Source organism: Helianthus annuus, chromosome 16 (genome assembly GCF_002127325.2).
Source record: "Helianthus annuus cultivar XRQ/B chromosome 16, HanXRQr2.0-SUNRISE, whole genome shotgun sequence".
Classification (NCBI taxonomy): domain Eukaryota; kingdom Viridiplantae; phylum Streptophyta; class Magnoliopsida; order Asterales; family Asteraceae; genus Helianthus; species Helianthus annuus.
In genome coordinates, this window is record NC_035448.2 from 43,956,546 (window position 1) to 44,100,724 (window position 144,179).

Consider the following 144,179-nt stretch of genomic DNA (forward strand, 5'->3'; position numbering starts at 1 on the left):
AAATTAAAGATAAGCGAAAGAAAGCCGATAAGCAAAAGAAGGTTGCACGTTTATGCAACAAATGTAACAAATATGTTTTCGACCATGATTCACGCAACTGCGAAAAAATCAAGGCTGCCAAACTTGTTGCACGAGCAGCTAAACGTGTTTTTGCTATTGCAGCTGGACTACCTGCTCCGTCTGAATCCGGATCTGATGACGTTGATCTTGATGACACCCGGTTCGGATGACGTTGATCTTGATTACACCGATGAGTATTCTGATTAGAATTCTTCTTCTTCTGATGATAACCCTGATGATACCCCTGAAGTCCCTACATATGTGCAAGAACCCGAGCAAACTCTTAGACGTTCGACCAGACGTCGTAAATTAACCAACCCAACTCGTGATTCTTGATTGATCTGTTATTTATTACAACTTATGATTATCGAACTTAACTGCTTATGACTATCAATTTTTGTTTTGGTTATGTTTCTTAATGGACTATTTATGCGTTTTTTTAATATATTCATCATTGGCATCATCCTAATTTGTTATCAATTATGTATTACATGTAATTATTTGTGATTTTAATATTACCCACTTAACATAATGTAATTTTATTACTACCCATTTAACTTACAATATTAATACTATTGCCTAACTTACAATATGCACATGTGCATACGTATCGACCAGTTGTATCTAACAGTTGAATCCACTTGTTTATTGATATACCATTGTTTATTATTATACATGTTACAAGTATTAATATAAAACCATTTGTTATACCTTACATATAACTATACCCATTTGTAATACATTACATACTACATTGTATGTTATATAACTTTATGCACATGTGCATACCCATCATTTAATTTATTAACCAACATAATATAACATATTTTAACAATCGTGTACATCTATAACACATTATATATTACTAACACGCATTTAATCATTACTAACATTCATTACCAACTATCTTGTTAGTTTAACCATTTTAATGCACATGTGCATAAACAACAACAACCAATACGAACTCGAAACATCGATTACTATATCAGCTAAAATACCAACTAATCATTATATCAACAACTACACCAGCTGTTGTCAACCAAAAGTATTAGTGTCACAATAGACCACTTCTAACCACATTTAACCAAAACTATAAACGACATCATAACAAAGTACCATCTGATGTGTTAAAACAAACAAAACAAAACAAAACAAAGTACTAGTTTCATTAACCTAAATCACCAACAAAACAGAAATAATGTATGTTCCTAAAGTTAATAATCTGTAGTGTTAACTCATACCCTCAAACTTATCCTCATTCTTCCCTTTGTGAAGCATATTCCAACATTTTTCTTGTTTCATCGCCTCTTTGTCTAACGTTTTCGGCATTTTTTCATCTCTCAAACCACGTGTTGTCTCTTTTTCAAGTTCCATAACAGTTTCCTTGTACACGTTTGCCTCTGATAATAACAGTTTTGTTGCTATCTTCATCCTCAAGTTTTTCAGTTGCATGTCTTGAATATCTTTTCGCGCAATAAAACCGCATTCAAACTTGACATCGCTCCATTTGTACATCTCCATGTGTCGCATAGCGAACACACCGCAATCGTTGAAATTATCACTCGTTGCCCATTCCAATTTTTTCTGTTTAACACATGTGCAAACACATTAATACTTGTATGAAATGTTTGTACACACTAATGCACATGTGCATTTTAAATATTGATTAAATATTCTAAATAACACATACCATCAATGACATTGTCATCTTTATCACCAACTTTAGATGTTGATAACCTTCTGTTCTTTGCCAGGCGCACCTCACCAACACCTTTGTTTGGTGTTTCCACCTGTTTCCGTTTATTATTCCTCACCTTCATGTCCTTTTTTACAACCTTTTTCACATCTGCATTCATAAACTCAATATGTTTATACAAATTATATTAATAAAAACAACATTAATGTAACGATGCACATGTGCATGAAATAACTTTTAATTAATGAACATCCAAAATATTTTTTTTGAACGGCCAACAAACTCAATCACGAGCACTATCGGGGCACCCAATGGGCAAACGGAGTACTCCGAGAGTACCCCGAGTCCACCACCAATTCCGGGGAAAACCCGGTAACCCACCCGCCCGTAGGCACGACGGTGAAATTACCGGTAAAACCCGTTTAGCTCAAGGATCCAACCCAGGTTTCCGTAGGTCTCCTATCATTGCCCACCAGTGCCTTACTCTGCACCAAGTGGGAGTTGAACCTGCATCTCTCAAGAGAAATGCAAGCCCTCCACCACTTGATCTAGAGATCATTGGCAACATCCAAAATATTAATTATAAATAATCAAATATTCTAACCTTTTTGTTTACCATGCATATACTTTTCCGTTGTGACTGCGTCTTACAATGATGACCCTTCGTCCCTCGACTTTGATACAAATATAACCTTTGTCAGTTTCTTTTCCAACTTTCTTTCCAATGCAATTCTACAATGAACATGCGCATATACGTTAAATGCGTTAATAACCTAGTATGACAATTTATGCGCATGCGCATAGTAACATATTTTGTCGGTTTATGCACATGTGCATATATGTATATATCACACCACAGTATCTTGTTACCACATTCTAACATAAAATACATTTGTGCATAACTCTTCACATGTTATTACAAAATATGCACACATGCATATTAAATTAATATGACAATCTATGCACATGTTCATAACTATATATCACACAAACTTGCCTTAATAACATATTCTGTTGAACATCTCATGTAAACATATGCACATGTGCATGACAATATTTCTCATAATACACACCAAAGTTTGAATTAACAAATTTCATATAATATAAAGAAGTACGAACGAATTTTGTAAACTTACAAAATGTCACGCGAACTATGAACATGTGCATATTGAACTATTATGACAATATATGCACATGTGCATAACTATATATCACACAAACTTACCTTAATAACATATTCTATTAAACCTAGTTAAATCTATGATGTAAACATATGCACATGTGCATAACAAAATATATCACAATACAGAATGAAGTTTGAATCACCAAATTATATTTCATATAAAGAAGTACGAACGAATTGTATAAACTTGCAAAGTGACTCGAGTTATATGACAGAGTTCTATGACAATATCTATGTTACATTGCACAATATCTATGTTAAACCGCATACGTAACAGTGACTATGACGGCGATTTCCGACTATACTGACATATTGACTATTATTATAATCACGTTGCCCTTATTACAAACGAAATAGAGATCCACAATGTCTTTAATCACGTTGCCGTAACTACAAATGGATGAAGATTATACGATCGATGATTATATTCCTAATATAAATTATACGACTCATTATGGACGAATTTTAGGAACTAACCTCAATTATATGATGAAATCTGAAATATATGCTTGTAAAATATCAAATCTCTGAGAAAATGTCACTCCAAATGCTTCGAAATGGTGAACTGATGATCGTGAATGTGATTATGTATTTGATTCGATGATGTAATTCTTTGTAACAGACGAACTAATTCGATATGATGGTGAAATGTTGAGATAATCGTGAAAGAGATTCAGATTCAGATTGGGGAGATAGATAGATTGGGGATATTTCTTGGAATTGAATGATATTATTGGATATAGTTAATTTTCTGATTGAAGTCCGATAACATGCGCCTGTTTTAAAAGTTGTTTGGGTATTTACAAAATTGCCCCCTGTTCACATTGGTTCTCGCGGTTCTCGCAATAAGGGTGGTTCTCGCATGAACCCTACCCTATATATATACATATATATATATATATACATATGTACATATATATACATATATATATATATATATGTACATATATATATATATATATATGTATATATATATATACATATGTACATATATATATATATATATATATATATATATACATACATATATACATATATGTACATATATATATACATATGTACATATATATACATATATATATACATATATATATACATATATATATACATATATATATACATATATATATACATATATATATACATATATATACATATGTACATATATATATATACATATGTATATATATATACATACATATATATATATATATATGTATATATATGTACATATATATATATATATATATATATATGTATGTACATATATATATATATGTATATATATACATATGTATATATATATGTATATATATACATATGTATATATATATACATATATATATATATATATATATATATATATATATATATATATATATATATATATATATGTAAATTTCATTTAACTATATACATCCACATACCTCGTAACTGGTCACTCAACACTCGGCCAAATGTTTTAAGTGAAACGCTCAGTCCCGGTACAGAACTTACTCCTACCATAAGCTTGGCAAGAAATCAAACCTCCTCCTTTTTGACTTGATCCTTGTAAATATCATATATACATATGTATATATATATACATATATATATATATATATGTACATATATATATATATATATGTACATATATATACATATATATATATATATATGTATATATATACATATGTATATATATACATATATATATATATATATATGTAAATTTCATTTAACTATATACATCCACATACCTCGTAACTGGTCACTCAACACTCGGCCAAATGTTTTAAGTGAAACGCTCAGTCCCGGTACAGAACTTACTCCTACCATAAGCTTGGCAAGAAATCAAACCTCCTCCTTTTTGACTTGATCCTTGTAAATATCAAGAGCACTTTGAAAGGGTAGGCTTTTGGTTAAAGGTAGGTTTGTTTTATTTAAACTGGCTTAAAGTGTAAAAAGTCGGTTTTTCTTTTGAAAATTTTGTTTGTAACTTTTTGAACTAATTAAGTGCTTTGAAGCAGTAGAATTGCTTGTTTATTTCAAGCACTTTAAGCAATAGTATTTTTTATAAGCTTTAGTCACATATTTTTTCGTTTTTCCAAAAGAACCGATTTTTACTAAAATAAAAGGTGTAAAGATAAAAATATGGTTTTTTTGGTGATGGTGTGTTGTGGGTTTTGAAATGAAAAGGTTTAGGCTTAGAGGGGTTAACTAGGGGAATTTTTGTGTTTTTTGTGTGGAGAGAAAAATAGAAAATAATGTTGAAATGGAAAAGGGGTTTAAAATCCTAATACCTCAATCATATACTTACTTGGATTAGTTGGTAAGGACCGAGAATGTATTGTCTTGTCAAGTTCTAGATTTGTAGGAACCGTATTGGCTATTCACACAAGAAATGAAGAATGAACATTTAGTATAGATATGGTACTGGATGCTCGTTAAAGGCTCAAAACTCACAACTTTGTGAGAAAAAGGGTAAAAATTTGAAAGTATATATACAATCAAAGTTTAAAAATTTTTCATGCCCTTTTTATAAATTTTTCTTGTATGGTTCATTTTTTATCACGACGCTATCGGTAATAAATATTTACAAAAACTTGAACTTTTTTAGAACTTGATTTCTTAACTTAAACAATAAACAAGAGAAAACAAAATAGAAAGTAAGTTTTGAAAAAGATTGGGGTGTTTTAGCGGTTCCAAGTAGAGTTTTGTGTAAGACTCGTTTTTAGGACAAAGAATTTTCAAGTTATTAAGTCCCCCCACCCACACACATACTTATATTACACATTGTCCTCAATGTGTCCAAAATAGGTTAGATTGATAAATGCGTAAAACGTGAAATAAAAACAACAATTTTTTCATAAAACAGACACTTGGCACGGGGGTGTGTCTCTGAGGCACGGCCCCGTGTAACAGTACCAATATCAGAACACTTACAGAACCTAGGCACGGGGGTGTGTCGAAGGGACATGACCCCATGTAAAGCTTCTGTTTCTTTTTTAAAACAACTGTTAAGGTGTCAGGCCTCTTGTTTCGGGTCTGGGGAGCTGTATGCTTGGTGGATCCGAGCATCCCAAGGTACCTATATACTTATTTACACCACAACAACACAATATAACGAGAAAATATAAAATCCTACGTTACGAAAGTTTAAACGTTTTCATCCACCATCACAACCACATAAAAAGCAAATAAAAAGTATGAAAAAAAGTAAATTGCTCAATGGGTCGTAGCTCACACATAACCATCACCACAATCAGAAAGAGAGATAAATGATTTAACCTTTATATCTCCACCACGCCACCTTCATCGCGAAAGCCCTCTAATCCGACTCCATATCCTTGCCCTGCTCCTCGTCCTCCCGATACGCCATGTGCTCCTGCATGTATGAGATGTCGGCTCGCATGCTGTTAATGCTTTTCTCCATGCCTCCTACACGGGTGTTGGTGCATTCTGGCTCACCTGAAGCGTTTCCTACATAATGTTATATAAATTGTGCATGTTAGGGAAATCGCTTCCTCCTTGTGAGGAGTGTCAGGGGGTAGACCCATAAGAGTAACGTGGAGTACGGTTTGGGTCATCCTCAATGGCGAGGACTTGGTCTAGGTTGTTAGGGCTCCAAATGTTGCCCTTGTTATCCTTGAAGCGTATCAGACTATTGTTGCAGTTGGCGATGAGGTTGAGACTTCGGCAAAGGCTAACATCGGCCCGGGTTACGCCAACACCCTTGGTAAAGCGGTGTGGGGTGGGTGTTGCGTAGGCCTTGTAGACCCGGGCAATCCAACCTCCAAAGAATATGGGCATGGGATATGCAGCCTTTGCGTTTGTGGCTATATTCTTGAGGAACATGTAAGCAACATTCAGGGGTTGTCAGTTCAGGATGTAGTATAAGCAAGTTAGCTCATGAAGGTTCATGACACCCCCACTGTCTTTTCTCGGGCACAAGTTACCGCTCAGGACCCGATGTATGTAGTCGATGAGCGGGTCTTTGATTTTGGTGCTCTTGGTGGAGCTTAGGTTGTAAATCCCTTACCCAATCTGTGCCCAAAAAGCATTCCGTGTGTTGTCGGGCATGTCTGTGATGCTGTTGGTGAAGACTGATTCCCCAATTCCCTCTTTGGTGTAGATTCCCAAATCCACCCCAAATTGTGCCACCGAGACTCCAAACCAAGTACCCCCACAATGAAAAGCCATCGCTTCATTGTTAAACATGTCGTCGATGTCCTTCTTGAGACTAAAACTACTTAAGAATTTGAGGTTGAATTCATAAATAGACTGCAATGGTGCCTCCAAGAAGACACGCAACGGTCCCGTCACCAAACTGTCGTACCTTTCTCTCTGCCCCACACTTTCCAAAGTATCGTAACACACTTGTCGAGGCGGTTCCTCGGTCCTAGCCTTTAGGATTTCCATGCGTTCCGCACAATTGGTTGCTCGGTGTTGAACCTCAACCATTTTTGTGGTGCCATTATCTGTAGAGAACAACTATTAAATAGTTAGGTGCGATAAATTATGCGAAAAACTAAAAAAACAGGAGGTTTGCACAGCCGTGTGTGCAAGGGACACGACCTCATGCTGTAGATTTTTATGAGACACGACCCCGTGCCAGCAGAGGCACGGCCCCGTGTTCGGTCACTGTTTTGGCCAAAAACTGACTTTTTCGAGCCAGTTTCGAAAAGTCCAAAATTTTTGGTTCCCCGTGTCTGGTATACCCTGAAAATCAAACCCCAGGCATCAATTTTTACTTACCAATCTGTTTCCCTTTCCGATTTTGAATATTTTTGTCAAGAACAATGGTTTTGTAAAAACTGGTTGAAAGTTTTGATTTTTCTATAATGGTTGGATGATGTACTTGTTAAAACACTACTACTAGCTACAAACAACAAGATCTAGGAAAATTTTTTGAACCGACACGGGTCTAGTTCAAGAACCCTGGATTTTCCCCAAATCTTGATGTTATTAAACATGCAAAACACGAATCTAACTAATCTAACAGTTAGTAACATACCTTGCGAGTAAATCATGGAAGAAGATCGTCAAAAAGTGTTGGGAGCCGTAGGGAACTGAGAGTTGCTGTGAAAGGGGCCGTGTGTGTTATGAGAAAGAAACTGTGAAGAGAAGGGTTTTAACCCGTATTCAGATAGGCACGGCCCTGTGTCTAAGAGATATGGCCCTGTGTCTTTCTTTATTTTGAAATTTTTTTATATGTGTTCGTCATTTCTCTGGCCACTTGGTTACATGTGCTTAACTTACCTGATTTGAAGACTTTTTAGTTGTCGTCTTCCAAAGCGTACCTAGAAGAAGGATTATTGAAATAAAACAAATATATACATCTGTTGTTACCATGTCCCCGTCACTTATATATTCCTTCCAAGCTTATCTATGTTCCTTCGTCCTTGAGAAACCCTTCATAGAATTTAAACCTTTGTCCGTTAACTTTGAACGGTTCTCCATTTGGAGGCTTAATATCTATAGCACCATGGGGGTAAACTTTTGTGATGGTAAAAGGTCCGGACCATCTAGACTTGCGTTTTCCAGGAAAAATACGTAGCCTTGAGTTAAAGAGTAGTACTTGATCTCCTTCACTGAAGTCTATACGTTCGCTTATATATTTATCATGTATTCGTTTTGAGCGTTCCTTATAAATTTCAGAGTTGGAATATGCTTGTATTCTTAATTCATCTAACTCATTTAACTGGTATAAGCGATCTTTTCTTGAGGTTTCTTGGTCTAAGTTTACGTTTTTTAATGCCCAATATGCTTTTTGTTCAATTTCTATTGGGAGATGACAGTTTTTTCCATAGACTAGCTTATATGGTGTTGTAACTATTGGTTTTTTGTATGTTGTTTGAAACGCCCATAAAGCGTCGTCTATTTTAGCTGACCATTCTTTTCGATTGTGACCGACGATTTTTTCTAGGATTCTTTTTAGACCTCGATTAGTTACTTCAGGTAGCTTGACCATTGGTTTGAGGATGATAAGCGGTCGAGAGACGATGATAAACCCCATATGGTGTTAAGGTTTTTTCCATTTTTAGATTGCAAAAATGGGTGCCTCTATCACTGATGAGGGCTTTTGGAGTTCCAAAACGTGAGAATAGCCTTTTGAGGAATTTTACTACTACTACTACTCTCCCGTCATTGGTGGGAGGGCTTCAGCTTCGGCCCAATTAGAAACGTAGTCTACTGCCACTAAAATTTATTTGTTTCCTCTCGAAGGTGGAAATGGTCCCATAAAGTCTAAGCCCCAAACATCAAAGATTTCACAAATAAGAATGTTGTTTTGTGGCATTTCGTTTCTTCGTGATATGTTACATGCCTGTTGGCATGCATCACATGTTTTTATCAACACATAAGCATCTTTATGTATTGTTGGCCAGTAAAATCCTGCGTCGTATACCTTTCGTGCGGTGCTGGCTATTCTGTGGTGTCCACCACATGGTCCTTCATGACAATGGCGAAGAATTTGTCTTGCTTCACGACCATGGACGCATCGTCGAAGGAGTTGATCGTCACATATTCTGAAAGAAAATAGATCTTCCTAAAAAAAAGTGTTTAACATCAGTGAGGAATTTATTTCGCTGATGAAAGGTTAACCCTTTGACAATAGTGCCACTAGCTAAGTAGTAAGCATAGTCGGCTTACCAAGGTTCTTCTCGATATTCCACAATTTCTAAGGATTCTATGGGGAATTTCTCACTGGCGAGATCTTCTCGAGTTCCTTCCCAAGCAGGGTCTTCAAGACGAGATAGGTGTTCAGCAGCTGTGCTTTCTGCTCCTCTTTGGACTTCTATTTCTATATCAAACTCTTGAAGGAGAATGATCAATCTTGTGAGACGTGGTTTCACGTCTTTTTTTTTTGAAAAGGTATCGAATGGCAGCGTGGTCGGTGTAAACTATAGTTTTTGAGAGCACGAGATACGAACAGAATTTATCAAATGCAAATACTACAGCTAGTAATTCTTTTTCATTGGTTGTATAATTTTCTTGAGCATCGTAAAGAGTTTTCCTAGCGTAATAAATGAGGTGAAAATGTTTTTCTTTTCTTTGTCCTAAGACTGCTCCAACTGCAAAATCACTTGCATCGCATATGATTTCAAATGGTAGCTTATAGTCTAGCGCTATCATGATTGGTACCTTGACAAGCATATCTTTAAGGGCAAGAAATATTGTCGTGCAATCTTGGTCAAAGATGAATGGGGCATCTTTTTCGAGTAGCTTGATTAGAGGTCGAGAGATTTTAGAAAAATCTTTGATAAATCGCATATAGAATCTGGCATGTACTAGGAATCTTCCAGTGGCTCGAACGGATGATGGAGGAGGTACTCGTGAAATAGTATCGATTTTTGCGCGATCAACTTCCATTCCTGCATTTGAGATTTTGTGACCGAGTACTATTCCTTCAGTAACCCATGAAATGACATTTTTCCCAATTAAGGGCGAGGTTAGTCTCTTCACATCTAGCTAACATTCGCTCAAGTTTATTGAGACATTGGTCAAATGAATCACCAATAATAGAGAAATCATCCATGAAAACTTCCATGGTTTTTTCTATCATGTCGTGAAAAATGGCTACCGTACGTCATTGAAACGTTGTTGGTGCATTACATATACCAAATGGCATGTGTCGATATGCAAAGGTTCCGTAGGGATAGGTGAAAGTGGTTTTTTCTTGGTCTTCTGGGCAATGGGAATTTGAAAGTATCCTGAGAATCCATCGAGAAAACAATAAAATTTATGACCGGACAATCGCTCTAGCATTAGATCAATGAAGGTTAAAGGAAAATGGTCTTTTCGTGTGGCTTCATTGAGTTTTCTATAGTCAATACAAACTCTCCATCTATTGACGGTTCTTGTTGGTATAAGCTCATTTTTTTCGTTGGTTACAACCATCATTCCACCTTTTTCGGTACGACTTGGACGGGACTTACCCATGGACTGTCGGAGATAGGATAGATAAGACTGGCGTCTAAGAGTTTTATTACTTATTTTTTTACTACTTCTTGAACATTGGGATTAACGTGTCTTTGTGGTTGGATTACCGCTTTGTAGTCATCTTCCATTAAAATTTTTTGTGTACACATGGAAGGACTTATTCCTTTTATATCCATTACTTTCCATGCAATTGTCGTTTTATGTATTTTAAGTAGATTTATTTTTTTCTTTTTTTGTGAGAATTGAGATAAGAAGAAATGATGACGAGAAGTTTACCGTTATTATCTAAGAAAGCATATTCTAATCCTTTTGGAAGCTCCTTGAGTTCTAAAGAAGGTGGATCTTCAATAGATGGCTTAGTTTTTGGTTCGTCATCGCGGTCAATGGACGGAACGCTTTGGTTGGTAGCTACTTCCTCTTCATCGAATTGGTCATTTGGTTCTTCCGTATCAGGTGACTCGACGTCATCTTCCAACAAGGGGTCGTCATTGCCGATTGGGTACTTCGTTCCTTTATTTAAGTTAAAAGTTCGTTTGTCGGCCCCAAATTTTGTGGGAAGATCTTGATTTTTGTGTTTAATCAAAGCTTGATGGGTTTTTAGAAAAGGTTATCCCAACACGAGCGGAGCATCATCTAAGATGACAAAGTTGGTTGGCACAATCGTTTGATTTGTTTGAATGATAACATCCCCAACCACTCCCGTTGCATTTTTATTTTTTCGATTAGCCATAAAGATTGGAAGTTTAATTGGAAGAAAATCACCAATACCTATTCTTTCAAAAATGTAGCTTGGCATTATATTAACACAAAGATCTTTATCCATTGAAATGTTACTAATATAGATGTTTTGAATAAAACATGTTGCCAGCTTTATGTTTGATTCATTTTGATCATCTTGTATTAGCGAAGTTTGATCTTTAGTTAATTTAATACTTGTTATTTCTTTAAGGTTGGGACTATGGTTTAACTCTTTTAAGAACTTAGCATGAGATGGAACCAAAGTATGATTTTCAAAAGAAGGTTGTAAGATGTGTATTTCTTAGAGGTCCTGTTGTTCTTCTTCGAAATTTACCTTTGAGAACATACCTTCTGAATGGCTTGGTTCGGGTTTCTCATGTGTTAAGTTTTCTTTGAGTAGTTCTTCCTTCGTTAGCTCTTGAGGTTTTACCTCTTCTACTATTACCTCTTTTGTACAAATGGCTTCTTCTCGTGCACGAGATTGTTTGATCAAGAACTCTAAGTTCTTGAGACTTTGTATGAGGCTTTCGGCTTCGGGAACTATTGTGGGTTGTGTCTCGTATATTTCAAACGCTGGAGTGTCCCAATGAAAGTTTGATTTTGGAAGCTCAAACCTTGGTTCCTCATATGTTGTGTATCAGGTTGATGGTTGACAGAGGTAGCAATTTTGTACAGAGGTAGCAATGTTCATCATAACCATAATAATCATAATCACCCAGGTAATTATCCATTGTTTGGATAGTACTCAGAAGATTACGGCTTCCGGAAATTAAAAATTTTGTGAATACAGAAGGTTTGCACGGCCCCGTGTCCTTTGAACACGACCCCGTGCCTGGCTGTGTTTAATTTGGTACTTGGCGTTTTTGACACGACCCCGTGTCGAATGAAACATGGCCCGTGTGAGCCTTCTACAGAATTTTTTTAAGCTATTATAGTCAAGACACAGCCCCATGTTAATGCAGCACGGCTCTGTGTTAAGCTACTGTAATTGTTTTTTTTTTTGAAAAAAGAAAAGAAATTTGAACAGAAAACTAAAAAAATATTAGGCCGTTGATTTTAATCTTTCTTAAAATCCTTGCGTCCTCGACAACGGCGCCAAAAACTTGACGTGTGCGAGCGTGTACGGATTTTTTTGATATATTTTTTTAGTACTTTTTACTCTTTTTATCAAGCTTTATATTTATAAAACACGGTATAAACTATCACTCTCTACAACACGTTAGGCCAAGTGCACCCATCGTTGGCGTAGTGTAGTGATGGTAAGATACCGGGGTTGTACAAGAACACAAGAGCTTTTAATACCGGTTTATCGGGAACCTCTAATCGAGCCAAATTTTGAGAAAAAGGTTCTTAACATGTAAAATAAAGAAAGAAACTAATAAATAAAAGAAACAAATAACAAGAAAATCAATTGGTTCCGACTCATCTTTTATGTATCCTTTGATGATTTTCGCACTTTGGTTTTTTAAGAAACTATCTTAGTTATAGTGGCATGTCCCTCTTTTAGAGGCAACACTACCCTCGGCCATATTGGTCTTAGTTAGCAGGCATACAGTCCCGCAAGGCCGGATTATTGAAAGATAATTAAGTAACTTGTTAATGCAAAATGTGGCATGTCCCTCTTTTGGAGGCAACGCTACCCTCGACCAGATTGGTCTGACTCAGCCGGGATACAGTCCTACAAGGCCGGTTTAAAGTTTTAATAGTAGTTTGTTTATAAGGGATTACAAGCCGTTCTTACTCCCCCCGATTTGATGCTATCTGCCTTAAGGGAAGTCCTAGTAAGCTTGAATCAGGTTCTCGTAGGATCTATACACTGAACGAGGCAAACAATTTACCCAAACCACCCTTCTAGGCAGTTAATGTGCTTTATATAGACCGTAAAGACACGAATGAGTGAATCAACAAAACATGAAGAATGATAGAATAAAAATTCACCTTCAATATAAAAAACTAGTTATTAAAGTCATTAATACATACCCAATTAAAAATTGACCAAAGGTTGGAAATCAAAAGTAATACACAAAAGATTTCGTCTTAACCAAGTGATGTAAGAGATTAGCCAAGCATGGCCATAGTTCGACAAAAGCTCTTACTATCGATATTGGATCCCGAGACTACTCTAACTGGAAGTGAGAGAAATGGTTTGCCAAGGGATGATTTAGAAGTAGGGCAAGCACCTCTATTTATAGTTAGAAACAGGATATTCACATGGCCCCATGCCTGGGGGGCACGGCCCCGTGTCCTTCACCTTCTCTGTCTTCATTTAATGCTTTTGTAAGCTCTTCTTCACACATGGCGTCGTGTGTCAACGGCACGGCCCAGTGGCCCTTGTACTTGTTGTACAAACCCAGATATGCAAATCTAAGAGTTGACCACGACCCATGCTTAGGTGACACGACTATGTGTCCCTTGTCGTTTCCTGTTTGTCTTTATCTTTAAGGAATCTTGTCTAGGGCACGGCCCCATGCCTGGCGGGCACGACCCCGTGTTGAGCTTCTGGATTGTTGCTTGTATTCTTGGGGGTGAAGCGTTGAGGGTCGGTATAGTGTGTTAACTTCCTTTCTTCGTATTTATGCTGGTTTTTGTCGTTAATTTGTTCCTTTTGTTCGTTTTAGCTTATTTTATCATGAAAATCAAAAGTAAACAAAGGAACACATTTTTTCCAACATTAGTACTGAAAAGGGTTGTTATTATACCATATTTGATACAATTTACAAGTTACAGTTTGCGCATAAGTGGTAGTGGTTTTTCTAGGTGATGCATCAAGTGTTTCTTCAATCATCATGTTGGATAATAAATTTAGCTCTCCTGGATCTGGTTTGAAGTGTTGCTGGTTTTGAAGGTGGTTATGGAAGCTTTTTGCATTGTTTTCTTTTGATAAAAAGTCCTTTAGGTGACATTGGTGTTGGTGGTAGTGGTAGTGAAGATGTTACATCTGTTGTCACTTTTGTAGTGCCAACAAATGTTTGAGGAGTAGAGACGATGGTTTGGATAGGTGGTGGTGGTTTTTAATGCAGTTCTTTTGGAAACCTCTGCTGAAGATCCTTTATTATCTTGAATTTTGTTTCTTTCAATAATCTCTTATGATCGGTGCATTTTAGGTACACGTTACTTAGTATTAAATGCATCGATATTATTAAATAACATGCGACTTTAGTGTGTTCTATTACTTATGGTCACATGAGCTTAAATGATACATTTATGATAAATTAATGATTAAACTAAAAATTAATTTGTTTAATTACTTTTACTTTATTCTAATTGAGTTAAATGAAGTTAATTTAGAACATTCATATACACGATGCATTATAAATTGAACAAATGAGTCAGTGGCAATTTATTTGTTTGGAATAATTGCAGGAGACTTGATAGTGGACTTATTGTTCGTTTTTTTTTTGAACGGCCAACAGAAAATTTTTATTATCTCAAACTAGCCAGAAGCTAGACACCAAATGTACAAATACAACCAAAACCGACCAGCACCAAATCTATCTAACATTATCTCAAATTTACATAGCAATAGAGAAATTTCGCCACTCCTCCCATGACCAATGCAACGATTTCGAGCGATTTTTTATCCAGTGAAAAGCCATCGCTTTTGCTTCTTCTACCACCTTCGAAATGTTCGGGGAATCACGCCCGTACAAAACCTCGTTTCGCATCCTCCATATACTCCACATTACCACCTGAATAATTGCATTGAACACTTTTTTCTTCTTTTTGCAGCCCGGCAACAACTGATGATAGTCCAACAAATCCTTCATGCTAAAAGCGAATATAGGGGGGGTTTTACACCATTGTTCAATCAATATCCACACGGTTTGGGCAAAGTGGCAAGCCACAAACAGGTGTTCACTCGACTCTTCACAATCACCGCAAAGCAAACATTTAGAGTCTCCAATATTTATATTCCTGGCCAACAAGGCATTTCTCGTAGGAAGTTTCTCCGATAATGCCCGCCACGGAACAACCCCTACCTTTTTCGGCACATAATTATTCCAGCGAAAAACGTAGCTCGGAACGGCCCTTGCGGCTATCGCTGAGACTTTTTTAATGCTAGCAACCGAGAAGGACGCCGAGTTATCATATTCCCATATCCATGAATCCCGACCGCCGCTCACATTATGCTCACACAGCTTCAAAGTCAGTTCCAGCAACTCTTCCTCCTCCACTTCACTGAATATAAGACTGCTCCATTCCCACCTAAACGTTACCGAATCCGGCCCCCATAAAACTCGATCAGAAACATAACACGCTTTGTTTTTTTCTAAGGCAAACAAGAGAGGGTAACATAGGTATAATGGCTGGGATTCAATCCAATTATCAAACCAAAACGCAACCATTGTACCACAACCAACTCGGCACCGAATCGACTCGCTGAGATCAATACCAAGCTGAGAAAAAGGTTCTTTAATGCCAACAATATGCTTCCAAGGGCTTGCTAAGGAGACTTTTGCCGGGATAGGAGCCCACGATCTATTACTATGGTGGACCGACCAAACAACCCTTCTCCACAATCCATCTTTATCCGTTTTGAACCTCCACCACCACTTCGAAAGCATTGCGAGATTTGCGTCCCGGAGAGCACCAAATCCTAAACCCCCATATTCAATTGGCGCGATGACTTTCTCCCATGCCATCCAACTCGTGTAGGAATTATCATCCGAGCCTCCCCAAAAGAAACTCCTCCTTAGTCTTTCAAGGATTTCTATGACCTTCATCGGAGCTTTATACAAGGAAAAGAAGTACGTAGGCAAGGAATTCAATACCGATTTAATCAACGTAATTCTGCCACCATAGGAAAGTTGTTTCGCTTTCCATAGCGACAACCGGTTTTTGAACACATCAATGACCGGTTTCCAGTTACGTACAAGGTTCATGTTAGCCCCAACAACTAATCCCAAGTGTTTGAACGGAAATGAACCTGTTTTGCACCCCAATATGTTCGCCTTCTGTTGTATCTCGGTTTCAGGACATCCAACCCCATATAGCGAGCACTTTGCCAAGTTTACCTTCAAGCCTGATACTATGTGAAAACATCTCAATATTCTGCGCAAATTAACGACATTATCATAGGACCATTCCCCCATGAAGACGACGTCATCTGCGTAAATAAGGTGAGATAACAATGGACCATTAGGCGTACACTTTAAACCTCTGAAAATACCATTCGACACGGCTTTCTTCATCATTCCGGTAAGAGCCTCCATAGCCATAACGAATAAGAATGGGGATAGCGGATCTCCTTGACGTAAACCACGAGAGCATTCAAACTCCATAGTCGGCGATCCATTCACTAGCACCGACGCTTTCGAAGAGACAAGTGTTGCCATGATCCAACCTCTCCAACGTTCCGGAAAATTCATTTGAGCCATAACCGAGTCTAGGAATTTCCAATTTAGCGAATCATAAGCTTTATTTATGTCTATCTTCAAGATCATACCCGATTTCTTAACTTTCTTCATCCAAGCTATCATTTCATTGAGAATCAAAGGCCCATCCGAAATATTCCTTCCGGCTAAGAAAGCCGATTGAACTTCCGACACGAGATTACCGATCACTTTCCGGAGCCTGTTAACCAAAACCTTAGAGATTGCTTTATTGACAACGCCAATCAAGCTAATGGGGCGGAAGTTTGATGGTGTCGTAGGGTCTTTAATCTTCGGGATTAGAGCGATGAAAGACGACGTGCAACACCGGTTAATGGAGCCACAGGCATAAAATTCATGAAATAACCGAATGAAATCTCCTTGAAAACCATCCCAATTATTCTTAATGAATTTAAAATTAAAGCCGTCCGGCCCCGGGGCTCGATCCCCCACACAATCCCATATTGCTTCCTTTATCTCAACGACAGAAAACGGCCTAATAATCGCATCTGCTTCGGCTGCCGACAACGAGTTTAGATTAAGACCGTCAATCGATGGCCTTATGTTAAGAGGCTCCACAAACTGATTCGAAAAAAATCCGAAAAAGGCTTCCTTAATAGCAACCGGGTCCGAGCACCAAACTCCATCGAGCATAAGACCATTTATGCGATTATTACTAATATTCGAGTTAATAACACTATGATAAAAGGCTGAGTTTTCATCTCCGTCCAGTGCCCACCTCACTCGGGACTTTTACCTATTATCCGATAATTTCCTTTTATCTACTTCCATTATATTATTAATACACTCAGCTCTTTCAGCAAGCTCCGCATCATCAAGAACCCGATTTTCAGCCAACTTTTCCAGAACACAAACGCGATCTTTATTTTTTAAATAAGCACCTTCTGACCTGCCCCGCTCCACCTTTAGCCAGGCTTTTATTTTATTTTTCAGCCACCTAAGTTTGACAGCGAGAGCCAGGTCTGCTGGACCATTGAACGAGAACTCTTGGCACCATTGTTTCACTGCATCCATGAAGCCGGGTATCTCCAACCAAGAATTAAAGCACCGGAATGGAATATGCCCAAAATCAGAAGGGATAGTGGATAGCAATATAGGTCTGTGATCCGATATATCTCGGTTAAGTGCCAACACCGATGCCGTCGGCCATCTTTCCATAAAACCGAGACAAACAAGATAGCGATCCAATTTACTTAATTTATCTCCGCGATCAGAAATATAAGTAAATTTTCCCCCACCCATTTGGTACTCAACTAGACCCGCGGATAGAATAAACTGGTTGAAGGACTCCGCATTTGAGGCGACGAACTCCGAGTTAAATCTTTCCGATTCATCCCTAACATCATTGAAATCGCCCATAAATACCCACAACCCTTGGATCGAATTCTTAATAACTATCAGCCTATCCCATAAATTCCTTCTAACTGATGCATCATTAGAAGCATAGATGTTCACCATATTGATTCGGACCCCTAATTGAACCAGTGACCCAGACAGGACAAGGAATTGGCGATCCTTAATAACATTATCACAAACAAACATACCCGGGTTCCAAAGACACGCGAGCCCCCCCGATCTGCCTTCTGCATCCACCGATTCCAGATTATATGCTGACCGACCCCAAAATCCATTGAACCTGAAATTCACTGAAGGACCCAACTTTGTTTCCTGAATCGCCAGAAAGTGAACTCCGTAAGAGGTTAGAATCCCTCTGACCCAATCTACTTTACGGGAATCCCGTACCCCCCTGAGGTTTACCGAGAGACAATTCATCTCAAACCATCTGTGACACCTTCACCTTTAACGATTTCTTTAGTCACTTCCTCGAATCCAAATAAATTCACCCCCACTTTAGATCCAATGTCGACCGTAGCTTGCACTTCCTGCATGATAACCTGGTCTGAACCGGTCGGGGAAGAACCTTGACCAGTAAAAATATCCGGCGGTCTAGTTGGTCGAGTATCGGTCGCTACCTTTTCCGGGTTGACCACCGGTTGCGACTGGCTATTATCTTCCATTTGATCCCCAAATGTGAATGAGTTGTCTGTATTCGGTCGGTTAAGGTCAAAAGAGAATTCACCAGAAGGTATGTTTTGAGAGAAGCCTCTCAATGGTGGGCCTTGCATTGAACCGGACGAGGGTGGGCTCCTATCCTCTCTACTTCTTTTCCCAAGCCCAACAATAGGAGTTGGGCCATCCTGCTCCAGTTGATCCACTTTACTATTACCACATTTTTCCAGAACCTGGGGCCCACTCCCATAATTTCCAGCCGCCACCTTTTCAGTACCCCCATGCACATTAACGGTTACCCTAGGGGTGGAGGATTCCCCATGCAATTCATGCGGTAACTCAACAGTCTCCGCCTCTTCCACTTCCGGGGACTTTTTACCTACCGGATGAATCAGCGGTTCCGACGAAGACCGGTTAGATGTCTCCGGTGCCGGCCTGACAATCTCCGGCGATCTGACTTCTCCATCCTCGACCTCGTCATCCTCGTTTTCATCATTTTTATCCCCTCCTTCAAAATAACAATTTCTGACATTCTCCGGTGTATTGTTATCAGCACCGGCCGACGAATACTCCTCGTCCATTTCCGGCATCCATGCAACAACTTCTTCAGCGACCCAAACCACAAAACTTCTATCTTCCCACCTCACTACCACTGTTTCCTCTATTCTCTTGCCAAGGGGAACCATTACTAGGACTGATCCTTCTGAATTGACTGTATTAACCCATGAAAAGGACGATTCCTGTACAACCATGCCGAAGAGTCCACCAATCTGGTCATACACCGATCCATCCCTCAGGTAAACCGGGACCCCTGAAATTCGTAAAGATACCACTCTCTCAGACGGCAAGTCTTCTCCTTTCCAAACGTGGAATCTGCTAAACACATTGGACAGACATTCCAAATTATTTGTCATTACTTCCTTAACTTTCCCAGCATTACCAAGAGTAAGTAGGACGCTGAGACCCCCTACATAAGATAGGCCAAAACCACTGAGCCCTCCTTTTGACAGGATAGAGAACAAGTTATTCATTGAGCAGATATCCTTAACGACACCATGGATCGAGCGATTTCTACAATGCAAGGGGTACGTCGATCCCTTGCCACTGATGGTTATTGTTTTTGAGCCCACGTTATTACCTTCACCGTCCCTCCTGAATAAGCTTGCGAATGACCTTCCTTCGTGAACTGGAGCTCCCCAGGAGCAGCCACCCTTATTAACCGGAGGAGCCATACCGGTTGGCTCTTTCTGTCTCCACACCTTCTCCCCTATTATCTTAGAAGTATAGATAAATCTCTTGTGGTTTTTATCAAATTTGGCCAATGAGACAGACACCTTGGCTTCCATAATTTTGACTTTGTTCATCTCCACTAGTGTTAGATCCACATTTTCTACTCCCACATATCTAATGAATCCAAAGCAGTTGCCTCTTTTGTCTTTTTTACGGGCCACGTACGCGTCGGATACAAACCCATATGGCTGGAAAGCCCTCCACAATTCCATCTTCGACACCCGGTCAGGTAGATTCTGAACTATGAATGTCATCTCCACCCCGTTACCCCGACTCTTCCTTTGCTTCTGGTAATTCACCTCATTCCATGGGCCTTCACCGCCTATGTCATCTCCACCCCCACCCGTATCAACATCCATTGAGCAGAGTCTCCAAAATAACAAATGAACAGAGTTTTAAACGGCCCTAGAGGTGTTAATGGGATTCGAACCAGTCTAGCTTAACTATACTCAGATAGCCGCGACCAGTATCAGACCCGCTAAGCCCTCCGGGAAACCGAAAAGACTCTGTGGGAAAGGAGACCAAGAAAAGGAAGCTGCTAGCAGAATGAAAACGAAATACCGCCTCTCTAGCGGGGGAAGATTCGCCGGCCGAGATAGGGAGAACGGTACAACCGGTTGATCAACGGATAACCAGGACCCTTCACAATATTCCGGCAAGCTAGCTCCGACCGCTCGTTTGACTAATGTTTAATAAGTTACCAATGAATTCCTTGACTACCTTTGGACTTATTGTTCGTGAGGTTAAGTTTCAAATTAAGAAATTACTAATTAATAATTGTCATGTGGATTGTGCCATCACAACAGAAATAAAGATAAATTAGATGGGCCAACTCTTTGCTTGTGGGCTAGTGATCGTAGGAAAAGAAACAACAGAAGTCGGTGCATTTGAGGGAATATAAAGAATTTTAGATGATAACTTTGAGGTGGGATTGACGGCTGGAGAGGAGATTTGAGGCTTTTGACGGCTGGAACGCAAGATAGGGGCAATTTGCATACGACTTTGAACGCGATGATCATGAGCGGCTAGGCTCTCGACCGCTTCTTCCAGGCGGACGGTTCACTTAGGTTTTTACTTTTCTAAGTTTATACTTATGTTTGGATGTGTTTTGACCTTGACAAAGTTGTATGAATACATTGGTGTGTTGGTTACTTTAAACTATTTGCCTGTGTTTTGAGTTCTTGCTTTGCAACTTGTTCGGTTGATGACAAAACATATTAACTTGTTGGGTGACATAAAGTAGGTTGACTCGCACTAGTAAATAGAGTTAATTGAATAATAAGAGATCTGATGACAAAGACCTATGTTTGATTACCATATTAAATTAACCAACTTTTCAGCATCATGTCTATGTGATGGCTAATTAATTGAGTAAACTGAGTTTTGTGAAAGCTAGAACCTGAATTTTGGAGGAGGTTACGTTTTAAAAATCTGATAACTTTTCTTTTAATTAATTTAAAGTTTTCTTTCAAATCAATCAAAACCCCTTTTAGATTAGTAACAGTTAGTTAGATAATTTAGCTAAACACTAATCACAGATTCCCCGTGGATACGATACTCTACTTACGCTAGCTATTTAGTTTAATTAGGTTTTTGATTGACCCTTATGACAGTAATCAAAATGGTGCCGTTTTCTGGGAATTAGTGCGCTTAGTGTTTTTTTAGTTAGTTAGTAGTAGTTAGTTGTTCTTGCTTTTTAATAAAAAAATAGAAAAATATAAAAACCCCAAAAATATTTTTCTTTTTATTTTATTTTATTTTTGTTAGTTCAATATTACACTCGGGCGTTTTTGTTGATGCTTTGTACCGGTCTTCAAATCATGGATAGAGCTTATCAGCACGGGTTTAATGAATTTGAAGATGCTGAATTCTCACAACACAGCCAACCAGTGCAACAACAAATGAGGTTTCAAAATAGACAATTACCGCCTCAAAACCAATATGCCAGATATAATATAGAGGAAGAGGATGGGTATAATAACCAGTTTGGATGTGATGAATATAATGATTTTGTACCACCACCGCAACAGTTTACTCAAAGAGATCAGAATCGGGTTAATTTGGGTCAGCAAAGGTATAATGATGTTCAATAAAATAGTTATAGAAGATCTTTCGAGATATCAAATCAGAATCACAAGCAAGGAAATCAACGGAATTATCAGCAGGGATTCTACAATGATTCGATCTATCAAGGAGATCAAGATAACTATGAAAGCAACTGGCAGACTGAAGAGAATAGGCAAGTGGGTCAGCATGAGTCGGATGATAACTCCTTCAATGAAAAATTTGACATGATTATGGAATTATTGAAGGATATTCAGAAAAGAAACGAGGTCAGAGATAGGGAGGTTCAGGCATTGTCACAACAGGTTAGACAATTAGCAGAAGGAATGGCTATCATCAAAAGAAATCAAGATAAGCTTGTTAGTGATTGTCAGAAAAATTCAGCTCACAATTCTTCTGACACAACGAGTGTCCACCTAGATGAGGTAAGTACTCCTTCTCTTTCTAAAATTTATACTGTTGAAACTAAGTCACTACAACATGTTGAGGGTATGGTAGAGGATGTGACTGAGTCTGAGGGTGAGAGTGAACGTGATCAGGAAATTGGAAGTTTTATAAAGTCTAAACATAGTTCAAATAAAACGTTTTCTAATAGTGATAATGGGAATGTAAAGGTTCCATTCCCTAAGGCTTTACATGCACACAACAACTTAAGTAAACAGAAATCACCTAAGATTGAACGTTGGGAAAGTTTTGAAAAGGTAAAAATAAATAAACCGTTGCTTGAAAAAATTAAAGACAGTCCCGATCACGTTGAATTTTTTGAAGAGTTGAGTACCCGATAACAACGTCACAAGTTTCCTAAACAACTTTATACCGTTCATGTGAACGCCGTTTTGATGAGTTCCCTTCCCCTAAAACTCCAAGATCCAGGAGCACCTATTATTTCAATACAAATAGGTGATTTTAAATTGGACAGGGCTTTGTTGGATCTTGGAACCTATGTAAGTATATTACCAGGGAGTTGAGTTTATATGATCAGTATGATTTTGGGCCATTGCAAAAAGTTGAAACCATGGTGGTGTTGGCTGATCAAACTCCTACGTATCCTCGGGGGATTGTAAAGGATGTGATTCTGAAAGTTGAGGAATTTTATTATCCGGTCGATTTCTTAGTACTTGATTGTGTCAAAAATAACCAACCACATGTTATATTGGGCAGACCGTTCCTAGCTACTACTCATGCTATCATTCGTTGTGTTGAGGGAATAGTCAAGTTTAGGTTTGGGGATCAAAGGTTAACTTTAAAAGTATTTTCAAACTCAACCAAATCTGTTGGTAACAAGTGTGGACCTTTTGAAAAGAAGAGTCTTGTGGAAGAGAAAGAATGTTTGATGATTGACAGGTTGGTAGATGTTAAGAAAAAGAAGAAGAAACCTAGGAGGAGCAGGGGAAAGAAAGGGAAGAAATCACAAAAGATGGATGGAGAAGAAAGAAAGTGTGGGTTGAATAGCTGGTTATTAAACAAGTTGGATGGTGTTTCGAAGTTGTGGATAAGTAGGTTGATGAAAATGAGAGATTGCAAACACCCTACATGCCCACCATGATTTGATAGGTATGATCTGGCTGAAGATCTAAAACTTAGCGCTTCTTGGGAGACAACCCAAGTTTTGGTTTTTTTATTTCATTTGTTTTTGTTTTCGTATTTTTGTGTACAAACTGGACAAGTGTGGGGAGGTGATGATGGTTCCGCCGCGACACGCTAGAGCGTTCAGGTCAACGCAATCAAAATTGGATACCCCCGCGTTACGCGGAGGGATCCTGGGAACATGTCGCGACGTATGACAAGTAGCCTAGTTGTTTTCTTCCGAACCTGATTTCCGCTCGTTTCTCTTCGTTTATTGATTTGTATTAACCTGTTGGGAGCTTGTGAGTTTTGTTTTACAGGTTTCGGTCACTTTGTTCATACTCAATCTCCATTTGGACGGAGTGATTCGGTCTATTTGAAGAGAGCGCCCCAGTTGAACGCGACCGCGAAAGAAATGCTATACAGTCACTGTGGAACAAGGCTCGTAGGTTTCAACAGTTTAAAAATCAGGGGAGTTTGTTCCATTTATATTTGTATTTTGACTTATGTAGTTGAGTAATTAGTTTTGCTCTCCATTGAGGATAATGAAGGAAATAAGTGTAGGGAGGGAGACTTGCGTCTAGTTGTGTCTTAGTCTTAGTCGTGTCGTTTAAAAAAATATTGTAAAAAATCAAAAATAAGAAAAATTGAAAAAATTAAAAAACTTTTCGAGAAAGTTTTTGCAATAAATGGAAAATGATAGGTATAATCAGATCATTGGCTTTTGAATATATATATATATATATATATATATGAGATAATGAACAGTCGGTCATACGTCTAATTTAGGATATATGGGTAGGCCTAGCCAATTGATGAATTCCTTAGGATTGATATAATGTACCTTAGATTAGGAGTCTTGGGTTCTCACCTTAGGAGCTATAGCAAAACTGAAACTGTGAAAAGTATAAGAGGTAAGTCATAAGTAAAAAGCTTATATGTTTTTCGGATTAAATTGGCACACTTGTTTCTTTTTATGAAAATAAATCTAAAACAAGGTGGCGCCAATATATATATATATATATATATATATATATATATATATATATATATATATATATATATATATATATATATATATATATGTGTGTGTGTGTGTGTGTATTAACAAAGCCTATGGTATTGCCACTGGGATGGTGACTCGGGTGGTACATACCCTCTAGGTGAAGTTAGAAAAAATGATAAATATGTGAAGCTTATGGCATTAACCACTAGGATGGTGACTCGGGTAGGGTATGTCCTCCAAGCTGATCATAAGCAAACCATATCGAAGCTCATAACATCATCCATTATCCATCATAAATTTAATCGTAAATACATAAGACTTTTTTTATATAAGACGGCAGATATTTATCTTTTAACCTCATAAGCTTGAAGTGGGATTAGGTAGCGGTCGTAACGGATCATGATTAAGGGCTTGGAGACCGGTGGTTGGGTTTAAGTGGATCATATACCTACAATCTTAGTTAACGTAACGGATTATGAATAAGGGCTTGGAGACCGATTAGTTAAGTGTGGGGATTTGAAATCGGTGCATTTTAGGTACACGTTACTTAGTATTAATTAGTATATATATGCATCAATATTATTAAATAACATACGACTTTAGTGTGTTCTATTTTTTATGGTCAAATGAGCTTAAATGATACATTTATGATAAACTAGGTTATCACCCGGGACTGCTTCCCGAGTAGTTTAATTTTGTTAGTTAAAAAACTTGTATTTTTAATAAAAAATAGGTGTCAACTATGAATAATAATGAAACAAAAAGAAATATCACAAATTGCTTAAAACATGTTGAATTAAATGACATACCAACAGTGGTATTAACTTCAATTCAATTTTGGACAACGTCCTTGAAATTCATAAAATTGAAGTTATACTTAGGCCCGTTCCAATCTTGACTTTTTTGAATCTGGGTGAAAAAACTGAAAGTTAACTTCTGATTATTTTTGGTGTAGTTATAGGTTGAATTGTTGGGTGCAAGTGATTGTCTGGTTATCAGAAGACATTCATCCAGAGCTGTCCTGAAGCCTTGGGAAAATCCTATGCATACAACTACCCTAAATCTGTTGACCCTACAAAATATATCCATAACAATTAAGTTATTAAATAAAAAAAATAAAGAGATGAAGACGCATACTTAATACTTAATACATAATATAATAACAGTATAATAAAACTTGATAAATCTTACCTCTTCATCCATACATATCATGTCGACACGGTAAGTTTCAGTCGGACGGCCGTGCATCATTTTCCTCCAAAGGGAAATGATCTTCAACTTGAGTGTATAGTTGTTTGACAAAGGATTGAGATTGTTCAACATGGTTATGTTTTGAGGTTCAATTTTGAAAATTGATATTTCTATAGGTTTAAGAAATCTAAACCGTATTTGAGGATGAGGCTTTGGAACATGTATATATAATAAAAATTAGGGGAGTTATTTTAAGAAATTCTACAAAGTAAAATAAGAGAAAGTTATTTTTTAAAGTTACCCAAAATAAAATTTTGAGAATGGTACAGGTTTGATTACCAAAAATAAAAATCATAATTTGTTAAAGATGATTCGAAATTTAAATTTTGAATCCATCGAAATTTAATAAAACGTATGACAATAATACAAAGATGTTATCTTTGAATTTTGAATCTATTGTAAGATAATTTAATTTATTATCAATAATAATTGAGAATTATAGAAGAAATATAATTTATTTAGTTTACCAAAAGTAAGGATTTGAATTCGATAAAGATTTTATTTATTAACTTTGAAATTCAAAATTATTTAAAAAAGTCAAACTAATCGATGGATATGATGTTTTTCATAGCTTTAGATAAAAATTCTAAATCACTATACCACAAATAAACAAATGCCCAAAAAATGATGTGTTTGTATAATAAACTTACCAAGATCTTCAAATTAACAGACGTAAGGACTTTAAAAAAATACATATTGTAGACAAAAAGCCGGATATAAACCTGCATATAAGTAAAAAAAATAAATTTATTAAATGTACTCATCTACCTAACAAAGAACATGAAGATAAATGGAAATTAGTAAAAATCTTAAACATGAATGAATTATACAACCGGGAATAAAAGAATATAAACTTGATTAATTAAAGCAAATTTGAAACAAAAAGATGATGTAATAACCTTTCATACCTTTAGAGGCCAATTTCATTCAACATAGATCCTAAGTTAACTGATGCAGGTTTATACAATTTAAAGATAGTGGAGTCCATTTGAAGATGCATATCCTTTGAATTGCCAAAACATTTCCCTTAGTAAATGGAGTCCCCTTTATAAAATGAACCGACCAATTTATAAGTGTTTAAAAATATAAAATAAACATTGGTGTTGATACTATGCGGTACCAATGGTGGTACCAATGCTAAACCCATTGTAGTAGGATTAGATTTAGTTATGTATGGTGTTTATAATCCATAGAGCAAGACAATAATATTCAAATATATAAAAAATAATGAAGATGAAATTCTAATAACCCAAAGAATTAAATAATATTACCGACATCTAAAAATAACTCCATTCATTGACTTTTAACTTTAGATGGTAACCTATGCTCAAAGAACTGCATAGTTATTTCCTTAGAATCCTAATCTTTGTTGAATCCACCATTTCTATTTTCTTGCAACCCTTGAAACCTGCAATTCAGATAGACTTAATCATTATACTTACATTTTCCTTAGTTTAATATACAACATCTATGATTTCTACTACATGAAATAGTAAAATAATCTTCAAAACTCAATAACTGCATGTTGTTCATTGTTTTTGTAAGAACTGGATGATATTTAGGGGAAATGTGAAATAAGAATTTAAAACAAACTTGAAATTTTGTAACAAAAATGGCCCAAATTTCAACAGTAAACAGAAAAAAATATTAAATTAAAAAATAAACACAAAGAAAAAAAAGAAAAACGAATAAAACAGAACTGTGTAGGAACCTGGCTAATTAAAATCTTTAGCTCATTAGATTATGATTTGAGTACCTAAAACTTCCCAATTTGAGCTTAACATACTTTTTAACTATATCAAAAAGTTTATCTTTTACACCAAATATATAAACCAATCACAATCCATCCCATATCCTTCCTTCAACAAAACTTCAAAAGTAATATAATAAGTGTGTCGACAATAGAATAAGCCAATATCATTAAAACACCAAAGACTATTAAAATGAAAAATACCAGTGCATTAGAAAAGTTGAAATATTACAAATAACTTACAAGCATCCTCTTGTTTCGCTACTAATTTTACAGTTGCTCATCACCGGTGGTTGCAGCGTTCAGTTCCAATGGTCCAAATCTGCTCACGCCCGACATACCCAAACCTGATTTCATAGCACCAAGGGTGAATATCTTAGCTGGTTGGACCAATAAAGTAGCTTGCACCAGCTTATCCGAAGACCCACGACATGCAAAATTTAACATCGCGTCTAGAACGCGTCTGGAATTTAATATCTTAGATGAAACTGAAACATGATTTTACTCACTTAAAAGTGACGATGTTTGTAGAGTTAAAAGCTCAAAAAAATCACAATGATAACTTTATTACAAATAAAGTCAGTCAAACAAACAAAACTAAAAAAAAATGAACTTCTTACCTCCTCAATAGCATTAATGATGCGCCTGGACATTCCTTAGCATCTATATCTGCTACATGTTACGATGAGGGACACCTCGCAACAGTTGCACCATCAAGCTTGAGTCAGAATATATATCTTTAATTCGCTTCTCGTTCATAAAACATTCTTTAATGCCTCCATTAACAGATCCAATACACCAGAATCGCAGTTGATCACCTCTTTCTTCGATTTCTCTGTCAAATTGTGAGGTTAAAAAGTTAATAATAAAATTCGACAAAATTACATGTTTCGTCCCTAATTCAACAAACAATATAACCAATTACGTTTTATATTCTACCAGCTAATCAACTAATTTCAATCATTTTAAAAATAACAAATTAACAAACCCTAGATCTATGAAAGAGATTAAATGCACAACACATCAAGGTTTTTGTAAACGGTGGTTAAATACAATAAAAAACATCTGAATCTATTATTTGATGAACACCGCAAACCCTAATTTCAACCAAAAAGATTACCTTTATTCTATCGGATCTTCACTTGAAATATAACCGTTGATGATACATTTTAACCCTAAATCAAAAAGAAAATCAAGATAAATTAATCAACCATTTTAAACCCTAAATCAGAAAGAAAATCAACATAAAATAAAAACCCTAATTTCAACAACCAAAAAACTTAAAATCGGAAATAGACGGTGGTTATTGTCAATCGAAAGCATTTGAATCTATTATATGATGAACACCTGCAAACCCTAATTTCAACCAAAAAGATTACCTTTATTCTATTGGATCTTCACTTGAAATATCACCGTTGATGATAACATTAAAGTGCTTAGCGGAGGGAGATCTTGAAAAGAATAAATGGAAGATGATTCATTGAGGATGAGAAGGATTTGAAAGTGGAATCATTGAGGAGGAGGCGGATGCGTATTTAAGAAGATAGAAAACACAGACTAATGAATGAAAGGTTAGGCACATAATTATTTTATTATAAGAATATATATGGATCCGAATACTGAATCCAAATACACACGGACCATCTCGATATGCTAAAGAACACCCATCCCATTTCCCGCCTAAACCAAATAATAGATGCCCTAATCAAGTGACACGTGTCCCATTTTTTGTTTATTATATATAATAGATTAACGGTTAAATTAAAATTAATTAGTTTAATTACTTTTAGTTTGTTGTAATTGAGTTAAATGAAGTTAATTTGGAACATGCATTTACAAGATGCATTATAAATTGAACAAATGAGTCAGTGGTGTTATGAATATTATTAAAGATTTACCATGAAGATCAAGATTTACCTCTAGATTTACCAAGAAAGTGGATGAACTCTTTGTCAAACTTAGGGATATCTTTGTGTACTAAATAGTTAATCTTGTCTACCAAATAGATAATATTTTTGTAGTATAAATACTAGCTCAAGGTAGAAGAGAAAATGCACCTCATGTATACACTTTCATAAGTTATACAATTCTCTTCTTCTTTCTCTTATAACATTTCTTAAGTTCTTAAAGTTTTAGCACTAATCTTGTGTTAGTTCTTGTTATATTATAACACGTTATCAGCACGAGTCGCTTATGTCCTAATCAAAGAAGACCTTAAGCTCAAAGATATGCATCATAAGCAATGTAAACACTTCATTAACTTTATAATTTACTTTGAAAAAAATAAGTACAAAAGAACATATTAATATACATATTTAATAACTACGGAACTACTAACAATCTAACATTTAATTCTGCATCAAACTTTACTTTTATCTCCGTGACTACGGGACTACTAACAATCAAACATTTAATTACGCATCTAACTTTTACTTTTATCGCAACTAACTTTTATTTATACACACACGCTCACATTTGATTTAGAGTTTACGTTTATTTATGTATACTAACATTTTTATTCTTATTATTATCATCCTAATTTTATATCTTATAAAATAACATTTCTGTAATACATCATTTATTATAAATACATATATATATATACCCGTTATATAACGGCTATAAAACGGTAATATAACCGTTGCAAAACGGTTATAATTTACCACTATAAATTACCAATTATCAATCTCATTTTTTCCGCAACAAACAGTTTTCTTCTTAAGGCTATTCAAGAAAAAAAAATTTCGAAGATGATTCACCCGGTTTTAATATTGGCCGGCATAATATTAAAATTAATATTGTTGCCGACCTTAATATATGAGCTTCCACCTCATCTTTTTAGTACTTTTGTATTCATTTATTTGTATATAGCTATACCTATGTAAGCTATCTCATTTTTAATGAGTATTTAGACTTGAATATTTATCTTATTTATATTTAGCAACAAAATGGCAAAAATCGCAAAAATTGAATTCTCGGCTCTTAATATCATCGGAGAAAATTATATGCCGTGGACGGCACATGTTAAGCGACATCTCAAATCAATGGGTGTTTTGGAAATGATAACGGAGTCAAATAATTGTAGCGATCAAGACAAGGCAAAAGCAGATGTCTTCCTCCATAAACACATTGATGAGATGTTGCAATTTGAATATTCAAATTGTGAGGATCCATACGTTTTGTGGAAAGATTTAAAAAGCAGATTTGATCATCATAGGGAAGTTTTACTTCCCACCGCTAAAAATGAATGGAACAATCTCAGGTTCCAAGATTTTAAAAAGATGAATGAATATACCTCTGCTTTGTTCAAAATTTGCTCAACGCTCCGATTTTGTGGGCAAACTGTTACGGAGGAAGATATGTTGGAGAAAACTTTCTCCACATTTCATGAATCAAATATAAACTTGCAACAACAATATCAGTTGCAAAGGTTTAAAATATATTCTGATCTAAATTAATTTCTCCTCGTAGCAGAGAAAAACATTGAGCTACTAATGAAAAATCATCAAGCTCATCCCACTGGGTCATTAGCCATTCAAGAAGTAAATGTTGTTATTAATGATGATACTAAAGACTCTGGAAGAAAATGGGGACCGGGACATGGTCGTGGCCATTTGGTAAAGGTAATGGTCGCAACCATTCCTTCAAAGGAAATAATAATTTCCGAGGTAATTCCCATGGTCGTGGATGTGGTCGTGGATGTGGTCGTGGTTGAAATCAAAGAACCATTAATTACCACACTCCACAAAATACCAATTCCAACCAGTATAACAAAAGGAATGAAGCTGGTAGGTCCTAAAACAATGGCACTTCTTGTTTCAGATGTGGAAGTACAAACCATTGGTCAAAGGCTTGTTGTACACCTTCACATTTATGTGAACATTACCAAGCCTCTCTCAAAAGAAAAGAAAAGGAGGTGAACCATGTGGATAATTTTAATGATATCAACATCGAACTGAATGTCGCCGACTATACCAATGACATGGAACTCTGAAACAAATGTTGCTAAACCATAATAATTATATGCAACAATTATGTAGTTTTCTTTTATTATAACTATCTTTATTATGTTTCATTAGTCTTTATTTTCATATAACGTTTTCAACTAATAAATAAACTTCTTATTAAAAAATAATTCATAATGCCATCGTTATACACTTAGATATCTGTCGACTTCGTCTTGTATTGAGTTTTGTACTAGATATGTTAGATCAGGGCACGTTGTACGAGAAAATAGGAGGTTTAGGAGTTATTTAGTGTGATTCCGCTTGAAAATGTCATGATAAGTTTCAAGCGAAATCAAGAGAGGAGATTTCGCTTGAGTGAGCAATTGAGGAGATTTCACTTGAATGGTGATTTCGCTTGAGCTTGTTCAAGCGGAATCAGAACTCTGTAAATAGGTCATAGGTAGTTCGAGCGAAATCAGTTAGAACAGTTCTTGATTTTCATACCGAGGTGCTGCCAGTGTTATTTCTGCATGTAATCGTTGTTAAATCAATCAGAAGAGGGTTTAAAGTGAATTCCAAGCTGTGTCTAAGTCTGTTTCATAGTTTCCGCCTCTGAAACAGATCAAAACTTCTCTGAACGACTCGTTCGGGTCAACGCACGATCCTGTGGGATCGAATTCTGACCCGAACGAGTCTATCAGAGGAGTTTTGATCAGATACAGGTGTGGAAAACAAGTACCTGACGTAGAAACAGCTAGATCTTCACTTAAATCAGACTTTTGATTGATATAACAGCGTTACATCCAAATCTCACACCGGCAGCACCTCAGTATGGAAAGCAAGAACGTTACAAATGATTTCGCTCAAGAACCTCTCATGTCCATATAAGCGGAACTACTCATGTCCATATAAGCGGAACTACCCATGTCCATATAAGCGAAACTAGTAGTTTCCCACATACGAACATAGTAGTTTCCCACATACGAACATAGTAGTTTCCCACATACGAACATAGTAGTTTCCCACATACGAACATAGTGGTTTCCCACATACGGACATGTCGGGAAATCTCGTACAATGTGCCCTAATCTAACATTCTAAGACTAAGACTCGATACAAGACGAAGTCGACAGATGTATGCACTAGCAGATCCTACAACTGGTATCAGAGCTCAGGAGGAGGAGTTTTGCAGATTTCAGCTTGATATCATTGTGTTTTCTTAATTCTACACCTTATTTCTTCAATTGAACAAGATTTAACGGATGAAATGGCCTGAATTTTCACAACTTGTGTAAAATTGAGTTTTAACAAAGCCTTGAAAGAATCAGACTAATTCGGATTAAAAATGGCAGAAATGGACCTAAATAGTGATTCCACTTGAACGAACATCGATTATTCTGCTCGAGTGTGTATTATTTCGCTTGAGTTTTACAAGCGAAACCAGAGATTCCTCTTCAACAGTGCCTAATTCTGCTTCAAGTTTGTTATTTCGCTTGAAAAGGTTCAAGCGAAATCAGTGATTTCGTTTGAATCAGATTCCGCTTGAAGGTTGCTGGTGATTCCGCTCCAACTTGTTATCTTGCTTGAAATTGTTGTTTGAAGATTATGCTTGAAAGGGTATTTTGGTATTCCGCTTGAACTTGAATTGGGTTATTTCGTTTGAACTTGATTTCATCATGAGTGAAGAATTCTACATCGCATTTGCCACATCCCCGACTACTCCGGCTTCCTTTGCTCAAAACATGAATCTAGAAAACGAAACCGGAACTTTACAAAAACCCCCGAATCTAATGAGCATTGAGGAGTATTACGGATGGAAAGATAGGTATGACAATTGGGTTCAAGCAAACCATCTAAGATCATGGGAGTGTATCTTGAAGAAATATGTTCTACCACGAAGAGATTTGCAAGTTGAAAAAGAAATCTCGGAATTCAGTGATAAAGAACGTGACATATACAAAGCTGAAAAGATGATGATCAGTTTACTTCAGCAAGCCATTAAAGAAGACATCTTTATATTGCTTCAACATGACAAAACTTCAAAATCTATTTGGGATGCTCTTAGAATCAAATTTGAGGGAAGTGAGAAAATGATTAATAGCAAAAAGGCACTACTTAAAAAGGAATTTGATCTTTTCAGTAGTCTGCTCGGGGAAGATACAAAGAAGTTAATTGAACGATATTGCCCCTTAGTGCGATCTATGTCTATGTTAAGCATAACCAAATATCGAGAGGAATGGGTCAACAAGTTAGCTGACGCTTTACCTCAAAAGGAGTGGGGAACTTATTTGATGATCTTAAAGAATACTAGTGAATATGATGGTTTGACAATTTATCAGTTCATCGAGAAGATTGAGGGTCAAGATCTGGAACAGCAAAAGATTGCAAGGATGAACAATCCAAGTGGTCAACAAGACGTGAAAATGTATTACAAAGGCAGTGTTCCAAAAGTTGGAAGAAGCCCAAAGATTCAAACTGCATTTAGTATTGAAAATTCATCTGAAAATGTTGATCAAGGTTCAAACAAAAGCAGTGGTTTCTCTTCATATCCAAGTGTGAATCCAAAGGTTTCAACAACAAGTTTCCATTCTCAAAGTACTAAAAGTGGTGGATGTGTGATACAGTGAAACATTGCGTTGAATCTTCCAGAAGGTTAAAGCTTTAGAGAAGAAATTGCAAAAGATCACATGGCGCTACTTGAAACGGTGCTACAATCCTATGAAGGTTTAGTTGCAGGGAGGATCCGGAATCCTATGCTGACAAAAGAGGATTACGATCAGATAGACGCTGAAGAGATGGAGCTCATGGACATTAAATGGTGTCTAGCTAGTGTCCTAAGAAGAGCAGAGAAGTTTAAATTGATAACTGGAAGAAATGATTTTCTTGATGCACATGTTTCTACTTTAGGTTTTGATAAATCTAAAGTTACTTGTTTTCGATGCAGGGAGAAATGTCATTTCAAAAGGGAATGCAAGAATAGGGAGGCAAGTGAAGCAAAGAATCCGTTTGGAAAAGATGACTACTACCGGAAAGCCATATATCAACAAGTTGGTCAACAACAACAACAAGAACCACAAGTGGCTCATGGTAGAAAAGTGATAGAGGATTCGAAGAGAGCATGTTTAGTGAATCAAGAAGATTTTAACCGGAACAAATACATTTCATCTGACAGCAAAGCATGCTTAATCAATCAAGATGATGAAAGATTACCAGAAGGTTTTAGCTGGGATATGTTTGTGGATGAGAAAGGAGAGTTTAAAGATTTCATTGCTAAGATCGTGAAAGAACCAGATATGTTTAATGAGTGGATGAAATCTATTGGTGTTAGTGTGAAGAATGAAGAAGAAAAGTCTGTTTCATCAGACGAAAACTCACAGAGTTCAGATGAAAGTTTACAAAGTGATGAAAGTTCAGAAAAAGAAATTGTTTTTGATCAAACACCATCTGATTCTGGATTTTCAGATGATAGTTCTGACAAGTCAATAGAATTTGATCGATCACCAACTGATGACAGCAGTGATGATGAGGAAGAAAAACATATTAATGTTGCAAAATCTCATCTCTCTCCTGAATGTTTTCATTTTTATTTTGCAGATCGCTTGGAGAAGCTGAAGGAGAGACGAGTAGCAAAAGAAGAAAAGCAAATAAAGCCTGAAAGTGCTCTTCAAAAAGAAGAAGTTAAAATTGTCAATGAAGAGATTGTTGAAATTGAAAAGGTGATTGAAATTGAGAAAATCGTTGAAGTTGAAAAGATTGTGGAAGTCATCAAACCATGCAAAAAGTGTCTAGAATCTTGCAAAGAGTGTGCAGCAAAAGACGAGAAGCTGGCTGAGTTTGAGAAGATGAAGGAACAATTACTGTTCAATCTCAACTATGTGAAGGAATCATACGATGTTTTGAACAGAACAGTAACTGGTCTTCAAAAGATAAATTCTGAAAGAGAAAATGCTTTGACAATGATGAACGCTACAATGATGACGAAGCAAAAAGCTATCAATTTCTACATGAAGGAAAGTGCAAAGTGGAAGCAAGAGCTGGAGACCGAGAAAATTGAGAATGAGAGGATCAGACGATTATTACAGAGTTATTCTAGTTCTGATTATCTTATTGATCGAATTTATCCAACTGTTGCAGGTTTTGAAGCTTTTCAGGATGATAAGCCAAAGAATAAGAATACTGGTAAGAAACCAACTGTTAGTTATAACAAGTGCCCGCCTCTGATCTGGGAAGGTTATTCTCCCAGAAAACCAAATGAGGAGTAAGTTGAAAAGGCAGTAAATATAAAGTTAAAAACCGATACAACTGATGAATTCCCAGAAAACATTGACGTCACTTTCACATCGTCCGACACTGATCATGAGTCTGAGTTAATAAAAAAGGTGGTCGATCAGGTGTTGGATACAGATGAAGAGTCTAAGTCAAAGTCTAAGTCTGGAGGTTCAAGTTCGTCAGTCAACAGTCTAAAGACATCGGTTAAACAGGTTTACAGTAAAGAGTTTTTGTTTTCAAAATCGAATTTGAATGATGAAACATTTGAAGTAGCATATACTTTAAATGATTCTGACAACTTATATTCTGACAAAGAATTTCCAATAAGAAGTGTTAGATTTGAAATGATCAAAAAGGTTTTCAAAATGACAGAAATTAATATTTCTGAAATAAAAGATTTAAATCTTACTGGAAAACCTAAAAAATACACTTCAAGTGTTCAACAAAGGATAAACAAGAAAAAAGGATACAATTCTGGTTCTGGTTTTCAAAAGAAACCAAACCATAATGGTAATTTCAAAAAGAAAGTTCTAGGCTTTATTCCATCAGAAAATGATAAAAATGATAAAATTTCTAAAACAAATACAAAATTTGTTTCAGGAGGAAGTGCTAAGGAAGAACAGAAAAAACCTTTCTGGAGACAATCAAACCCGGAGTTTGTTGCTGAAAGGAAAGGAACTGGAGTTTTTCACAGAAAGGATACTCGAACCTGTTTTAAATGCAATGAAGCTGGTCACATTGCATGGAATTGTCCGACGAATACTATGACAAAACAGGGAGTTTCTGAAAAACTTAAAGGAAAAATTGTTGAGAAAGATGAACAACCAACTGAAAAATTTAAGATTTTTGAAAATTCCACTTATGAAGTTGGTGAGTGTTCAAAGAAAAATTTTTACAAAAAGAAAGCGAAGGACAACCAAATGTGGGTTGTTAAGAACGTTTCGGAGAAAGTAGGCGATGAAACTGATTCCACAAAATCAGTGGAGCCACAGGTTGAGGTCAAAGAAGAAAATTTAGTGTCTTCAATGAATGATGTTAGTTTTCCATCATTGAAGTCTGACAGTTTTAAACAGAAAGTTGGTAAGGTTGAGATCTCGGATCAATTTTATTCTCAGAAGAATGAGTTTGAGGTTGAGAAAGCATTCAATGGGAATGTTAAGAAAATTTTTGGGAAAATGATTGAGGGAAAGGCCAAAGGGGTTAAAGATTTTTTTGCAACAAAGAAGGCAACTTATAACCCTACTGAACAAGAGCTAAAAACACCCAAGGTTGGTCAGACTTGGTTGGAAATTCTTTTCCCTTGAAAAATCTGACATGTCGGAGATCCCAAATTTGTAATCGGGGATCAGGAATCGGCATCATCATTTTTAGAAATTGTGTTTTTGTGAAAGTTTTTAAAATTGTTGTAAATTTTTACAGATGATGGACTATGCCGGAGATCCGAAGTTTGTAATCGGGATCAGGAATCGACATCATTATTTTTAGAAATTGTGTTTTTGTGAAAGTTTTTAAAATTGTTGTAAATTTTTACAGATGATGGACTATGCCGGAGCTTCCAGGTTGGTAAGTGTGAAACAGGAATCGACATTCTTGTTGGTAAAATGAATTTGTGTAGATGTGTTATTCCTACAAATGGTCCGGAAAGTGACTTTATCCTACAACTGGTACAGGTTTGGTTTTACAGAATGATTAGTCAAGGTCATTAACTTGAACTTGATGTAATCTTCATTACAAGTAGTTGAAATGCAAGATGATGAACCCCTAACTTACAACTGGTAATATCAACATAACCTATTTTCCGGAAAAATCATTTTGATTAAAACAAACTTAAATGTTTTGAAATCAAATTGAGATAATAGTTTGTTGAAAGGGGGAGTTCTGATTGTTTATGCCTTAGTGGATGGAGAATTGGAGCAATTCGGTGTCAGTTGTCAAATTTCTTGTACAGTTTGTTTTCAAATTTCCTTTAAATGTGTTTGCATTTTAGGGGGAATAGAAATTTCAGAAAATCCAAAAACACTAGAAAAATTGAAAAAGACAAAAACATGATAAAATGGAAAAGAGTTTTGTTGTAAAAAGAGGAAATGATAGTACATCAGTGGACTGTCACAACATGCTAAAGAAATGGAAAGTAAAAATGTGATAAGCAATCTCACTGCGGATGTGCCAGTAGCTTTTTGCACATTTAGTAGATTGTGACGAGATATAAACCTAAATTTCAAACTTGCTTATATCGTGGGTAACATTTCTTGAATATATGGGTAACCCCCGAAATCTTGTTGAAAGGTCCCTCTTTCTGAGATACTAGGTCTTTATACTCAGTGATATCTGGGGTATTATCCAGGGACTTCTGCTGAATGGGAATTCTGACCTAGTCTCTGTATAATACTTTCTGCAAAAGCTTGAAATATAGCATCACCCTCAGTACAAAAAATGATGAAACATTGAAAAATGCTAATCATGTGCTGTTGAAGAAAAGATCCTCTAAAGGGGACACACCAAAAGTCGAGTCGTCATCTCTCTGCTGAACGGAAGTTTTGACATGAGCTCTCACGGTTTCGCACCTAACCCCTTTACAGATATCATCTGTGGTATACTCACCTGTAAGACTGAATATTGGGATCTGGATACGGGAGTATATTCAAGTGGTGGGACACGCGAATAAGTTTATGTGCTTAAGGCATTAATATCGTATCTCAAAACAGTTGAAATTTGTGTGAAAATTTATGTGGACCAATATACTAACAATCTAAGAGAATTATTTAGAACTGAAAATGAAATGAAGCTTAACGGTGTTGGTGATTTGTCTCATAAACTGATATGACCCTCTTACACAAACTCACAAAAGAGTTAATTACTGTTTTCGTCCATGTGGCTTGTCAAAAATCACTATTTCAGTCCATCAGTTTAAAAATTGCGATTTCAGTCCCTGTGGTTTCACTTTCGTAGCCATTCCAGTCCACCTCGTAACCATTTTAGTCCATGTACTTAACAGAATAATGGATTGAAATGGTTACGAAAGTGACACAACAGGGTCTGAAATGGTTACGAAAGTGAAACCACAGGGATTGAAATCGCAATTTTTAAACTAATAGACTGAAATAGCAATTTTTAACAAACAACAGGGACGAAAACAGTAATTAACTCCTCACAAAAATAGTGTCTGTAAATATTTCTTTACTGCATTTCTTTGAATTCAAAAATTAAAAAAAAAAATTAGTATGTTTTAGCATAAATTTTTGAAAAATCCACAAAGATTTTCGACAACTGATGTTGGAGAGCTGATTTTCAAAATTCCAAATGCTAAACATGATGAGCATGTGGTGAGGGGGAGTCTGCTGAATATTAAAATGTTTGAATATCTTTCTGCATGTGGTCACAGAAATTCTAGTCGTGTCTGAAAAGGAAAGTCTGACTTGGTGCATACATCTTAATTTCAAACTAATTAAATTTTATGAATCTTATATTTGTGGAAGAGTATGTGCAGGATTGAGTAAGAGTTAGGTTATTCGATACCTGAGTTGGATGAGAGCCAAGTCACGATTTTGGAACAACATCAAAGGAAGCATGTGATTTGAGAAGAGCCAGGTTTCAAATACCTGAGGACATTGTGGATAAAGTATGAGCCAGATTTCGATTCTGAGCAAAGATTGAGCCAGGCAACGATCTTGAACCTGTGAAAGTCAGATTATGATCCTGAAGCAGATAATGCTGATGAACTTAAGGATTGCCAGCACATTGTTAGGGGGAGTCTGTTGATGCTGATAGAAAGAGTAAAGCCCAAAGACTGATTAAGACCGAAGATGCGAAGACTCGACACTTAAGACTCGTCAACATCTGAGGGGGAGTCTGTTAGTGCATACATCTGTCGACTTCGTCTTGTATCGAGTTTTGTACTAGATATGTTAGGTCAGGGCACGTTGTACGAGAAAATAGGAGGTTTAGGAGTTATTTAGAGTGATTCCGCTTGAAACTGTCATGATAAGTTTCAAGCGAAATCAAGAGAGGTTATTTTGCTTGAGTGAGCAATCGAGGAGATTTCGCTTGAATGGTGATTCCGCTTGAGCATGTTCAAGCGGAATCAGAACTCTATAAATGGGTTATAGGTAGTTCGAGCGAAATCAGTTAGAAGAGTTCTTGATTTTCATACCGAGGTGCTGCCGGTGTGATTTCTACATGTAATCGTTGTTAAATCAATCAGAAGAGTGTTTAAAGTGAATTCCAAGATGTGTCTAAGTCTGTTTCTTAGTTTCCGCCTGTATGAGCCAGATTTCGATTCTGAACAAAGTTTGAGCCAGGCAACGATCTTGAACCTGTGAAAGTCAGATTATGATCCTGAAGTAGATGATGCTGATGAACTTAAGGATTGCCAGCACATTGTTAGGGGGAGTCTGTTGATGCTGATAGAAAGAGTAAAGCCCAAAGACTGATTAAGATTGAAGATGCGAAGACTCGATACTTAAGACTCGTCAACATCTGAGGGGGAGTCTGTTAGTGCATACATCTGTCGACTTCGTCTTGTATCGAGTTTTGTACTAGATATGTTAGATCAGGGCACGTTGTATGAGAAAATAGGAGGTTTATGAGTTATTTAATATGATTCCGCTTGAAACTGTCATGATAAGTTTCAAGCGAAATCAAGAGAGGTTATTTCGCGTGAGTGAGAAATCGAGGAGATTTCGCTTGAATGATGATTCCGCTTGAGCATGTTAAAGCAGAATCATAACTCTATAAATAGGTCATAGGTAGTTCGAGCGAAATCAGTTAGAACAGTTCTTGATTTTCATACCGAGGTGCTGCCGGTGTGATTTCTGCATGTAATCGTTGTTAAATCAATCAGAAGAGTGTTTAAAGTGAATTCCATGCTGTGTCTAAGTCTGTTTCTTAGTTTCCGCCTGTATGATCCAGATTTCAATTCTGAACAAAGTTTGAGCCAGGTAACGATCTTGAACCTGTGAAAGTCAGATTATGATCCTGAAGCAGATGATGCTGATGAACTTAAGGATTGCCAGCACATTATTAAGGGGAGTCTGTTGATGCTGATAGAAAGAGTAAAGCCCAAAGACTGATTAAGATTGAAGATGCGAAGACTCGACACTTAAGACTCGTCAACATCTGAGGGGGAGTCTGTTAGTGCATACATCTGTCGACTTCGTCTTGTATCGAGTTTTGTACAAGATATGTTAGATCAGGGCACGTTGTTCGAGAAAATAGGAGGTTTAGGAGTTATTTAACGTGATTCCGCTTGAAACTGTCATGATAAGTTTCAAGCGAAATCAAGATAGGTTATTTCGCTTGAGTGAGCAATCGAGGAGATTTCGCTTGAATGGTGATTCCGCTTGAGCATGTTCAAGCGGAATCAGAACTCTATAAATAGGCCATAGGTAGTTCGAGCGAAATCAGTTAGAACAGTTGTTAAATCAATCAGAAGAGTGTTTAAAGTGAATTCCAAGCTGTGTCTAAGTCTGTTTCTTAGTTTCCGCCTGTATGATCCAGATTTCGATTCTGAACAAAGTTTGAGCCAGGCAACGATCTTGAACCTGTGAAAGTCAGATTATGATCCTGAAGCAGATGATGCTGATGAACTTAAGGATTGCCAGCACATTGTTAGGGGGAGTCTGTTGATGCTGATAGAAAGAGTAAAGCCCAAAGACTGATTAAGAATGAAGATGCGAAGACTCGACACTTAAGACTCGTCAACATCTGAGGGGGAGTCTGTTAGTGCATACATCTGTCGACTTCGTCTTGTATCGAGTTTTGTACTAGATACGTTAGATCAGGGCACGTTGTACGAGAAAATAGGAGGTTTAGGAGTTATTTAGTGTGATTCCGCTTGAAACTGTCATGATAAGTTTCAAGCGAAATCAAGAGAGGTTATTTCGCTTGAGTGAGCAATCGAGGAGATTTCACTTGAATGGTGATTCCGCTTGAGCATGTTCAAGCGGAATCTGAACTCTATAAATAGGTCATAGGTAGTTTGAGCGAAATCAGTTAGAACAGTTCTTGATTTTCATACCGAGGTGCTGCCGGTGTGATTTCTGCATGTAATCGTTGTTAAATCAATCAGAAGAGTGTTTAAAGTGAATTCCAAGCTGTGTCTAAGTCTGTTTCTTAGTTTCCGCCTGTATGATCCAAATTTCGATTCTGAACAAAGTTTGAGCCAGGAAACGATCTTGAACCTGTGAAAGTCAGATTATGATCCTGAAGCAGATGATGCTGATGAACTTAAGGATTGCCAGCACATTGTTAAGGGGAGTCTATTGATGCTGATAGAAAGAGTAAAGCCCAAAGACTGATTAAGACTGAAGATGCGAAGACTCGACACTTAAGGCTGGTCAACATCTGAGGGGGAGTCTGTTAGTGCATACATCTGTCGACTTTGTCTTGTATCGTGTTTTGTACTAGATATGTTAGATCAGGGCACATTATACGTGAAAATAGGAGGTTTAGGAGTTTTTTAGTGTGATTCCACTTGAATCTGTCATGATAAGTTTCAAGCGAAATCAAGAGAGGTTATTTCGCTTTAGTGAGCAATCGAGGAGATTTCGCTTGAATGGTGATTCCGCTTGAGCATGTTCAAGCGGAATCAGAACTCTATAAATGGGTCATAGGTAGTTCGAGCGAAATCAGTTAGAAAAGTTCTTGATTTTCATACCGAGGTGCTTCCGGTGTGATTTCTGCATGTAATCGTTGTTAAATCAATCAGAAGAGTGTTTAAAGTGAATTCCAAGCTGTGTCTAAGTCTGTTTCTTAGTTTCCGCCTATATGATCTAGATTTCGATTCTGAACAAAGTTTGAGCCAGGCAACGATCTTGAACGTGTGAAAGTCAGATTATGATCCTGAAGCAGATGATGCTGATGAACTTAAGGAATGCCAACACATTGTTAGGGGGAGTCTGTTGATGCTGATAGAAAGAGTAAAGCCCAAAGACTGATTAAGACTGAAGATGCGAAGACTCGACCCTTAAGACTCGTCAACATCTGAGGGGGAGTCTGTTAGTGCATACATCTGTCGACTTCGTCTTGTATCGAGTTTTTAACTAGATATGTTAGATCAGGGCACGTTGTACGAGAAAATAGGAGGTTTAGGAGTTATTTAGTGTTATTCCGCCTGAAACTGTCATGATAAGTTTCAAGCGAAATCAAGAGAGGTTATTTCTCTTGAGTGAGCAATCGAGGAGATTTCGCTTGAATGGTGATTCCGCTTGAGCATGTTCAAGCGGAATCGGAACTCTATAAATAGGTCATAGGTAGTTCGAGCGAAATCCGTTAGAACAGTTCTTGATTTTTGTAACATTTGTGCTTGAAATCATTATGAACATATCAGTTATCAATAAAACAATGTTATTTGATCCCAATGTTTGTTTGGTTATGTTTTACATTTTTCATGTTTTGACTTTTGTTCAATTTTAAACTCCTCATCGCTTTCTGGAGAATTATACGCAAACTGGTGCGTAAACGTACTCAGTTTAATGCGACAAATACTCCGGAACATCAACATATACCTAACATACCTTAAATAACCTTTACATAACTTAGAAATAAGTTTTGAAGGCTTTGGTATGGCAAAAACAAGTTTATTCGCCTACAGGGACTAAATTTGACAAACTACAAAAGCATGCCAATTTGAACTGTAACAGACATTCCGGAACATAACCATAAGTTAAACACACCTTAAATATCCTTTATATAGTTTAGAAATAGGCTTTGTGGGGTTCGATGTGCTAAAATAAACTTTTGGGTCATTCAGGGACTAAAAGTGTAAAAAAGTGCACAAGTTTGCACTTTCGCACATAACTTACGTTCTGAATACATCCGGACATCCAAAAATTTATGTAAGCATTATAATATTATGCCTTAGTGTTTCGCATGAGAAAAATCCATTCGTGACGCATTTTGGATCGTTTTTCGCGCTTATGCGCATTCCGTCGTAATTAACCGAACATTGCGATCGTACGACCAAACGAACTGACATCCGGCATATTTTTGAGCATGTTTCATGTCCACAATGTTTAAGCATCATCTTAGGGCCTTAAAGACGGCTTAACGGGCCTTAAACATGACGGAAATGGCCTTAAACCACAACAGGGACCTAAACTGTCATTTTTGAAAGTTGTTTACTGATCAGGACACCCAGGCGGCCCGCGTAAGCCCAGGGTGATCCTTTACGCGGCCCGCGACAGCCCTTCAGATCAGCAAAGGTCGTTTTTACTGCTGTTAACAGCCTTTCCACCCTCCAAAGGGCAATGCCTCTTGCAAATCTCTTGGGTTGGGGTCACATTACGATACCACAACATTGCGACACTTGTACGGACGAGATTCGAGCACGTAAATCGATAAACGATCCAAACGGTCTTGCATATCCTATAAATACCCCCCGCATTCTTGTTTAAAACCCACAAATCTGATCTAAAAGCTCTAAGTTGAGGCCATTCCTTCATACCTGAGCTCCTGGATTAAGATTAGCTTTCAGGGACCCTTCGTAAGTGTTCTTTCGTTCTTTTCTTTCGTTTTAGCGTTAAAGTCAAACATTGTTTGACTTTCTGCATTGACCAGTTTTTGGTCAATGCGAAGTTCGGTTGAACTTCATAACGTGAGCGTGATCACGATGGTTATAGTCCCTAGTGACTATACCTACTGATTACCTCGTTATCTAGGCTCAGTGACGAGTCGTAGTTTCGGCCAAAATGCGTATTCTTGCGTATTTTGTAACCAAACCACTCATAGGTATCAAAACCGTTTGTTTTGATTCCAAACCTGTTTTCTAAACTTAGTTAAGCATGTTTTAACATGCTTAGCTCGTCACTTTTAGTTTAATGCTTATATAGGGTCGTAAGGTAAGCGATCTAAACAATCGCTTATACTTTCGAACCCGACCCATTTGGTCGATCATTAGGATCCGACCAAACACATTAGGTGACCATAGTTGTATAGGGAATAACCTTTCGAGGTTATACCTTATGGTCACGACGTTTATTTAGTTGTATGATAGGTAGTTTATATGCCTTAGGTAAATTACCAAAATGCCCTTTGAACACCAAAATTCATTTTAAGCATATGTAACATAACTTTTGGTATCTAAACTGATTTGGCAACAATATTAGACATGTTAAGGAATATTTTACTTATCATAGAGCTAGTTAGGCGTTCCAAACGCGTTTTACGCGAACGACGCGTTAAAGTGGCATAAGCTACCTAAACGGGTCGTAATGGGTCGTAAGCGCTTAGGTTAGGTTTCATTTTTAGTATGTAGGCTTTGATAAACCATATTACACGAGTCTCCATACTCGTTTGGTTTACGAACCCTCATTCTATCCAATCCTCCGATTTAGGTCCGGTATACTAACATAGTTACCTATATTAGGTGTCGTTTGATATCCGTGATCTCTAGCATTTTTGGTTGTTATACAAGGACTTCTAAGCAATCTCAGGTGAGTACATATACCCCTCTTTTACCGTTTTCCAAACTACTTTGGGGTGAAACACATGTGCCTACTTGCTACTTTCATGCTTTTCATGCATTCATTATCATATGCTTGTTATGTTCATTAGTACATTATAGTACATGATTTCATTACATTCTATGCTATGTATGTCCATTGTGTGCATACTTAGTACATTGTTTTACTTTACATTTCTGCTATGTATGTTGACTGATACCATACTAGCACATTGATTTACACGACTTTTCTGCTTTGTATGTTAACTTAGCATACTTAGTACATTGTTTTCATATAACCTGTTTACATTTGCTATAACATTTGGTTTGCACAAACATGACTTATATACGTTCATTAACATTAGCTACGCCGCTCGGTAGTAAGTAGTGGTACCATAGGACTTGACAAATCCCATTCCTGACATCCCGGGTTTGTTTGGATGTAAGGAATGACTGAATCCGAAAACATTTCTTTTGAAAACCTTGACTTAGGGTTATCCGACTGTCTCAAGGCTTGAATGTATGCGTTAACTTACCACATAACTGTATGTATCAATGTAACATGCTTTTACTTTGCAAAACATAACTTTTTGATATACTCAAAATACTCTGTTTTGTACATTTTTCTACATTTGGTTATGTGACAATTTGTTACACATAACATGACCACATTTGGACTTTTTAACATTTGCCAAGGTTTATACAAGGACTTTTGACAATTGGTTTAAACATAGACATTATACATTGTTGGTTGGTTTGAGTGACTTAAGTAACGAGATGTGAGTAGTATAATACAAACATGGTAAATACGCCGCTGGTACTTTTTATATATAAGTGTTTGTATTATATTACATATCATAGCGTTACTTAAATTATTCCTTTTTTTGACTATAAATTTTACACAAGTAGCCCGTTTTCACAAGGCTTTGGTTTGCGTTACAGTTTATTTTGTACAACTCATTTTACTTGGTTATTCATTTAACCATGTATTATTCTTTTACACATATATATCATTTGGTTTATTTATCACTTTTAAATGATTTACAAAACAAAACAATTTACAAGGTTCATGACTGAATGTTATTAAACAGTTCTTAAATTTTAAGTCATGAATCCTATTTTGACAAAACCTATGTATCTCACAGGCATTTTTATGCTGACGTACCTATTTTCACATGTGTTTTCAGGAGCTTTTGCGTAGGACGATGATCATGACACTAGGGCGGACCTGTGCCTTAGAGACATAAAATGAAGATAGACTTAGTTTAACTATGTTTTGTACTCTTGGTTTTTATGTTTAAGACAATGTTACTCTATTGTTCATAAATAAAACGTAACTTTGTATGCCATGGTTGTGAAACAATTAATTCTGTTACAACACTCCCCGACGTTTCCGCAACGCTTGATTGTTCCGCGTGGTCGGGGTGTGACAGAAGAGTTGGTATCAGAGCCAATGGTTATAGGGAATTAGGTTATTAGTAATACTTTGACGTAGACTATAACTTTCTAGGACCCTAACACAAGTTATCTTGTGTTTAGATTTTAAAACATGCACTTCACCTATCCTTGGGTGATAACCACAACGAGAACATCGATTCCGAATCCACTTTGAAAATTAATCATCTGTTCTAGGATGACTGATTACTAGGTTTTGAACCCTCTGTTATAAGGTTTTGAACCCCTTAGAATTTTCAAAAATCTCGTCAAAGTTTTTGGGTTTTAATAGTGTGAACACGTGTAAACTGGAAGAGTGAATGCCTGTACCCTGGGTTTTCTGTCTAAGGCTAGAGTGTTCGTACAAATCCACATAATCGGACCAGTCACACTTACCTGGGAACTCTTGGGGTGAGTGTTCACTTATAGGCGAACATGTCTTCGCGATACATTATTTTTGACCCGTTTACTTTGATTAGACACTGTGTGTCGCTTGTTTGCTTTGCGATGCGTAACCACCATCTTTGCTTCTGTTGAAATTGTTTCATCTCATGCTCTTCATCCAATCATCTCACTCGTTTCCTTTCATGTTTTCCTCTTTCAGAATGCCTCCTCGACGCGACAATCAGATAGCAAATGCCGAACTGGCAGAAATCATTGCGCAGCAAATGGCTGCTGCTTTTCCAAACCTTATTGCTCAATGGAACCAAGCCAACAACAACAACAATGCTCCATGCAATTTCAAGAACTTTAACTCGGCTAAACCACTCAAGTTTAGTGGTTCTGAGGGAGCAACTGGGCTTCTTCAATGGTTCCAGAGCATTGAGAATACTTTCCGTCACGTGCAGTGTCCTGAAATTGCAAGGTCGAGTTTTCCTCAAGTGTGTTTCAGAAGAGGGCTCTTACATAGTGGAACGGGGTTATGAGGGACCGTGGTGCAGAAGTAGCTCTAGCATAGACTTGGGCTGAACTTAGGGCTCTTATGATGAGGGAGTTCTGTCCTCGTCATGAAGTGCGAGCATTGGAGACGGAGTTTGATGATTTGAAGCAAGATAGTGGTGAGCATCGGGCGTATATTGATAGGTTTGAGGAGTTGAGTCTGCTTTGCCCAACAATGATTACCCCACTTGACAAGGCTATCGAAAGATACATCGATGGTCTACCACACTCCGTCAGGCGATCGAGTTAGCAGCGACATTGACTGAGTCGCAAGTTCGAAAGGAAAAGCTGCACAAAAAGGGTGAAAAGGGTAAGAAACAGGCGTCTGACAAAGGGGATAGCAAGAAAGGTTAAAACAAGAAGGGAAAGGGTTCTAGTTCTCCAAGGGGGTCTAGGAAGCGAAAGGCTTCCCAAAACTATGCCGTTACTGCACAGGCTCAAGCTGCACCAAATCAGCCTGCACAACCACTAGCCAAAAAGCCTTATCTTGGCAATGCACCTTTGTGCAACAAGTGTAATAGCCATCACCCACCTCATCTTCAGTGTCGTCAATGCACCAACTGTGGAAGAACTGGCCATTTTGCTGCCACCTGCCGCATTCCTGCTAACCCGAATCAGGCAGTTCAGAACCAAGCCCAACAAATTGCTCAGCCTCTTGCTCAGCAACAAGGTCAAGCTGCACGACCTCATTTTCCTCCTGGTTCGTGCTACAATTGTGGAGATCTAACCCACTACAGAACCCGGTGCCCAAGGCTAGCCAACCAGAATCAGAATCAGGCTCGGGCTCGAGGTCGAGTCTTCAACATGAACGCACAAGAGGCACAAGCAGATGATAATGTGGTGAACGGTACGTTCTTTATTAATAATCAGCCAACATCTGTTCTTTTTGACTCGGGTGCCGATAAGAGTTTTGTGTCTTTATCTTTTGAGCCGTTTCTTCGCATGTCTAGAACGAAACTAGGTAAACCATTGACAGTAGAAGTGGCTAGTGGTGAACCCATTGTACTCGATTCTGTTCTCCGCAACTGCCAGTTGAACCTTAACAACCATCTTTTTCCTATTGACCTCACGCCTATGCAACTTGGAAGCTTCGACGTTATTGTGGGTATGGATTGGTTAGCCAAGCATCGCGCAGAGGTAGTTTGTTTTGAGAAGATCGTTCGTGTGCCGCTTTCGACAGGTGAGATCCTACAAATTCGTGGTGAGAAACCTACTGGTGGTCTCAAACTCATGTCTTGTTTTAAAGCTCGGAAGTATCTGCGAAAGAACTATGTGGCATTTTTGGCACATGTTGTAGCAGATAAGGGCAAAGGTAAGTCTATTCAAGATATTCCTGTTGTACGGGATTATTCGGAAGTATTTCCTGAAGAGTTACTTGGTCTACCCCCAGCACGCCAAGTCGAGTTCCGTATTGATCTCGTACCTGGTGTAAATCCCATTGCCAGAGCTCCATATCGTCTTGCACCGTCCAAGATGCAAGAGTTGTCTAAGCAGCTGCAGGAGCTCTCTGACAAAGGTTTTATCCGTCCTAGCTTTTCACCTTGGGGTGCTCCTGTTCTTTTTGTCAAAAAGAAGGATGGATCTTTCAGGATGTGTATCGATTATCGTGAGCTTAACAAGCTTACCATCAAGAATCGATATCCCCTACCTTGCATCGATGATCTCTTTGATCAATTGCAGGGCGCTTCTTATTTTTCAAAGATTGATCTGCGATCTGGATATCATCAACTTCGTGTGCATGAAGAAGATATTCCCTAGACAGCGTTCCACACTCGTTATGGGCATTATGAGTTCACATTCATGCCATTCGGTTTGACTAATGCTCCTACTGTTCTCATGGACTTGATGAATAGGGTCTGCAAGCCTTATTTGGATAAGTTCATCATCGTTTTCATTGATGACACTTTGATATATTCTAAGACGTGAGCTGATCATGAGCAACATCTTCGTCTTACTTTGGAACTCCTAAAGAGAGAGCAACTTTTCACCAAATTCTCCAAGTGTGAATTTTGGCTTAAAGAAGTTCAATTCCTAGGACATATTGTCAACGAACAAGGTATTCATGTAGATCCCTCCAAGATCAGTGCGATTAAGGATTGGGATACGCCTACTACTCCTACTGAAGTTCGTTCTTTTCTTGGTCTTGCGGGTTATTATCGCCGCTTCATTGAAAATTTCTCAAAGATTGCAGTTCCTCTAACTGCTCTAACTCGGAAGAACAAGCCATTTGATTGGGGATTCAAGCAAGAGGAAGCGTTTCTGATTTTGAAACAAAAACTTTGCGACGTGCCTGTTCTAACTTTGCCCGAGTACAATGATGATTTCGTCGTTTATTGTGATGCATCTAAATTAGGTCTTGGCTTCGTCCTGATGCAAAGAAACAAAGTCATAGCATACGCATCGAGGCAGTTGAAGATACATGAGAAGAACTACACCACTCATGATCTTGAGTTGGGTGCAGTTGTCTTCGCTCTTAAAATTTGGAGACACTATTTATACGGTACAAAATGTGTGGTTTTTACTGACCACAAAAGCCTTCAGCATATCTTCAATCAGAAAGAACTCAACATGAGGCAACGACGTTGGGTTGAGCTTCTAAACGACTATGACTGCGAAATTCGCTACCATCCTGGTAAGGCGAACTTCGTAGCCGATGCTTTGAGTCGCAAGGAACGTACTAAGCTTCATTGCGTTCGTGTTCAATCTGATATTCAAGCTCAATTCGATATCCAAACCTGCATTTCTCAGGCTCAACACACTTGTGTTTCACAAGGTTTGATGGATAAGGAATTTCCTTATCACATAACACCTGCTCTTGAACTGAAGGACAATGGATCGTATTACTTCATGGACCGTTTGTGGATCCCGAGCCAAGATAACCTCCGCACCTTGCTTATGGATGAAGCCCATAAATCTCGTTATTCGGTTCATCCTGGCTCAGATAAGATGTATAAGGATCTTCGTAGTCAGTATTGGTGGCCTGGTATGAAGAAAGACAATGCCTTATATGTATCAAAATGCCTTACTTGTCTTAAGGTTAAGGCTGAACATCAGCGGTCCTTCTGGTTTATTGGAGCAACCAGAGATGCCAGTTTGGAAATGGGAAAACATTACTATGGATCTCATTACTAAACTCCCGCGCACAAAGAAATGTCATGATGCCATCTGGGTAGTCGTTGATCGTCATACCAAGTCAGCGCATTTCTTACCAATCCGTGAGGATTTTTCGGCTGACAAACTTGCTAAAATCTATGTGGATGAAATTGTAGCTCGACATGGTGTTCCTTTGAACATCATTTCTGACAGAGATGCTCGTTTCACTTCTCATTTTTGGAGAACCATGCAACCTGCTATGGGGACCCAACTTAATCTGAGCATAGCTTATCATCCGCAAACGGATGGTCAGTCTGAAAGAACAATCCAGACTCTGGAGGATATGCTTAGAGCTTGTGTGCTCGATTTTGGTGGTAGTTGGGATTCACATCTTCCGTTGATTGAATTCTCCTACAACAACAGTTATCACTCCAGCATCAACATGGCTCCTTTCGAGGCTCTCTATGGTCGAAAATGTCGTTCGCCAGTCTGCTGGAATGAGATCGGCGAGGCTCAGCTTACTGGACCTGCCCTCATTTTAGAGACAACAGATAAAGTTAAGAAAGTTCGTGATAACCTTCAGACAGCTAGAAGCCGTCAAAAGAGTTACGCGGACCTTAAATGCAAGCCCTTGGATTTTCAAGTCGGTGATCGTGTATTACTTAAGGTCTCACCTTGGAAAGGTGTGATCAGATTTGGAAAGAAAGGAAAACTTGCACCTAGATACGTTGGACCATTCAAGATCGTCGAAAGAATCGGTAAGGTAGCCTACAGACTTGAGTTACCTCCTGAACTTGGAAATGTTCATCCAACCTTTCACGTGTCCAATCTCAAGAGGTGTTTAGCTGATGAGAACCTCCACATACCGCTTGACGAAATTCGTGTTGATAAAACACTGAAATTCGTTGAGAAACCGCTGGAAATCATGGAACGTGAAGTCAAGTGGCTTAAACGCAAGCGCATTCCTTTGGTTAAGGTTCGCTGGGAATCTAAACGTGGACCCGATTTTACTTGGGAACGCGAAGATCAAATGAAGGCAAAATATCCGCATCTTTTTCCACAAGTTTCCTCTAAATAAATTTCGGGACAAAATTTCCACAAGTAGGGGAGACTGTAACATTTGTGCTTGAAATCATTATGAACAGATCAGTTATCAATAAAACAATGTTATTTGATCCCAATTTTTGTTTGGTTATGTTTTACATTTTTCATGTTTTGACTTTTGTTCAATTTTAAACTCTTCATCGCTTTCTGGAGAATTATACGCAAACTGGTGCGTAAACGTAGTCAGTTTAATGCGACAAATACTCCGGAACATCAACATATACCTAACAAACCTTAAATAACCTTTACATAACTTAGAAATAAGTTTTGAAGTCTTTGGTATGGCAAAAACAAGTTTATTCGCCTACAGGGACTAAATTTGACAAACTGCGAAAGTATGCCTGTAACAGACATTCCGGAACATAACTATAAGTTAAACACACCTTAAATATCCTTTATATAGCTTAGAAATAGTCTTTGAGGGGTTCGGTGTGCTAAAATAAACTTTTGGGTCATTCAGGGACTAAAAGTGTCAAAAAGTGCACAAGTTTGCACTTTCGCGCATAACTTACGTTCTGAATACATCCGGACATCCAAAAATTTATGTAATCATTATAATATTATGCCTTAGTGTTTGGCATGAGAAAAATCCATTCGTCACGCATTTTGGATTGTTTTTCGCGCTTATGCGCATTCCGTCGTAATTAACCGAACATCGCGATCGTACGACCAAACGAACCGACATCCGGCATATTTTTCAGCATGTTTCATGTCCAAAATGTTTAAGCATCATTTTAGGGCCTTAAAGATGGCTTAACGGGCCTTAAACATCACGGAAATGGCCTTAAACCACAACAGGGACCTAAACTATCATTTTTGAAAGTTGTTTACTGATCAGGACACCCAGGCGGCCCGCGTAAGCCCAGGGTGATCCTTTACACGGCCCGCGGCAGCCCTTCAGATCAGCAAATGTCGTTTTTACTGCTGTAAACAACCTTTCCACCCTCCAAAGGGCAATGCCTCTAGCAAATCTCTGGTGTTGGGGTCACATTATGATACCACAACATTGCGACACTTGTACGGACGAGATTCGAGCACGTAAATCGATAAATGATCCTAACGGTCTTGCATATCCTATAAATACCCCCCCATTCTTGTTTAAAACCCACAAATCTGATCTAAAAGCTCTAAGTTGAGGCCATTGCTTCATACTTGAGCTCCTGGATCAAGATTAGCTTTCGGGGACCCTTCGTAAGTGTTCTTTCGTTCTTTTCTTTCATTTTAGCGTCAAAGTCAAACTTTGTTTGACTTTCTACATTGACCAGTTTATGGTCAATGCGAAGTTCGGTTGAACTTCATAACGTGAGCGTGATCACGATGGTTATAGTCCCTAGTGACTATACCTACTGATTACCACGTTATCTAGGCTCAGTGACAAGTCGTAGTTTCAGCCAAAATGCGCATTCTTGCGTATTTTGTAACCAAACTACTCATAGGTATCAAAACCGTTTGTTTTGATACCAAACCTGTTTTCTAAACTTAGTTAAGCATGTTTTAACATGCTTAGCTGGTCACTTTTAGTTTAGTGCTTATATAGGGTCGTAAGGTAAGCGATCTAAACAATCGCTTATACTTTCGAACCCGACCCATTTGGTCGATCATTATGATCCGACCAAACACATTAGGTGACCATAGTTGTATAGGGAATAACCTTTCGAGGTTACACCTTATGGCACGACGTTTATTTAGTTGTATGATAGGTAGTTTATATGCCTTATGTAAATTACCAAAATGCCCTTTGAACACCAAAATTCATTTTAAGCATATGTAACATAACTTTTGGTATCTAAACTGATTTGGCAACAATATTAGACATGTTAAGGCATATTTTACTTATCATAGGGCTAGTTAGGCGTTCCAAACGCGTTTTACGCGAACGACGCGTTAAAGTGGCATAAGCTACCTAAACGGGTCGTAATGGGTCGTAAGTACTTAGGTTAGGTTTCATTTTTAGTATGTAGGCTTTGATAAACCATATTACACGAGTCTCCATACTCGTTTGGTTTACGAACCCTCAATCTATCCAATCCTCCGACTTAGGTCCGGTATATTAACATAGTTACCTATATTAGGTGTCGTTTGATATCCGTGATCTCTAGCATTGTTTGGTTGTTATACAAGGACTTCTAAGAAATCTAGGTGAGTACATATACCCCTCTTTTACCGTTTTCCAAACTGTTTTGGGGTGAAACACATGTGCCTGCTTGCTACTTTCATGCTTTTCATGCTTTCATTATCATATGCTTGTTATGTTCATTAGTACATTATAGTACCTGATTTCATTACATTCTATGCTATGTATGTCCATTGTGTGCATACTTAGTACATTGTTTTACTTTACATTTCTGCTATGTATGTTGACCGATAGCATACTAGCACATTGATTTACACGACTTTTCTGCTTTGTATGTTAACTTAGCATACTTAGTACATTGTTTTCATATAACCTGTTTACATTTGCTATAACATTTGGTTTGCACAAACGGGACTTATATACGTTCATTAACATTAGCTACGCCGCTCGGTAGTAAGTAGTGGTACCATAGGACTTGACAAATCCCATTCCTGACATCCCGGGTTTGTTTGGATGTATGGAATGACTGAATCCGAAAACATTTCTTTTGATAACCTTGACTTAGGGTTATCCGACTGTCTCAAGGCTTGAATGTATGCGTTAACTTACCACATAAATGTATGTATCAATGTAACATGCTTTTACTTTGCAAAACATAACTTTTTGATATACTCAAAATACTCTGTTTTGTACATTTTTCTACATTTGGTTATGTGACAATACTTTACTTACAATACATAACATTTGTTACACATAACATGACCACATTTGGACTTTTTAACATTTGCCAAGGTTTATACAAGGACTTTTGACAATTGGTTTAAACATAGACATTATACATTGTTGGTTGGTTTGAGTGACTTAAGTAACGAGATGTGAGAAGTATAATACAAACATGGTAAATACGCCGCTGGTACTTTTTATATATAAGTGTTTGTATTATATTACATATCATAGCGTTACTTAAATTATTCCTTTTTTTGATTATACATTTTACACAAGTAGCCCGTTTTCACAAGGCTTTGGTTTGCATTACAGTTTATTTTGTACAACTCATTTTACTTGGTTATTAATTTAACCATGTATTATTCTTTTACACATACTAGTCGTTTACCCGCGCGATGCAGCGGGAAACATATCAATTAGGTTGGTAAGTTTAGGGCTATGTACCGGGCGGTTCGGTTTTGAGCCATAACCAAAACCAAATTCGCGATGCAAAGGAAAACACAACACTTGTTAGTAATTCTAAGGGTATGCATAAGAAGGTTTAATTCAGTTTGGCCATAACTAAAATCTAAATTTTCGGTTAAGATACTCTCAAAATCCAATATGTTACACTACAAAATAAAATTTTGAAAATTTCGGTAAAATTAACACTACAAAGAGAAAAGGGGACGCCTCTTTCCACAATGAAGTTTCGCCCATGATATTGTGTAGCTCTTCTATATAGGAAACGAACAAAATCTTGTACAAACGCATCTATGATTTTATGATATAAGATAAATTCTATACAAACACATCTATGAGTAATTTTATTACTTCTCATGTATGTCAAAATTTCGTTACCCATTTTTGGGAATTTCGGTACTGAATGGTACCGACCTCATCCATACCGTCTTCAACCCACTTCTGTCTTCAACCATTTTGATGGCCTAAAGCGAATTAAAAACTCGATGCCTCTTTTCAAAAAAAAAACACTATTTGAGAAAAACCCTCCTTTACCCGGGCTTGGGCCGACAAAATAAACTCAAAGGTTTGTTATTGGCGAAGTTAATTTAATTTTTTTTTGTATTTTTATATATTTTTTATATGTATAAAGATAAATTCAGCTCAACCCAAATATCAGTATAATTTTTTTATAAGTTGGAGACCCTATTGATTTGGAGGCCTAAAGCCCAAGCCTCAAAATACTTGGACTTGGGCTGTCCCTGGTTAGTTTTCTTATTCGTATGATGTTCTATAAATTTTATTATGTTTATTGTTTTCTTAGGTTTTTGAGTTAGTGGCACCAATTGATCTATCTATATGTCATAGACCTGGCAAACGGGTCGGGTAATGGGTCAAAATGAGTTCAGGTTAAAACAGGTCAATTATAAAAAAGGGTTGTTTTGATTCGAGTCGAAACAGGTCCAGGTCGGAACGAGTCGAGTCGGGTTTTACTTTACTTTAAAGTTATCCAACAAGTTACGAGTCAATAGCCAAACTTTTGTGGTTATTTGCGCATTTCAGCTTGAGAATCTTACTCGAGTCCAACAACAATATCACTAATCAAAGGCCGAAAATTTGCTTCATCCTGAAGACACATCGCAGTTATTGCAACCATATGGTGCACCATACGCATCGAAAATCGACCACACAATAGAGGGTCCACATACAACTTATAATCAAACTATACCATCTTCAGAGCAGCTACCATATAGCTAATATATCAGTTTATCTACTAATAACATCATACATATTCACTAAAGGATCTTTTACAAAAGAATTCAAACCAAGTAGTTCAAAAAACGCTCACTCAGGTCTGCACATTTTTACGTTGACGCCAATTTCCTTATAAGACTGAACCTTCTTAGTTACTTCACGAGACAGGCTTGAAATAGAATGAACCTTCTTGACTAACTTTATTTGGTAACGAATCATCTTCCTTTTTAACAGAAACGACAATATCATCCCCTTGCATTTTATCATCAATCTCGTTTGCATGGAGCATGTCCTCTGCGGTTCATCATGTTTAAACCGAGCAGATTGCCTTCTAGATACCGACCTGTAAAATATAATATTAAAAATAGAAAAAAACTAAAAATATATAATTAGATACAAAAGAACACGTGTGCACAAACCTTCCATTGTCACCCGCACCCTTCTCCTAAACCTTTTTAACCGTAGAGCATAAACCTACATCAAAAATTTCAAAATGATCAGATGCACAATCTGTTTATGCAACCGCAAACCATCACGACACTAATTAGACTGACATTTGGATTTCTGTCTTCCATAAGTGTTTGTATTATATTACATATCATAGCGTTACTTAAATTATTCCTTTTTTTGACTATACATTTTACACAAGTAGCCCGTTTTCACAAGGCTTTGGTTTGCATTACAGTTTATTTTGTACAACTCATTTTACTTGGTTATTCATTTAACCATGTATTATTCTTTTACACATATATATCATTTGGTTTATTTATCACTTTTAAATGATTTACAAAAAAAAACAATTTACAAGGTTCATGACTGAATGTTATTAAACAGTTCTTAAATTTTAAGTCATGAATTCTATTTTCACAAAACCTATATATCTCACAGGCATTTTTATGCTGACGTACCTATTTTCACATGTGTTTTCAGGAGCTTTTGCGTAGGACGATGATCATGACACTAGGGCGGACCTGTGCCTTAGAGACATAAAATGAAGATAGACTTAGTTTAACTATGTTTTGTACTCTTGGTTTTTATGTTTAAGACAATGTTACTCTATTGTTCATAAATAAAACGTAACTTTGTATGCCATGGTTGTGAAACAATTAATTCTGCTACAACACTCCCGACGTTTCCGCAACGCTTGATTGTTCCGCGTGGTCGGGGTGTGACAGAAGAGTTGGTATCAGAGCCAATGGTTATAGGGAATTAGGTTATTAGTAATACTTTGACCTAGACTATAACTTTCTAGGACCCTAACACAAGTTATCTTGTGTTTAGATTTTAAAACATGCACTTCACCTATCCTTGGGTGATAACCACAACGAGAACATCGATTCTGAATCCACTTTGAAAATTAATCATCTGTTCTAGGATGACTGATTACTAGGTTTTGAACCCTCTGTTATAAGGTTTTGAACCCCTTAGAATTTTCAAAAATCTCGTCAAAGTTTTTGGGTTTTAATAGTGTGAACACGTGTAAACTGGAAGAGTGAATGCCTGTACCCTGGGTTTTCTGTCTAAGGCTAGAGTGTTCGTACAAATCCACATAATCGGACCAGTCACTCTTACCTGGGAACTCTTGGGGTGAGTGTTCACTTATAGGCGAACATGTCTTCGCGATACATTCTTTTTGACCGGTTTTCTTTGATTAGACACTGTGTGTCGCTTGTTTGCTTTGCGATGCGTAACCACCATCTTTGCTTCTGTTGAAATTGTTTCATCTCATGCTCTTCATCCAATCATCTCACTCGTTTCCTTTCATGTTTTCCTCTTTCAGAATGCCTCCTCGACGCGACAATCAGATAGCAAATGCCGAACTGGCAGAAATCATTGCGCAGCAAATGGTTGCTGCTTTTCCAAACCTTATTGCTCAATGGAACCAAGCCAACAACAGCAACAATGCTCCATGCAATTTCAAGAACTTTAACTCGGCTAAACCACTCAAGTTTAGTGGTTCTGAGGGAGCAACTGGGCTTCTTCAATGGTTTGAGAGCATTGAGAATACTTTTCATCACGTGCAGTGTCCTGACAATCGCAAGGTCGAGTTTTCCTCAAGTGTGTTTCAGAAGAGGGCTCTTACATAGTGGAACGGGGTTATGAGGGACCGTGGTGCAGAAGTAGCTCTAGCACAGAATTGGTCTGAACTTAGGGCTCTTATGATGAGGGAGTTCTGTCCTCGTCATGAAGTGCGAGTTTTGGAGAAGGAGTTTAATGATTTGAAGCAAGATAGTGGTGAGCATCGGGCGTATACTGATAGGTTTGAGGAGTTGAGTCTGCTTTGCCCAACAATGGTTACCCCACTTGACAAGGCTATCGAAAGATACATCGATGGTCTACCTGACTCAGCACAAGACATCCTTACGGGTAATAACCCTACCACATTCCGTTAGGCGATCGAGTTAGCAGCGACATTGACTGAGTCGCAAGTTCGAAAGTAAAAGCTGCACAAAAAGGGTGACAAGGGTAAGAAACAGGCGTCTGACAAAGGGGATAGCAAGAAAGGTCAAAACAAGAAGGGAAAGGATTCTGGTTCTCCAAGGGGGTCTAGGAAGCGAAAGGCTTCCCAAAACTATGCCGTTACTGCACAGGCTCAAGCTGCACCAAATCAGCCTGCGCAACCAATACCCAAAAAGCCTTATCTTGGCAATGCACCTTTGTGCAACAAGTGTAACGGCCATCACCCACCTCATCTTCAGTGTCGTCAATGCACCAACTATGGAAGAAATGGTCATTTTGCTGCCACCTGCCGCATTCCTGCTAACCAGAATCAGGCAGTTCAGAACCAAGCCCAACAAATTGCTCAGCCTCTTGCTCAGCAACAAGGTCAAGCTGCACGACCTCATTTTCCTCCTGGTTCGTGCTACAATTGTGGGGATCTGACCCACTACAGAAACCGGTGCCCAAGGCTAGCCAACCAGAATCAGAACCAGGCTCAGGCTCGAGGTCGAGTCTTCAACACGAACGCACAAGAGGCACAAGCAGATGATAATGTGGTGAACGGTACGTTCTTTATTAATAATCAGCCAGCATCTGTTCTTTTTGATTCGGGTGCCGATAAGAGTTTTGTGTCTTTATCTTTTGAGCCCTTTCTTCGCATGTGTCACACCCCCAAAATCCACCCGCGGATAACACCCGCTTCGAGGGCGTGACTGACCAGGATCCAGCCACCAATTATACTAAGCATTGGTTAATATTAAAGTAATACTTACTAACCATAAGATTAGCAAACATCAAGTTCAGAGTTTAAGGTTTCAAGTTTAAAACAGTAACAAGTAGCGGAAGCATAATTAAATAGTTTTAAACAGTGTTCATAAGGTAAGCATAATAAATGCCCAACACACGGGCAGACGACCACTACACATCCCAAGTAGCTGCTCCAGTCACTGGCCACCTGCAAAGCATGCAGTAAAGGGGTCAACAATAATGCTGAGTGAGTTCACTAGTTGTCCAGTTTTAATTACCAAAAACTCGTTTCACCAGTTAATTTATCCGTTTATACATGCCATGGGGAGCTACCCCAAAAGTTAGCGACTAAACTGTTTTTCCAATACCGAACACTAGGTAACCGTTTGCGTTTCCGCAGGATGCCCCGATGTCAATGTTCTATCATCATTGACGGATGCCTGAGTACATTAGTTCACGACCGATCCCATACCATGGCACGGTGTGAGGCTGGTAAGACCTAAATAGCGCTATCAACTAATAACCCGTTCGCCTGGCACCGGCGACTAATCGGTATTATGTAGTAGGGACTTGAGTGATAGAGTTGCGTTTAGTGCCGTTAGTTGCAATCCGTATAAACAGTAATTAACTAAAAAGGTTTCCCAATACAAGGGAAGATAAAGTAAGTTTGTTTCCCAATAACTAGGGAGGGAGTGTAGACGGTATCCCCTTTACAAGGGGATAGGGTTGTTTAGTCTCGTGTCCCAAACCACCGGGACGCATGCTTTTAAGTTGTGAACTCACCTTGGGTTGCTCGGTAAGATACGTTACTTGGTTAAGCTCGTTGGTCACCACGTCCTAGCATGGTTACCAAGTATGGGTCAAGTCGGGTACAAGTAAACACGTATAGCATGCACGTATACAAACAGTTAACAGGCAGAAATACAAACAGTAACATATATACATACAGTAGCAGATCAAAATGAAGTCCAGTCAATAGGAGGCCCAACAGTTGAAGCTCAAAACAACAAGACAAACAGTCAAGGCCCAATAACATAAAACAGCCCAGTCGAAACTAAGGTGGTTGCGACTCGCAACCGAGGTTGCGACTCGCAACTGCGGTCTCGGTCCGTCATGTTTTGGTTACGACTCGTAACCGGAGATTGCGACTTAGCAGGTGTGGTTGCGACTCGCAACCAGGTTTGATGCGTGCTGATTGCGACTCGCAACTGGGAGGTTTCGACTGGTCATGCGTGGTTTCGAGTAGCAACCAATGGTTGCGACTCGCAACCGTGATAACGTGCATGGCAATCCCTTCTAGAACCTGCAGACTTGTACTATCCAATGAAATCGCATTTTCATGTAAATGTTGTACCATTTCCACTAAAACATGTTTGTTTGTCTGATCATTAGCCAAAACAGATCAAATATACACATTTCAAAATATTTCAAAGACATTCAAATTGTTCTTTATGTTCATCATCATTTTTCATAACATTCAAGCAATAAACTGAAAATCATTCAAACAAAGACATATTACTAAAACCCAAAACCGTGCACTTACAATCTCATAATCAAGCCCTTGATACATTTATAATGACCACAATCCATCTAAACTTTCTAACAAACCGAGATACACACAAACATCTTTTTAATCATCAACATTAGCAAGCACAAACCAATAAGGATCATATAAAAGCCCAAACACTAACCGGTTACCCATTTAACACATTTTGATCCACACAAACATGTCAAACAAACATCATCCATACACAAGAATCATAGTAACACATAACATATATTAGTCCTAGTGACCTTATTAACACATGAACATCTAGAAAGAGCTAAAACCACTAACCGGTTATAGATTCAAGATGTGCGGGTATGATGGATCGATGAATGAGCTTCCGGTTGGCGGTTCCGAGCTAAAGCCGAGTATGTTCTTGATGTTGGTTGAACCCGAGAAGAAGGAGAAGGATGAGAAGAGTGGTCTTGGTTGCTAGAACTTTAGGGTTTTGTGTGAGAGATGAGAGTGTGAGAAGGGAGTGTGTAAAATGGCTAAGGGAGGTGGGGTCGGGTTTATATAGTGTTGCGAGTGTGGGCTTGGGTTGGGTTTAATTCCTACAAGGCCAAAGCCTAGCCGGCCCATTACTAATGTTCACTCGAGACCATGGTCTCGAGTCGGGTTGCTGGTGGTTTCGGTTTACGTGTATAACACTTATATATATATACATACACATAAGCAAATCGGCACATAACACATAATAGCAAATAGTTTTCATACATTTTTACTGTTAGTCGATTACGTACACGTTTGTTACATCGAAAGGTTATCCGGAAAGATCCGAGGTGTCACATTATCCCCAAGTTTTAGGAACTTTCGTCCCGAAAGTTAAAGCAGCCACTGTCAAGCTAGTGTAAGTGAAAGCGTTTCAACGGGGTGTCACATTATCCCCCCGTTAGTTTGGAATTTCGTCCCGAAATTCGTTCGTAGCTTCAGTGCTGGGGTTTTCGTTAGGGAACAACTGGGGATACTTGTGCTTCATCTGGTCTTCCCGCTCCCAGGTATACTCTGGGCCACGTCGCGAGTTCCAACGGACTCGTACGAGAGGTATCTGGCTACGTTTGAGGGTTTTGATCACTCGATCAGTGATCTCAATCGGTTCCTCAGTAAAGTGTAGCTGTTCATCAATCGTCAGTTCCTTAAAAGGAATTACAAGTGTTTCATCCGACAAACACTTCTTCAGGTTGGATACATGAAAGACGTTATGTACCGCACTCAGCTCTTCAGGCAGGTTCAATCTGTAAGCAACCTTACCGATCTTCTCGGTAATTTCGAATGGTCCGATATATCGCGGATTTAGCTTGCCCCGTTTCCCAAAGCGAACCACACCCTTCCAGGGTGAGACTTTAAGTAGAACCCGGTCACCGACCTGGAATTCCAATGGTTTCCTACGCTTATCAGCGTAACTCTTCTGACGGTCACGAGCTGCCGCCATGCGTTGTCGGATCTGGGCAATCTTTTCCGTTGTATCTACCACCATCTCTGGGCCCGTGATTTGACTATCACCGATTTCCGCCCAGCAGAGAGGTGACCGGCATTTACGACCGTACAATGCCTCAAAAGGTGCTGCCTGAATACTAGTGTGGTAGCTGTTGTTGTATGAGAACTCTACTAACGGTAGATGCTTCTCCCAATTCTTGCCAAAGTCGATCACACACGCTCTAAGCATGTCTTCTAGAGTTTGGATGGTACGTTCGGACTGTCCATCCGTTTGCGGGTGATAAGCAGTGCTCATATCCAAACGTGAGCCAAAGCATTTGTGCATAGCTTGCCACAATTCTGAAGTAAATCGAGCGTCTCGGTCGGAAATAATTGAGGTTGGCACTCCGTGCCTCGAGACTACTTCCTTTAAGTAAATCTCTGCCAAGGTAGAAAACTTGTCTGTTTCCTTAATAGCCAGAAAGTGCGCGGACTTGGTCAATCGATCCACGATTACCCAAATAGCATCATTTCCGCGTTGAGATCTAAGTAACCCTGTAACAAAATCCATGGAAATTTGCTCCCATTTCCATTTCGGGATTTCTGGTTGTTGGAGTAGACCTGCTGGTTTCTGGTATTCTGTCTTGACTCTCGCGCAAGTCAAACATTTGCTGACGTATGTTGCTATGTGGGCCTTCATACCAGGCCACCAATATGTAGTCTTCAAATCGTGGTACATCTTGTCCGAACCAGGATGTACTGAGTAGCGGGACTTGTGGGCTTCGTCCATCACGAGTTCACGCAAACCTCCAAAGAGAGGAACCCAAATGCGCCCTGTTACATAGTAAGCACCATCTTCTTTCTGTTCTAGTTGCTGTCTCGATCCTCGCAGAGACTCAGCCCTGATGTTATCCGGCTTCAATGCTTCAACCTGAGCATTTCGAATCTGGGTAGGGAGGTTAGACTGGATGGTAAGTTGCAGTGCTCGCACGCGCTTTGGTATAGTGTCCTTTCGGCTGAGGGCGTCTGCCACGACATTGGCCTTGCCCGGATGGTATTTGATGGCGCATTCGTAGTCATTCAATAGTTCGACCCATCGACGTTGTCTCATGTTCAATTCCTTTTGCCTAAAGATATGCTCGAGACTTCTGTGATCGGTGTAAATGGTGCACTTGGTACCGTACAGGTAATGTCTCCATATCTTAAGAGCAAAAACCACTGCTCCTAGTTCCAAGTCGTGCGTCGTGTAGTTCTTTTCATGCGTCTTGAGTTGTCGAGAGGCATAGGCAATGACTTTCTCGCGTTGCATTAGCACGCAACCGAGCCCATGAATAGACGCATCGCAGTAAACCACAAAGTCGTCAGTGCCTTCAGGTAACGAGAGAATAGGAGCGCTACAGAGGTTATCCTTAAGCCTCTGAAAGGCAGATTCCTGTGCTGCATTCCACTTGTAGGCGACGCCTTTCTGAGTGAGTGTTGTGAGAGGTTGTGCAATCTTTGAGAATCCCTGAATGAATCTGCGGTAGTAGCCCGCCAAACCCAAGAATTGGCGAACTCCAGTGGGAGTCTTAGGCGTAGGCCAGTTCTTTATCGATTCGATCTTAGCTGGGTCGACATGAATTCCGTTCTTATTAACCACATGGCCGAGGAAATGGACTTCCCGAAGCCAGAAGTCACATTTAGAGAATTTGGCATACAGTTGCTCGTTGCGAAGGAGTTCGAGGATAAGGCGTAGGTGTTGTTCATGCTCCTCTTGGCTTTTCGAATAAATCAGGATGTCGTCGATAAACACAATCACAAATTTGTCGAGGTAAGGCTTACATACGCGGTTCATAAGATCCATGAACACTGCCGGCGCATTGGTCATTCCAAAAGGCATGACGAGGAACTCGTAATGACCATAACGAGTCCTGAATGCAGTCTTGGAAATATCTTCATTACGAACTCTCAGCTGATGATAGCCTGATCGCAGGTCAATCTTTGAATAGTAGCTCGACCCTTGCAACTGATCGAATAGGTCGTCGATGCGTGGGAGAGGGTAACGATTCTTGATGGTAACCTTGTTCAACTCACGATAGTCGATGCACATTCGGAATGTGCCGTCCTTCTTCTTGACAAAGAGCACTGGGGCTCCCCAGGGTGATGAACTAGGACGGATAAATCCTTTATCCAAAAGTTCTTGTAGTTGCGTAGAGAGTTCTTTCAGTTCTGCAGGGGCTAGACGGTACGGTGCACGAGCTATGGGTGCTGCTCCAGGAGCTAGCTCGATTTGAAATTCGACCTGACGATGGGGAGGGAGTCCAGGTAGTTCCTCAGGAAATACCTCGGGATAATCGCGTACTACCGGAAAATCTTCAATCCTCTTTTCCTTCTCGTGGGTGTTGGTGACAAGTGCTAGGATAGCGGTGTGCCCTTTCTGTAAACATTTCTGGGCTTTTAGAAGCGAGATAATGCCTGTGACTTCTCCACCTTTGTTGCCTTTGACGATGAGGGGTTGACCAGAACGGCGAGGTATGCGAACTGCTTTCTCTTGACAGAGGATCTCAGCACGATGTTTGGATAACCAATCCATACCAATAACAACGTCGAAGCTTCCAAGTTTGACAGGGAAAAGATCGATACTAAACGTATGGCCAGACAATTCTAGGGTGCAGTCGTGGATCACATGCGTGGCCTCGATGTTCTTGCCATTAGCTATCTCGACGGTATGCTTAGAACTTAATAATGCGGGCGAATGCTTAAGTTTCTTACTAATGCGAAGGGATACATAACTGGCATCGGCACCGGAATCAAATAACACAGAAACATAACGATCATCAAGTAGGAACTTACCCGCCACGACGTTGGGGTCGTTCCTCGCTTCACCAGCTCCAATCACGAAAGCTCTGCCCCTCGCATTCCCAGCATTGTTGTTTTGCTCATTGTTCCCCGCTCCCTGATTGTTGTTGCGATTCTGATTCAGCTCAGGGCAATCCTTTCGCATGTGTCCTGTTGCCCCGCATTTAAAACATGCTCTGTTGTTTCCCTGCTGCTGTTGCTGTTGGGGTTGTTGCTGATTTTGCCTTGCCGGGAACTGACTTCTACAATCCTTGGCTTCGTGCCCCATCTTGTGGCATCGCTGACACTGACCCTTGTTACATGCCCCATTGTGGTGCCTGTTACACTTGTTGCACTTAGGGTAGTTTCCCCGGTAGCCACCCTGTTGCTGAGCGCCTTTGTTGTTGTCAGTTTTCCTTTGCTGAGCTGGGGCTTGAGTAGGGTTAGCATCCTTGCCCTGATTTCCATCCCACTTTCGTTTGCCATCACTAGAACTTCCTTCCGCAGCACTGATCCTTTTGGGCAACCTGCCCTCTTCCACAGCCTGATCAGTGAGTTTGTGAGCAAGTCGAACGATCGGCTGAATGGTAGTGTGGTTGGCTGAAGTTACATGGCTTCGAATTTCTGGAGCCAGACCCTTGATGTACAGTTCGATCCTTCGGTACATGGGTCGAGACAAGTTCGGACAAAGAGCAGCGTAGTCGCTGGACAGCTTAGTGTAGGTCTCAATCTCTGACCCAATCATCTTGAGTTCATAGTACTCGTTCTCCAGCTTGTGGATGTCATCCCTGTGACAGTACTCTTCCTTGATCATATCCTTGAAATCTTCCCACGCAGTAGCGTTAGCAGTCTCTAGACCAAGCATTTGAATTTGCGCTTTCCACCATGAAAGTGCGCTTCCCTCTAGAGTACCAGTAGCAAACTTCACCCAATTAGCAGTTGGGCATTCACAGACAGCAAAAACAGCTTCGACCTTCTCGATCCAGTGCAGAAGGCCTATGGCACCCTCCGTGCCATTGAAAGGAAGAGGCTTGCAATCCATAAAGGTCTTGAAGGTACAAACACGTGGTTGCACAGGTGCAGGCTGACCTGTCGTGAGGAGTGAAGCGAAATAGGTTTAGAGGCGAAAAGACGATGTGGCGGTAGGATCTAAACATCCTAAGACAACGAGTTTACCTATAGGGTGAGCTGCGAAAGCTGCAGCCACAGTGTTGAGCAGGCTAGTGAACTGAGCCGGGGTCATGTTGATGTTTCCTCGTCCGCGTCCACTCATTGTCTTCATAACCAGAAAACATAGTATGAGTGCGTGATAGCGAGAATAAGATAGAAGAGAGAAGATGTATCTATCTAATCAGGCAACTAGTACGTATATTAAAGCAGAAAGCATAAAACAACCAAGCAAGTAAATATGGGTCCGAGCTATGAGGTCAGATAAGTCGAGCCTTGTACTTGGAGTGTAGCGTCGCCACGAGTCACGGGTTATAGTCTGGTTTTTCTCAAAAAGATTTTTCCCCTTTTTAAAACCAAGTTCACTATAACCAATGGCTCTGATACCAATCTGTCACACCCCCAAAATCCACCCGCGGATAACACCCGCTTCGAGGGCGTGACTGACCAGGATCCAGCCACCAATTATACTAAGCATTGGTTAATATTAAAGTAATACTTACTAACCATAAGATTAGCAAACATCAAGTTCAGAGTTTAAGGTTTCAAGTTTAAAACAGTAACAAGTAGCGGAAGCATAATTAAATAGTTTTAAACAGTGTTCATAAGGTAAGCATAATAAATGCCCAACACACGGGCAGACGACCACTACACATCCCAAGTAGCTGCTCCAGTCACTGGCCACCTGCAAAGCATGCAGTAAAGGGGTCAACAATAATGCTGAGTGAGTTCACTAGTTGTCCAGTTTTAATTACCAAAAACTCGTTTCACCAGTTAATTTATCCGTTTATACATGCCATGGGGAGCTACCCCAAAAGTTAGCGACTAAACTGTTTTTCCAATACCGAACACTAGGTAACCGTTTGCGTTTCCGCAGGATGCCCCGATGTCAATGTTCTATCATCATTGACGGATGCCTGAGTACATTAGTTCACGACCGATCCCATACCATGGCACGGTGTGAGGCTGGTAAGACCTAAATAGCGCTATCAACTAATAACCCGTTCGCCTGGCACCGGCGACTAATCGGTATTATGTAGTAGGGACTTGAGTGATAGAGTTGCGTTTAGTGCCGTTAGTTGCAATCCGTATAAACAGTAATTAACTAAAAAGGTTTCCCAATACAAGGGAAGATAAAGTAAGTTTGTTTCCCAATAACTAGGGAGGGAGTGTAGACGGTATCCCCTTTACAAGGGGATAGGGTTGTTTAGTCTCGTGTCCCAAACCACCGGGACGCATGCTTTTAAGTTGTGAACTCACCTTGGGTTGCTCGGTAAGATACGTTACTTGGTTAAGCTCGTTGGTCACCACGTCCTAGCATGGTTACCAAGTATGGGTCAAGTCGGGTACAAGTAAACACGTATAGCATGCACGTATACAAACAGTTAACAGGCAGAAATACAAACAGTAACATATATACATACAGTAGCAGATCAAAATGAAGTCCAGTCAATAGGAGGCCCAACAGTTGAAGCTCAAAACAACAAGACAAACAGTCAAGGCCCAATAACATAAAACAGCCCAGTCGAAACTAAGGTGGTTGCGACTCGCAACCGAGGTTGCGACTCGCAACTGCGGTCTCGGTCCGTCATGTTTTGGTTACGACTCGTAACCGGAGATTGCGACTTAGCAGGTGTGGTTGCGACTCGCAACCAGGTTTGATGCGTGCTGATTGCGACTCGCAACTGGGAGGTTTCGACTGGTCATGCGTGGTTTCGAGTAGCAACCAATGGTTGCGACTCGCAACCGTGATAACGTGCATGGCAATCCCTTCTAGAACCTGCAGACTTGTACTATCCAATGAAATCGCATTTTCATGTAAATGTTGTACCATTTCCACTAAAACATGTTTGTTTGTCTGATCATTAGCCAAAACAGATCAAATATACACATTTCAAAATATTTCAAAGACATTCAAATTGTTCTTTATGTTCATCATCATTTTTCATAACATTCAAGCAATAAACTGAAAATCATTCAAACAAAGACATATTACTAAAACCCAAAACCGTGCACTTACAATCTCATAATCAAGCCCTTGATACATTTATAATGACCACAATCCATCTAAACTTTCTAACAAACCGAGATACACACAAACATCTTTTTAATCATCAACATTAGCAAGCACAAACCAATAAGGATCATATAAAAGCCCAAACACTAACCGGTTACCCATTTAACACATTTTGATCCACACAAACATGTCAAACAAACATCATCCATACACAAGAATCATAGTAACACATAACATATATTAGTCCTAGTGACCTTATTAACACATGAACATCTAGAAAGAGCTAAAACCACTAACCGGTTATAGATTCAAGATGTGCGGGTATGATGGATCGATGAATGAGCTTCCGGTTGGCGGTTCCGAGCTAAAGCCGAGTATGTTCTTGATGTTGGTTGAACCCGAGAAGAAGGAGAAGGATGAGAAGAGTGGTCTTGGTTGCTAGAACTTTAGGGTTTTGTGTGAGAGATGAGAGTGTGAGAAGGGAGTGTGTAAAATGGCTAAGGGAGGTGGGGTCGGGTTTATATAGTGTTGCGAGTGTGGGCTTGGGTTGGGTTTAATTCCTACAAGGCCAAGGCCTAGCCGGCCCATTACTAATGTTCACTCGAGACCATGGTCTCGAGTCGGGTTGCTGGTGGTTTCGGTTTACGTGTATAACACTTATATATATATATACATACACATAAGCAAATCGGCACATAACACATAATAGCAAATAGTTTTCATACATTTTTACTGTTAGTCGATTACGTACACGTTTGTTACATCGAAAGGTTATCCGGAAAGATCCGAGGTGTCACAGCATGTCTAGAACGAAACTAGGTAAACCATTGACAGTAGAAGTGGCTAGTGGTGAACCCATTGTACTTGATTCTGTTCTCCGCAACTGCCAGTTGAACCTTAACAACCATCTTTTTCCTATTGACCTCACGCCTATGCAACTTGGAAGCCTCGACGTTATTATGGGTATGGATTGGTTAGCCAAGCATCGCGCAGAGGTAGTTTGTTTTGAGAAGATCGTTCGTGTGCCGCTTTCGACATGTGAGATCCTACAAATTCGTGGTGAGAAACCTGCTGGTGGTCTCAAACTCATGTCTTGTTTTAAAGCTCGGAAGTATCTGTGAAAGAACTATGTGGCATTTTTGGTACATGTTGTAGCAGATAAGGGCAAAGGTAGGTCTATTCAAGATATTCCTGTTGTACGGGATTATTCGGAAGTATTTCCTGAAGAGTTACCTGGTCTACCCCCAGCACGCCAAGTCGAGTTCCGTATTGATCTCGTACCTGGTGCAAATCCCATTGCCAGAGCTCCATACCGTCTTGCACCGTCCGAGATGCAAGAGTTGTCTAAGCAGCTGCAGGAGCTCTCTGACAAAGGTTTTATCCGTCCTAGCTTTTCACCTTGGGGTGCTCCTGTTCTTTTTGTCAAAAAGAAGGATGGATCTTTCAGGATGTGTATCGATTATCGTGAGCTTAACAAGCTTACCATCAAGAATCGATATCCCCTACGTCGCATCGATGATCTCTTTGATCAATTGCAGGGCGCTTCTTATTTTTCAAAGATTGATATGCGATCTGGATATCATCAACTTCGTGTGCATGAAGAAGATATTCCCTAGACAGCGTTCCACACTCGTTATGGGCATTATGAGTTCACAGTCATGCCATTCGGTTTGACTAATGCTCCTGCTGTTTTCATGGACTTGATGAATAGGGTCTGCAAGCCTTATTTGGATAAGTTCATCATCGTTTTCATTGATGACATTTTGATATATTCTAAGACGCGAGCTGATCATGAGCAACATCTTCGTCTTACTTTGGAACTCCTAAAGAGAGAGCAACTTTTCGCCAAATTCTCCAAGTGTGAATTTTGGCTTAAAGAAGTTCAATTCCTAGGACATATTGTCAACGAACAAGGTATTCATGTAGATCCCTCCAAGATCAGTGCGATTAAGGATTGGGATACGCCTACTACTCCTACTGAAGTTCGTTCTTTTCTTGGTCTTGCGGGTTATTATCGCCTCTTCATTGAAAATTTCACAAAGATTGCAGTTCCTCTAACTGCTCTAACCAGAAGGACAAGCCATTTGATTGGGGATTCAAGCAAGAGGAAGCGTTTCTGACTTTGAAACAAAAACTTTGCGACGTGCCTGTTCTAACTTTGCCCGAGGGCAATGATGATTTAAATTAGGTCTTGGCTTCGTCCTGATGCAAAGAAACAAAGTCATAGCATACGCATCGAGGCAGTTGAAGATACATGAGAAGAACTACACCACTCATGATCTTGAGTTGGGTGCAGTTGTCTTCGCTCCTAAAATTTGGAGACACTATTTATACGGTACAAAATGTGTGGTTTTTACTGACCACAAAAGTCTTCAGCATATCTTCAATCAGAAAGAACTCAACATGAGGCAACGACATTAGGTTGAGCTTCTAAACGACTATGACTGCGAAATTCGCTACCATCCTGGTAAGGCGAACTTCGTAGCCGATGCTTTGAGTCGCAAGGAACGTACTAAGCTTCATTGCGTTCGTGTTCAATCTGATATTCAAGCTCAATCTGATATCCAAACCCGCATTTCTCAGGCTCAACACACTTGTGTTTCACAAGGTTTGATGGATAAGGAATTTCCTTATCACATAACACCTGCTCTTGAACTGAAGGACAATGGATCGTATTACTTCATGGACCGTTTGTGGGTCCCGAGCCAAGATAACCTCCGCACCTTGCTTTTGGATGAAGCCCATAAATCTCGTTATTCTATTCATCCTGGCTCAGATAAGATGTATAAGGATCTTCGTAGTCAGTATTGGTGGCCTGGTATGAAGAAAGACATTGCCTTATATGTATCAAAATGCCTTACTTGTCTTAAGGTTAAGGCTGAACATCAGCGTCCTTCTGGTTTATTGGAGCAACCAGAGATCCCAGTTTGGAAATGGGAAAACATTACTATGGATCTCATTACTAAACTCCCGCGCACAAAGAAAGGTCATGATGCCATCTGGGTAGTCGTTGATCGTCTTGACAAGTCAGCGCATTTCTTACCTATCCGTGAGGATTTTTCGGCTGACAAACTTGCTAAAATCTACGTGGATGAAATTGTAGCTCGACATGGTGTTCCTTTGAACATCATTTCTGACAGAGATGCTCGTTTCACTTCTCATTTTTGGAGAACCATGCAATCTGCTATGGGGACCCAACTAAATCTGAGCACAGCTTATCATCCGCAAACGGATGGTCAGTCTGAGAGAACAATCCAGACTCTGGAGGATATGCTTAGAGATTATGTGATCGATTTTGGTGGTAGTTGGGATTCGCATCTTCCGTTGATTGAATTCTCCTACAACAACAGTTATCACTCCAGCATCAACATGGCTCCTTTCGAGGCTCTCTATGGTCGAAAATGTCGTTCGCCAGTCTGCTGGAATGAGATCGGCGAGGCTCAGCTCACTGGACCTGCCCTCATTTTAGAGACAACAGATAAAGTTAAGAAAGTTCGTGATAACCTTCAGACAGCTAGAAGCCGTCAAAAGAGTTACGTGGACCTAAAATGCAAGCCCTTGGATTTTCAAGTCGGTGATCATGTATTACTTAAGGTCTCACCTTGGAAATGTGTGATCAGATTTGGAAAGAAAGGAAAACTTGCACCTAGATACGTTGGACCATTCAAGATCGTCGAAAGAATCGGTAAGGTAGCCTATAGACTTGAGTTACCTCCTAAACATGGAAATGTTCATCCAACCTTTGACGTGTCCAATCTCAAGAGGTGTTTAGCTGATGAGAACCTCCACATACCGCTTGACGAAATTCGTGTTGATAAAACACTGAAATTCGTTGAGAAACCGGTGGAAATCATGGAACGTGAAGTCAAGTGGCTTAAACGCAAGCGCATTCCTTTGGTCAAGGTTCGCTGGGAATCTAAATGTGGACCCGAGTTTACTTGGGAACGCGAAGATCAAATGAAGGCAAAATATCCGCATCTTTTTCCACAAGTTTCCTCTAAATAAATTTGGGGACGAAATTTCCACAAGTAGGGGAGACTGTAACATTTGGGCTTGAAATCATTATGAATAGACCAGTTATCAATAAAACAATGTTATTTGATCCCAATGTTTGTTTGGTTATGTTTTACATTTTTCATGTTTTGACTTTTGTTCAATTTTAAACTCTTCATCGCTTTCTGGAGAATTATACGCAAACTGGTGCGTAAACGTACTCAGTTTAATGCGACAAATACTCCAGAACATCAACATATATCTAACATACCTTAAATAACCTTTACATAACTTAGAAATAAGTTTTGAAGGCTTTGGTATGGCAAAAACAAGTTTATTCGCCTACAGGGACTAAATTTGACAAACTGCGAAAGTATGCCAATTTGAACTGTAACAGACATTCCGGAACATAACCATAAGTTAAACACACCTTAAATATCCTTTATATAGCTTAGAAATAGGCTTTGAGGGGTTCGGTGTGCTAAAATAAACTTTTGGATCATTCAGGGACTAAAAGTGTCAAAAAGTGCACAAGTTTGCACTTTCGCGCATAACTTACGTTCTGAATACATCCGGACATCCAAAAATTTATGTAAGCATTATAATATTATGCCTTAGTGTTTGGCATGAGAAAAATCCACTAGTCACGCATTTTGGATCGTTTTTCGCGCTTATGCGCATTCCGTCGTAATTAACCGAACATCGCGATCGTACGACCAAACGAACCGACATCCGGCATATTTTTGAGCATGTTTCATGTCCACAATGTTTAAGCATCATTTTAGGGCCTTAAAGATGGCTTTACGGGCCTTAAACATGACGGAAATGGCCTTAAACCACAACAGGGACCTAAACTGTCATTTTTGAAAGTTGTTTACTGATCAGGACACCCAGGCGGCCCGCGTAAGCCCAGGGTGATCCTTTACGGGGCCCGCGACAGCCCTTCAGATCAGCAAATTCGTTTTTACTGCTGTAAATAGCCTTTCCACCCTCCAAAGGGCAATGCCTCTTGCAAATCTCTGGGGTTGGGGTCACATTATGATACCACAACATTGCGACACTTGTACGGACGAGATTCGAGCACGTAAATCGATAAACGATCCTAACGGTCTTGCATATCCTATAAATAGCCCCCCATTCTTGTTTAAAACCCACAAATCCGATCTAAAAGCTCTAAGTTGAGGCCATTGCTTCATACCTGAGCTCCTGGATCAAGATTAGCTTTCGGGGACCCTTCGTAAGTGTTCTTTCGTTCTTTTCTTTCGTTTTAGCATTAAAGTCAAACTTTGTTTGACTTTCTGCATTGACCAGTTTATGGTCAATGCGAAGTTTGGTTGAACTTCATAACGTGAGCGTGTGACTATACCTGATGATTACCACGTTATCATGGCACAGTGACGAGTCGTAGTTTCGGCCAAAATGCGCATTCTTGCGTATTTTGTAATCAAACTACTCATAGGTATCAAAACCGTTTGTTTTGATACCAAACCTGTTTTCTAAACTTAGTTAAGCATGTTTTAACATGCTTAGCTCGTCACTTTTAGTTTAGTGCTTATATAGGGTTGTAAGGTAAGCGATCTAAACAATCGCTTATACTTTCGAACCCGACCCATTTGGTCGATCATTACGATCCGACCAAACACATTAGGTGACCATAGTTGTATAGGGAATAACCTTTCGAGGTTATACCTTATGATCACGACGTTTATTTAGTTGTATGATAGGTAGTTTATATGCCTTAAGTAAATTACCAAAATGCCCTTTGAACACCAAAATTCATTTTAAGCATATGTAACATAACTTTTGGTATCTAAACTGATTTGGCAACAATATTAGACATGTTAAGGCATATTTTACTTATCATAGGGCTAGTTAGGCGTTCCAAACGCGTTTTACGCGAACGACGCGTTAAAGTGGCATAAGCTACCTAAACGGGTCGTAATGGGTCGTAAGCACTTAGGTTAGGTTTCATTTTTAGTATGTAGGCTTTGATAAACCATATTACACGAGTCTCCATACTCGTTTGGTTTACGAACCCTCATTCTATCCAATCCTCCGATTTAGGTCTGGTATATTAACATAGTTACCTATATTAGGTGCCGTTTGATATCCGCGATCTCTAGCATTGTTTGGTTGTTATACAAGGACTTCTAAGCAATCTCAGGTGAGTACATATACCCCTCTTTTACCGTTTTCCAAACTGTTTTAGGGTGAAACACATGTGCCTACTTGCTACTTTCATGCTTTTCATGCTTTCATTATCATATGCTTGTTATGTTCATTAGTACATTATAGTGCATGATTTCATTACATTCTATGCTATGTATGTCCATTGGGTGCATACTTAGTACAGTGTTTTACTTTACATTTCTGCTATGTATGTTGACTGATACCATACTAGCACATTGATTTACACGACTTTTCTGCTTTGTATGTTAACTTAGCATACTTAGTACATTGTTTTCATATAACCTGTTTACATTTGCTATAACATTTGGTTTGCACAAACGGGACTTATATAGGTTCATTAATATTAGCTACGCCGCTCGGTAGTAAGTAGTGGTACCATAGGAATTGACAAATCCCATTCCTGACATCCCGGGTTTGTTTGGATGTATGGAATGACTGAATCCGAAAACATTTCTTTTGACAACCTTGACTTAGGGTTATCCGACTGTCTCAAGGCTTGAAGGTATGCGTTAACTTACCACATAAATGTATGTATCAATGTAACATGCTTTTACTTTGCAAAACATAACTTTTTGATATACTCAAAATACTCTGTTTTGTACATTTTTCTACATTTGGTTATGTGACAATACTTTACTTACAATACATAACATTTGTTACACATAACATGACCACATTTGGACTTTTTAACATTTGCCAAGGTTTATACAAGGACTTTTGACAACTGGTTTAAACATAGACATTATACAATGTTGGTTGGTTTGAGTGACTTAAGTAACGAGATGTGAGTAGTATAATACAAACATGGTTAATACGTCGCTGGTACTTTTTATATATAAGTGTTTGTATTATATTCATATCATAGCGTTACTTAAATTATTCCTTTTTTTGACTATACATTTTACACAAGTAGCCTGTTTTCACAAGGCTTTGGTTTAAATTACAGTTTATTTTGTACAACTCATTTTACTTGGTTATTCATTTAACCATGTATTATTCTTTTACACATATATATCATTTGGTTTATTTATCACTTTTAAATGATTTACAAAACAAAACAATTTACAAGGTTCATGACTGAATGTTATTAAACAGTTCTTAAATTTTAAGTCATGAATTCTATTTTCACAAAACCTATATATCTCACAGGCATTTTTATGCTGACGTACCTATTTTCACATGTGTTTTCAGGAGCTTTTGCGTAGGACGATGATCATGACACTAGGGCGGACCTGTGCCTTAGAGACATAAAATGAAGATAGACTTAGTTTAACTATGTTTTGTACTCTTGGTTTTTATGTTTAAGACAATGTTACTCTATTGTTGATAAATAAAACGTAACTTTGTATGCCATGGTTGTGAAACAATTAATTCTGTTACAACACTCCCCGACGTTTCCGCAACGCTTGATTGTTCCGCGTGGTCGGGGTGTGACAGAACAGTTGGTATCAGAGCCAATGGTTATAGGGAATTAGGTTATTAGTAATACTTTGACCTAGACTATAACTTTCTAGGACCCTAACACAAGTTATCTTGTGTTTATATTTTAAAACATGCACTTCACCTATCCTTGGGTGATTACCACAACGAGAACATCGATTCCGAATCCACTTTGAAAATTAATCATCTGTTCTAGGATGACTGATTACTAGGTTTTGAACCCTCTGTTATAAGGTTTTGAACCCCTTAGAATTTTGAAAAATCTCGTCAAAGTTTTTGGGTTTTGATAGTGTGAACACGTGCAAACTGGAAGAGTGAATGCCTGTACCCTGGGTTTTCTGTCTAAGGCTAGAGTGTTCGTACAAATCCACATAATCGGACCAATCACTCTTACCTGGGAACTCTTGGGGTGAGTGTTCACTTATAGGCGAACATGTCTTCGCGATACATTATTTTTGACCCGTTTACTTTGATTAGACACTGTGTGTCGCTTGTTTGCTTTGCGATGCGTAACCACCATCTTTGCTTCTGTTGAAATTGTTTCATCTCATGCTCTTCATCCGATCATCTCACTCGTTTCCTTTCATGTTTTCCTCTTTCAGAATGCCTCCTCGACGCGACAATCATTATAGCAAATGATGAACTGGCAGAAATCATTGCGCAGCAAATGGTTGCTGCTTTTCCAAACCTTATTGCTCAATGGAACCAAGCCAACAACAACAACAACAATCCTCCATGCAATTTCAAGAACTTTAACTCGGCTAAACCACTCAAGTTTAGTGGTTCTGAGGGAGCAACTGGGCTTCTTCAATGGTTCGAGAGCATTGAGAATACTTTCCGTCACGTGCAGTGTCCTGACAATCGCAAGGTCAAGTTTTCCTCAAGTGTGTTTCAGAAGAGGGCTCTTACATGGTGGAACGGGGTTATGAGGGACCGTGGTGCAGAAGTAGCTCTAGCACAGACTTGGGCTGAACTTAGGGCTCTTATGATGAGGGAGTTCTGTCCTTGTCATGAAGTGCGAGCTTTGGAGAAGGAGTTTGATGATTTGAAGCAAGATAGTGGTGAGCATCGGGCGTATACTGATAGGTTTGAGGAGTTGAGTCTACTTTGCCCAACAATGGTTACCCCACTTGACAAGGCTATCGAAAGATACATCGATGGTCTACCTGACTCAGTACAAGACATCCTTACGGGTAATAACCCTACCACACTCCGTCAGGCGATCGAGTTAGCAGCGACATTGACTGAGTCGCAAGTTCGAAAGGAAAAGCTGCACAAAAAGGGTGACAAGGGTAAGAAACAGGCGTCAGACAAAGGGGATCGCAAGAAAGGTCAAAACAAGAAGGGAAAGGATTCTGGTTCTCCAAGGGGGTCTAGGAAGCGAATGGCTTCCCAAAACTATGCCGTTACTGCACAGGATCAAGCTGCACCAAATCAGCCTGCGCAACCACTAGCCAAAAAGACTTATCTTGGCAATGCACCTTTGTGCAACAAGTGTAACGGCCATCACCCACCTCATCTTCAGTGTCGTCAATGCACCAACTGTGGAAGAAATGGTCATTTTGCTGCCACCTGCCGCATTCCTGCTAACCAGAATCAGGCAGTTCAGAACCAAGCCCAACAAATTGCTCAGCCTCTTGCTCAGCAACAAGGTCAAGCTGCACGACCTCATTTTCCTCCTGGTTCGTGCTACAATTGTGGGGATCTGACCCACTACAGAAACCGGTGCCCAAGGCTAGCCAACCAGAATCAGAATCAGGCTCAGGCTCGAGGTCGATTCTTCAACATGAACGCACAAGAGGCACAAGCAGATGATAATGTGGTGAACGGTACGTTCTTTATTAATAATCAGCCAGCATCTGTTCTTTTTGATTCGGGTGCCGATAAGAGTTTTGTGTCTTTATCTTTTGAGCCGTTTCTTCGCATGTCTAGAACGAAACTAGGTAAACCATTGACAGTATAAGTGGCTAGTGGTGAACCCATTGTACTTGATTCTGTTCTCCGCAACTGCCAGTTGAACCTTAACAACCATCTTTTTCCTATTGACCTCACGCCTATGCAACTTGGAAGCTTCGACGTTATTATGGGTATGGATTGGTTAGCCAAGCATCGCGCAGAGGTAGTTTGTTTTGAGAAGATCGTTCGTGTGCCGCTTTCGACATGTGAGATCCTACAAATTCGTGGTGAGAAACCTGCTGGTGGTCTCAAACTCATGTCTTGTTTTAAAGCTCGGAAGTATCTGCGAAAGAACTATGTGGCATTTTTGGCACATGTTGTAACAGATAAGGGCAAAGGTAAGTCTATTCAAGATATTCCGGTTGTACGGGATTATTCGGAAGTATTTCCTGAAGAGTTACCTGGTCTACCCCCAGCACGCCAAGTCGAGTTCCTTATTGATCTCGTACCTGGTGCAAATCCCATTGCCAGAGCTCCATACCGTCTTGTACCGTCCGAGATGCAAGAGTTATCTAAGCAGCTGCAGGAGCTCTCTGACAAAGGTTTTATCCGTCCTAGCTTTTCACCTTGGGGTGCTCCCGTTCTTTTTGTCAAAAAGAAGGATGGATCTTTCAGGATGTGTATCGATTATTGTGAGCTTAACAAGCTTACCATCAAGAATCGATATCCCCTACGTCGCATTGATGATCTCTTTGATCAATTGCAGGGCGCTTCTTATTTTTCAAAGATTGATATACGATCTGGATATCATCAACTTCGTGTGCATGAAGAAGATATTCCCTAGACAGCGTTCCACACTCGTTATGGGCATTATGAGTTCACAGTCATGCCATTCGGTTTGACTAATGCTCCTGCTGTTTTCATGGACTTGATGAATAGGGTCTGCAAGCCTTATTTGGATAAGTTCATCATCGTTTTCATTGATGACATTTTGATATATTCTAAGACGCGAGCTGATCATGAGAAACATCTTCGTCTTACTTTGGAACTCCTAAAGAGAGAGCAACTTTTTGCCAAATTCTCCAAGTGTGAATTTTGGCTTAAAGAAGTTCAATTCCTAGGACATATTGTCAACGAACAAGGTATTCATGTAGATCCCTCCAAGATCAGTGCGATTAAGGATTGGGATACGCCTACAACTCCTACTGAAGTTCGCTCTTTTCTTGGTCTTGCGGGTTATTATCGGCGCTTCATTGAAAATTTCTCAAAGATTGCAGTTCCTCTAACTGCTCTAACTCAGAAGAACAAGCCATTTGATTGGGGATTCAAGCAAGAGGAAGCATTTCTGACTTTGAAACAAAAACTTTGCAACGCGCCTGTTCTAACTTTGCCCGAGGGCAATGATGATTTCGTCGTTTATTGTGATGCATCTAAATTAGGTCTTGGCTGCGTCCTGATGCAAAGAAGCAAAGTCATAGCATACGCATCGAGGCAGTTGAAGATACATGAGAAGAACTACACCACTCATGATCTTGAGTTGGGTGCAGTTGTCTTCGCTCTTAAAATTTGGAGACACTATTTATACGGTACAAAATGTGTGGGTTTTACTGACCACAAAAGTCTTCAGCATATCTTCAATCAGAAAGAACTCAACATGAGGCAACGACGTTGGGTTGAGCTTCAAAACGACTATGACTGCGAAATTCGCTACCATCCCGGTAAGGCGAACTTCGTAGCCGATGCTTTGAGTCGCAAGGAACGTACTAAGCTTCATTGTGTTCGTGTTCAATCTGATATTCAAGCTCAATCCGATATCCAAACCCGCATTTCTCAGGCTCAACACACTTGTGTTTCACAAGGTTTGATGGATAAGGAATTTCCTTATCACATAACACCTGCTCTTGAACTGAAGGACAATGGATCGTATTACTTCATGGACCGTTTGTGGGTCCCGAGCCAAGATAACCTCCGCACCTTGCTTATGGATGAAGCCCATAAATCTCGTTATTCTGTTCATCCTGGCTCAGATAAGATGTATAAGGATCTTCGTAGTCAGTATTGGTGGCCTGGTATGAAGAAAGACATTGCCTTATATGTATCAAAATGCCTTACTTGTCTTAAGGTTAAGGCTGAACATCAGCGTCCTTCTGGTTTATTGGAGCAACCAGAGATCCTAGTTTGGAAATGGGAAAACATTACTATGGATCTCATTAGTAAACTCCCGCGCACAAAGAAAGGTCATGATGCCATCTGGGTAGTCGTTGATCGTCTTACCAAGTAAGCGCATTTCTTTCCACCCTCCAAAGGGCAATGCCTCTTCCAAATCTCTGGGGTTGGGGTCACATTATGATACCACAACATTACGACACTTGTACGGACGAGATTCGAGCACGTAAATCGATAAACGATCCTAACGGTCTTGCATATCCTATAAGTACCCCCCCCCATTCTTGTTTAAAACCCACAAATCTGATCTAAAAGCTCTAAGTTGGGGCCATTGCTTCATTCCTGAGCTCCTGGATCAAGATTAGCTTTCGGGGACCCTTCGTAAGTGTTCTTTCGTTCTTTTCTTTCGTTTAAGCGTTAAAGTCAAACTTTGTTTGACTTTCTGCATTGACCAGTTTATGGTCAATGCGAAGTTCGGTTGAACTTCATAACGTGAGCGTGATCACGATGGTTATAGTCCCTAGTGACTATACTACTGATTACCACGTTATCTAGGCTCAGTGACGAGTCGTAGTTTCGGCCAAAATGCGCATTCTTGCGTATTTTGTAACCAAACTACTCAGAGGTATCAAAACCGTTTGTTTTGATACCAAACCTGTTTTCTAAACTTAGTTAAGCATGTTTTAACATGCTTAGCTCGTCACTTTTAGTTTAGTGCTTATATAGGGTCGTAAGGTAAGCTATCTAAACAATCGCTTATACTTTCGAACCCGACCCATTTGGTCGATCATTACGATCCGACCAAACACATTAGGTGACCATAGTTGTATAGGGAATAACCTTTCGAGGTTATACCTTATGGTCATGACGTTTATTTAGTTGTATGATAGGTAGTTTATATGCCTTAGATAAATTACCAAAATGCACTTTGAACACCAAAATTCATTTTAAGCATATGTAACATAACTTTTGGTATCTAAACTGATTTGGAAACAATATTAGACATGTTAAGGCATATTTTACTTATCATAGGACTAGTTAGGCATTCCAAACGCGTTTTACGCGAACGACGCGTTAAAGTGGCATAAGCTACCTAAACGGGTCGTAATGGGTCGTAAGCACTTAGGTTAGGTTTCATTTTTAGTATGTAGGCTTTGATAAACCATATTACACGAGTCTCCATACTCGTTTGGTTTACGAACCCTCAGTCTATCCAACCCTCCGATTTAGGTCCGGTATATTAACATAGTTACCTATATTAGGTGTCGTTTGATATCCTGATCTCTAGCGTTGTTTGGTTGTTATACAAGGACTTCTAAGCAATCTCAGGTGAGTACATATACCCCTCTTTTACCGTTTTCCAAACTGTTTTGGGGTGAAACACATGTGCCTACTTGCTACTTTCATGTTTTTCATGCTTTCATTATTATATGCTTGTTATGTTCATTAGTACATTATAGTACATGACTTCATTACATTCTATGCTATGTATGTCCATTGTGTGCATACTTAGTACATTGTTTTCATATAACCTGTTTACATTTGCTATAACATTTGGTTTGCACAAACGGGACTTATATAGGTTCATTAACATTAGCTACGCCGCTCGGAAGTAAGTAGTGGTACCATAGGACTTGACAAATCCCATTCCTGACATCCCGGGTTTGTTTGGATGTAAGGAATGACTGAATCCGAAAACATTTCTTTTGATAACCTTGACTTAGGGTTATCCGACTGTCTCAAGGCTTGAATGTATGCGTTAACTTACCACATAAATGTATGTATCAATGTAACATGCTTTTACTTTGCAAAACATAACTTTTTGATATACTCAAAATACTCTGTTTTGTACATTTTTCTACATTTGGTTATGTGACAATACTTTACTTACAATACATAACATTTGTTACACATAACATGACCACATTTGGACTTTTTAACATTTGCCAAGGTTTATACAAGGACTTTTGACAATTGGTTTAAACATAGACATTATACATTGTTGGTTGGTTTGAGTGACTTAAGTAACGAGATGTGAGTAGTATAATACAAACATGGTAAATACGCCGCTGGTACTTTTTATATATAAGTGTTTGTATTATATTACATATCATAGCGTTACTTAAATTATTCCTTTTTTTGACTATACATTTTACACAAGTAGCCCGTTTTGACAAGGCTTTGGTTTGCATTACAGTTTATTTTGTACAACTCATTTTACTTGGTTATTCATTTAACCATGTATTATTCTTTTACACATATATATCATTTGGTTTATTTATCACTTTTAAATGATTTACAAAAAAAAAAAAAACAATTTACAAGGTTCATGACTGAATGTTATTAAACAGTTCTTAAATTTTAAGTCATGAATCCTATTTTCACAAAACCTATGTATCTCACAGGCATTTTTATGCTGACGTACCTATTTTCACATGTGTTTTCAGGAACTTTTGCGTAGGACGATGATCATGACACTAGGGCAGACCTGTGCCTTAGAGACATAAAATGAAGATAGACTTAGTTTAACTATGTTTTGTACTCTTGGTTTTTATGTTTAAGACAATGTTACTCTATTGTTGATAAATAAAACGTAACTTTGTATGCCATGATTGTGAAACAATTAATTCTGTTACAACACTCCCCGACGTTTCCGCCACGCTTGATTGTTCCGCGTGGTCGGGGTGTGACAATTTTCATACCGAAGTGCTAACGGTGTGATTTCTGCATGTAATCGTTGTTAAATCAATCAGAAGAGTGTTTAAAGTGAATTCCAAGATGTGTCTAAGTCTATTTCTTTGTTTCCGCCTGTATGAGCCAGATTTCGATTATAAACAAAGTTTGAGCCAGGTAACGATCTTGAACCTGTGAAAGTCGTATTATGATCCTAAAGCAGATGATGCTGATGAACTAAAGGATTGCCAGCACATACGTAGGGGGAGTCTGTTGATGCTGATAGAAAGAGTAAAGCCCAAAGACTGATTAAGACTGAAGATGCGAAGACTCGACACTTAAGACTCGTCAACATCTGAGGGGGAGTCTGTTAGTGCATACATCTGTCGACTTCGTCTTGTATCGAGTTTTGTACTAGATATGTTAGATCAGGGCACGTTGTATGAGAAAATAGGAGGTTTAGGAGTTATTTAGTGTGATTCCGCTTGAAACTGTCATGATAAGTTTCAAGCGAAATCAAGAGAGGTTATTTCGCTTGAGTGAGCAATCGAGGAGATTTCGCTTGAATGGTGATTCCGCTTGAGCATGTTTAAGCGGAATCAGAACTCTATAAATAGGTCATAGGTAGTTCGAGCGAAATAAGTTAGAACAGTTCTTGATTTTCATACCGAGGTGATGCTGGTGTGATTTCTGCATTTAATCGTTGTTAAATCAATCAGAAGAGTGTTTAAAGTGAATTCCAAGCTGTGTCTAAGTCTGTTTCTTAGTTTCCGCCTGTATGATCCAGATTTCGATTCTGAACAAAGTTTGAGCCAGGCAACGATCTTGAACCTGTGAAAGTCAGATTATGATCCTGAAGCAGATGATGCTGATGAACTTAAGGATTGCCAGCACATTGTTAGGGGGAGTCTGTTGATGCTGATAGAAAGAGTGAAGCCCAAAGACTGATTAAGACTGAAGATGCGAAGGCTCGACACATAAGACTCGTCAACATCTGAGGGGGAGTCTGTTAGTGCATACATCTGTCGACTTCGTCTTGTATCGAGTTTTGTACTAGATATGTTAGATCAGGGCACGTTGTTTGAGAAAATAGGAGGTTTAGGAGTTATTTAGTGTGATTCCGCTTGAAACTGTCATGATAAGTTTCAAGCAAAATCAAGAGAGGTTATGTCGCTTGAGTGAGCAATCGAGGAGATTTCGCTTGAATGGTGATTCCGCTTGAGCATGCTTAAGCGGAATCAGAACTCTATAAATAGGTCATAGGTAGTTCGAGCGAAATCAGTTAGAACAGTTCTTGATTTTCATACCGAGGTGCTGCTGGTATGATTTCTGCATGTAATCGTTGTTAAATCAATCAGAAGAGTGTTTAAAGTGAATTACAAGCTGTGTCTAAGTCTGTTTCTTAGTTTCCGCCTGTATGATCCAGATTTCGATTCTAAACAAAGTTTGAGCCAGGCAACGATCTTGAACCTGTGAAAGTCAGATTATGATCCTGAAGTAGATGATGCTGATGAACTATAGGATTGCCAGCACATTGTTAGGGGGAGTCTGTTGATGCTGATAGAAAGAGTAAATCCCAAAGACTGATTAAGACTGAAGATGCGAAGGCTCGACACTTAAGACTCGTCAACATCTGAGGGGGAGTCTGTTAGTGCATACATCTGTCGACTTCGTCTTGTATCGAGTTTTGTACTAGATATGTTAGATCAGGGCACGTTGTACGAGAAAAAAGGAGGTTTAGGAGTTATTTAGTGTGATTCCGCTTGAAACTGTCATGATAAGTTTCTAGCGAAATCAAGAGAGGTTATTTCGCTTGAGTGAGCAATCGAGGAGATTTCGCTTGAATGGTGATTCCGCTTGAGCATGTTCAAGTGGAATCAGAACTCTATAAATAGGTCATAGGTAGTTCGAGCGAAATCAGTTAGAACAGTTCTTGATTTTCATACCGAGGTGCTGTCGATGTGATTTCTGCATGTAATCGTTGTTAAATCAACCAGAAGAGTGTTTAAAGTGAATTCCAAGTTGTGTCTAAGTCTGTTTCTTAGTTTCCACCTGTATGATCCAGATTTCGATTCTAAACAAAGTTTGAGCCAGGCAACGATCTTGAACCTGTGAAAGTCAGATTATGATCCTGAAGTAGATGATGCTGATAAACTTAAGGACTGCCAGCACATTGTTAGGGGGAGTCTGTTGATGCTGATAGAAAGAGTAAAGCCCAAAGACTGATTAAGACGGAAGATGCGAAGACTCGACACTTAAGACTCGTCAACATCTGAGGGGGAGTCTGTTAGTGCATACATCTGTCGACTTCGTCTTGTATCGAGTTTTGTACTAGATATGTTAGATCAGGGCACGTTGTACGAGAAAAAAGGAGGTTTAGGAGTTATTTAGTGTGATTCCGCTTGAAACTGTCATGATAAGTTTCTAGCGAAATCAAGAGAGGTTATTTAGCTTGAGTGAGCAATCGAGGAGATTTCTCTTGAATGGTGATTCCGCTTGAGCATGTTCAAGTGGAATCAGAACTCTATAAATAGGTGATAGGTAGTTCAAGCGAAATCAGTTAGAACAGTTCTTGATTTTCATACCGAGGTGCTGCCGGTGTGTTTCTGCATGTAATCGTTGTTAACTCAATCAGAAGAGTGTTTAAAGTGAATTCCAAGATGTGTCTAAGTCTGTTTCTTAGTTTCCGCCTGTATGAGCCAGATTTCGATTCTGAACAAATTTTGAGCCAGGTAATGATCTTGAACCTGTGAAACTCAGATTATGATCCTGAAGCAGATGATGCTGATGAACTAAAGGATTGCCAGCACATTGATTGGGGGAGTATGTTGATGCTGATAGAAAGAGTAAAGCTCAAAGACTGATTAAGACTGAAGATGTGAATGCTCGACACGTAAGACTCGTCAACATCTGAGGGGGAGTCTGTTAGTGCATACATCTGTCGACTTCGTCTTGTATCGAGTTTTGTACTAGATATGTTAGATCCGGGCACGTTGTATGAGAAAATAGTAGGTTTAGGAGTTATTTAGTGTGATTCCGCTTGAAACTGTCATGATAAGTTTCAAGCAAAATCAAGAGAGGTTATTTCGCTTGAGTGAGCAATCGAGGAGATTTCGCTTGAATGGTGATTCCGCTTGAGCATGCTTAAGCGGAATCAGAACTCTATAAATAGGTCATAGGTAGTTCGAGCGAAATCAGTTAGAACAGATCTTGATTTTCATACCGAGGTGCTGCTGGTACGATTTCTGCATGTAATCGTTATTAAATCAATCAGAAGAGTGTTTAAAGTGAATTCCAAGCTGTGTCTAAGTCTGTTTCTTAGTTTCCGCCTGTATGATCCAGATTTCGATTCTGAACAAAGTTTGAGCCAGGCAACGATCTTGAACCTGTGAAAGTCAGATTATGATCCTGAAGCAGATGATGCTGATGAACTAAAGGATTGCCAGCACATTGTTAGGGGGAGTCTGTTGATGCTGATAGAAAGAGTAAATCCCAAAGACTGATTAAGACTGAAGATGCGAAGGCTCGACACTTAAGACTCGTCAACATCTGAGGGGGAGTCTGTTAGGGCATACATCTGTCGACTTCGTATTGTATCGAGTTTTGTACTAGATATGTTAGATCAGGGCACGTTGTACGAGAAAAAAGGAGGTTTAGGAGTTATTTAGTGTGATTCCGCTTGAAACTGTCATGATAAGTTTCTAGCGAAATCAAGAGAGGTTATTTCGCTTGAGTGAGCAATCGCGGAGATTTCGCCTGTATGATCCAGATTTCGATTCTGAACAAAGTTTGAGCCAGGCAACGATCTTGAACCTGTGAAAGTCTGATTATGATCCTGAAGTAGATGATGCTGATAAACTTAAGGACTGCCAGCACATTGTTAGGGGGAGTGTGTTGATGCTGATAGAAAGAGTAAAGCCCAAAGACTGATTAAGACGGAAGATGCGAAGACTCGACACTTAAGACTCGTCAACATCTGAGGGGGAGTCTGTTAGTGCATACATCTGTCGACTTCGTCTTGTATCGAGTTTTGTACTAGATATGTTAGATCAGGGCACGTTCTACGAGAAAAAAGGAGGTTTAGGAGTTATTTAGTGTGTTTCCGCTTGAAACTGTCATGATAAGTTTCTAGCGAAATCAAGAGAGGTTATTTAGCTTGAGTGAGCAATCGAGGAGATTTCTCTTGAAGGGTGATTCCGCTTGAGCATGTTCAAGGGGAATCAGAACTCTATAAATAGGTCATAGGTAGTTCGAGCGAAATCAGTTAGAACAGTTCTTGATTTTCATACCGAGGTGCTGCCGGTGTGATTTCTGCATGTAATCGTTGTGAAATCAATCAGAAGAGTGTTTAAAGTGAATTCCAAGATGTGTCTAAGTCTGTTTCTTAGTTTCCGCCTGTATGAGCCAGATTTCGATTCTGAACAAATTTTGAGCTAGGTAATGATCTTGAACCTGTGAAACTCAGATTATGATCCTGAAGCAGATGATGCTGATGAACTAAAGGATTGCCAGCACATTGATTGGGGGAGTATGTTGATGCTGATAGAAAGAGTAAAGCCCAAAGACTGATTAAGACTGAAGATGTGAATACTCGACACTTAAGACTCGTCAACATCTGAGGGGGAGTCTGTTAGTGCATACATCTGTCGACTTCGTCTTGTATCGAGTTTTGTACTAGATATGTTAGATCAGGGCACGTTGTATGAGAAAATAGGAGGTTTAGGAGTTATTTAGTGTGATTCCGCTTGAAACTGTCATGGTAAGTTTCAAGCGAAATCAAGAGAGGTTATTTCGCTTGAGTGAGCAATCGAGGAGATTTCGCTTGAATGGTGATTCCGCTTGAGCATGCTTAAGCGGAATCAGAACTCTATAAATAGGTCATAGGTAGTTCGAGCGAAATCAGTTAGAACAGTTCTTGATTTTCATACCGAGGTGCTGCTGGTATGATTTCTGCATGTAATCGTTGTTAAATCAATCAGAAGAGTGTTTAAAGTGAATTCCAAGCTGTGTCTAAGTCTGTTTCTTAGTTTCCGCCTGTATGATCCAGATTTCGATTCTGAACAAAGTTTGAGCCAGGCAACGATCTTGAACCTGTGAAAGTCAGATTATGATCCTGAAGCAGATGATGCTGATGAACTAAAGGATTGCCAGCACATGGTTAGGGGGAGTCTGTTGATGCTGATAGAAAGAGTAAATCCCAAAGACTGATTAAGACTGAAGATGCGAAGGCTCGACACTTAAGACTCGTCAACATCTGAGGGGGAGTCTGTTAGGGCATACATCTGTCGACTTCGTCTTGTATCGAGTTTTGTACTAGATATGTTAGATCAGGGCACGTTGTACGAGAAAAAAAGGAGGTTTAGGAGTTATTTAGTGTGATTCCGCTTGAAACTGTCATGATAAGTTTCTAGCGAAATCAAGAGAGGTTATTTCGCTTGAGTGAGCAATCGAGGAGATTTCGCTTGAATGGTGATTCCGCTTGAGCATGTTCAAGTGGAATCAGAACTCTATAAATAGGTCATAGGTAGTTCGAGCGAAATCAGTTAGAACAGTTCTTGATTTTCATACCGAGGTACTGTCGGTGTGATTTCTGCATGTAATCGTTGTTAAATCAACCAGAAGAGTGTTTAAAGTGAATTCCAAGTTGTGTCTAAGTCTGTTTCTTAGTTTCCGCCTGTATGATCCAGATTTCGATTCTGAACAAAGTTTGAGCCAGGCAACGATCTTGAACCTGTGAAAGTCAGATTATGATCCTGAAGTAGATGATGCTGATAAACTTAAGGACTGCCAGCACATTGTTAGGGGGAGTGTGTTGATGCTGATAGAAAGAGTAAAGCCCAAAGACTGATTAAGACGGAAGATGCGAAGACTCGACACATAAGACTCGTCAACATCTGAGGGGGAGTCTGTTAGTGCATACATCTGTCGACTTCGTCTTGTATCGAGTTTTGTACTAGATATGTTAGATCAGGGCACGTTGTACGAGAAAAAGGAGGTTTAGGAGTTAGTGTGATTCCGCTTGAAACTGTCATGATAAGTTTCTAGCGAAATCAAGAGAGGTTATTTAGCTTGAGTGAGCAATCGAGGAGATTTCGCATGAATGGTGATTCCGCTTGAGCATGTTCAAGTGGAATCAGAACTCTATAAATAGGTCATAGGTAGTTCGAGCGAAATCAGTTAGAAAAGTTCTTGATTTTCATACCGAGGTGCTGCCGGTGTGATTTCTGCATGTAATCGTTGTTAAATCAATCAGAAGAGTGTTTAAAGTGAATTCCAAGATGTGTCTAAGTCTGTTTCTTAGTTTCCGCCTGTATGAGCCAGATTTCGATTCTGAACAAATTTTGAGCCAGGTAATGATCTTGAACCTGTGAAACTCAGATTATGATCCTGAAGCAGATGATGCTGATGAACTAAAGGATTGCCAGCACATTGATTGGGGGAGTATGTTGATGCTGATAGAAAGAGTAAAGCCCAAAGACTGATTAAGACTGAAGATGTGAAGACTCGACACTTAAGACTCGTCAACATCTGAGGGGGAGTCTGTTAGTGCATACATCTGTCGACTTCGTCTTGTATCAAGTTTTGTACTAGATATGTTAGATCAGGGCACGTTGTATGAGAAAATAGGAGGTTTAGGAGTTATTTAGTGTGATTCCGCTTGAAACTGTCATGATAAGTTTCAAGCGAAATCAAGAGAGGTTATTTCGCTTGAGTGAGCAATCGAGGAGATTTCGCTTGAATGGTGATTCCGCTTGAGCATGCTTAAGCGGAATCAGAACTCTATAAATAGGTCATAGGTAGTTCGAGCGAAATCAGTTAGAACAGTTCTTGATTTTCATACCGAGGTGCTGCTGGTATGATTTCTGCATGTAATCGTTGTTAAATCAATCAGAAGAGTGTTTAAAGTTAATTCCAAGCTGTGTCTAATTCTGTTTCTTAGTTTCCGCCTGTATGATCCAGATTTCGATTCTGAACAAAGTTTGAGCCAGGCAACGCTCTTGAACCTGTGAAAGTCAGATTATGATCCTGAAGCAGATGATGCTGATGAACTAAAGGATTGCCAGCACATTGTTAGGGGAGTCTGTTGATGCTGATAGAAAGAGTAAATCCCAAAGACTGATTAAGACTGAAGATGCGAAGGCTCGAAACTTAAGACTCATCAACATCTGAGGGAGAGTCTGTTAGTGCATACATCTGTCGACTTCGTCTTGTATCGAGTTTTGTACTAGATATGTTAGATCAGGGCACGTTGTACGAGAAAAAAGGAGGTTTAGGAGTTATTTAGTGTGATTCCGCTTGAAACTGTCATGATAAGTTTCTAGCGAAATCAAGAGAGGTTATTTCGCTTGAGTGAGCAATCGAGGAGATTTCGCTTGAATGGTGATTCCGCTTGAGCATGTTCAAGCGGAATCAGAACTCTATAAATAGGTCATAGGTAGTTCGAGCGAAATCAGTTAGAACAGTTCTTTTTTCATACCGAGGTGCTGTCGGTGTGATTTCTGCATGTAATCGTTGTTAAATCAACCAGAAGAGTGTTTAAAGTGAATTCCAAGTTGTGTCTAAGTCTGTTTCTTAGTTTCCGCCTGTATGATCCAGATTTCGATTCTGAACAAAGTTTGAGCCAGGCAACGATCTTGAACCTGTGAAAGTCAGATTATGATCCTGAAGTAGATGATGCTGATAAACTTAAGGACTGCCAGCACATTGTTAGGGGGAGTCTGTTGATGCTGATAGAAAGAGTAAAGCCCAAAGACTGATTAAGACGGAAGATGCGAAGACTCGACACTTAAGACTCGTCAAAATCTGAGGGGGAGTCTGTTAGTGCATACATCTGTCGAATTCATCTTGTATCGAGTTTTGTACTAGATATGTTAGATCAGGGCACGTTGTATGAGAAAATAGGAGGTTTAGGAGTTATTTAGTGTCCTTCCGCTTGAAACTGTCATGATAAGTTTCAAGCGAAATCAAGAGAGGTTATTTCTCTTGAGTGAGCAATCGAGGAGATTTCGCTTGAATGGTGATTCCGTTTGAGCATGTTCAAGCGGAAAAAAAACTCTATAAATAGGTCATGGGTAGCTAGAGCGAAATCAGTTCAAACAGTTCTTGACTTTCATACCGAGGTGCTGCCCGTGTGATTTCTGCATGTAATCGTTGTTAAATCAATCAGAAGAGTGTTTAAAGTGAATTCCAAGCTGTGTCTAAGTCTGTTTCTTAGTTTCCGCCTCTGAAACAGATCAAAACTTCTCTGAACGACTCATTCAGGTCAACGCACGATCCTACACTATTATTTCTCTTTATATTTTCAAGATTAAAATGAATACCACTGGAACACAAGAGCAAACAAATGATGCAGATATATGTATAGCGGATAGTGGAGCCACACACACTATACTTAAATCTAAGAAATATTTTTATGAGGTAAAACCAACAAAAGGAACCGTTTATAAATATCAGGTCCTACAAACTTGATAGCAGGAGTGGGGAAAGCTAATTTAATATTACCAAAGGGTACAAAGCTCTTAATAGAGAATGCTTTATTTTCCCCAAAATCAACGAGAAACTTGTTGAGTTTCAAAAACATATATCTGAACGGATATGATACTCAGTCAAGGACTGTTGATAATAAGAAATATTTACACACCATGAGCAAAGATCATATATTGGCAAAACTGCCAATGCTCCACTATGGTTTGCATTATACACACATTAATGTGCCTCAAGCACATATGGCAGTAAAAGAAAGCTTTTGTGATCCTGAGACATTTAACTTATGGCATGACAGACTAGGCCATCCGGGATCTACAATGATGAAAAGAATTATTGAAAACACACGTGTACATCCATTGAAATATCAAAAGATCCCCCAATCAGATAAAATGCCTCTATGTACCTCTTCTTCACTTGGAAAAATAGTTAAAAGGCCTTCATCCTTAAAAGTTGACAAGGAATCACCAATGTTTCTTGAAAGAATTAAAGGTGATATGTGTGGACCAATTCATCCACCATGTGGACCATTTAGATATTTCATGGTCTTGATAGACGCATCCTGCAGATGGTCTCATGTCTCTTTATTATCAACTCGTAATATTGCCTTTGCAAAATTTCTTGCTCAAATTATCAAACTACGAGCACATTTCCCTGATTACACTATTAAAAGGGTGAGACTTGATAATGCTGGTGAATTTACATCACATGCTTTTAATGATTCTTGCATGTCTGGGGGAATTGTTGTCGAACACCCTGTTGCTCATGTACACACACAAAATGGCTTAGCTGAATCATTGATCAAACGTGTACAGCTAATCGCTAGCTAATTAATAACGAGAACAAAACTTCCTGTGTTGGTTTGGGGTTATGCAATTTTACATGCTGGATCACTGATTTGTGTGAGACCAAGTGCAAATCATAAGTACTCCCCATTACAACTTGTTTCTGACCATGAGCCAGACATTTCCCACCTTAAAACTTTTGGGTGTGCAGTGTATGTTCCTATTGCACCACCACAATGCACAAAAATGGGACCTCAAAGAAGGTTGGGAATATATGTTGGATATGAAACAGCCTCCATCATACGATATCTTGAACCTTTAACAGGTGATGGATTTAAAGCACGTTTTGATGACTATCGTTTTAACGAGGCAATGTTCCTAGCATTAGGGGAAGAAAATAAAAAAAAAAACGAGAAAATGATGTCTCATGGTGTGTGCCTTCATTGTCTCATCTTGATCCAAGAAAAAAAAAGTGAGACAAAGGTTCAAAAGATAATACACTTGCAAGACATTGCAAATGAATTAGCAGATGCTTTTACTGATACAAACAGAGTTACTTAATCTCATCTACCAGCTGCTAATGCTCCAGCTCAAGTTGAGATCCCAAGTAAGGCAATAGATAATAAGATAGCTCATGAATCTCAAAAACGTTTGAAACGTGGAAGGCCAATCGGTTCAAAAGATAAGAATCCTCGAAAAAGAAAAACACTTGTAAGGAAATTGACCACAAAGAGAATGATCTTAATAAAACACTAAATACTGAAACCTCTCAAGAGGAAGATGTTGATGATGCTAACAAAGAGATATCAATCAGCTATGGTCATAACATGTCATATGGAACCGATATGAAATGGAAAATGTTGATGAGATATTTTCTTATTCTATAGCAAGTAACATCGTGGGTGGAGATGATGATCCTGAACCAAAATCTGTCAATGGTTGTCAAAATAGACATGAATGGGATAAATGGAAAGGTGCTGTGAAAGCTGAATTAGATTCACTAAACAAACGAAAGGTTTTTGGGTCTATTGTTGTTACACCTAAGGTTATAAAACCTGTAGTGTATAAATGGGTTTTTGTACGAAAAAGAAATGAGAAAAATGAGGTTACAAGATATAAAGCGAGACTTGTAGCTCAAGGTTTTTCACAAAGGCCATGGATTTACTATGAAGAAACATATTCTCCCGTTATGGAGATCTTTATATGGGTTGAAACAATCTGGAAAGATGTGGTACAATCGTTTGAGCGACTATTTGACAAGTAAAGGTTATACAAATAATCTTATCTGTCCATGTGTCTTTATTAAGAAGACAACATCAGGATATGTGATCATAGCTGTATATGTTGATGACCTAAATATGATTTGGACACAAAAAGAAATTCATGAAGTAATTATTCTTTTAAAGAAAGAATTTGAAATGAAAAACCTTGGAAAAACCAAATATTGTCTTGGTTTACAAATTGAACATATGAGCAATGGAATACTTGTGCATTAAATGAATTATACCGAAAAGCTATTGAAACGTTTCAATATGGACAAGGCAAATCCTTTAAGCACTCCAATGGTCGTTAGATCACTTAATGTCGAAAATGATCCATTTCGTCCTTATGAGGACAACGAAAAAGTTCTTGGTCCAGAAGTACCATACCTCAGTGCAATTAGAGCACTTATGTATCTTACGAATTGTACGAGACTTGACATTTCTTTTGCACTTGTTGGAAAGATTTAGTTCAGCTCCTACTAAAAGGCATTAGAATATTAAACATATTTTTTCGATACCTTCGAGGTATTGTGGGTTTAGGCTTGTTTTATCCCAACGATTCAAAAGAAGGGTTAATTGGTTATGCAGATGCAGGTTATTTATCTGATCCTCATAAAGCAAAATCTCAAACTAGATATGTATTTATGAACGGAGGAACTACGATTTCATGGCGTTCTTAGAAACAAACACTTGTCACAACATCCTCAAATCGTGCTGCAGTCATTGCACTACATGAAGCTTCAAGAGAATGTGTATGGCTAAGATCTATGTCACAACACATAGTGACATCTTGTGGGTTAGAGAAAGATCGAAGTCCAACTCCTATCCATTAAGATAATGCCGCTTGTGTCTCTCAAATGAAAGAAGGGTATATCAAAAGTGACAGAACAAAACATATACCACCAAGATTCTTTGCATATACTCGGGACCTTATTAAAGACAATCAGGTCGAGATGAGATATGTCCAATCCAGCAACAATTCAGCCGATCTTTTCACAAAAGCACTACCTACAACAACTTTCAGGAAACATGTTCATGACATTGGCATGCGTCATGTACGGAGAATGTGATTCCTTACAAATTGAAAACTTGAGGGGGAGCTATAGACTTCACTCTTTTTCCTTAGCTAAGGTTTTTTTCTACTGGGTTTTTCTTTAGCTAGGTTTTTAATGAGGCAGTACTTAAAGACCCCGAAGTTTGCAAAGTGTCATCCAAGGGGGAGTGTTATGAATATTATTAAATATTTAACATGAAGATCAAGATTTACCTCTAGATTTACCAAGAAAATTAGAACTCTTTCTCAAACTTAGGGATATCTTTGTCTACTAAATAGTTAATCTTGTCTACCAAATAGTTAACCTTGTCTACCAAATAGTTAATCTTTTTGTAGTATAAATACTAGCTCATGGTAGAAGAGAAAATGCACCTCATATATACACTTTCATAAGTTATACAATTCTCTTCTTCTTTCTCTTATAACATTTCTAAAGTTCTTATAGTTTTAGTACTAATCTTGTGTTAATTCTTGTTATATTAGGAATAATGGAATTTAATAATCCCAACTTTCACCAGTTGGCCGACGACGGACCCAACTTCAAAGATAACCACTGGCGGTCCCAACTTTTGACATTTTGTAAAACATTGGACCCTTGCTGGGAGAGTAGGAGAGGGTGATCCCAACTTCAAACATTGGACCACTGGCGGTCACCATTAACATCCCTTGACGGTGTTAGTAAGGGTCCAATATTTTACAAAATGTCAAAAGTTGGGACCGCCAGTGGCTATTTTTGAAGTTGGGTCCATTGCCGGCCAACTGGTGAAAGTTGGGATTATTAAATTCCATTATTCCGTTATATTATAACAAGTGGCAATTTATTTATTTGGAATAATTGCAGGAGACTTGAAGTGGACTTATTGTTCGTGAGGTTAAGTTTCAAATTGAGAAATTACTAATTAATAATTGTCATGTGGATTGGGCCATCACAATAGAAATAATGATAAATCAGATGGGCCAATTCTTTGCTTGTGGGCTAGTGATCGTAGGAAAAGAAACAACAGAAGTCAGTGCATTTGAGGGAATATAAAGAATTTTAGACGATAGCTTTGAGGGGGGATTGATGGCTGAAGAGGAGATTTGAGGCTTTTGACGGCTGAGATGCAAGATAGGGGCAATTTGCATACGGCTTTGAACACGATGACCATGAGCGGCTAGGCTCTCCACAGCTTCCTCCAGGCGGACGGGTCAATTAGGTTTTTACTTTTCTCAGTTTATACTCATGTTCGGATGTGTTTTTTACCTTGACAAAGTTGTATGAATACATTGATGTGTTGGTTTCTTTAAACTATTTGCATGTGTTTTGAGTTCATTCTTTACAACTTGTTCGGTTGATGACAAAACCTAGTAACCTTTTAGGTGACATAGAGTAGGTTGACTCACACTAGTAAATAGGGTTAACTGAATTATAAAAAAATTGATAACAAAGACCTATGTTTGATTACCATCTTAAATTAACCAACTTTTCAGCATCATGTCTGTGTGATGGCCAATTAATTGATTAAACTTAGTTTTGTCAAACATAGAACCTGAAGTTTGGAGGAGGTTACGTTTTATGAATCTGATATCTTTTCCTTTAATTAATTTAAAGTTTTCTTTCAAATCAATCAAAACCCCAATTTTAGATTAGTAATAGTCAATTAGATAATTTAGCTAAACACTAACCACAGATTCCCCATGGATACGATACCCTACTGTTGGGATTGAACCCTACAAAGGAACATATGATATGAAAAGCCAAAACTGGTTCAGAACAGTTGATCATCATAAGCAGTGTTTGCACAAGATTCTCCCCTTGACAGTGGTTATCTAACATCTGATAGACTCCAAGCACTGCTCATTACAACTGCAGTTAACCAAAATATTGATGAGGAACAAAAGTCTGAAGCTCAATTAACTGATGTGTCCAAAGCACTGTTAAAGACCAAAGCTCTGCTCCTCCAAAGAACTGATCATCCTTTGAAGAAAGCACTGATGCTCAACATCAGTGCTTAGGCTACAACAGTGGAATGAAGAATTAGTGGTTTATATAAGCAGTGTCTATGTAATCAGTATTTATGTAATCAATGGTTGTATGTAATAGTCCTTCGAGTTTGTTAGGTGGTTAGATGTCACTTTCATGGTGACGTCAGCCAAAGATGCTCAGTGGTTTGCTAGTACTATCAATAGAACAGTACTCTGTATTGTTCCATAAGCTCTTTCACCTAAGTCATTCTGTACGAACAATTCACTGAGCTCAGGCTGAGGGGGAGTCTTGTGAATGCACGAAATTGTTTTGATTATTGTAATTAAATACAATCATTCGATTCAATGATAAACATGTTTGCTTAAACTTTTCTTCCATTGATTGTGTTATCAAGGTTTATTTCCATATTCCGCTGTATTTCATATCTCTGTTTCATCTTCATCTGAATTACACAACACAATCTAAGAAACTCAGATCCTAACAATTGGTATCAGAGCTTTTGATAGTCAAATTTGATCTAACAATCATTTTGACATAAAAGTTCAGCTCGATTTCATTGATACTTTCGATTGTTCGTATTTAGTTGAAAAACAGAGTAAGGGATAATCATGTACAAAAGTTGACTATTCAGTACTTGTAAAACAACTAGAATGACGTCACAATCACAAGACACTCATAACACTGGCACACTCTTCAAACCACCTATGTTGGTCAGATCCGAATATAACATCTGGCAGCGTAGGATGGGTCACATTTTGGCTGAACAAAATGCAGGATGTTGGAAGTCGGTTGCCTTTGGACCACATGTTCCAATGGTGCCGAGTGCTGAGGATCTAAAAACCTTTGTACCTAAGAAAATTGAAAACTATTCCGAACAGGATTTTCAAAAAATTGAACTAGATGTAAAGGCGTTTAGCATAGTAGCATCAGCACTCCCCAATGAAATTTATGATGGGCTGTTACACTGTAACAGTGCCAAGGAATTATAGGATGCACTTAAGGAACAGTTTGGTGGTACTGAAGAAGTAATTGAAAACAATAGGGAGGTTTTGAATCAATGGTATGAAACCTTTTGTCATATCAAGGGTGAATCATTAACACAATAATTTGAACGTTTTAGTTGTCTCAAAAGTGAACTGAAACTTTTTAATGTTGAATTTGCTAAATCAACTCTAAATAGTAGGTTTCTAAGGTCACTTCCTGAAAAATGAGACACAATTGCTTTTGTGACCAGAAATTTGGTTGGGTTCAAAGAACTTAGTCTGACCCAGCTTCATGGTCGACTCCTTACCTATGAGAGGTAGTTGAACCAGAAAAAGAAGCTACAAGAGTCTGTGAAGGTTGCTGATGATTATGCCTTCGGCAACACAACTCTTTTGGGTCAGGAAGAATATGGTAGTAGTAAGGATCAGGGTTATGATCATTACCTTGACATAACAGCTGGTGGAGCTTTCAACAACTCTGATTCTTACTCATTTAACTATGCTTTTACAGCAAATGGAGAAAACCAGAATTCTGATAATATGTCCTTTGAACTCGATGATCTCCAGCACTTTGATCCAACTGTGTAGGTCCCCTTGAGTCGTATGGATCTTTCACAGAATTGTCAATCCAGCCAAGAGCGCAGAATCCTCTTGATCAGAATATAGCAGAATGAGTAGAAACAAAAATCACTTTCAATCCTGGTTTTCTATTGATTATCAATCTCATGAATTACAATCAATCAAAACCCTAACAACCTTCAAATTCGTCCAAACCCTAAAGCTCTCACGAATTCTCACTCTCAAACTGTTTTGGCTGATTAACCTAAACCCTAAAGCCTAACCTTGTTTATATAACACAAGGTTTACAAGTTGGACTAGGGTTTCCTACATGGGCAAGCCCAAATCGTCCCCCTAGACCCAATGTGGGTTTTGTTTAGCCCAAACTCTATTAATTCACTAATACAAAGCTAAACCCGCTAACCGTTTATCATTTAACTAATTACAAGATATCCAAAGACCAAATCTAAGTTGTTGTCACAGAATATGCACCAACAAACTCCCCCTTGACAATAGCTTCATAAAATAACTTTGTCTTCAGTCTTCTTGCAATCTTCATGTAATCTTGCACTGTCTTTGGTCTTTGGATAGCTTCAGCTTCAATAGCTTCTGTCAGCAACAGACTCCCCATAAGCTGATGCATCCAATCACCAAATCTTCAACACGTTAGCACTTGAGTAAACTCCAGTTTAGCATCTGCACAGCAATCTTCAAACTCTTCAACTTTGTCTGCAATGTAGAAAGGAGGTTCTACCATGCATCCAATCAAACTCTTATCTTCACAGCAACTTCTCAGCAACAAACTGCTTCAATCTGTATACTATAAAACAAACATCTTGAGAAACCATAAGAATTTTTCAACAAAGTTAAATAAATTATTATTAGTCAAGAGACAGTTAAACTGTATTACAGATTAAGAATTTTCAACTTATCATCAACACGCAAAACTTTTTGTTCAACACACAAGAACCTGCACGATTTCAAATTTTGAACTCACTTTCCAACACCGTCTCCCCCTATCAGTAACAATTTGTCACACCCCGACCACGATAAAACAACAAAACGTGGCGGAAACATCGGGGAGTGTTGTAACAGAATCATTGTTTCAAAACACACGGAAATTTGAAGTTTCGTTTTATTAAACATTAAACATTTACATCGTCTTGAAATCTAACAAACAAGTTAAACATAGTCTATCATTGTTATTAAGTCACTAAGGCCTCGTCCCGTCCTATGTGAGTATGCATCCTATCAATAAACATCATTCAACAATACCTGAAACATATGTGAAAACAAAGTCAGCAAAGAAATCCTGGCGAGTATATAGGTTTTATGAGAGTGTCGGATTCATGGCTAGTTTATATGTTGTAGTACCTCGTTAGACTTGAAGAGTCAAAATACATACCTTGTTTTGAAAAGTGTATTACAACATAAATAACCAACTCAAATCAAATTGGTTATAGTTTGTTATAAAATCTCGTAGCCATGATTCTTAACCCAAAACATTTAGTTAAATCAATTTGTAAAAAAAATCTCGTAAAAACTCGTTAACAAAACTCGTATGGTTTATATCATTTCAAAAACCTCGTTTGTGTGACATCGTATCAAAATCGTTTACCCAAGTGAACTAAATAACGCCACGGTATGTAATATGATGAGGACAATTATATATAGGAAGTACCAGTGGCGTATTCACCATGCTTTCATCACATTACACCCGTGCCGTTATCTAAACACTAACCAAAAACCAATCGTTTATCCAATTCGTTTAGTTTGTAAAAAAATCGTTTCAGTCGTTTAAATCATTCTCGTTTTAATTGTGAAAACTACTTTTGGTCGCCTCGCTAATAATATCCAAACCTTCGTGACTCGCCTATCGCCAATCTCGCATTAACTAACCACCAAAGGGTAAGTTAACAATCATCTCGCATTAACTAACCACCAAAGGGTAAGTTAACAATCATCAGATTCAGTCGTTACCCACCTAACCCACACGTAACCATGGGTGCAGTCTGATAACGGGATTTGTCAGATCCTATGGTACCATAACATAATACTGGTCGGTTCGGCCAAAATTAATGGATATTATTCGTTATGTAATTACAACCAACAAGCTTGTTCATATTATCAAAATCGTTATTAGTTTTAATATAAACCATCTTAATCGTTTTTGGAAAACATCGTTTAAACATTGAAATCATTTAACACATATGGATCACCCCAAAACAATCGAAAACAGTAACATAGGGGAACGATGTACTCGCCTGAGAATGCTTAGCGGTCTTTGAACAACAACCAAGCAAAGCTAGAGGGAGCACGGAATCAATCGGCAACCTAATAACTATATAAATAAACCGGACCTAAGTCGGAGGATCGGATAGGATGAGGTCTTGTAAACCAAATGAGTTATTGGAACTCATATGACATGGTTTAACAATGCCTACATACTGAATTGAAACCTAAGCTAAGTGCTTTCGACCCGTTACGACCCGTTACGACCCATTAAGGTAGCTTACGCTACTTTAACGCGTCGTTCGCGTAAATGCGCATTCGAGACGTCTAACTAGTCCTATGACAAGTATTATATGCCTAAACATGTTTAAATATGTTGTATAATCAGTTAAGTGAGAAAATTTTAGGTTACATATGCTTAAAATCCGATTATGCATGAAAAGGGCATTTTGGTAATTTACCTAAGGCATATAATCTACCTATCATACAACTACTTAAACTCGGTGACCATAAGGTATAACCTCGGAAGGTTATTCCCTATACAACTATGGTCACTAAACATGCTTGGTCGGATCCTAAAGATCGGCCAAACGGGTCGAGTTCGAAAGTCTAAGCGGTGGTTTAGACCGCTTGACTTACGACTCTAAACAAGCACTAAACTAAAAGTGACGAGCTAAGCATGTTAAAACATGCTTAACTAAGTTAGAAAACAGGTTTTGATATCAAAACAAAGTGTTTTGATACTAAGAGTAGTTTGGTTGCAAAATACGCTTAAATACGCATTTTGACCGAAACTACGACTCGTCACTACGCCTAGTCAACGCGGTAATCACTAGGCATAGTCACTAGGGACTATAACCATCGTGATTACGCTCACGTTGCGAAGTTCAAACGAACTTCTCGTTGACCAACTTGTGATCAAAGCTGAAAGCCAAACAGAGTTTGACTTTCTAGCTAGGAAAGCAATAAAAGAAAGAAAGAGGACTTACAAAGGGTCCAAAGAGATTTGGTTCCAAGTATTCTCAGGTTGGTAGTGAAATATCACAACCACTTAGAGAAATCTCAGACCAAATGCAAGGAAAATGGAATGAAAGCATGGCCTATATATAGTTTTTCGCAAACCGTTAAGATCATTTTTTGGAGAGGAGGGCATGATCTAGGCCATACAAGTGTTAAGGACTGATTGGGGGACTTGGAGAACACACAAACCAGCCCCTAGCTTTGAAAACCAGAGATCAAAACCAGCAAAAACGAGCTAAATGACCAGATTCATTGTTTCTGTCTGATAGGCTCACGTGCCCCGCATAAGAATAAGGCTTGGGTTTACGCGGGCCGCCTGGCCAACTTTGGCAGATTGACAATTTTAGTCCCTGGAGCTTAGAAACTTGCATTTTGGCCCATTTTTGACACGTTTAAGCCCCGTTATCCTCATTTCAAGGCTCTAAAATGAAGTTAAAGTATTGGGAACTCAAAACATGCTCAAAAATATCTCGGATGTCGGTTCGTTTGGTCGTACGGTTGCGTTGTTCGGTTAATTACGACGGAAGTCGTAACGAACGCAAAACTGATCCAAATTGAGCGACGAATGGAATTTTATCTTGCCAATTACTAAAATATAATATTTTAATGATTACATAAATTTTTGGAAGTCCGGATACATTCAGAACGTAAGATATGCGCGGAAATGCAAACTTGTGCACTTTTTGACGCTTTTAGTCCCTGAATGACCAATAGGTTTATTTTTGCACACCAAACACCTCAAAGCGTATTTCTAAGCTATGTAAAGGATATTTAGGGCATGTTTAACTTTTGATCAAGTTCTGGAATGTTCGTTACAGTACGAATCGGCATACTTTCGCAGTTTGTCGAAATTAGTCCCTGTAAGCGAATAAACTTGATTTCGACACACCAAACCTTCCAAAACTTATTTCTAGGTTATGTAAAGGTTATTTGAGGTATGTTAAGCCTATGTAACTATTCCGGAGTGTTCGTCGTGTTAAACTGATTACGTTTACGCATCAGTTCGTGTATAGCTTTCCAGAAAGCGATTTAGAGCTCGAAATCGAACGAGAATTGATATGTGCAATGTCACACCCCCAAAATCCACACGCGGAGTACCACCGCTTGGGAGCGTGACATGACCAGGATCAAGCCACCAATCATATTGAACATAGTATATAATAATCAAAGTAGTTTGTAAAACCCAATTCAATACAATTGATGTTCAAACCAAACATAGTTTAAGTAGCGGAAGCGTAATAATGAGAATCCAATGTATGTAAATAGTTCAAGTGTTGTAAGTGTAACATAACATCCACGATCCAAGCTCCACAACGACCTGCTCCTCCCTGTGCAAGCTCCATAAGTACCTAAGGTCCTGCAAGGCATGCAGCAGAGAGTCAACAACTAGTTGAGCGAGTTCACAGTTAACAGTTCAGTAATAGTGTAATGAGAGTAGTAATATGTTCGTTCGTTATGTCATGTATCGTAATAGTTTCCATCGCGGCCTCCCAGGCAGGTATGCGAAGATTAGGGGATAACTATCCCAAGTATTCTAGACTAGGTTTATCCGTATCGCGGCCTACCAGGCAGGTGTGCGAATATTAGTAGATTCCAGTTCGCGGCCTTCCAAAGGCAGGTGTGCGAAGTCAGTCATAATATCGCGGCCAACCCTTGGCAGGTGTGCGAAGATCAGTTCAATAAGTGTTACTAGTCTAGTCGTAGTTCTATCAGCGGAGTATGTACAATAGTTCATCAAATCCCATTCCCACCCGGGAACCCCATGCCTTGGCTGTGTGAACTCACCTTGGTTTGCTCGGTATGCTTAACTGTGTGCTTGCAATTAATCAATCGAGTCCTATAGTATGCATGTATATTAAATCAGTTCATGTTCGTAACGATACGCAGGTAATCTATGTCACAAGGCGTTTCATCCACACTTGTCAACTATATATTATTAGTTCAAGGCTATAGGAACCCTCATCATCATTCTAATCGATTTTCATGCAACTTATGTTGCACATCAAGCACAATTATCAATACAAATCCCACACATAAGAATTTACTAACCTAACAAATATCACAAGAACTCAACCAATTTTACAACGTTTGCTAACCTGTAAATATATAAGACAACCACCAGGGTCGGTTTTCAAATGGAAGGGCTTCGATGAACAAAAGTGTCTGCCGCACCAACCGTCTAAGGAGAAGTAGGGTTTGTGTTTTTGTGCATTACTAAGTTACGTAACATCAATATAAAGGTAAAAGGTTTGGGCCGCTAGTTCTAGTAACAAACAATGGTTGGGTTTGGGCCGGTACCACTGTTGGGCCAAGACCTATTCTGGACGAAAACACCTTTTGTGTTTTCGTTGGATGGTGTTTTCGTTGGATCAGGGATTACGAAAACACTTTAGTGTTTTCGTGAGGTAGTGTGTTCATCGTGTAGGGAGTGTATCCAAGCAAGTAATAAACAACATAAAACCAAGCACATAACAGCACAAACAGCTTAACACAAATCATGGTGCACAGTTTCAATGTATCAAACCACAGAACACAACGTAAGGCAAGTAACGTATAAAGAAGGAACCTTGGAAACTCGAGTTGTCGCATTATCCCCAACTTGAAAGAAATTTCGTCCCGAAATTTAGCATGCGGTTACTGAGGAAGCTAGGTGAGTTGCATCGTTTACTGATTTTCCTGGGGTGTCACATCATCCCCCCGTTGATTTGGAATTTCGTCCCGAAATTCTGTAGTTGTAGCTTCAACCTCAGTAGTGGTTGCACGGTTTTCGAATAACTGGGGATACTTTTCTGTCATCTGGTCTTCGCGCTCCCAGGTGTACTCTGGGCCACGTCGGGAGTTCCAACGAACTCGAACAAGAGGGATTCTCTTGTGTTTGAGGACCTTAACATCCCGGTCCGTGATTTCAACTGGCTCCTCGACGAACTGCAACCGCTCGTCGATAGCGAGTTCCTTAAAAGGAATTATGAGGGTCTCATCTGACAGGCACTTCTTCAGATTCGACACGTGAAATACATTGTGAACTGCACCGAGTTCAGCTGGTAGGTTCAGTCTGTAGGCTACTGGGCCTATTCTTTCAGTGATTTCAAACGGTCCAACATACCGTGGATTGAGTTTGCCTCGTTTACCAAATCGAACCACACCCTTCCAGGGTGAGACTTTAAGTAAAACCCGGTCCCCGGCCTGAAATTCAAACTGTTTCTTATGCTTATCCGCGTATGCTTTCTGACGGTCGCGTGCTGCCGCCATGCGTTGTCGTATTTGTGCAATCTTTTCTGTGGCATCCACTATAATCTCTGGACCCGTAATCTGACTATCCCCCACCTCAGCCCAACAGAGAGGTGACCGGAATTTACGTCCGTACAATGCCTCGAATGGAGCGGCTTGTATGCTGGTGTGATAACTGTTATTATACGAAAACTCCACCAAAGGGAGATGCTTTTCCCAGCCGTTGCCGAAATCGATAACACATGCCCGAAGCATGTCTTCTAGAGTCTGGATCGTTCGCTCAGACTGCCCATCGGTCTGAGGATGATATGCTGTGCTCATGTCTAAACGTGAGCCAAAAGATTTGTGCATCGCTTGCCATAGCTCTGACGTGAATCGTGCATCCCAATCCGAAATGATGGAGGTGGGCACCCCGTGCCTCAAAACAACTTCTTTAAGATCGATGTCTGCGAGAGTGGAGAACTTATCCGTTTCCTTTATAGCCAGGAAGTGTGCAGACTTGGTGAGTCGATCCACGATAACCCATATAGTATCATTCCCACGCTGGGATCTGGGTAGGCCTGTAACAAAATCCATGGAAATCTCTTCCCATTTCCACTGTGGTATCCTGGGTTGCTGAAGTAGACCCGCTGGTTTCTGATATTCAACCTTGACTCTTGCACAGGTCAAGCACTTGCCGACGTAAGTAGCGATGTGAGCCTTCATACTAGGCCACCAATATGTAGTTTTGAGATCGTGGTACATTTTATCCGACCCTGGATGTACCGAGTAGCGAGACTTGTGTGCTTCGTCCATCACGAGCTCTCGTAAACCGCCATAAAGTGGGACCCAAATATGCCCCGTTACATAGTAGGCGCCGTCTTCTTTTTGCTCCATGCGTTGCCTTGAGCCGCGTAAGGCTTCAGCCTTGACGTTTTCGTGTTTTAATGCTTCTATCTGAGCAGTTCGTATCTGTGCAGGAAGACTGGACTGAATAGTGAGCTGCAAAGCTCGTACGCGTCTAGGTAGAGTGTCTTTCCGACTGAGAGCGTCAGCCACAACATTGGCTTTGCCTGGATGGTACTTGATGGCGCATTCATAATCGTTCAGAAGTTCGACCCATCTTCGTTGACGCATGTTCAAATCCTTTTGCTTAAGGATATGCTCGAGACTCCTGTGATCGGTGTAAATTGTGCACCTGGTACCGTACAGGTAGTGTCGCCATATCTTAAGTGCAAAAACAACAGCTCCCAGCTCTAAATCGTGCGTCGTGTAGTTCCGTTCATGAACTTTGAGTTGACGAGAAGCGTAAGCAATAACTTTATCCCGTTGCATCAATACGCAACCAAGCCCCTGTATCGATGCGTCGCAATAGACCACAAAATCGTCTGTGCCCTCTGGCAATGAGAGAATAGGTGCGCTGCAAAGCCTATCCTTTAAGTACTGAAAGGCCGTTTCCTGGGATTCTCCCCAACGGTAGGTGACACCTTTCTGTGTCAACATTGTGAGCGGCTGAGCGATCTTGGAGAAGTCTTTAATGAATCGTCTGCAATACCCCGCCAAACCCAAGAATTGGCTGTAACAACTCTCACTAAAATTAATAATTTAAAATGATAATTAGGCTATAAGAAAACCCTAATTGAAATTCCCAAGTAATTCTGCACTAACCCTAAAATTTTCGTAACAATCGGAATCAGGATCAGGACCCCTAAAATTCAGGGGGGCTAAACCCTAAATCATAATTATCTTCGAAATTCGTTGTCTGAAATAGGAATTCATTGAACGACGACTCAGCAGGCCTATACCCACAACAAGGCTACCCTAGGCCATAGGGGTGTGCCCCGCGACACGCGACAGGCACGGGCAAACCTGTCGCGACACGCGGGTGGGTCCCATTTTCAGTATAAATAGAGGGGTTCGGGACTTGATTTCAGACGTTAATTCGACGCAAAAACTCATAACACACACTGAGTTAGACGTAAATTACTATTAAACACACACTATTATCGAGGTGCTGCCGCGGAACAGGGTAATTACTCGATCGCTATTACGATTCAGTTTCCGGGATCAATATCCCAAAGAATGCCTAAGTGCCGCCCACATTGGGCTATGCTTTATCGTTGTCGATAATTCGATAATGAGCCGAAGCATTGTACTTTGTCGTTGTCGATAATTCGATATACGAGTTGAAGTACTATACTTTATCGTTTGTCATTTTGATAAATGAGCCGAAGTATTGCACTTGGACATTCATTGTCAAAATTGATCTCGGGGAATTATCATAATCGTTGTATTGATCACTAATCCTGTTTTGTGTGCTTTATTGTGAAATTAGGTTAACAGGGATTAAATCTAATTCTATCAACACTAAATCTGCAATGTGAGTTATTCTCTGTTTATAAATTCTTTTATCACAGTTTGTGATTAACTTACAATACTCCAAATTCATTTTCCGGGATTATAATACCAGTGATTAAGTTGATGTAATCACCAAATTGCAGCCAGTATGTGGGGTATTGTGCACAATATTACAGTTTAAATCATTTTAGGTGGGCGTACCTAATTTAATTGATTTACGTCATTCATTGGGGCAGCCAATGGTGATATGACCACTGTCATAGATTCGGTCGAGTGACAAATACTGTGGGTAATTGGTTGATATCAGAAACATGCGTAAAAGATCTTAACACTGTGAATAATCATAAAATGTGTCATTTTCATTAACTAGAATAATTCACTCAGTATTTCCCCGCTGACAAAATCTTTTTCAAACATGTTTCAGGTGATCTGCTGTAATTCAGGAAAAATGCAGGGGAAGCATTTCAAGCTTAAGATAGTGGCTCGATATAAAATAAAGAAATGTGTTTTATTACTAAAAACTTGTTATTGTAAATTACCCGGGGTTTTAACCCGAATTGTGAAATAAAAATAATCGGGAAAAGTTTTAACTTAGCCGATCCTGTGAAATAAATTTTCCGCTGCTAAACTCACAATAAACAGATTACCGCAGACTTTCTGTTCCGCGGGTCCTGAAACGGGTCAAACCGGGTCGGGGGCCGTGACAGAAATAAGGTGGTATCAGAGCCACTAAGTTAAGCTAATTAAGTATTTAAACGATACTTAATTTTTCCTGATTACTATATGTGATTATGTGTTTATATGCTTCTAACTGATTATTTGTTAGTTACAGTATGGGTAAACAGAAGTTCCAAGATATCTATCTTAAATTAAATAGATCAATTTATGAAGAGGGTAGTTCTTCTAAAACTAAAATTTCAAAGCTCCCTACGATTCCTGAGGAAGGAATATTTGTGCAAAAAGCGAATTACGAAAATCCGCTTTCTCCTAGAAAAAGGAGTATGATTATTAAGAAAAGTAAGGAGCAAATCAGGGAAAAGAAAATTAAAAAGGAAACCCTGGAATTACTTAAGAAATCCCCTTGGGAGGATAAACTTGATGAAAAATGGGCTAATTTATATATGTTAGCTACTGTAGCAGAAAATGCTAATCTTTAAAAAGTATCTTGAATACAGTACTAGTAATTCTCAGTAAGTAGATAAATAAAACAGAGTGTTTCCTGTATTTTGTACAAATAAGTATGCAATAAAACTTCTGTGTTTATTTGGTAAACTTTGTTCCAAAATTTTAACTTGATATTTTGTGCATTTTGCATATATGCTACACAGCATGAACGAGATCTCTGAAGCTTTTCAGAACCTCAATCTGTACCCAGTAAATATTGAAGTTTCTCATGAATTTACGGGATACGTTGCTGATGTGGATGAACCTGTAAAACTCCCTACTCCACCAGTGACTAAACCAAAAAGAAAGCCAAAGAAAAATTATGTTTGGGGAAGCCGTATACGTAAGAGAAAGACAGTTACAAAAACCCCTAAAACTAGTAAACCCTTAGACAAAGGAAAAGCAATTATAATTCAGGAAAACCCTAATCCACAAGAACAGGAAACTGAAGCTAATAATGAGTCTAGGCAAATGGAGGAGCAGTTTGATCAGTATTCTCAGGAAATAGAATTAGAAATAAGAAAAGATTCTAACCCAACTCAGGTAGAAGTGGGAGAGAGTTCTAATCAAACCAGGAGAGTTACTTTTCAGGATCAAATAGATATTTTACTAGAAAAGTGTGAAACTATGCAACCTATTAACTCAGGTATCTTTACTTATCCTGTCGGAAACCCAATACCAATGAACCTTACACCAACAATCACTGAACCAATAGTCCATGACCAACCTATAGAACCAGAAGAATGGTGGACTAACGATTGGCAATTCCAAAACATTGTCAACAGTCCTTACTCGTTTCTTCCACAATTCGACCCAGAACCCCTACCTAATCCACCGATGAGCAATGAAAACCTGGCTGAACTTCGCCACTTTGGTGAAGAGTTAATGGATGCAGGGAATAGAATTAGGGAAATAGGGGGACAGATTGCCTGGAAATACAACGAGAGGGAATTCCGTTTCTGAGATGACGAATAGGAGGGTGGTGGAATTATCCTTGTATAATAGTAAAAGAACGTAGAAAAAAAAAACCAGTTGTACATAATGAATAAAACGTTGTAAGATATCTGTGTGTACTGATGCATATTATACGGATATAACATGAAATCGAAAAATCGATAATTTTGGCTTTATGTGTTGCAAATTGTGCAAATTACTTGTATAAATTGCTAATTGCTAATTATTCATAATTAATTATCATCAGATGGCAAATAACGATAACGGACCAGTAAATGAAGTTAACCAGTCAGAGCAACATCCAGAGGATCAATATATGACTAAACAAGATATCGAAAATATGGTTGCCCAAGGAATAGCCAACGCAATTCCAATGTTCGTTGCTGCTATGAAAAATCCAAGTAATCCACAACATATTGTACCTAGTAAACATACTACTGAAGATAATTTCAGTAATAGCATCAACAGGGGCAATGACCATATAAATCATGACAATGAATCTCAGCACACCCAGCGCCCTAAGAAGCGAAAGTCTGCAACGCCTGGTTGCACTTTCAAAGAATTTCTTGCTTGTAAACCCGCTGAATTTGCAGGCAACGAAGGAGCAACTGCAACGCTGCGATGGTTGGAGAAAACCGAAGCAGTAATTGCAATAAGTAAATGTGCTGAAGAAGATCAAGTCATGTATGCCTCAAACTTGTTTAAAGAAGGAGCACTAGAGTGGTGGAACACAGTGCTACAGGCAAAAGGCAGACGGGTAGCATATGCTATGACTTGGGACGAATTTAAAAGTCTTGTCGAAAGAAAATTCTGTCCTGAGTATGAAAAGGAACAAATGGCAAATAAATTCCTAAATCATCGAATGACCGGGGTGGATTGTCGTGGTTATACTTCGACATTCTTCGAATATGCGAGAGTGGTACCTAACTTGGCTTCGCCAGAACTGGTACTCATTTCTCGATATATTTGGGGATTAATTAGCGAAATTCGCAATATCGTTAAAGCTGCGAGACCTCGCACTATTGACGATGCAGTCGAATTAGCTAACACCTTAACTGATGAGCTGATACGCACACGAGATGAAGATAGAAAGAAGGAATTAGCTCAGAAAATTACCCAAGGATTCAGGATGGGTAATAGTAATAATTTCAAGAAAAGAGGGATAGGGCGATCTGCAACTTTGCCATTCTGCAAAGTTTGCCGTAAGAACCATTTTGGAAGATGCAACAGAATTTGCAATTATTGCAAAATAGCAGGACATAGTGAAGAAAACTGTAAGAAGAAAACTGTAACTTGTTTTCACTGTGGAGAAACGGGACATTACAAAACCGAATGTCCTAAACTGAACAAAGTCACTGATAACAAACCCAAGACGGCTGAAGGAACTACTAAGAAGAATGTTAGAGCATTTCAGCTAACTACTCAAGAAGCAGAACTCATTCCAGATGTGATCGCCGGTACATTTTTAGTTCACAACGTTTATGCCAAAGTATTATTTGACTCTGGTGCAAACCAAAGTTTTATCAATACTTCGTTCTGTCAAGCTCTTAAGTTACCATTATCTACCGTTAGACAGATCTTTATAGTCGAAACTGCAGACGGGAAATCAGTACAAATCAATCAGGTTCTGCAGAAAGTAGACATAGAACTTTTAGGTCATAAATTTACTGCAAACCTATTTCCTATGAAATTAGCTGAATTCGATGTGGTGTTAGGAATGGATTGGTTAATAGCCAACCATGCGCAAATCATTTGTGATAAGAATTCTATAGAAATTCAAACACCTACAGGAGAGATAATTAAGATTTTAGGAGATAAACCTCGGAAACCATTGAAGTTCATATCAGTAATGAAAGTTGCTAGTTATGAACGAAACCAAGGAATAGTATATATGATTTCTGTAATCATCTGTACTAAGGACAAGGAACTCAAGGAAATTCCTGTAATTTCAGAATACCCAGATGTCTTTCCCGAAGAATTACCTGGGTTACCACCTGATAGAGAGGTAGAATTTAGAATTCATCTAATTCCAGGAACTACACCAATAGCCAAAGCACCTTATCGATTAGCTCCTACTGAAATGTTAGAATTGAAAAAGCAATTAGATGAATTACTAAGCAAAGGATTTATACAACCTAGTTCATCCCCTTGGGGTGCACCAGTGTTGTTTGTAAAAAAAGAAAGATGGATCAATGAGAATGTGTATTGATTATAGAGAATTGAATAAAGTCACAATTAAGAATCGATACCCATTACCTAGGATTGATGATCTTTTCGATCAATTGCAAGGAGCTAGGTATTTCTCTAAGATAGACTTAAGGTCCGGATACCATCAATTGAAAGTACAAGAGGAAGACATACCTAAAACTGCTTTCAGAACTAGGTATGGCCACTATGAGTTTACAGTCATGCCCTTCGGGTTAACCAATGCCCCAGCTGCATTCATGGACATGATGAACAGAATCTGTAAACCCTATTTGGATAAATTTGTAATCGTGTTCATTGACGATATACTTATTTACTCCAAAAGTCAAGCCGAGCATTGTCAACATTTGCATGCACTCTTAACTTTGTTAAGAAAAGAAAAGTTGTATGCTAAATTCTCAAAGTGTGAATTTTGGTTACAAGAAGTGCAATTCTTAGGCCACATGGTGAATCACGAAGGTATTCATGTAGATCCTGCTAAGATCGAAGCAATTATCAACTGGAAGGTTCCACAAACTGCGATGGAAATTAGAAGTTTTATAGGTTTAGCCGGTTATTATAGACGGTTTATTAAGGATTTTTCCAAAATAGCTGTACCATTAACTAAGCTAACCTGTAAAGCCACTAAGTTTGAGTGGGGTCCAAAGCAAGAAGAAGCCTTCAGAATCTTAAAGCAGAAATTAACCAATGCACCAATCTTAGCCTTACCAGAAGGAACAGAAGATTTTGAAGTATATTGTGATGCTTCAAAATTAGGATACGGATGTGTATTGATGCAACGCAAAAAGGTAATCGCATATGCTTCAAGACAATTGAAAAAGCATGAAGAAAACTATACGACTCATGATTTAGAATTAGGAGCTATAGTTTTTGCCCTTAAGATTTGGAGACATTATCTGTATGGAAGTAAGTTTACTGTTTATACAGATCATAAGAGTTTAAGGTATATATTCGGGCAAAAAGAGTTAAACATGAGGCAAAGAAGATGGATGGAAGTTTTGAGTGAGTACGACTGTGATATTCAATATCACGAAGGAAAAGCTAACGTAGTAGCAGATGCCTTAAGTCGTAAGTATAATGAAAAACAAAAGCGAGTCCGTACTCTTAGAATAAATCTACAAGTAGATTTACGGGAACAAGTGAAAGAAATCCAGAAAACGGCAATCAAGGACGATGCCGAAGGAATGAAAGGTTACCTAAAAGAATTAAAACAAGGAAATGATGGAATTTGGAAATTTCATCAAAGCAGAATTTGGGTACCTAAACAAGGAGATTTAAGATCGAAAATCTTAGAAGAAGCTCATAAATCTAGGTATACTGTACACCCAGGAAACAATAAGATGTACCAAGATTTAAGGAAACATTTCTGGTGGATAGGAATGAAAAAGGACATAGCTGAATATGTATCTAAGTGTTTTACTTGTTCACAAGTTAAAGCAGAACACCAGAAACCCTCAGGCTTACTGCAACAATTAGAAATGCCGGTATGGAAATGGGAACTGATAACAATGGACTTTGTTACTAAGTTGCCCAAAACCAGAAAAGGTAATGATGCTATTTGGGTAATCGTGGACCGATTAACCAAATCAGCTCATTTTCTACCAATCAAGGAAACCTTTAGCATGGAAAGATTAGCCAAGCTATATGTGGATGAAATAGTATCCTTACATGGAGTTCCGCTCTCCATTGTATCGGATAGAGATAGTCGTTTCACTTCCCGATTTTGGACAAGTTTCCAAGAATCCATGGGAACTCGACTTAATCTCAGTACTGCATATTATCCACAGACCGACGGACAAAGTGAAAGGACAATTCAAACTCTGGAAGACATGCTCAGAGCATGTGTAATTGACTTTGGAGGTAATTGGGATAACCATTTACCATTAATTGAATTCTCCTATAACAATAGTTATCATTCAAGCATTGAAACCGCTCCATTTGAAGCACTATACGGACGTAAGTGCAGAACTCCAGTATGTTGGGCAGAAATCGGAGAAAGTCAATTATCAGGTCCAGACATTGTACAAGAAACTACTGACAAGATAACTCAGATCAAGGAAAGACTAAAAACAGCAAGAGATCGCCAGAAGAGTTATGCAGACAATCGTCGCAAACCGCTTGAATTTCAAATAGGAGACAAGGTACTTTTAAAAGTATCTCCTTGGAAAGGTGTTGTAAGATTCGGTAAGAAAGGGAAACTGAGTCCCCGATATGTTGGACCATTTCCAGTGATTCAACGAATTGGACCAGTTGCTTATCGCTTACAACTACCAGAAGAACTAGCTGGAGTACATGATGTATTTCATGTATCCAATCTCAAGAAATGTTTATCAGATGAATCTCTGGTAGTACCTCTTCAAGACATAGAGGTAAATGAGAAGCTAAAATTCATAGAAAAACCTTTACAAATAGAAGACAGGAAAGTCAAATTCCTCAAACACAAGCGACTTGTGCTGGTAAAAGTCAAATGGAATTCCAAAAGAGGACCAGAATATACGTGGGAACTGGAGTCAGAAATGAAGCGCAAATATCCTCATTTATTCCAGTAAATCTCGAGGACGAGATTTTTCTTAAGGTGGGGAGGATGTAACAACTCTCACTAAAATTAATAATTTAAAATGATAATTAGGCTATAAGAAAACCCTAATTGAAATTCCCAAGTAATTCTGCACTAACCCTAAAATTTTCGTAACAATCGGAATCAGGATCAGGACCCCTAAAATTCAGGGGGGCTAAACCCTAAATCATAATTATCTTCGAAATTCGTTGTCTGAAATAGGAATTCGTTGAACGACGACTCAGCAGGCCTATACCCACAACAAGGCTACCCTAGGCCATAGGGGTGTGCCCCGCGACACGCGACAGGCACAGGCAAACCTGTCGCGACACGCGGGTGGGTCCCATTTTCAGTATAAATAGAGGGGTTCGGGACTTGATTTCAGACGTTAATTCGACGCAAAAACTCATAACGCACACTGAGTTAGACGTAAATTACTATTAAACACACACTATTATCGAGGTGCTGCCGCGGAACAGGGTAATTACTCGATCGCTATTACGATTCAGTTTCCGGGATCAATATACCCAAAGAATGCCTAAGTGCCGCCCACATTGGGCTATGCTTTATCGTTGTCGATAATTCGATAATGAGCCGAAGCATTGTACTTTGTCGTTGTCGATAATTCGATATACGAGTTGAAGTACTATACTTTATCGTTTGTCATTTTGATAAATGAGCCGAAGTATTGCACTTGGACATTCATTGTCAAAATTGATCTCGGGGAATTATCATAATCGTTGTATTGATCACTAATCCTGTTTTGTGTGCTTTATTGTGAAATTAGGTTAACAGGGATTAAATCTAATTCTATCAACACTAAATCTGCAATGTGAGTTATTCTCTGTTTATAAATTCTTTTATCACAGTTTGTGATTAACTTACAATACTCCAAATTCATTTTCCGGGATTATAATACCAGTGATTAAGTTGATGTAATCACCAAATTGCAGCCAGTATGTGGGGTATTGTGCACAATATTACAGTTTAAATCATTTTAGGTGGGCGTACCTAATTTAATTGATTTACGTCATTCATTGGGGCAGCCAATGGTGATATGACCACTGTCATAGATTCGGTCGAGTGACAAATACTGTGGGTAATTGGTTGATATCAGAAACATGCGTAAAAGATCTTAACACTGTGAATAATCATAAAATGTGTCACTTTCATTAACTAGAATAATTCACTCAGTATTTCCCCGCTGACAAAATCTTTTTCAAACATGTTTCAGGTGATCTGCTGTAATTCAGGAAAAATGCAGGGGAAGCATTTCAAGCTTAAGATAGTGGCTCGATATAAAATAAAGAAATGTGTTTTATTACTAAAAACTTGTTATTGTAAATTACCCGGGGGTTTAACCCGAATTGTGAAATAAAAATAATCGGGAAAAGTTTTAACTTAGCCGATCCTGTGAAATAAATTTTCCGCTGCTAAACTCACAATAAACAGATTACCGCAGACTTTCTGTTCCGCGGGTCCTGAAACGGGTCAAACCGGGTCGGGGGCCGTGACATTGGCGTATTTCCGTTGGTGTACGCGGTGCAGGCCAGTTCCTGATCGAATCTACCTTGGATGGATCGACATGGATCCCATCCCTATTCACCACATGGCCTAAGAAGTGGACTTCACGAAGCCAGAAGTCGCATTTTGAAAACTTTGCGTACAGTTGCTCCTTTCGAAGAAGTTCCAAGATAAGACGTAAGTGCTGCTCGTGTTCCTCCTGACTCTTGGAGTAGATCAAAATGTCGTCGATGAAGACAATGACGAACTTGTCAAGATAAGGTTTGCACACCCTGTTCATAAGATCCATGAATACTGCAGGCGCGTTCGTAAGCCCGAATGGCATAACAAGAAACTCGTAGTGACCGTAGCGAGTTCTGAATGCGGTTTTGGAGACGTCCTCATCCCGGACTCTCAGCTGATGGTACCCTGACCTCAGATCGATCTTGGAGTAGTAACTCGACCCTTGCAACTGGTCGAATAAGTCGTCAATGCGTGGAAGAGGATAACGGTTCTTCACTGTGACCTTGTTCAGTTTACGGTAATCAATTTCACATCCTGAAGGTGTCAGCCTTCTTTTTCACAGATAATTGGTATCCAAGAGTTCTTGTAGCTCCCCAAGGCGAAGAGATAGGTCGGATAAATCCCTTATCCAAGATTTGTTGTAGCTGCGTCGATAGTTCTTCCGATTCTGGTGGAGCTAAGCGATACGGTGCTCGAGCTATGGGTGCTGCTCCTGGAGCGAGCTCGATTTGAAATTCGACCTGACGATGAGGCGGTAGACCAGGTAAATCTTTAGGAAACACCTGAGGAAAGTCGCGTACAACTGAATGGTCTTCCAACTTCTTTTCTTTCGCTGATGCGTCAATAACGAGAGCCAAAATTGCGGTGTGGCCCTTCCGCAACCATTTCTGAGCCTTCAAGAAAGAGATGATGCCAATCCATAGCACCACTCTTGTTGCCTTGAACTTCGAGAGGTTCTTGACCAGAACGAGGAATGCGAACAATCTTTTCTTTGCATAGGATTTCTACTTGCTGTTGCTGCTGGCGATTCCGATTTGCAGGTTGTGGGCTCCTGAATCCTTAGCTTCATGGCCCATCTTGAGACACCTCTGGCAACGTCCCTCGTTACACTAACCACCGTGGTGTCTGTTGCATTAGTTTCACATTGGGTGAATTCCCCGATATCCACCCTGCCCCTGACCACCAGAAGTTGGCTGACTCGGCTCTGGTGATCACTATTCTTGCGTTGCTGCTGTGCTTGAGACCGAACGGTAGCTGAACCCTTGCTGGAATACCCATCCCATTTCCGCTTGTTGTCACTAGGAGTAGTGGGAGTAGCAGAAGTGGTAGCGGTAGTAATAGCGCTGATACAACTGGGCAGCCTGTTCTGTTCCACTGCCTGATCCGTGAGGCGATGAGCAAGACACTGAATGTCTTGGATATTGTCGAGGTTAGCCGATGTAGCATGGCTCTGAATCTCTGAGGTTAGACCCTTGAGGTACAATTCGATACGCTTGCTTGGAGGGTCCACCATGCTTGGACACAAGACGGCCAGTTCGTTCGGCCGTTTCGTATGAGCTTCAATTTCTGACCCCATCATTTTCAAATGGTAAGGCTCCACTTCTAACTTGTGGATGTCATCACGCGTGCAGTATTCCCTTTTAATGCATTCTTTGAATTCGTTCCAGGGGGTGGCGTTAGCAGCTGCCAACCCTAGTATCTGTACTTGCGCGTTCCACCAGGTTAGCGCGATCCCTTCCAGTGGCATACTTGCCCCTGCGAGCCTCAGGGCATTCACACATCTCGAATACCGACTCGAGCTTCCCAAACCAATGGAGTAGTCCCACTGCCCCTTCTGTGCCACTGAATGTGCTTGGACGACAGTCCATGAAGTTCTTGAATGTGCAGACAGGTTGCTGTGCGTTCTGACCCGTTGCGCGAGAAAGATAGGTCAAGGTTAAGCGCGAGAGTTGGGTCACGAGAGTAGGATCTAACATCCTAGGATAGGTTTGGAATAGCAAGTTATACCTCCTGCTTGTGCGGCTGCAAGTGCCGCAGCAACTTGTTCGTTAATGAGAGCCGTCAACTGGGCTTGAGTCATGTTAACACGTCCAGACATGATCGAACAGTAAAGGTAGCGTAAGTATGAATGGTTCGCGAGTAGTGCGATGACAGAAAAGTGTAGGCATATAGGTGTTCTCAAGCAGTAACAAGTAGTGAGCAAAGTAATGTAAGCATACTACGAGCAAAGTTCTATGCAATTCTAGCATGTAGGCAATAAACATAAACCTTATTACCTAGGATGTCGAGTCTTGCACGTGGAGCGAAGCGTCGTTGTGGATCGTTTAGAGCACTGTTCTGGTTATTGTCTGGTTTTAATAAAAACGTTTTCCCATATTAAAACTAAGTTCTCTATAACCAATGGCTCTGATACCAATCTGTCACACCCCCAAAATCCACACGCGGAGTACCACCGCTTGGGAGCGTGACATGACCAGGATCAAGCCACCAATCATATTGAACATAGTATATAATAATCAAAGTAGTTTGTAAAACCCAATTCAATACAATTGATGTTCAAACCAAACATAGTTTAAGTAGCGGAAGCGTAATAATGAGAATCCAATGTATGTAAATAGTTCAAGTGTTGTAAGTGTAACATAACATCCACGATCCAAGCTCCACAACGACCTGCTCCTCTCTGTGCAAGCTCCATAAGTACCTAAGGTCCTGCAAGGCATGCAGCAGAGAGTCAACAACTAGTTGAGCGAGTTCACAGTTAACAGTTCAGTAATAGTGTAATGAGAGTAGTAATATGTTCGTTCGTTATGTCATGTATCGTAATAGTTTCCATCGCGGCCTCCCAGGCAGGTATGCGAAGATTAGGGGATAACTATCCCAAGTATTCTAGACTAGGTTTATCCGTATCGCGGCCTACCAGGCAGGTGTGCGAAGATTAGTAAATTCCAGTTCGCGGCCTTCCAAAGGCAGGTGTGCGAAGTCAGTCATAATATCGCGGCCAACCCTTGGCAGGTGTGCGAAGATCAGTTCAATAAGTGTTACTAGTCTAGTCGTAGTTCTATCAGCGGAGTATGTACAATAGTTCATCAAATCCCATTCCCACCCGGGAACCCCATGCCTTGGCTGTGTGAACTCACCTTGGTTTGCTTGGTATGCTTAACTGTGTGCTTGCAATTAATCAATCGAGTCCTATAGTATGCATGTATATTAAATCAGTTCATGTTCGTAACGATACGCAGGTAATCTATGTCACAAGGCGTTTGACAGTTATCATCATGTATCACATAACAGCTAATCACATTTATGCAGCTTAAGCTTTACAATCAGGGTTGTTCTTAGTCGTTTTAACTCCGTTATTCATCAACAGTCTTAGTAATTTTTAATCGTGTTACATCGTTGCTCAGAATTACAGATCTAGCATGCATATGAGAGTTTACATACCTAACAGTGTTATCATATCGACAGCATTAACATACAAACAGGTAATGAAACTCGGCTAGGTTATCAAGCATGTGAGTTATCATATCAAACATCACTTAACACTTCATCTACCAAGGTCAGATCATGCACATTATGTATAAAAGTCGAACCCAACACTCATACAAGTGAAAATCGGACCAAGTGTCATGTTTAAAAACTCGGATATGCCACTATCTATCAAACTCGGATCATTCAAAACCATTAACAAGTTCGGACTAGGTAATAATATAACAAACTCGGTCATGGGGGGGGGGGTTTCCTCATGAAACTCGGACCCACAACAATTGAAACTCGGACCTTCATTCATGAACTAAAAGCCGGACCCCCATATAAAAGAAAGTCGGACCATGTTGGTGTTTAATCAAAAATCTGACAAGATCACTTGACAAGGTCGGACTATGCTTTATGTTTTAAAATTCGGATAACATATATTATATTCTTGACAATACACATGAATGGCCGCCTAAAACTATTGCTAGCTCACACGGGATTGGGCCGATAACATTACGCACGCATGTAGGACTCTTGATTGGGCAGCCAATAAAAGTGGTGGACATGTGGGTTTTGGATTAGGGCTTGACTTTGAAGGGCAGCCGACATACAAAGGGGTTTCAGAATTACCACATCACACATCATCAACAATCATTACTTCATGCAGCCCTATGCACTATCAATTCACAAGTTAACCCACAAATCAAATGGTCCAATAAAAGAGATTTCCTAATTTCAATTGTCGGCCACTTACCTTATGTTTCATCCACACTTGTCAACTATATATTATTAGTTCAAGGCTATAGGAACCCTCATCATCATTCTAATCGATTTTCATGCAACTTATGTTGCACATCAAGCACAATTATCAATACAAATCCCACACATAAGAATTTACTAACCTAACAAATATCACAAGAACTCAACCAATTTTACAACGTTTGCTAACCTGTAAATATATAAGACAACCACCAGGGTCGGTTTTCAAATGGAAGGGCTTCGATGAACAAAAGTGTCTGCCGCACCAACCGTCTAAGGAGAAGTAGGGTTTGTGTTTTTGTGCATTACTAAGTTACGTAACATCAATATAAAGGTAAAAGGTTTGGGCCGCTAGTTCTAGTAACAAACAATGGTTGGGTTTGGGCCGGTACCACTGTTGGGCCAAGACCTATTCTGGACGAAAACACCTTTTGTGTTTTCGTTGGATGGTGTTTTCGTTGGATCAGGGATTACGAAAACACTTTAGTGTTTTCGTGGGGTAGTGTGTTCATCGTGTAGGGAGTGTATCCAAGCAAGTAATAAACAACATAAAACCAAGCACATAACAGCACAAACAGCTTAACACAAATCATGGTGCCCAGTTTCAATGTATCAAACCACAGAACACAACGTAAGGCAAGTAACGTATAAAGAAGGAACCTTGGAAACTCGAGTTGTCACATGCAAATGATTCACATATTTATACAAATCCCAAGTATGAAATATGATATTTCATTGATTTGGTATTTGTTCAATGGCCGTGGAGGCACAGATGTCACAGTCTCCCCTACTTCAGGAAATTTCGTCTCGAAATTTTAACTAGAGGAAACTTTGTGAGAACAATTGCGGATGTTTCTCCTTCATTTGGTCCTCACGTTCCCAAGTAAATTCTGGGCCACGCTTAGATTCCCAGCGAATCTTGACCAAACGAATCCGTTTGTTTTTCTATTGTTTGAATGTACGGTCCACTATCTCCACAGGTTTCTCGACAAAGTGCATCGTTTCATCGATTTGGATTTCGTCGAGAGGAATGTGAAGATCAGCGTCAGCTAAACACTTTCGCAAATTGGACACGTGAAAAGTCGGATGAATATTTCCAAGCTCTGGAGGTAGCTCTAGTCGATAGGCAACCTTTCCATCTCTTTCAACAACCTTAAATGGTCCAACATATCGGGGTGCAAGGTTATCAGCAGATAGATCTTCGCGAGTCGGAATAAAATGAGCTGTCTTCGTTAATCGATCGATAACAATCCATATAGCATGGTGACCTTTAAATGTACGCGGTAATTTAGTGATGAGATCCATAGCAACGTTCTCCCACTTCCAAACCGGCATCTCTGGTTGTACAAGCAAACCAGAAGGTCGTTGATGTTCAACCTTGACTTTGAGATAAGTTAGGCATTTCGAAACATGAAGTTGAAAAGATAAGACAGCACTGGTTAGGGTTCTGAACTTCTAGTAACTTTAATAACATTATGCTTGCAATATAAGAGGAAAACTTATATACAAGTATATGAAGCGCCATTGGTGCATCCACCGTACCTCCATTACATTGTTCACGTTCTGTTATTGTTGCCACTATCGGTTCTTACACATGATAAATCTTACTGTGGTTTCTGTGCACTGAATTTCATAATTATGTATGCATCCATAATTACGCAATTCCTTGCATAGTCCACACAGTGCACTTTATAATGTGTAGGGGAAAAACCCAATAAACAAACCTGTGATGAGTGTGACTAGACCACCATAGAGTCCTTTAGATCAATAAATGATCTTTTAAAACAGACCACCAAGGAGTCTTTCCAACTATATCATCACATGTCATTCCTAACCAGATTTGAATCAATCTTTATTTTTTTTACTAGAGCACCCAAAGGGTCTTTTTCAAATTATGGAATGGTACTATAAAATCCAAGGGTCTTAACTACCACGTAGAAGCCCATCAAGGATTTAAGGTAGTACCTTTGGATATCCTACTATGAATCCCTCATATGAAGATATGGAAGGTTCTACGAGGATTTGGATGACGAATAACTCGGATTACATAAAAAACATAAAAGAAACACATAATCACATAATCGTTTAACCTTACCTTTAATTTGTTATCTTTGGACAAGGGTTATTTAAAGCATACCAGGAATCCAATCCGTGGATTTCATTTGGCACTTTAAACATCTTCAAAAATTCTAACTATGAAGATACAGAGATCTTGATAGGAATTCGGTTTGTCCTTATTGAATTGTAATATACGTATTAAGGCATACAAAGAATCCAATCAAGGGTTCCGATTTGAGCGATAATCATCCACATGGATCTAATTGTGAAGATAATAAGATCCTATATGGATTTCAGAATTCGAATAGTAGGGGACGCTTCGAAACCTTGCACAAGACATGCTTAAGTCGACACACGAGGTTGAATCCTCATGAAGTTGAGGTGCTAGCTATGCCAAGGCGACATATGAAGCAGAATTTGGAGGTTGGGTATAAGATCGAAAAATACTCTTAGTTATCTAACCAAGGATTTAAAGTGATTACTCAAATTGTCACTTATATTCGGTACTTCGTTTTCTTGAAACGAGTACTTAGAATTTTTCGAGGAAATCATGAGCGATCACATGGATGGAACAACTTACAAGAGTAGTTTGTAAAGAACATAGTTCTTTGGTGTAGGTATTATAGGGGTATGCCATACACACATGTAACTACACTTGTACATCAGAATTGTGAACAACGATTTATTTATAAACCAAACAGGTTGTTTCAGAGTTCAACAAAAGAAACAAAAGCATAAGTTTCCAATTATTTCAAGCAGCAGCTTCTTCTAATCAGCCCAATGCTCATCCGTGGGTTAGATTTGCATTGACAAACTTTGGGTATTCGTCCCTGAAATGACTCGTCTCGTCATAGAAGTAGCAAGTTCCAAGAGGAAAACGAGCTTGTGCTGGAATTGCTTGAAGTTGAACAGGATTCTGAATAGTTTGGTTTAACATAGCGACTGAACGACAGTCTCTTGCCAAATGACCAACAAGTCCACACTTAAAGCATATTTGGCATTTGACACTAGCATGGTGATGGAGGTTACACTGATGGCACAAAGGGGCTGTTCCTTCGTATGGTGCTCGAGCAACAGTAGGACCTGCAACAGCTTTGTTTTGGATGACAAAGCGGCACATGTTAACCAAATGTCCCCATCGCCCGCAGTGGGTACATTTGAAACAAGGTGCTTGATTCGGATGATGGCCATTGCATTGATTGCAGAAAGGAGCAGTTCCCAAGTACCGCTTCTTGGCTGGTGGTGTTGCCACCTGACCAGGTCCTGCTTGATTTGGTGCAACGGCTGGAGGATTCTTTGAGGTCTTACGCTTCTTTGGCCTTCTTGAAGGCTTGACTCCTGCTTCCTTTGATGCTTCTCGGGTGGTTTCATCCTGGAGACGGGACATGGCAACAGCTAATTCAACAGTCTTCAGGATTACTTCGCCTATTCGCTGGGCAACTTTAGTAGCCTGTTCGGACATCTGAGCGTCGTTGCGATGAAGTGACATTCTAGAAGAAATGGAAGACATAGGATGAAATGAATGAAATGCTATCGGGTAATCAAAACAGAATGACAACGCATAAAAATTGCGATCATTTGTTTGTTACCTAAGGCAAACAAATGAGACGGTGACTAGTCAAAGTAAATGGGTCATATTAATGTATCACTAAAGACATGCTCGCCTATAAGTGAACACTCACCCCAAGAGTTCCCAGGTAAGAGTGACTGGTCCGATACTGCGGATTTGTATGAACACTCTAGCCTTAGACAGAAAACTCAAGGTACAGGCATTCACTCTTCCAGTTTGCACGTGTTCACATTATTTAGACCCAAACTTTCACGAGATTTTGAAAACTCAGATGGTACAAAGCCAAAGATGAATCAAATTGGAAGGGTTCAAAACCATATAACAGAGGGTTCAAAACCTAGTAATCAATCATCCTAAAACAGATGATTAATTTTCGAAGCGGATTTATTATTGTGTTCTCGTTATGGTTATCACCTAAGGATAGGTGACGGTATTGTTTTAAGATCTAAACACAAGAATCTTGTGTTAGGGTCCTAGGAAGGTTATAGACTAGGTCAAAGCATTACTAATAACCTAATTCCCTATAACCATGGGCTCTAATACCAACTTTTCTGTCACACCCTGACCACGATAAAACAACAAAACGTGGCGGAAACATCGGGGAGTGTTGTAACAGAATCATTGTTTCAAAACACACGGAAATTTAAAGTTTCGTTTTATTAAACTTTAAACATTTACATCGTCTTGAAATCTAACAAACACGTTAAACATAGTCTATCATTGTTATTAAGTCACTAAGGCCTCGTCCCGTCCTATGTGAGTATGCATCCTATCAATCAACATCATTCAACAATACCTGAAACATATGTGAAAACAAAGTCGGCAGAGAAATGCTGGCGAGTATATAGGTTTTATGAGAGTGTCGGATTCATGGCTAGTTTATATGTTGTAGTACCTCGTTAGACTCGAAGAGTCAAAATACATACCTTGTTTTGAAAAGTGTATTACAACATAAATAACCAACTCAAATCAAATTGGTTATAGTTTGTTATAAAATCTCGTAGCCATGATTCTTAACCCAAAACATTTGGTTAAATTAATTTGTAAAAAAAATCTCGTAAAAACTCGTTAACAAAACTCGTATGGTTTATATCATTTCAAAAACCTCGTTTGTGTGACATCGTATCAAAATCGTTTCCCAAGTGAACTAAATAACGCCACAGTATGTAATATGATGAAGACACTTATATATAGGAAGTACCAGCGGCGTATCCACCATGCTTTCATCACATTACACCCGTCCCATTATCTAAACACTAACCAAAAACCAATCGTTTATCCAATTCGTTTAATTTGTAAAAAATCGTTTCAGTCGTTTAAATCATTCTCGTTTTAATTGTGAAAACTACTTTTGGTCGCCTCGCTAATAATATCCAAACCTTCGTGACTCGCCTATCGCCAATCTCGCATTAACTAACCACCAAAGGGTAAGTTAACAATCATCTCGCATTAACTAACCACCAAAGGGTAAGTTAACAATCATCAGATTCGGTCGTTACCCACCTAACCCACACTTAACCATGGGTGCAGTCTGATAACGGGATTTGTCAGATCCTATGGTACCATAACCTAATACTAGTCGGTTCGGCCAAAATTAATGGATATTATTCGTTATGTAATTACAACCAACATGCTTGTTCACATTATCAAAATCGTTATTAGTTTTAATATAAACCATCTTAATCGTTTTTGGAAAACATCGTTTAAACATTGAAATCATTTAACACATATGGATAACCACAAAACAATCGAAAACAGTAAAATAGGGGAACTATGTACTCGCCTGAGAATGCTTAGCGGTCTTTGAACAACAACCAAGCAAAGCTAGAGGGAGCACGAAATCAATCGGCAACCTAATAACTATATAAATAAACCGGACCTAAGTCGGAGGATCGGATAAGATGAGGTCTTGTAAACCAAATGAGTTATTGGAACTCATATGACATGGTTTAACAATGCCTACATACTAAATTGAAACCTAACCTAAGTGCTTTCGACCCGTTACGACCCATTAAGGTAGCTTACGCTACTTTAACGCGTCGTTCGCGTAAATGCGCGTTCGAGACGTCTAACTAGTCCCGTGACAAGTATTATATGCCTAAACATGTTTAAATATGTTGTATAATCAGTTAAGTGACAAAATTTTAGGTTACATATGCTTAAATTCCGATTATGCATGAAAAGGGCATTTTGGTAATTTACCTAAGGCATATAATCTACCTATCATACAACTACTTAAACTCGGTGACCATAAGGTATAACCTCGGAAGGTTATTCCCTATACAACTATGGTCACTAAACATGCTTGGTCGGATCCTAAAGATCGACCAAACGGGTCGAGTTCGAAAGTCTAAGCGGTGGTTTAGACCGCTTGACTTACGACTCTAAATAAGCACTAAACTAAAAGTGACGAGCTAAGCATGTTAAAACATGCTTAACTAAGTTAGAAAACAGGTTTTGATATCAAAACAAAGTGTTTTGATACTAAGAGTAGTTTGGTTGCAAAATACGCTTAAATACGCATTTTGACCGAAACTACGACTCGTCACTACGCCTAGTCAACGCGGTAATCAGTAGGCATAGTCACTAGGGACTATAACCATCGTGATTACGCTCACGTTGCGAAGTTCAAACGAACTTCTCGTTGACCAACTCGTGGTCAAAGCTGAAAGCCAAACAGAGTTTGACTTTCTAGCTAGGAAAGCAATAAAAGAAAGAAAGAGGACTTACAAAGGGTCCAATAATGCCTGTACCTTGAGTTTTCTGTCTAAGGCTAGAGTGTTCATACAAATCCGCAGTATCGGACCAGTCACTCTTACCTGGGAACTCTTGGGGTGAGTGTTCACTTATAGGCGAGCATGTCTTCAGTGATACATTATTATGACCCATTTACTTTGACTAGTCACCGTCTCATTTGTTTGCCTTAGGTAACAAACAAATGATCGCAATTTTTATGCGTTGTCATTCTGTTTTGATTACCCGATAGCATTTCATTCATTTCATCCTATGTCTTCCATTTCTTCTAGAATGTCACTTCATCGTAACGACGCTCAGATGTCCGAACAGGCTACTAAAGTTGCCCAGCGAGGAGTCTTTGCACTTCCTTGCATAGTCCACACAGTGCACTTTATAATGTGTAGGGGAAAAACCCAATAAATAAACCTGTGATGAGTGTGACTAGACCACCATAGAGTCCTTTAGATCAATAAATGATCTTTTAAAACCGACCACCAAGGAGTCTTTCCAACTATATCATCACATGTCATTCCTAACCAGATTTGAATCAATCTTTTTTTTTTACTAGACCACCCAAAGGGTCTTTTTCAAATTATGGAATGGTACTATAAAATCCAAGGGTCTTAACTACCACGTAGAAGCCCATCAAGGATTTAAGGTAGTACCTTTGGATATCCTACTATGAATCCCTCATATGAAGATATGGAAGGTTCTACGAGGATTTGGATGACGAATAACTCGGATTACATAAAAAACATAAAAGAAACACATAATCACATAATCGTTTAACCTTACCTTTAATTTGTTATCTTTGGACAAGGGTTATTTAAAGCATACCAGGAATCCAATCCGTGGATTTCATTTGACACTTTAAACATCTTCAAAAATTCTAACTATGAAGATAGAGAGATCTTGATAGGAATTCGGTTTGTCCTTATTGAATTGTAATATACGTATTAAGGCATACAAAGAATCCAATCAAGGGTTCCGATTTGAGCGATAATCATCCACATGGATCTAATTGTGAAGATAATAAGATCCTATATGGATTTCAGAATTCGAATAGTAGGGGACGCTTCGAAACCTTGCACAAGACATGCTTAAGTCGACACACGAGGTAGAATCCTCATGAAGTTGAGGTGCTAGCTATGCCAAGGCGACATATGAAGCAGAATTTGGAGGTTGGGTATAAGATCGAAAAATACTCTTAGTTATCTAACCAAGGATTTAAAGTGATTACTCAAATTGTCACTTATATTCGGTACTTCGTTTTCTTGAAACGAGTACTTAGAATTTTTCGAGGAAATCATGAGCGATCACATGGATGGAACAACTTACAAGAGTAGTTTGTAAAGAACATAGTTCTTTGGTGTAGGTATTATAGGGGTATGCCATACACACATGTAACTACACTTGTACATCAGAATTGTGAACAACGATTTATTTATAAACCAAACAGGTTGTTTCAGAGTTCAACAAAAGAAACAAAAGCATAAGTTTCCAATTATTTCAAGCAGCAGCTTCTTCTAATCAGCCCAATGCTCATCCGTGGGTTAGATTTGCATTGACAAACTTTGGGTATTCGTCCCTGAAATGACTCGTCTCGTCATAGAAGTAGCAAGTTCCAAGAGGAAAACGAGCTTGTGCTGGAATTGCTTGAAGTTGAACAGGATTCTGAATAGTTTGGTTTAACATAGCGACTGAACGACAGTCTCTTGCCAAATGACCAACAAGTCCACACTTAAAGCATATTTGGCATTTGACACTAGCATGGTGATGGAGGTTACACTGATGGCACAAAGGGGCTGTTCCTTCGTATGGTGCTCGAGCAACAGTAGGACCTGCAACAGCTTTGTTTTGGATGACAAAGCGGCACATGTTAACCAAATGTCCCCATCGCCCGCAGTGGGTACATTTGAAACAAGGTGCTTGATTCGGATGATGGCCATTGCATTGATTGCAGAAAGGAGCAGTTCCCAAGTACCGCTTCTTGGCTGGTGGTGTTGCCACCTGACCAGGTCCTGCTTGATTTGGTGCAACGGCTGGAGGATTCTTTGAGGTCTTACGCTTCTTTGGCCTTCTTGAAGGCTTGACTCCTGCTTCCTTTGATGCTTCTCGGGTGGTTTCATCCTGGAGACGGGACATGGCAACAGCTAATTCAGCAGTCTTCAGGATTACTTCGCCTATTCGCTGGGCAACTTTTGTCACACCCCCAAAATCTCACCTGCGGAGTACTACCGCTTGGAGGCGTGTCTGACCAGGATCCAGCCACCAATCATACTGAACAAGCATATAAGTAGTTATAAAAGTTTAGCCAATACGATTGGTGTTTCAAAACAAACGAGTTAAGTTGCAAGCGGAAGCATAAGTTTAAAGTTATAACATAAGTTCAAATGGTTTCAAGTTTAACATAGTACGCAGCAATCCGTGTCCCACAACGACCCTCCTCCATGCAAGCTCCAACTGAGTACCTATGGTCCTGCAAAGCATGTAGTAACGAGTCAACAACTAGTTGAGTGAGTTCACAGTTGGGTGTTCGTTTTAGTTGTTTCGAAAACAGTTTTCCTTTATCTAGCATCCCGCCGTGGGGGTTACCCCATAGTTTAAAAACGTGACATGTTCATTCCCAGTTACTCCGGCACTCCAGCCGTGGGGGCTACCCCATGTTTGTTATCAGGCATTTCGGCCGTGGGGGCTACCCCATGCGTACACTAGACTCGTTACCATATCGACTGCTGACTGTAGTCATGTTTATGTGCCCTGAAAACATCAATGTCTATCATCATTGACGTGCCCCAGATCCATTAGTTCACGCCCGTCCTCTGCGGCACGGTTTGAGGCTTGTCAGACCTAAATAGCGCTATCTAACTAATGACCCGCTCGCCATTGGCCCGGCGATTAGTCGATACAAAAAGGAGGGACTTCGTGATAGAGTTTTAGTCTAGTACGTGTTATCCGTCCATCCGGACGAGGAATCACATTCCTGAACCACTGACGTCCCACCCAAGTAGGACGAGGAATCCACGTTTCTTAACCCCGTTCCCAACCCAGGGAATCCCATGCTTTGTAGAGGGTGTGAACTCACCTTGGTTTGCTCGGCAGTTAATCACAGAAAGTCAATTAAGTTGCAGGTAATCAATTAGGTCCTATCACAGGTATTATTCGTATCAGATTCAAGCCAAGCAGTGCACGTATGTTCAACACGTATTGTACACAGGTAATAATCATGGCAACACGTTTAACATACACAGTTCACAGGTAACAGTCAAATACAACCCAAAGTCCAAGTGTGAGGCCCAAACCGTTGGGCTCGTGATAACAGGCCCAAACAACACGTCAACAGTAGCACAGAAGTTCATAAGTCCGGCCCACTAACTTAGGCCCAAAAGTGTGGTCTCGAGTCGCAACCGGACTCGCAAGCATGGTCTCGAGTCATGCTGTTTGTGCTGATCATAAGTGGTTGCGAGTCGCAACCTATGTCGCAACCGTGGTCTCGGTTCATCATGCTAAGGTCTCGAGTCGCAACGGGACTCGTAACCTGTGGTCTCGGCTTGTCCTGTTATGGTTGAGAGTCGCAACCGCGTGGTCTCGAGTTGTCGCGCTGTGGTTGCGAGTCGCAACCGTGTGATTGCGAGTCGGAATGCTGTCGTTTTCATGTTCAGTGTTGATTCAGATATAGTCAGCTTAATGGTACAATGTAATTAGGCCCAAATCAGGAAACAACCAATAGGATTTTACTAACAAGTTTTCCTAATCAGGCTATTAGAAAAAATGGATCAAAACATAAGGGTTTTCACATCTTCAACTATCATTCAAATTGTTCTTCATATATTCAAACACATATTCATCAAGTTCATAACATAATTAACCCTTATTCACTCAAGATTATGTACAACCATCAAGATACAATTTGCTAGCATGCATCCTAACATTCGGTTTCCATTTAATACCCAACCCCACTTGTACAAACACCCCATTCTTCGGATCCTAACCCAAGTAAGCCGACAACATCATTCACCTTTTTAACATACAATGAACCGATTTTCACAACAAACATTTATGCATAGTTCAACACATAACAAGAAACATTCATGAACCGATTTCTTTTCAAAACATCATGCATAACTCAACAACCAACATATTGTCATAACATCACCAATCCAAGCACAAAACATAACAAAGATTACTAACCGGTTGAGAGATGGGAAAGGTGAACTCTAATGTCGATTCCAAGCTTGAGCCGACAATCCTAGTGCTAACCGATTGGATCCGAAAGATGAGGAGTGTTTGTGTTCTAGAGTTTTAGTGAGAGAGGATAGGAGAGTGTGTGTGTTGTGATGTTCAACAAATGGTAAAAATAACTAAGGGTGGTATATATATATACTAGTTCCAAGTGGTGCACCCTTAATGGGTTTCGGGTGGGGGTTTACGGCCCAAATGGCCCAACCGGCCAAAGGCCCAAACCGGCCACTAGGTTCTCGGCCCAAGGCCCATTCGGTCACTATTCACTCGAGACCTCATGGTCTCGAGTCGGGTTCTCGGCTCGCATATAACACGTATATATATACATACAATGCACACATAATAAAGCACATATCACATAAAGGTTCACGTTTATCATTAAGTTTAATCAGTCAACTAGTCACATAACGTACAAGCAAGTTACATCAAGACATAACGAAAGGTTCTAGATTTCGAGTTGTCACATCATCCCCAAGTTGAAAGAAATTTCGTCCCGAAATTTGATGGCACTCACTGAGGAAGCTAGTCAAGTTGCATGGTTTTCCTGGTTTTCCTGGGGTGTCACATCCACCCCCCGTTGATCTGGAATTTCGTCCCGAAATTCCGTAGCTTCGGCCTCAGTAGCGGTTGTACTGTTCTCAAACAGTTGGGGATACTTTTGTTTCATCCGATCTTCGCGCTCCCAGGTAAACTCTGGGCCGCGACGTGAGTTCCAACGAACTCGAACGAGAGGTATTCTAGTGCTCTTGAGGACCTTAACATCCCGGTCCGTGATTTCGACTGGTTCCTCGACGAATTTCAACTGTTTGTCGATCGTGAGTTCCTTCAGAGGAACTACGTGTGTCTCATCTGACAGACACTTCTTCAGATTCGACACATGGAAAACGTTGTGAACTGCCCCGAGTTCTGCTGGTAAGTTCAGTCTGTAGGCCACCTTGCCTATTTTCTCAATGATTTCGAAAGGTCCAACGTACCGTGGGTTGAGTTTGCCTCGTTTACCAAAACGAACCACACCCTTCCAGGGTGAAACTTTGAGTAGAACCCGCTCCCCAACCTGGAGCTCAAGTGGTTTCCTGCCCTTATCAGCGTAGGCCTTCTGACGGTCTCGAGCGGCCGCCATGCGTTGTCGTATTTGAGCAATCCGCTCAGTAGTGTCTACCACATGTTCTGGACCAGTGATTTGACTATCCCCCACCTCTGCCCAACAGAGGGGTGACTGGCATTTACGTCCGTACAATGCCTCGAACGGAGCAGCTTTGATGCTGGTGTGGTAGCTGTTATTATACGAGAATTCCACGAGTGGCAGATGTCTTTCCCAGCTGTTGCCAAAGTCGATTACACAAGCGCGAAGCATGTCTTCTAATGTCTGAATAGTTCGCTCGGACTGCCCGTCCGTCTGTGGGTGATACGCTGTGCTCATATCTAGACGTGAGCCAAAAGACTTGTGCATTGCCTGCCACAGTTCCGAAGTAAAACGTGCATCTCGATCAGAGATGATAGAGGTGGGCACCCCGTGCCTCGAAACAACTTCCTTGAGGTATATCTCCGCTAGAGTGGAGAATTTATCCGTTTCTTTGATTGCCAAGAAGTGTGCGGATTTCGTGAGTCGATCCACGATCACCCATATAGTATCGTTTCCGCGCTGTGATCTAGGTAGGCCAGTAACGAAATCCATGGAAATTTGCTCCCATTTCCATTGTGGTATCTCTGGTTGCTGAAGTAGGCCTGAGGGTTTCTGATATTCCGTCTTGACTCGCGCACAAGTCAAACACTTGCTGACGTAAGTTGCTATGTGGGCCTTCATGCTAGGCCACCAATACGTAGTTTTAATGTCGTGGTACATCTTATCCGAACCAGGGTGTATCGAGTAGCGGGATTTGTGCGCTTTATCCATCACAAGTTCTCGTAAGTCGCCATAGAGTGGGACCCAAATGCGTCCTGTTACGTAGTAAGCACCGTCTTCTTTCTGTTCTAAGCGTTGCCTTGACCCGCGTAGGGCTTCAGCTCTAACGTTTTCTGGTTTCAGTGCTTCTATCTGAGCAGCTCGTATTTGCGAAGGTAGACTAGAATGTATCGTGAGTTGTAAAGCTCTTACGCGCTTAGGCGCAGTGTCCTTTCGACTGAGGGCGTCAGCCACCACATTGGCCTTGCCCGGGTGATACCTGATAGAGCACTCGTAGTCATTTAGTAGTTCGACCCATCGTCGCTGCCGCATATTCAGTTCCTTCTGCTTGAATATGTGCTCTAGGCTCCTGTGGTCGGCGTAGATGGCGCACTTGGTTCCGTACAGGTAATGCCGCCATAGTTTAAGTGCGAAAACAACAGCTCCCAGTTCTAAATCATGCGTAGTGTAGTTCTTCTCGTGAACTTTGAGTTGTCGTGAGGCGTAAGCTATGACTTTATCTCGTTGCATCAATACACAACCAAGACCTTGAATTGATGCATCACAGTAAACCACAAAATCGTCTGTGCCCTCTGGCAGTGAAAGGATAGGTGCACTACAAAGTCTATCCTTTAGATGCTGAAAAGCTAACTCTTGTGCATTTCCCCAATGATAAACAACGCCTTTCTGCGTTAGTAGGGTGAGAGGCTGCGCGATTTTAGAAAAATCCTTAATGAATCTCCTGTAGTAACCTGCCAATCCGAAGAATTGGCGAATTTCCTTTGGTGTGCGAGGTGCAGGCCAGTTCTTGATAGAGTCCACTTTGGATGGATCAACGTGAATCCCATCCTTGTTCACCACATGTCCTAGGAAATGGACCTCTCGAAGCCAGAAGTCGCATTTCGTGAACTTTGCGTAAAGCTGTTCCTTCCGAAGGAGTTCCAGAATAAGTCGTAGATGTTGTTCGTGCTCCTCTTTGCTCTTAGAATAGATCAGGATGTCGTCGATGAAGACTATAACAAACTTGTCCAGGTACGGCTTGCAAACCCGGTTCATCAAATCCATAAAAACTGCCGGTGCGTTCGTCAGCCCAAACGGCATGACCAAAAACTCATAGTGCCCATATCGAGTCCTAAAGGCTGTCTTAGAGACATCCTCTTCTCGAACTCTCAGCTGGTGATATCCCGATCTCAGATCGATCTTTGAGTAGTAGCTCGACCCGTGCAACTGGTCGAACAAGTCGTCAATGCGCGGTAGAGGGTAACGATTCTTCACAGTCACCTTGTTGAGTTCACGATAGTCGATACACATTCTGAAGGTACCGTCCTTCTTTTTCACAAACAGTACTGGAGCTCCCCAAGGCGATGAACTAGGACGAATAAAACCCTTATCCAAGAGTTCTTGTAGTTGCGTGGAGAGTTCTTCCAGCTCTGATGGAGCTAAACGATAAGGTGCACGGGCTACAGGCGCAGCTCCAGGAGCTAGTTCAATCTGAAACTCGACTTGGCGATGGGGCGGAAGACCAGGTAATTCCTCGGGGAATACCTCAGGATAGTCACGTACAACAGGAAAGTCTTCTAGCTTCTTCTCCTTCTCTGTGGTATCAGTAACTAGAGCCAAAATCGCAGTGTGGCCCTTTCGTAAGCACTTCTGGGCCTTAAGAAGAGAGATGATGTTCTCAACAGCACTTCTCTTGTCGCCACGAATCACGAGAGGTTCACTACCTAAACCAGGAATACGAACGATCTTCTCGTTGCAAAGAATCTCTGCTCGGTGTTGGGATAACCAATCCATCCCAATGACAACGTCGAAACTACCCAAGACGATAGGAATAAGATCGATAGAGAAGGTCTGGTTAGCGAGAATAAGCTGGCAACCCTTGACTACGTGTGAGGCCTCCAAACTCTTACCATTTGCTAGCTCTACTGTGTGCTTGTCGCTCAGGGGTGTTGGAATATGCTTAAGCATCTTACTAACTTCTAATGACACATAGCTAGTATCGGCACCCGAATCAAATAAGACTGTAACATAAAAGTCGTCGAGAAGGAACTTACCCGTCACCACGTTGGGATCATTCCTTGCTTCACCTTGACCAATCACGAACACTCGTCCCCTAGCACCATTGTTATTGTTGTTCCCATTGTTACCATTCCCCTGATTGTTGTTGTTGTTGTTCTGGTTCAGTTGGGGACAATCTTTCTTGAAATGGCCTTCAGCTCCACACTGAAAGCACCCTTTGTTGTTACCCTGCTGCTGTCGCTGGTTCTGCTGAGGTTGCTGACGATTCTGATTGGCGGGATATGCGCTCCTGCAATCCTTTGCAACATGACCAGGCTTGTTGCACCGATGACAGTTGCCCCTGGTGCATGGCCCACTGTGGTGTAGGTTGCAACGATTGCATTTGGGGTGATTCCCCTTGTACCCACCATGACTTTGACCACCAGACGATTGCTGACTGGGGCTCTTGTGATCGTCCGTCTTTCTCTGCTGAGACTGAGATTGCACAGAAGTTGAACCCCTGCTTGAAGTTCCATCCCATTTCCGTTTATCCCCACTAGAAGCACCAGAAGTAGTTGCAGCACCTATGCGCTTGGGTAACTTGTTTTGCTCCACCGCTTGGTCAGTGAGACGGTGAGCCAACTGTACAACCTGCTGGATAGTAGTCAAGTTTGCTGAAGTCACATGACTTTGGATCTCTGGCACCAAGCCCTTGAGGTAGAGTTCAATTCGCTTATACGGAGGGTCCACCATAGTAGGACACAACAAGGCTAGCTCATGCGATCTCTTAGTGTATGCCTCAATCTCTGACCCCGTCATCTTGAGATTGTAGAACTCATCTTCCAGCTTGTGTATGTCGTCACGACTGCAGTATTCCTCCCTGATCATTTCCTTGAAAGTTTCCCATGGGGTGGCGTTGGCAGCAACCAACCCCAGCATTTGCACTTGAGCATTCCACCACGTGAGGGCCAAACCCTCGAGAGTACCAGTAGCATACTTCACCCTGCGCGCTTCAGGGCATTCGCACATTTCGAACACAGACTCCAGTTTCTCAAACCAGTGTAGGAGACCTACTGCTCCTTCAGTTCCGCTAAAAGTCGTGGGTCGACAGTCCATAAAGGTCTTAAAAGTGCACACCGGTGCCTGAGCATATTGACCTAAGGTAGGTGAAAGAAAGACAGAGTTTAACACAAAGGTTGGTTCACGAGAGTAGGATCCAAATGATCCTAGAACAATTTCGGACTGCAGGATATACCTCCTGCGTTTGCAGCTGCAAGCGCTGCGGCAACTCGTTCGTTGATCAAAGCCGTCAACTGGGCTTGTGTCATGTTAACGCGTCCAGACATGATTCTTCATAATAAGAGTAACACGAGTAAGAGAGGTTCGCGAAAGTACGATAGTAGGACAGAGTGAGCACACACGTGTCAAACAACAGTAGTTATACTAATCAAGCATACCATGAGCAATGTACTATGTAACTAACAAGTAGGCAATATACGCACATCATATTACCTAGAATGTCGGGCCTTGCATGAGGAGCGAAGTGTCGTTGTGGACCGTTGAGCACTAAACCGGTTATAGTCTGGTTTTAACAAAAACGTTTCTCCCTTATTAAAACCAAGTTCACTATAACCAATGGCTCTGATACCAATCTGTCACACCCCCAAAATCCCACCTGCGGAGTACTACCGCTTGGAGGCGTGTCTGACCAGGATCCAGCCACCAATCATACTGAACAAGCATATAAGTAGTTATAAAAGTTTAACCAATACGATTGGTGTTTCAAAACAAACGAGTTAAGTTGCAAGCGGAAGCATAAGTTTAAAGTTATAACATAAGTTCAAATGGTTTCAAGTTTAACATAGTACGCAGCAATCCGTGTCCCACAACGACCCTCCTCCATGCAAGCTCCAACTGAGTACCTATGGTCCTGCAAAGCATGTAGTAACGAGTCAACAACTAGTTGAGTGAGTTCACAGTTGGGTGTTCGTTTTAGTTGTTTCGAAAACAGTTTTCCTTTATCTGGCATCCCGCCGTGGGGGTTACCCCATAGTTTAAAAACGTGACATGTTCATTCCCAGTTACTCCGGCACTCCAGCCGTGGGGGCTACCCCATGTTTGTTATCAGGCATTTCGGCCGTGGGGGCTACCCCATGCGTACACTAGACTCGTTACCATATCGACTGCTGACTGTAGTCATGTTTATGTGCCCTGAAAACATCAATGTCTATCATCATTGACGTGCCCCAGATCCATTAGTTCACGCCCGTCCTCTGCGGCACGGTGTGAGGCTTGTCAGACCTAAATAGCGCTATCTAACTAATGACCCGCTCGCCATTGGCCCGGCGATTAGTCGATACAAAAAGGAGGGACTTCGTGATAGAGTTTTAGTCTAGTACGTGTTATCCGTCCATCCGGACGAGGAATCACATTCCTGAACCACTGACGTCCCACCCAAGTAGGACGAGGAATCCACGTTTCTTAACCCCGTTCCCAACCCAGGGAATCCCATGCTTTGTAGAGGGTGTGAACTCACCTTGGTTTGCTCGGCAGTTAATCACAGAAAGTCAATTAAGTTGCAGGTAATCAATTAGGTCCTATCACAGGTATTATTCGTATCAGATTCAAGCCAAGCAGTGCACGTATGTTCAACACGTATTGTACACAGGTAATAATCATGGCAACACGTTTAACATACACAGTTCACAGGTAACAGTCAAATACAACCCAAAGTCCAAGTGTGAGGCCCAAACAGTTGGGCTCGTGATAACAGGCCCAAACAACACGTCAATAGTAGCACAGAAGTTCATAAGTCCGGCCCACTAACTTAGGCCCAAAAGTGTGGTCTCGAGTCGCAACCGGACTCGCAAGCATGGTCTCGAGTCATGCTGTTTGTGCTGATCATAAGTGGTTGCGAGTCGCAACCTATGTCGCAACCGTGGTCTCGGTTCATCATGCTAAGGTCTCGAGTCGCAACGGGACTCGTAACCTGTGGTCTCGGCTTGTCCTGTTATGGTTGCGAGTCGCAACCGCGTGGTCTCGAGTTGTCGCGCTGTGGTTGCGAGTCGCAACCGTGTGATTGCGAGTCGGAATGCTGTCGTTTTCATGTTCAATGTTGATTCAGATATAGTCAGCTTAATGGTACAATGTAATCAGGCCCAAATCAGGAAACAACCAATAGGATTTTACTAACAAGTTTTCCTAATCAGGCTATTAGAAAAAATGGATCAAAACATAAGGGTTTTCACATCTTCAACTATCATTCAAATTGTTCTTCATATATTCAAACACATATTCATCAAGTTCATAACATAATTAACCCTTATTCACTCAAGATTATGTACAACCATCAAGATACAATTTGCTAGCATGCATCCTAACATTCGGTTTCCATTTAATACCCAACCCCACTTGTACAAACACCCCATTCTTCGGATCCTAACCCAAGTAAGCCGACAACATCATTCACCTTTTTAACATACAATGAACCGATTTTCACAACAAACATTTATGCATAGTTCAACACATAACAAGAAACATTCATGAACCGATTTCTTTTCAAAACATCATGCATAACTCAACAACCAACATATTGTCATAACATCACCAATCCAAGCACAAAACACAACAAAGATTACTAACCGGTTGAGAGATGGGAAAGGTGAACTCTAATGTCGATTCCAAGCTTGAGCCGACAATCCTAGTGCTAACCGATTGGATCCGAAAGATGAGGAGTGTTTGTGTTCTAGAGTTTTAGTGAGAGAGGATAGGAGAGTGTGTGTGTGTTGTGATGTTCAACAAATGGTAAAAATAACTAAGGGTGGTATATATATATACTAGTTCCAAGTGGTGCACCCTTAATGGGTTTCGGGTGGGGGTTTACGGCCCAAATGGCCCAACCGGCCAAAGGCCCAAACCGGCCACTAGGTTCTCGGCCCAAGGCCCATTCGGTCACTATTCACTCGAGACCTCATGGTCTCGAGTCGGGTTCTCGGCTCGCATATAACACGTATATATATACATACAATGCACACATAATAAAGCACATATCACATAAAGGTTCACGTTTATCATTAAGTTTAATCAGTCAACTAGTCACATAACGTACAAGCAAGTTACATCAAGACACAACGAAAGGTTCTAGATTTCGAGTTGTCACATCATCCCCAAGTTGAAAGAAATTTCGTCCCGAAATTTGATGGCACTCACTGAGGAAGCTAGTCAAGTTGCATGGTTTTCCTGGTTTTCCTGGGGTGTCACAACTTTAGTAGCCTGTTCGGACATCTGAGCGTCGTTGCGATGAAGTGACATTCTAGAAGAAATGGAAGACATAGGATGAAATGAATGAAATGCTATCGGGTAATCAAAACAGAATGACAACGCATAAAAATTGCGATCATTTGTTTGTTACCTAAGGCAAACAAATGAGACGGTGACTAGTCAAAGTAAATGGGTCATATTGATGTATCACTGAAGACATGCTCGCCTATAAGTGAACACTCACCCCAAGAGTTCCCAGGTAAGAGTGACTGGTCCGATACTGCGGATTTGTATGAACACTCTAGCCTTAGACAGAAAACTCAAGGTACAGGCATTCACTCTTCCAGTTTGCACGTGTTCACATTATTTAGACCCAAACTTTCACGAGATTTTGAAAACTCAGATGGCACAAAGCCAAAGATGAATCAAATTGGAAGGGTTCAAAACCATATAACAGAGGGTTCAAAACCTAGTAATCAATCATCCTAAAACAGATGATTAATTTTCGAAGCGGATTTATTATTGTGTTCTCGTTATGGTTATCACCTAAGGATAGGTGACGGTATTGTTTTAAGATCTAAACACAAGAATCTTGTGTTAGGGTCCTAGGAAGGTTATAGACTAGGTCAAAGCATTACTAATAACCTAATTCCCTATAACCATGGGCTCTAATACCAACTTTTCTGTCACACCCCGACCACGATAAAACAACAAAACGTGGCGGAAACATCGGGGAGTGTTGTAACAGAATCATTGTTTCAAAACACACGGAAATTTAAAGTTTCGTTTTATTAAACTTTAAACATTTACATCGTCTTGAAATCTAACAAACACGTTAAACATAGTCTATCATTGTTATTAAGTCACTAAGGCCTCGTCCCGTCCTATGTGAGTATGCATCCTATCAATCAACATCATTCAACAATACCTGAAACATATGTGAAAACAAAGTCGGCAGAGAAATGCTGGCGAGTATATAGGTTTTATGAGAGTGTCGGATTCATGGCTAGTTTATATGTTGTAGTACCTCGTTAGACTCGAAGAGTCAAAATACATACCTTGTTTTGAAAAGTGTATTACAACATAAATAACCAACTCAAATCAAATTGGTTATAGTTTGTTATAAAATCTCGTAGCCATGATTCTTAACCCAAAACATTTGGTTAAATTAATTTGTAAAAAAAATCTCGTAAAAACTCGTTAACAAAACTCGTATGGTTTATATCATTTCAAAAACCTCGTTTGTGTGACATCGTATCAAAATCGTTTCCCAAGTGAACTAAATAACGCCACAGTATGTAATATGATGAAGACACTTATATATAGGAAGTACCAGCGGCGTATCCACCATGCTTTCATCACATTACACCCGTCCCATTATCTAAACACTAACCAAAAACCAATCGTTTATCCAATTCGTTTAATTTGTAAAAAATCGTTTCAGTCGTTTAAATCATTCTCGTTTTAATTGTGAAAACTACTTTTGGTCGCCTCGCTAATAATATCCAAACCTTCGTGACTCGCCTATCGCCAATCTCGCATTAACTAACCACCAAAGGGTAAGTTAACAATCATCTCGCCTTAACTAACCACCAAAGGGTAAGTTAACAATCATCAGATTCGGTCGTTACCCACCTAACCCACACTTAACCATGGGTGCAGTCTGATAACGGGATTTGTCAGATCCTATGGTACCATAACCTAATACTGGTCGGTTCGGCCAAAATTAATGGATATTATTCGTTATGTAATTACAACCAACATGCTTGTTCACATTATCAAAATCGTTATTAGTTTTAATATAAACCATCTTAATCGTTTTTGGAAAACATCGTTTAAACATTGAAATCATTTAACACATATGGATAACCCCAAAACAATCGAAAACAGTAAAATAGGGGAACTATGTACTCGCCTGAGAATGCTTAGCGGTCTTTGAACAACAACCAAGCAAAGCTAGAGGGAGCACGGAATCAATCGGCAACCTAATAACTATATAAATAAACCGGACCTAAGTCGGAGGATCGGATAAGATGAGGTCTTGTAAACCAAATGAGTTATTGGAACTCATATGACATGGTTTAACAATGCCTACATACTAAATTGAAACCTAACCTAAGTGCTTTCGACCCGTTACGACCCATTAAGGTAGCTTACGCTACTTTAACGCGTCGTTCGCGTAAATGCGCGTTCGAGACGTCTAACTAGTCCTGTGACAAGTATTATATGCCTAAACATGTTTAAATATGTTGTATAATCAGTTAAGTGACAAAATTTTAGGTTACATATGCTTAAATTCCGATTATGCATGAAAAGGGCATTTTGGTAATTTACCTAAGGCATATAATCTACCTATCATACAACTACTTAAACTCGGTGACCATAAGGTATAACCTCGGAAGGTTATTCCCTATACAACTATGGTCACTAAACATGCTTGGTCGGATCCTAAAGATCGACCAAACGGGTCGAGTTCGAAAGTCTAAGCGGTGGTTTAGACCGCTTGACTTACGACTCTAAATAAGCACTAAACTAAAAGTGACGAGCTAAGCATGTTAAAACATGCTTAACTAAGTTAGAAAACAGGTTTTGATATCAAAACAAAGTGTTTTGATACTAAGAGTAGTTTGGTTGCAAAATACGCTTAAATACGCATTTTGACCGAAACTACGACTCGTCACTACGCCTAGTCAACGCGGTAATCAGTAGGCATAGTCACTAGGGACTATAACCATCGTGATTACGCTCACGTTGCGAAGTTCAAACGAACTTCTCGTTGACCAACTCGTGGTTAAAGCTGAAAGCCAAACAGAGTTTGACTTTCTAGCTAGGAAAGCAATAAAAGAAAGAAAGAGGACTTACAAACATAGTTTTTCGCAAACCGTTAAGATCATTTCTTGGAGAGGAGGGCATGATCTAGGCCATACAAGTGTTAAGGACTGATTGGGGGACTTGGAGAACACACAAACCAGCCCCTAGCTTTGAAAACTAGAGATCAAAACCAGCAAAAACGAGCTAAATGACCAGATTCATTGCTTCTGTCTGATAGGCTCACGCGCCCCGCGTAAGAATAAGGCTTGGGTTTACGCGGGCCGCCTGGCCAACTTTGGCAGATTGACAATTTCAGTCCTTGCAGCTTAGAAACTTGCATTTTGGCCCATTTTTGACACGTTTAAGCTCCGTTATCCTCATTTCAAGGCTCTAAAATGAAGTTAAAGTATTGGGAACTTAAAAAATGCTCAAAAATATCTCGGATGTCGGTTCGTTTGGTCGTACGGTTGCGTTGTTCGGTTAATTACGACGGAAGTCGTAACGAACGTTAAAAACGATCCAACTTGAGCGACGAATGGAATTTTATCATGCCAATCACTAAAATATAATATTTTAATGATTACATAAATATTTGGAAGTCCGAATATATTCAGAACGTAAGATATGCGTGAAAATGCAAACTTGTGCACTTTTTGACGCTTTTAGTCCCTGAATGACCAATAAGTTTATTTTTGCACACCAAACACCTCAAAGCCTATTTCTAAGCTATGTAAAGGATATTTAGGGCATGTTTAACTTTTGATCAAGTTCCGGAATGTTCGTTACAATACGAATCGGCATACTTTTGCAGTTTGTCGAAATTAGTCCTGTAAGCGAATAAACTTGATTTCGACACACCAAACCTTCCAAAACTTATTTCTAAGTTATGTAAAGGTTATTTAAGGTATGTTAAGCCTATGTCACTATTACGGAGTGTTTGTCGTGTTAAACTGATTACGTTTACGCATCAGTTCGCGTATAACTTTCCAGAAAGCGATTTAGAGCTCGAAATCGAATGAGAATTGATATGTGCAAATGATTCACATATTTATACAAATACCAAGTATGAAATACGAAATTTCATTGATTTGGTATTTGTTCGATGGCCGTGGAGGCACAGATGTCACACAATTCCTCCAAGAATAACAGTTTTCCACACATTAAGAATTTTAAACAGAAAATGACACTATTTTTGGATTTTTATATTTTTGAAAGCAAATAAATAACAAAAAGCAATAAACACTCTATTTTTGTGAGAATCACTAGTAAGAAGATCATATCAGCACAATCAAACTGTTTCACACAATTAGATAATTCTTTATTTAATTTTTCGTGGAAAACAGTTCAAGACGATTACCAGTATGTTTATCCACGTAAACAAAATGCATGAACATTTCAAGTACCATTACCGTATGATACGTTAAGGTAATTTTATTTACAGATATATGAGCGTGTCCCACTTCAGGATATACCCCCGCGATCAAGGTATGCACAAAGATTCATCGTAGTAGGTGAGTATACTGAATTTATCCGTATTATTTTACAACGATAGATAATTGGTGAACAGGTCAGTACTTCCGTACAGCAGAGAGACCAAATTATCTTATCGAGGGCTAAGACAAATACCATTTTTTGGTACGATTTATGCATTTTGCAGATTTTGAATGACTCTCTAGGAGAGCTTCTTCATTTATGGGATTTGGCTTTTTTGCTCTTTTAAGACATCCTGGTTGTGCCTAGGTCAACATGTATCTGGATCCAGTGGAAGAACAACCCTGATATCCCCAGATGAAATAACAGTATAAAGACGCAAAACTTCAGATTTTGGCAATCTATCAACACAAGATTTAAGGTCATTAAACCATACACCACTGATGTGTTTGCCAATCATAATTAGTTCATTTAGGTTTATATCACATTGGTAAGTTGATTATTTCATGCTTTTTGCCTACTGGTACATCATATGGTGAAGCTGCTATCACACTTAAACAATTTATTTCAGTTTGAGTGTGACAGTCTAACTTGCTGATGTACTATCATTTCTTCTTTTTCACACAGTCATACCTCATTTTTGATTTTCTATTTTTTTATGTTTTTGATTTTTTTAATGTTTTTGTATTTTTGATTTTTTATGAAAACAGTAAACTATTTACAAAATTCTTATGAAAAACCAGTTATTCAGGATTCCTCATCCCGTTCAGTTCGACTAAATGTTCAAAGCGAGCCCTGTCAAATGCTTTAGTATAAAGATCTGCCAGATTATCTTCTGTGTCGACTCGATGTAATTCAATTAGTCTCTTTTCAGCACAATACCGTATAAAATGATGACGTTTGTCAATAAGTTTTGTGCGACTGTGTTTCACGGGATTATTAGTTATAGAAATTGTGGCATTATTGTCTATCATAATAGGAGTACGAGTGAAATCCAAACCGTAATCGCGCATCTGCTATTGTATCCAGAGAACCTGAGAGCAGTAGCTACCTGCAGCAATATATTTAGCTTCACACGTAGAGGTAGACATACAAGATTGCTTCTTGCATTGCCAAGACACAATCCTGCCTCCTAAGAACTGACAACCACCTGTTGTTGACTTTTTGTTCGACTTGCATCCTCCAAAGTCTGAATCAGTGTAAGCAACAAAATTCAGATCACTATCAGCTGGATACCACAACCTAAGTTTAGGTTTCCCCTTCAAGTAACGAAGAATCCGCTTCACTGCTTTCATGTGTGACTCTTTTGGATTAGCCTAATGTCTGGCACACAAGCATACGACAAACATGATGTTGGGTCTTGAAGCAGTCAAGTACATTAGAGAACCAAGCATTTCCCTGTATTGAGTAGGATCAACGTTTTCAGTGCTTTCGTGATCTGGGCCAAGATTGTGATTTTCGCAAATGGGTGTGTTGAAAGTAGAGCAA

The 144,179-nt window shown here is 39.5% G+C and overlaps 1 protein-coding gene and 2 long non-coding RNA genes across 6 annotated transcripts; all 3 read right to left on the bottom strand.

Annotated features, from left to right (window-relative positions):
* Positions 1-17,725: 17,725 nt before the first annotated feature.
* Positions 17,726-18,766, bottom strand: LOC110880809. Its single transcript, XM_022129257.2, has one exon. It carries the CDS (start codon positions 18,764-18,766, stop codon positions 17,726-17,728), a length of 1,041 nt encoding a protein of 346 aa, XP_021984949.2.
* A 6,954-nt stretch (positions 18,767-25,720) lies between these two features.
* Positions 25,721-29,506, bottom strand: LOC110884232. 4 transcript variants are annotated; one of them, XR_002561002.2, is made up of 8 exons: positions 29,310-29,506; positions 29,051-29,105; positions 28,551-28,765; positions 28,174-28,277; positions 27,456-27,588; positions 26,831-26,902; positions 26,121-26,207; positions 25,721-26,001 (listed from the first exon to the last, which is right to left on the bottom strand). It is a non-coding gene; the product is annotated as an uncharacterized LOC110884232 (long non-coding RNA). The 4 variants fall into 4 exon arrangements; XR_002561000.2 differs by having other exon boundaries at positions 27,452-27,588; XR_002560999.2 differs by having other exon boundaries at positions 27,089-27,588.
* A 27,140-nt stretch (positions 29,507-56,646) lies between these two features.
* Positions 56,647-57,231, bottom strand: LOC110880967. The gene is made up of 3 exons (XR_002559531.2): positions 57,205-57,231; positions 57,070-57,124; positions 56,647-56,993 (listed from the first exon to the last, which is right to left on the bottom strand). It is a non-coding gene; the product is annotated as an uncharacterized LOC110880967 (long non-coding RNA).
* Between the last annotated feature and the right edge of the window lie 86,948 nt (positions 57,232-144,179).

Excerpts from the sequence above, each read along its gene's own strand:
- LOC110880809 (XM_022129257.2), bottom strand. The coding sequence starts at position 18,766 with ATGAATTGTCTCTCGGTAAACCTCAGGGGGGTACGGGATTCCCGTAAA.